General features: G+C 42.9%; 2 protein-coding genes and 1 long non-coding RNA gene across 5 annotated transcripts in view; 2 read left to right on the top strand and 1 right to left on the bottom strand.

Moving 5' to 3' along the window:
* The first annotated feature begins 10,655 nt into the window (after positions 1-10,655).
* On the top strand, positions 10,656-51,377 carry LOC309514496. The gene is made up of 2 exons (XR_014211999.1): positions 10,656-12,250; positions 50,990-51,377. It is a non-coding gene; the product is annotated as an uncharacterized lncRNA (long non-coding RNA).
* DTWD2 (DTW domain containing 2) lies at positions 16,994-114,486 on the bottom strand. The gene is made up of 6 exons (XM_082191634.1): positions 114,124-114,486; positions 74,347-74,437; positions 73,300-73,394; positions 64,233-64,422; positions 29,200-29,328; positions 16,994-20,422 (listed from the first exon to the last, which is right to left on the bottom strand). Exons 1-6 carry the CDS (start codon positions 114,297-114,299, stop codon positions 20,252-20,254), a joined length of 852 nt encoding a protein of 283 aa, XP_082047760.1. The 5' UTR covers positions 114,300-114,486; the 3' UTR covers positions 16,994-20,251.
* A 7,981-nt stretch (positions 114,487-122,467) lies between these two features.
* DMXL1 (Dmx like 1) overlaps positions 122,468-144,179 on the top strand; it is a 72,100-nt gene continuing 50,388 nt past the window's right edge. For 2 of the 3 annotated variants that reach the window (XM_082191527.1, XM_082191529.1), the window contains exons 1-9: positions 122,468-122,936; positions 129,904-130,029; positions 132,401-132,478; positions 133,460-133,538; positions 135,216-135,342; positions 136,137-136,203; positions 141,533-141,708; positions 143,092-143,281; positions 143,451-143,616. In XM_082191527.1, coding sequence (XP_082047653.1) covers positions 122,850-122,936; positions 129,904-130,029; positions 132,401-132,478; positions 133,460-133,538; positions 135,216-135,342; positions 136,137-136,203; positions 141,533-141,708; positions 143,092-143,281; positions 143,451-143,616 — 1,096 coding nt within the window. In that variant the 5' untranslated portion in view covers positions 122,468-122,849. The remainder of the gene's footprint in view (positions 122,937-129,903; positions 130,030-132,400; positions 132,479-133,459; positions 133,539-135,215; positions 135,343-136,136; positions 136,204-141,532; positions 141,709-143,091; positions 143,282-143,450; positions 143,617-144,179) is intronic. The other variant, XM_082191528.1, reaches the window with a different exon arrangement.

A 144,179-nucleotide genomic window follows, 5' to 3' on the forward strand; every position in this document is an offset into this window, starting at 1 on the left:
CACCTTAGGGTAGTGATAAAGCGGGATATCAAATCCAAACTCTTCTTCTTTTTTATTGGTTTTATGTCGTAACCACCCTGAGACCTGTGGGTATAGGGTGGTATACAAATTTAATTAATTAATTAATTAATTAATTAATAATAATAATAAAGCTTACAACAAGCACACAAGAAGTAAAGATGGAAGATTCCTCTGCCTGATTTCAGATGATTCTCCCTTCCCACTGCAGCCCCATAAAACAAACCCCACAATGTTCAGTAGATCTGGATAGTTTTTTCGTGATGGGGAGAGCTGCAGAGAAGAGGGTGGGAAGGAAGTTTCACTTGTGCACCTAGGATATGTCCCTCAGTAGCTATAGCAACTGAAAGCTACCTCTGTGTGTCAGTTAAGGGACTGAGACGAACAGTTGTTTTCCTGGAAGGAATTGCCTGGCCACTCGGCTCTTGGAAACAGAAAGCTGTATTAAATGGACTCCTTGGACAATAAAGCAGGGGTTTTCTTATGTTCTGCTTTCATCTCTTTCCTATCCTGTCCACACCTGGCTGATGCATATATATCCCAACTGCAGACTATGAAATGTGGACATTTTCAGGAGCTAAACCCCCCATATGTTTTAGCAGTCGTCTAGCTTTCTAGATAAGGGGTGTTAGCTTTCTAGATAAGGGGTGTGTTTATGTTCAGAAGAATAAGAAAAGACCATACAAACCCAATGCAAAGTCTTATTCATCCACCCAATTATAACAAGGTCTGTTGTTTTAAAGTCAGAGATGCAATTGTGCAAAAATACATAAATGCAGTTGTGAAAAACAAGCCCAAACAACATTATAGGAAGTCAATTATTCTAATATGCACAGCACTGTGAAAGCTCCAGTGATCAGCTGATTGTCAGACCCTTACAGTTCCATACACAGTATTATGATAGTACAATGATAGCTTGTCATCTGCATATTGTGTCATCAGCTGATTAATGCGTGACTGGCCTCATCTACCTGTCAAACTTAGCCTGCAGGGGACGGGGGAAGATAAGGATCCACCTTTCTGGTTGAATCCAGTTGTCCAGCCCTGTAGTATCATAAAATGTAAAGCTCTTCCACCCATTCTTCATAGACACACTATTCTTATTTTATTCTTTATCTATACTTCAGTGGCATTTGAGGGCACAGCTCAAATAGTGACTTCTTGTGCTACTGCCTAACCCAGAATATAACACTGAGATAACACAAATAAATCCTGAGTTGCCTTTCTAGGGTCCATGTTTTTACCGAGTTTGTTGCGATGGCAGTCACCTGACCTGCATGACTATGGAAACTATGAGGCTTTATACAGAGCTCTGTTGGGAATGGGTCTACAACAGCATGGCAAATGGCAGCTCCCTATGATCCCAGTCATAGGATCTCTTGTTCCAGCCCAGCCCAGTACCTTAGTGCTATGCGATATGTCCGCTTAGCTCATTTGGTGGGTGGTGTTGCAGCCGGGCACCAGGTCCCGCATCACCCGGCCGAGGGCTGGAGACTGGAGCATGTCCTACTGTCATCTCCCCACACCATCAGTGCTGGGTGGGGCCCCACTCAAGGAGTGGGCCTCACCAACCATTCAGTGCCAGAGGGTGTGTCCGCAGAGAATTTAAACTCCAGTGCAGCGGGGAGGCAGTCTTCTTGTGCCCTTTGCCAGATCTCCCACCCACCTTGCCCTCTTTTTTCTGCTTTGATACGTTATGACCTTGCTATGGACTAATCGTCAGTTGCCATATCGTTGGGACCAGGCAGGAATTTTTTCTACTTGGCAAATTGGCTCCCCCATTTGATTTTCGCCTACCTTGTAGCAATCGTCACAACGCTGTGAGGTCAGGCATTGTGGGTAAGCCTTTGTTTAGTTGGAGGGGAGGTTGTAGCCTCTGCCTGCCCCTCCACATTAAGAAAAAGGACACAAGGGTGTGGATTCTGTCCAATGCCCAGGCGTGGGCTAGGACTATGCCACTACCCCAATGGGGACCCCTTATTTGACATAAGTCTTAGAGCTCCCCCTATCAGTGGTTTACCCTCAGATGGAGTCCCTGCAGACACGTGGGTCGATATATAGTCTGACTTCACCCAGTGCATAAGCCAAACCACTCACATCTGTAACCAATAAAGTTGTGGCCTATTTGAACCCATAAACCAAAATCTGCTTGTGTGTTTTATCTGTCCACTAGGGGACCGTTGGTCACGGGGCCTTGGCACACAAATGTATTTAAATAAACAGTGAGGCATACTCCACAGATCCATGCTACTAAGCAAGTGCAGGGTGTCACTTGACGCTGCAGCGACAGTTACTCTTTGAATTACCGCAACTAAAGCAGTTCCCCTCTGTCCCAACCCACACATACAAGGAAGATCAAGCTATGCAGTTGAGTATAACTTTTTATGGGAGCATAACGTTCAGTCTTGATCCTACATTCCAACCTAATAAGCAATGTTATCGACTAAACCTACAGCTTGCATTGTCCGGAGTTAAATTATGGACTTACACGGGAACTTCCTAGAACTCATGATATCTCAAATGGAAGTGCAGAAACAGACTGCCTACAAAACACGGTTTGGTATATTTGCCTGCTGTGGATACTGTTACCCATGTTGGTTTCGTGAGTATTATATTGTCCTGTAGATAATTGAGGTGATAAGTCAAGACTTGATATGGGTATCATGTGCCTTGTAGGGTTAGATGTGTTGCGCTAATGCATCTGAACACACCCACCTCTACTTCCCACAAACAAAAAGCCCAATGAACATGTCCTAACTCTATTCTTCCCCACAGTTATTGACATAGAAGTGAGGTCAGATAAAACAGCTACTAAGTGGGAAAACACTTTGAAAGGTTTTTTGCTTCTGAATGGTTTTCAAATACCTATTGAAACCAAGCATGCATTTACTGGCTCTCACCCTGCTTGTAATTCCTCTAGCTAGCTCCTCAACAGAACCTTCCTTGAACTAGGCAACTGAGGAAGCAGGAAGTGCCATCTAGCCAAGCTTTGAGAAATTGAGAAAATACACTTGCACACAAGAAGGCTTTGTGACAAAAAAAAACACCTCCTCCATCTCCTTTTTCTGGAGACAGGGAAGAAGAAACACTTTATATTACTGACCTCACCCAGTCCCCTCACCCTGCTGAGAGTGCCTCTATTTCTCTTAACAGACCTATAAATGTGGAAATTGTACCTGCGAGTTGAGTATCTTAGAGCAGCTTTTCAAACAGACATATTGTTATCGCTCTGAACTCAGCTTGAGCTGAGGATTCTCCAGCCTGTTAAGCTAAGTACCAATTTTTCATTCTATTAGGTTCTCGTGTTGGGGTTTCGCCATTGTAGTAGGCACCCGGAGTGCTTTGTCATATCAGACAAGTGAGATTAGCTTTAAACTCCTGACATTATCCATAAATATTGGTATTCACCTGCAGCAATCTTGGTAAAGCAGGGGATAGTGGCAGATGGTATAAGTTCGGGGGAACAAGATGTAACAATGCACTTTGAGGGTTAAATATGTATACTGGCTGTTTTACTGTTTCTTCAGCCTCATCCTGAAGGTAAAACTGCTGGGAATTTACGGTGCATCACCTGGAAGAATTCTCAGTTCTCTACAACATCAGTCAGAGCAGGATCAAAGTTCTGAGTCTGGAGGCAACAACTTTCTTGTCTCAGCTTGACTGCCATCCCAAATGCAAACGCTTCAGAGGAAACCAGACTCTTGAACTTGAACATTTATCAAGCTGTTTCTATTAATTAGTCATCATGATGCAGAGAAAAGAATCCAGGAGCTTTCTAGCATCCAGCAGGGTTTTTAAAGCATCCCCATCCTAAGATTTTGTTGGCTTTTCAGAGCGAAGTTTGAAAAGAGAATGGATTACGTTGGATAATGCCATTAAATGGAGTTTCATTGACTCTTAACTGTCAAAGGGAATGTGGCTTTTTGTTCATTAATTCCAACAAAATCTCTTCCTCCGAGATTAGCAATGGTAGGACAAATAACACTAAATGGTAGGACTAAATGAGGATTTCCCCTCCCTGCATCCAAGTGTTTAAAGTATAACAAGAAGTTCTTTACTCCCCTTACCTAATTAGAGAATGCAAATCATAGCACCATTTCTCTATCTCCATTAATGAGCTGGAAGAAGAATTAAATGGGGTGTTAATTAAATATGCTGATGAAGCGACATTATATGTGCAGAATTCTAGAGGGAAGACAGAAAAAAAATATTCAATGACTTCAGAAAGTTAGACAAGATATAGGAAGGAACTATTTAACAATATTTAAAAGAACCTAGGTTCAGGTATCTCTTTAAAATTATCAGGGACTGATAGAATTAAATTTTAAATAAACTTTGGTGGAATCTACACATATTTAAAAACCATTCCGAAAATGCTTGTTTTAAAAATACATTGAATTTTCCATAAGGCTCACCATTGCCATCTAGTGTCACATTATATATTGTACTTAAGACACACTTAAAACGTTTTATTTGCAGCTGTACAGCTGAGTCCTTTGAGTACAGTTTTTTTCTTAAGCAGCATAAGGAAGAATCACAGGATGGAAATGAAGGGGACAGGCCCAGAATGTAAAAATGCCCCTTTCTCTGCAAAGCCAGTGGGAAGCAAGGTCCAACAAGCAAGACAAGGTGAAGATCAAGACCAAATATTTTTCCCACTATCAAATCCATAGTGTGAGCTGTTCTGGCCTATAAGGAATTTATACCCCACCCATCTGGCTGGGTTTCCCCAGCTACTCTAGGCAGCTCCCAACAAATAATAATAATAAATAGTAATAATAATAATAATAAGCAATAAAACATCAAACATTAAAACCTTCCCTAAACAGGACTGCCTTCAGATAGTTGTTTATTTCCTTGACATCTGATATCAAGATCCATATGCGATTACAGTGGTACCTCGGGTTAAGTACTTAATTCATTCCGGAGGTCTGTACTTAACCTGAAACTGTTCTTAACCTGAAGCACCGCTAATGGGGCCTCCTGCTCCCGCCGTGCCGCTGGAGCACGATTTCTGTTCGCATCCTGAAGCCAAGTTCTTAACATGAGGTACTATTTCTGGGTTAGCGGAGTCTGTAACCTGAAGCGTATGTAACCTGAAGCATATGTAACCCAAGGTACCACTGTATCTTTAATGCAGTCCTAGCTTCACTATCAGCATAGCACTTTTTCCCAGCTTACACAGCACATTTCTAATATTTATGTACTTGTATAAGGGGGGTGGGTTCAAGTTCAAGAGGTCTATAGAGGATTACAAACCAATGCTTTTAGAAACTTCTTCATTCGAACTCCACATTTATAGAAGGCCTAAAAACAAAAACTTAGCATTATTACAAGAAGCAATCTTCTGGAACAAGGAAGCCAGTAAATCAATGGCAGCTAATTTGTTCTCTACGTTCCCACACCTCAGCACATTTTGTCCGAGTTCTAGCATTCCATACGTTTTCTAAACTAATGATCTTCCCAGGCTAGAAATGGTGGGTTGTGGGAGAAGGAAGACTGTCTTTTTTTCTGCATTTGTACAGTGGTACCTCGGGTTACATACGCTTCAGGTTACAGACTCTGCTAACCCAGAAATAGTGCTTCAGGTTAGGAACTTTGCTTCAGGATGAGAACAGAAATCGTGCTCTGGTGGTGCGGCAGCAGCAGGAGGCCCCATTAGCTAAAGTGGTGCTTCAGGTTAAGAACAGTTTCAGGTTAAGTACGGACCTCCGGAACGAATTAAGTACTTAACCCGAGGTACCACTGTACATTGGATCTGCTCTTTTAGTAACCACTCAAACAAAAAGCCACCAGAAATTGATTCTGCATAAACTCAGTTTGGGGGGGGGAGGGTAATGGGACCATCTCCCTATTCTTCTTATGCTGCTCTCATGGAAATTTCATGAATTAAAGTTGTGGCCTGTTTCACATCAGCTCAGCATCTTCCTTTCCTTCTCCTCTGCTTCAGGCATAAGCTCCTGTGCTTGAAATAGTAACAGCACAACAGTGATTTCAACAAGAAAGTCTGACTATGCATACAATTAAACTTAAACCACAGAGGCAGCTGAAGTTCCTTTCTGACTTTAGCCATGTCGATGTTTACCCAAAAATCCTCTCCACACAGCCCGAGATAAGGAATGACAGGCAATACAACAAATTAACGAAGGTCAATAGAGCAGATGGCAGCAGTTAATCAATTACAAGAGCAAACTCTCCGTTAAAGTAACTAGTCCTGTTTTTTCTCAGTATAATCAACTGACTGGGTCTTGTAGTCTAATAAAATTGACTTGTTTTTTCTCCCTTTGTCTAACTGATTGATGCCTGGATTTGCACAAACTTTAGATGCCCTAGAATTTAAGACTTAATATCTCCCCGCCGAAAGACAGACATCTAATTAGCTTGTCTCCAAACCTAATGGATACCTCAGCATAGTGGAATTCCATCCAGCCATGGCAAACCTCCTTGCTTTGAAGAGATTTACACGCTTTGCATTAACTCGGCTGGGCGCTAGAAAGTCAAGGCAGGGAAGTGCCTCTCCATTTGCAAGCAGCAGGGACCAAATTGCAATATAATCACAAGAAGACTTCATTAGGATGACATATTTGTGACCTGCTCATTTCCCCCCAGCAAAGGGTAAAGTCACGACAACTTTACTTCTTGCTCAGGTTGCTAGAATGCTTTTTTTCTTACAAAAGGGCCCTTTAGAAGTTATTATTTAAAAGTGGAATAGCAATGGTGCCCATTAAAGTTCTTAGTGGATTTTGTTAAAGTTAAGCCATTAGAGATTGCAGGCATTATTTTCATTCATATTCTGAAAGCATGTATGTACATTAAATGATAAATGTATGGGGGTAATAATAAGTGAGAAACAGGCATAACGTGCCCTGTTTTTCCTGCTGATTGTACATTAAGCTCTTGAAAAAATACTGAATGCTTTAATGTTGGTTAAAGGTTACTATGATGAGGAGAGTTTAAAGCCTGAATCTGGTGCACATTCTTAGTCATGTCCTCAGTTTATCGTTATTTTTCAGTATATATTACATTGTTAAATCTGGGTAAGGGGATGAAATACAAGTTGGATATCTGGAATGCAAATAAAAACAAAACTTACATTTTGCTGAAGTCACTTGTTCAAGTTTCAGACTGTAATCCTATGCATGTAAGTTTGGAAGAAAGCTCTGCTGAATTAATGGGCTTACTTCAGAGTAATCACGGTCAGGGCAGCTCAGTACATAAATTTATTTATTTTATTTATATCCCAACTTTCCTCCAAAAGGAGCCCAGGGCAACAGAAGTGAGTTATCTGCCTTACAGGATAATGGATAAGACAGAGGGCTTATTCACCTTTCTTCTTGTTCTACTGCTTTCCCACTGGGAAAAACTGCTCTTTAGTGCTCAATCGGAACAAACAGCAATTCGGGTTTCCCCCAGAATGCCATTAGTTCTGATATAACACCTGAGAGTAGGTTTTCCCTAGAAAAGAAGCAGGGCAAAGTGAAAACTGCTTGGATTCATGCCTAGAAAGCATGGGTCACGTGGGAACCCACTTGGACCCATGCTTTTTAGACACAGCACAAGCGGGAGTGTGGATGAGCGCAGAGAATGCAATATGCTTTCAACATTGAAAATGGCACATCAACAATCATTAAATTTAGATCCACTCTGATCAACATCAACTAGATAGGTTTTGCCAGTATGCTCCCTTCTTCTGATAAACCTCTTCCTTCATCCATTGGACAAAGGGACGGGATAGGTGGCTAGTGGGCCCTGAAGAGCTTGGTCCTTATCAGGATACAGGAAATATAGGGCAGATTTATCATGAGAAGGTAAACAAGCATGACCCTGAACTGAAAATGTCATAGGGCAAGGTGGACAAACAGAAATATCCTTCTGAATTCCAGTTGCGGGAAAGAGCAGAAGAGGAGAGTGCTCAGGTCCTGCTAGGTGTTTGGATGGCCAGTATGAAAAACAGAATTCTGGAGTAAATGGACCATTGGTCCTATCCAGGAAGACTCTTATGTTCTAAGTTGGAGAAGGAAAGTAAGGCAAATTGGGTGCTCATTGTATGCAGCGCATCACCTATAGAAGACTTGACTGTTCAAGAGATATGCATCAATGGCACAAATGAACAGGAACTGTAGTATGTTGCCACGTCAAGGAGCCACATATTAATTGGGGGTTCATAAATTCAATGCAGCAGACAATTAATCTAAGAACAGCCAATTTATCAAGCAGGGAAATAATAATTTTTAAAAATGTAGCTTATTGACTAGTTTCCTGGTTCTAGAATATCTGTGTTTGATCTTGGCTCTGCTTCATCTTAGTTATACAGAAGATGGGGCTCTGGCCAGGATGCCAGAAAAAATACCTGTCTATAGTGGTAAGACTATTTACGCAGTGAACTGTCCTGAGCTCTTCAGATGAAAGGGGGGTATTCAGTGGTACCTCTGATTACAGACTGAATCCTTTCCGGAGGTTCGTTCGTAATCAGAAATCATTCTCACCCTGAGGTGTGCTTTCGCTATTGGCGCTTCCCGCTCCACGCATGCCCTGGGCGTGCAATTTTCGCCCACATCCTGGGGCAAAGTTTGTAACCAGGAGACCTACTTTCAGGTCAGCGGAACTCGTAACGCGAAGTGTACTTAACCAGAAGCGTTTGTAACCAGAGGTACCACTGTACAAATTTAATGAATAATAAAAATTAAAAAGACTAAAACTTGACCCTTCAACTTAAGTCCAGTGGCATTTGTCTCAGTCAACATTCTCTCAATATTGCGACTGCCTAATTTATTTGTTAGGAATACTTTCAGAACTTCTTTAACTGTTCTGTGAATAATTTTCTGTTGCTTATCTATATCAGCCCTTGTGATCAATGGCACTGTTTTGTACCATGTGTCAGTAGCCATGCAGTAAAACACAACTATTATGGACATTCAAAGAGCTGCTCAACTTCAAAGTAGACTCTTGTACCACATGGAGACACTGATCAGCATACCTCAGACATAAATTAATTCCCCTTTAGCCCGGGTGGTAGCCATAGTGATTCCTAATGTGACGACCTTGGACAGATATCCTATGAAGTGAAACAATGATTCATTTGCGGTTGAGTTTCACAATGGATTTGCTCCTTTGTTTATTAATTCATTTTTACCCATCTGAACACCTGGTAATACCACATGCATTCATCTTAATTACATCATGTAACTTTTCCTCTGGACAAGGCAATTGTGGTTAATTACTAATTACATCTTCTTGGAAGGGAAGGGAATTAATAAACTTGCCTCAGCCACACACCAGGAGACTGTTAATATCACTTGAGGGGTCTCAGCATCATCAGGAACTTTCAGAAACAGCTTAAATTCTCTATTTTTGTCACCAGAAACCCAGATGGAATTACTGTCCTAATTTATAGTCCTGTTGGAAGTGTGCTGCGCAATGCATAATAATAGAAGCAGAGGAAAGGAGAAATAGCATGACTGTGATCATATCACAAATCATGCACTATACCCAGGAACTGACTAATACAAAGAATTACATATTTACATTTTTTTTGGTGGTACAGGAGAGCTTGTAAAATGTAGCTTCTCTCAGATCCAGAACAAACAAACAGAAGATGAAACTATTTAAAACAGGGTATCAATATGATCAGACAGCTATCAATTCTAACTAATCTCTTGAACAGGAATAGAGAAGCTGCAGTTGTCTAGATCAGGGGCAGGCAACCTAAGTTCTGTGGGCTGGATTGCCTTCTCAATTGCCTTCTCAATCTGGCCCGTGGACGGTCCGGGAATCAGCGTGTTTTTACATGAGTAGAATGTGTCCTTTTCTTTAAAATGCATCTCTGGGTTATTTGTGGGGCATAGGAATTCGTTCATTTCCCCCCAAAAAATACAGTACGGCCTACCACATGGTCTGAGGGACAGTGGACCGGCCCACAGCTGGAAAGGTTTGCTGACCCCTGGTCTAGATGATGCTGGAAATTCCCATCATCCCTAACCAGCATGATCAAAAATCAATAGATGGGAGTTTAGACCAACAATGTCTGGAAAGCCACAGGCCCCCATCACATCTCTTGAAAGTCAGCTAGCTTCTTCCTAGAGAGGCAACATAACCTGCCATGTCTCTACCAAGGATGTTCCTAACCTCGGTTAGAGCCTCCCCTACCCCTTTCTAGCAGACAAGGCTCTCCTGACTGCCACATGCCACAAAGCAGGAATGGATGGAAATTCAGAAGGGACTGTAACACTACTGACAAAGCTGATATTGTACAAAGATGCTCAAGGCAATCCCATGTTTTTCTAGCCATCCGGAATGTGGCATGACAAGCTCAACGAACACTCTCAGAGTGCTCACCTTCCTAGTCCTTGTACGCTTCTCTTTGGTTTTCCCAAAGTTGTGACAAAGCTCCCCTCGCCATTCTCTCTCAAACTCCCATCAAATATGACTCAATTGGCTCGTCTCGAGTCCGGAACTCAGGAGGTGTTTTCCAGATTTGTAGGCAAGGCTATGCCGTGCACAGGTATAAAATGGACCACTACTAAATTCAAATTTAGATTATAAAGAGTTTTCAGCCACACTGAAAAAACAACAGTGAAACATAGAGGGTTTAGACTGTAACTATTTATTAAATTTGTATACCACCCTATACCCTCAGGTCTTAGGGCGTTTCACAAGATAAAATCACAAAATACATAATCAAAATAAAAACAAAAACCACTCAATAATAACCCCAACACATTTTAAAAGGGCATTGGGTGTCAGTCAGCCCAAAGTCTGGTTAAAGAGGAAGGCTTTTGCCTGGCACCTAAAGGTGTATAATGAAGTTGAGAGTGACTTCGAGCCCACCTAGGTCCAGCGACACACGAGTGTAGTCAATCCCTGCTAAAAGCAGTGCTCAAAGACAGCTCCTGTCAGCTGATTGGCAGTGACTTCAGGTCCCACAGTACTGGCTGCACTACAGTTTCTGATTGGGAATACCAGAGTCCAGCTAATCTAAGCCTTTGGAATCTTCCTTTGCAGTGCAGCTTGAAAGATGGCACATCTGATGTCATGGTTATGACAGATGGTTGACAGGTGGGCAAAGTGACCGCTGCAGGAGGAGGAGCTAAGGATCTGACCAAATCTGAAAAGGTTCCTACCGCTAGTCTAATACAGGGGTCAGCAAACTAAGGGCTGCAGGATAGATCCGGCCCATTGCCTTCAGGATCCGGCTCACAGACGGTCCATGGATTGGCATGGGCTGTGGGGATTCTGTTTTTGTGCTGCCATTATTTTTTTTGCGCCACCATATTTTTTTTGCGCCACTTCCCTCCCCTACCTCTCACGTACCAGCTACTGACCCGTCCTGCGGCCCGCCGAGGGCTGCCAGTCTACAGCCACCATCCTGCCTGCGGGAGCCCTGGGGAAAGAGCGTGAGGAGGAGCTGCCACTGCAGCCATTGCCGCCACCACTGCAGAGGCACTGTGCACTGCAAGCGTGCCACCCGGCAAGCCCAGGCAAGCTCCAGCCCCGCAGGAGGAGCCAGGTGCGGAGCAAAGGGGCGAAACCAGAGAGCCGCTGCAATGAGTCCTAGCCTGGCGGGCTAGCTCCCAGCAGACCCAAGCACAGCCCACCACCAAAGGATGTGTCCGGCGAAAGTCCTCGAGGCTGAAGCACCAGGGAAGGGCTCCTGCTTCCCTTTCTGGGGAGAGGGGGAAGGGGCTAGGGGTGCTCAGATCACCGGTCCGGGAAGGTAAGCACCGCAGCTGGGGCTGGGGTATGGGGAGGACTACTTGACCCCCTTGCCTCTTCTTCCAGCTACCCCTGCCCCATGCTGCTTCTCCAGCCCGCTACAAGGTCTGAGGGACAGTGGACCGGCCCACAGCTAAAAAAAATTGCTGACCCCTGGTCTAATACACACAGGTCATGCCTTATGATCCTACTTCTCCAGTGTTATGGACCCAACATGCTCCAGTAGCCTTCTGTTTAGATATCACCATGGGGATGGTGGGAGCTGGACATTCTAGGTTGGGAACAGAGCTGGAGCCATGACCTCGCCCCTCCTCCGTGTCATAGTCACGTTGCTCAGCAACAACATGCAGAGCTCAGTGGAGGCCAGCCAACCAGAAGCGTCTCTGAGTTGTACTTACGTGGAGGCAGATTCAGCATCCAAAGTCAGGTTCAGTCCTAGGCTCAGGTGAAGAGCAATCCGTGTGGTCAAATGATCCAGAGGTCAGGAAGTCTGCGGTCAAGACAAACAGGAAGCAGCAAGGTAGGTCTACAAACCTTGTTTCCAACATCTGCCTGCTGCTGGAAGCTCTGCTTAAGAAGGCTGAAGCCAGCTGGTTCTCATCAGGACCTTCTCCTCTGAGTCCTTGAAGGCTGATCAGCCGCAGGTGGAGTCACTCTGCCTTCTCCCCCTTCAGGCTGCTGTTCATCAGGTGAAGCTGATTCCTGGCCCATGACACTCCAGATGTTAACCCTAAGTGTGGAGGCAAACCTTTGAAGGGTGCTAAAGATTAGAGTTAATCTATCTGGAATTTCAGTAGTTAATTCACTCTTTATTTCACCCATCCCTTATTCTACAACAGACTCAGACTGCAGCCACATGGATGATTCAAAGGGCTCTTCCAGGAGATGAGCGATGGCCAAAGCAAGTTGTCACCACCAATTCTATTACATTATCCCTGGTGCTATATATCTTTACCTTCTTCTTTCTTTAAACTGGACCTGCTCATGTGTCTTTAATGGCAGCCTAACACAGAGAAATTTAGCAACTTTATTCCCCATCACTTATTTCTGTGTCTGGAAAAGTATGATGCATTACATCATGGGTAGGCAAACTAAGGCCTGGAGGCCGGATCCGGCCCAATCGCCTTCTCAGTCCGGCCCCTGGACGGTCCGGGAATCAGCATGTTTTTACATGAGTAGAATGTGTGCGTTTATTTAAAATGCATCTCTGGGTTATTTGTGGGGCAAAGGAATTTGTTCATTTTCCCCCTTCAAAATATAGTCCGGCCCCCCACAAGGTCTGAGGGACAGTGGACCGGCCCCCTGCTGAAAAAGTTTGCTGACGCCTGCATTACATTAATGTGTCATAAACGGCATAGCGGGGGGGAGCGAGAACAGGCAACTGACCTGCTGCACTAACCACTCCTGGCACAATCTGCAGGGCACAGCAAAAAGAGAGAATGCCTACCAGCTCTATAAAGCCATCTTCATCTGATGATGGGGTGCAGCCTTCAGCAACCTGGTAGCACCACCCATCAGGGGCGTATCATGGGTGTGTGTCTGTGTGCTGGGGCAATCACCCCAGCCACAATTTTCACATTGGAGTGTGTGTGTGCGCGCGTTTGTGTGTGTGCAATGGTCATACCGCCCTCCCTGAGTCAGCGCTGTGCTGCTTTGGCAAGGCTGGGGATCTGATCAGATCCCAGCCTCGCAATGTGGCTCAGGGAGGGCGGAGTGAGGACACAGCAGCCATGTCTCTTTCGGTCCCAGCCCCTTGAGTACAAGTCTAGTGCGGAAGTATTCCTGTCTTTAATGAATCTTGAACATAACTTGCTCTAGATTGCAACCAATGGAACAAATTTGCTTCTTTTCGGCTTCCCTTCTTCTCCTGCCAGTTGTGGTTTTGTTGTTGCTGGTCAAAATCACTTGACATTTCCTAGTACAGTGGTACCTCGGGTTACAGACGCTGCAGGTTACAGGTTGCCGCTAACCCAGAAATAGTATCTCAGGTTAAGAACTTTGCTTCAGGATGAGAACAGAAATCATGCAGCGGCAGTGAGAGGCACCTTTAGCTGAAGTGGTACCTAGGGTTAAGAACAGTTTCAGGTTAAGAACGGACCTCCGGAACGAATTAAGTTCTTAAACCAAGGTGCCACTGTATATGTGACAGCCGATCTGTACTGAAGTGTGATGCGTTGGGGCCACGTGGAATCATTATTGTGTAAAATTATCTCAGAGTATAATAACAGTTGCAAGAGAGACTTGAGCACCTTACATTTAGTTTCTGGCAAGATGCTGATACATTCATAAATTGGCACAGTTATAAACATTTTACTGGCAGGTAAGGAACAATGGGAGATGAGCTGCCTCTAAATCTTGTGTTGAGCATCGCAGGGGCTTTGTATGGCCCCATTAAACTTGCTGCTTTGTGCTGACACTTCTTAAGATGCTTTAATGAACTTTTAAAAAGAGAGGGTGAGAAGTTTCTCCAAGTTGAACTCCCATATATTTCTTTAATGCCGGTTTCTGACAGGCCCTGCTATTGCAGCACTTTCATGTCAATGCTACATGGACAGTGCTTCTGCTTAAATACTCCCAGGCCTAACCCACAGTTGTAAGCTGTGGCTAAAATAACTAATGAAAAAAGAGGCAGCAGACATCAGAAGTCCAAATCCTCGAGCTACAGAGTTGCTAAGCACAGCAACCTTCATAATGATATTTGCAGCAGGACAGTGGTGAGAGCGTGCTAGATGTTATTGCGGTGCAAGAAAATACATTAATGTATTCTCTTTCTTGAGTTAGGAACTACCACACTTGCTTTGGTGAGTAAAATAAAATTTCAGAACACTTTCAGAGCTAGGACCTAGCTCGGTTGGTAATGAGACTCTTAATCTCAGGGCCATAGGTTCGAAACCCACACTAGACAAAAGATTCCTGCAGTGCAGGGGGTTGGACTAGATGACCCTCAGGGTCCCTCCCAACTCTATGACTCATTATCAAGCTTCCCTTACATTTATGATAAAGCCTGGCTTGTGGCAGCTTTCAGTATTGCTCACTGACCAACACCATGGATCCTGGCAAGACAGGCCTGGAAAACCAGGAAACCCCCTCATCTTGAAGGAATCTGGTAACTACTAATTTTGCCTCTATAACCTGTGGGCGAAACAATTAGGGTGGTACCTCGGGTTACAGACGCTTCAGGTTACAGACTCCGCTAACCCAGAAATAGTACCTCGGGTTAAGAACTTTGCTTCAGGATGAGAACAGAAATCATGTGGTGGCAGCGGGAGGCCCCATTAGCTAAAGTGGTAGCACAGGTTAATAACAGTTTCAGGTTAAGAATGGACCTCCAGAACAAATTAAGTTCATAACCAGAGGTACCACTGAATCAGGAGTAAAAGATGTCGTAATGCCACAATTGGGGGGGGGGGGGCACACACTGCAAGTGATCAATCTATTTGTTCATCCAATATATTCATGCTGAGAATTCTCTTGACACATATACATTTGTATTTGAAAAAGTAGGACCTGCAACGGAAGGTTGTGGTGTGAAGTGTTCCTGTTCAGTGTTCCAGTCAGTCACTTCCCCTCTTCCAGAATACTCCATTCTTTTCCCTTTCCCTCAGGCTGCTGATACCTCCCCCTTGCATGCAATATATATCCACATTCACCTCTGGACTTTGGAAGTAGAAACAATATTTTAAGCAGTTTGATAGCTGGTCTGATGTTGTGCTTAAGAGCACATGGCGAGTATATTTTGTATTTCAGCTCCATCATAAATTCATTGGATCAGACAAACCATTATCTTTAAGTTTTAATCTTGAAGTAGTTGCCAAGTTGTTCAAAGGATTTTTGAGATAAGGTATGGGAAGCACCACAAGCATTTAAGACAAGCAGTACATACTATATTATTCATATTCTTTATGCCAAAGACACAAAGATTCTGCTGTAAATTTTAAAACTGGGCTAAGGTTTCTTTGGCACAGTTCCTTGTAACCATGAAGCCAGTCTGATGTTTCAGTTCAATCTCAAATGCCTGTTGTTTGCAAGCAGCATAGCAGCCAACTCTTGAGTCATTCAGAAGCTTCTTTGAGGTTCTTCTGAGATCAATAACAGCAGACACAGTTCTTTGAACAACGGATCTATCCCTGTAACATGTAAATCCCCTGTAGTATGAGCTGGAGATGAGTTGTAAGTACTGTCCAAATTCAGGCAATTTGTGAGACATGACATTTTGGACTGGCTTAACACATTTTTCTATTTTTCCTCAGCATTCTATCATTTCCTTATGCTCCATGCATCAATTTTTGCAGGGTGATGTTACTTGGCATTGTCTTGTGTGAACTTTAAAATTCTTTGCAATACGTGAGTTTGTTGGCAGATGCGTAAAGGTTCCTTGGCAGACCGGCCGATGTGGAAAGGGTTCTTTGCAAGCAGAAAGTTTGAAAGCCACAGCCTTCTACCCACAATACTGATGGCAGTGCCATCAATTCCAGGTCTTCAGAAAAATGCATGCGGCATTACATTCGTAATATCTGTACTTGAAAAGGAGATTTTAAAAACTTGTTTCAATAGCACTGACTCCAAATTTGCACACTATAGCCTTAATGTTATAAATGAAGGCTTGTTATTCATGTCAAGCGACCACCTGGTATCACTTCAGGTTAACTAATGCATCTTTCTTGGATTTTCCCCCACCTACCCCTTTTTTTCTTTATTACCACGAACGACTTACAACACTTCTAATAGCTGGCATGTCAAAAAGCTGTTTGGGAATTCACCTTAACTGTACATCGGCCTGCCTCATGCGACCAAAGTCAATTAAAATTTAAAATTGAGCACTAAGTCTTATCATGCATTTTACATAGCATGTTTTGGTTCCAACATGATTTTCTCATTGGAGTCATTGGCCACCCAGGCACTTGCTTCTGCCTTCTCTAAATTATGTATTAGGTATTTTCATGTAGAAATCACCAACGTAACGGGAACCGCTCTGCCGATATACTCTGTCAACATATTTTCTTTTGTCTCCTGAACTGAGCATAGAGTCAAGAAATGAACATTTATTTTCTTCCAATTAAACCCCACCACCATGGATGAGGTATTTATGCATGTCTAATACCTGCACATATCCGAAGCGGCAGTTTGAATGAAAGAAAAAATAATATTTTTTTCTTCTAAAATGCTGGTGACCCAATTGCTCTGCTAAAAGGCACGTTGATTTCAGTGACGTCCTTAACAGAATGTGCTTTGAAGCAAATACGGAGTTGAATATTTAAATCAGGCCTTTGGCCTTCCAGTAGTTGCGGATTCTTCTGGTCATTTTGGCCATTTTGGCGTGTGTTCAGTCATTTTAAGAGTCCCTCCCCCCCCAAGTGCTACAGCAAGCACCTAATTTGAATCAGGCTCCTTATCCCTTCTCTAGCAGAATTCTCCACTGGATCAGAGTCCCATCAGTGAATGGAAGGAGCCTTTTTGTGCACTGAGCAGTAATTCTGTCTATATTTGGCTACAACTGGATGCCATTTTGAATCAAGATGGCGGATGGAACCTTTCAAAAGTGCACTGATTTTGACCACTTATTTCACAACTGCACTCATTTTTTTAATTTTTTGCTTCTTAGAATTTCTCAACAATGCTGTGTATAAGGCTGCTAGTAACTTATAAACTGAAAAACAGTTCAACATTTCCTGAAAACAGTAGCAACCAGTGTGCTATACTTCTAATAAACATGGATATAAGACTGAGTTAACAGAACTAATTATTAGAGAAGAAACAATGAAGAAAGCTGATCCAGCTATATTCTATGTGGCAAACAGGAACAGCACCACTTCTAAATGTACAAAAACCTCAAGAAAATTAAAAGATTGAGATTCCAAAAGATCCCATTATACAAAGCATTCTTTTGAGTAGTTCCAAAGGAGTAAAAACATACTAATGTATTAAGAAGACTTGCAAAGGGTGCCAAAACAGACCTCTTTCATATACATGAAACATTAATCCACATTTAATAAAAAATCACACTGTGGTATTATAAATGAAGGGGTTATTTGACTAATAATACCAAGACATTTTAAACTGTGAATCTGGGGTATTAGATTTTCCTCTCTTCTTTAGAACTTGCAACAGGAAAAATATTTTTGGTACATAAGAAAATACTACTACGTTAATGATTCTGAAGCAAGGAAAAATTAATCAAAGGAAGCGAGTGCATCCTCCATTAAGAGGAATATGTTGGCTACAAAGCTTAATTGCTGCTGCTTTCACAGGAACAACTGCTGCAGCCAGGATACATCTACAGTTAAGAATGTTCTATGTCAGCATTAACAGTGTTTCCTTGCAACCCATATTTTCAGTAATATTGATTTAATTTCTTTCATCTAGACAAAATACAGTTAACCATACATTATTGATTCAGGACATTCTTCTCCAGCTTCTACCACATATTCATTTTGTGTTACAATAGTAACATTGCTGTAAAATGTCAATCCCTGACACATGACTAAAAAGTATTGGGTGGTTTCCAACCAAGCAGTTCCATCGGCAGGGCTGTCTTAAGCATATGTGGTCCTGGGGTGCAAGGATCCACCTGGCACACTCACCCACCCTGGCTGCCCAGTCCCAGGCGCACAGGAGGGCAGAACTGGCCAGCCGCCTCAGCTTCTTGGTGGCTTGGTCTCCCCCGAACTCACTGCGCAGAGCCGCCCACAGCAGAACAGCTCCAACTGATGGACGGGCTCTTCCCCAGACTCAGCTCTCGGGCCCTGGACTCTTGGCCTGGCGCCCCTGAGAGCCCGGCACCCGGGTGCCCTGCACCCCTAGCACCTGTGGGTAAGACGGCCCTGTCTGTCAGTGCAAGGATTTACGTTTGTGCAACTGAACTTTCTCTTTCTCTCTCTGCATACCCTTCCCAAATGTGCTCTGGAGGGTTGAGGGAACCCCCAGAACACATCTAGGTGGCGCATGTGGGGTGCAAGAAAGACGTGAGGCACAGTTCCTTCGTGGAGCCCAACGTCCTTGCATTAATGGAACTACTTTGTCAGATACCACCCATTATTATTATTTATTTACACTTATATACCACCTTTTTTTCTAAAGGAGCTTGGGGCAGTGCACAACATAAAAAACACAGTCAATAATTAATAACTAAAAATTACAATCCTTAAAAACAATATTAAAAATCGGTATTAATAACAAAACTGATGAATCCCAGAGAGTTTGTTGCCCAAATGCACGGATGAATTGGTTTTTAATTGACATCTGAATATTAACATTGTGAGGCGCAACTGCAGTTCCCTGGGGAGGAATTCCACAGTCAGGGAGCCACCACTGTGAAGTCCCTGTCTCAGACAACGGCCCCACAGGCCATATCAACCAGTGGGATCATGAAGAGGGCCTTATCTGCCAAACTAAGAACACAGGCTAGAAGATATTGGGGAGATGCTTTTTTATGTATCAGTACCTATGTCCTAAATTTGTCCTGGTAGCTCAAAGGTGGGCAGTGAAGAGCTTTAAGGATCAGTGCCTCCTGGTCCCATCTAGCTGACTTGCTCAACAGCTAGGCTGTTTTGCATTAGCTGTATTTTGCATGAGGTGAGGCTATCAGATTGTCTTCATGGTAGCTCATGTAAAGTGCACTGTAGCAATCCCATTGTGAGGTTCTTCAAGCATGGATTACTGTGGCCAGGCTGTAGGAAACACAGGTTGCAACTCACAGAAAGCCAAACTATGGCTGATCAGGACTGCAGAAGCATGCAGGCTCCTGGAGTGAGATTTGCACCCGCTTTGCTGCTCTCTGTTCCCTTCTAGCTCCGTGCAGCAGCTAAACCAAGATTTGGCTTAGTGTGTTGCCTGATCATGGTTAAGCTCCTAATCATCATCTATGGTTGGCTGCAGCTTTCTAGCTCACATCCATTGCATGTTTTGGAGATGCCTTCTCCCCTGACAATGTACATGCTAATCACATACAAGTGTATTGCAGTGTGTAATTGCTCTCCTGAGTGACAGGACAAAATACCTTGTTCTCCGATGATGCATTTACTAGTCTGTTCTTACCGACATCCCGCAATGTGAACTGGACATGAAGGTTTATATGATATATTGTTTAATCAGAACAAGAAATTAAACGGGGGGAAATGTTAAAATTATTATTTCATTCCCACTGTTGTTGCAAATCAAAATCCCCATACTGGAATTTTCTCTTCTAACCGCTGCCTTGTAAAAAAATTATGTTCCTTGTGCAGTAATGCCAAAAGCCTCCCATAAAAAAAATTAAAGAAGCCATACTAAAGATCACAGACTGATAAACAGGGGTGAGAGTATGGGGGACGGATATCTCTTGTTTATTCCCTGATGGTCCAGGCATTCTGCTTTTCATTATTATTATTATAATGTTTGAACTTCTTGGCAAGTTGCCACGTGAACTTTGTCCATTATCAAAAGAGATGATTGTCTGGATTAAATCCATATCAAACTCCACTTCATCATTTTAAAGGATTCTTTCTTTTTTTAAAAAAAATAAACCTAATTCTACATGACATTGCTAAATTTTGACATTATTTACTAAGAGCTCCATTCTTCTGAGCTTGCGTTTGTTTTTTGGCATGGGCTTGTCATATAAACCATTCTTAAGAAGGTGCTCCTTGCTGTGATGAACTTGGGCGCCGTGTTGAAGCTGGAAAGAACAGAGGGCTTGAAGAGGACGGAGGACAGTCTGGAAAAAAGGAGACAGATGGAGACAGAGAGAGAGAAAAAAGCTTTAATACATAGGTTTCAGATATTATTTCATCTTGAGTTAACACAGGCTTGTCACTGCACCAAGTAAATGACTGATGTCCCACTCCTGAGCACACTGGAACTCACACTGATTTCAAAGGGAGCTTCCACTGAATTATGCTCAAGCTTGCAGGCTGGATTTTATCACATGTTGAGATGAAATATTTAATATACTGAAATGTGTGCTTGATATAAAAATGATCAGAAGAATTGCAAGCACATTGTTTAAAATAGTTGCAGATCTTAATACAATGCTTTTTGTTGTTGTCGTGCTCTAAGCTTCCTGGACATATTTCTTTGTGTTCCTAATTTTGGCTCTACTGTGTTGGTGCTAGGCAAAAGTGGGAAGGTGGAGGCGGCGGGAACAAAACAGAAAACTACATTTTTTCTTGCAAAGGGAAATACAGGAAGGGTAGGCAGAGTTTTGAACTTTATCAACCCTGAATGTAAAGGTAAAGGACCCCTGGAGGGTTAAGTCCAATCAAAGGCAACTATGGAGTGCAGTGTTAATCTCTCTTTCATGGCGAGAGAGTCGGCATTAATTCACAGACAGCTTTCTGGGTCATGTGGCCAGCATGACTAAACAGCTTCTGGTGCAACAGGATACCGTGACAAATGCCAGGGCGCACGGAAACGCCATTTACCTTTCCGCTGCAGCAGTATCTATTTATCTACTTGCACTGGTGTGCTTTTGAACTGCTAGGTTAGCAGAAGCTGGGAAATAGCAACAGGAGCTCACCCTGTTGCGCAGATTCGAACCATCGACCTTCCGATCAGCAAGCCCAAGAGGATAAGTGGTTTAGATCATGGTGCCACCCACTCCCTTACTCTGAATGTGCAAAGGGCTGTTAAACAGTGTGCTAGTATTTAGTACACCTTCATATTCCAAATACACACGGGATATATTTTATTCCATAAAACTGGGAGTAAAGAAACACCAAAATACAGGGAGGTTCACTAACAATATGTTTTTCATTGCTAAACGCAATTCAGATAGGTTTGAAACAACCTGTACCAATTAACAATTCTGCAAACGTTGGCTACAAATCTTAGTACAGTGGTACCTCCGATTACAAGGGATGCGGGTGGTGCTGTGGGTTAAACCACAAAGCCTAGGACTTGCCGATCAGAAGGTCGGCGGTTTGAATCCCCGTGACAGGGTGAGCTCTCGTTTCTCAATCCCTGCTCCTGCCAACCTAGCAGTTCAAAAGCTCGAAGTGCAAGTAGATAAATAGGTACTGCTCCAGCGGGAAGGTAAACGGCGTTTCCGTGCACTGCTCTGGTTCGCCAGAAGTGGCTTAGTCATGCTGGCCACATGACCTGGAAGCTGTAGGCCAGCTCCCTTGGCCAATAAAGCGAGATGAGTACCACAACCCCAGAGTCGTCCGCGACTGGACCTAATGGTCAGGGGTCCCTTTACCTTTACCTTACCTCCGGTTACAAACTTAATTTGTTCCAGAGGTCCGTTTGCAACCCAAAACCGTTCTTAATATGAGGTGCGCTTTCACCAATGGTGCCTCCCGCTGCTGCCGCACCGCCAGCACATGACTTCCGCTCACATCCCGGGGCAAAGTTCGCAACCGGGAGCATCTACTTCCGGGTTAGCGGAGCTCATAACCCGAAGCATTCGTAAGGAGGGCAATGCGTAACACAAGGTTCCATTGTAGCTTGAAACAGAAACCTGGCAGGTTACCTAAGATTGGGTATCCATCGCTGTGAAGGCCATAAACTCATTTAAAGACCTGGAGTGAGGAACTGAATCTGGAGGGGGGGCACAGATCCTTATCTCCCTCACCACCTAGTGGGTCACGTTTGTAGTCACGTGACATCACAATTATCACCAGATGACCCATTTCCCCTTGCCAGCATGGTTTGAAATCAAGCCGTGCAGGCCAAGGAACACTACTTTGTACAGGCAGAAGTACAAGGCTTTGCAGGCATCATAAACTCTGGTCCCAGGCAAGCTGCCCCACACCTGACAATCAGGTGATTGATAAAGCCTGTAAACCCCACTTTCAACTGAGTCACACTTTTTGTTATGTAGTGTAGTTTCACCCTGGGCCAACAGGGGGATACTGTATATAGTTTTCACTCAGGTCTGTAGATAGTTTTCACTCAGGTCCGCGTCCGTTATTTTAGGCGGGAACTCTGAGCTGTTATTGTTACAATGTTGACAGCCGGCTGACTATAAATACAGGCCGGCTGAGCTGTTCGCAGGCAGTTTATTTCCAGCTTACCAGAATAAAGAGCTACTTGAAGAAATCGCTGTGCCGGCTGCTTTGTCAACCCACAACTTAACACTGGCGACGAGGATGGGATCGATGGACATCAGAGCACAGCCAGATGCGGCCAGCCTCTGAACTGAGCTGAATCACAGAGCGAAATCACTGAGCGAAATCACTGAGCGAAATCACTGGGCAGAACCAATTCAGAGCTGACTGTTCTGGCTGGAGCACTGTGTTCCATCCATCGCCCTTCACGCCGGCATCGGAATCATGGCTTCACTTGTGCCTCTACCGCCGTTTGCGCCAGCCTCTGAATCATGGGACTCCTACCTCGCTCGGTTCGACTGCTACCTCCAAGCCAACGAGCTGACAGCAGTATCAACGGATCGTAAGCGGGGCCTATTCCTCAGCCTCTGTGGGCCTGAGGTGTTTGAGACGGCACGAGCATTGGTTGCGCCTGAAGCAGTCCAGGCAACACCATGGGACACGATCCAAGAGAAGCTCCGCAACCACTACGCACCGAAGCCGTCCAAGATTGCTGCCCGCCATGTGTTCTACCACCGGAACCAGGCAGAGGGGGAGTCAATCAACAACTACACCACCGCCCTGCGACAGGCCGCAATGCACTGTGAGTTCCGAGACTTAGACGATGCCCTGATGGATCGAATCGTCTGCGGGGTCCGGGACATCCATCTGCAACGGCGTCTCCTAGCCAAGCCAGACCTCACGCTACAGAAAGCCATTGAGGAGGCTGTGGCCTCAGAAGCTGCTGAACGCTCCGCTCAGGAGATCCGCAAGTCCAGCAGCCCGCGTCTTGCTAGGGAGCCAGTTCCGGTGCATCATGAAGAGGCCAGCAGTGATGAGGCATCCTCCAGTGAAGACGATGACGTGCACCAGACAAAGCGGGAGCGCAGGAAGTTCCAACAGAAGTCCAAGGGCCAACCGGAATGTGCTGGCTGCGGAGGCAACCATTCCCGTGCCAAGTGTCGATTCAGAGACGCCATCTGTAGGAAGTGTTCCAGAAGGGGCCACATCGCTAAGGTCTGCCGATCGGCTCCGTCTGACACCCCCCCCTTCATCGACTCGCAAGTCCAAGTCTTCACTCCAGTCTGCCAAGGAAAGTTGTTTCGCTCTCACCAACTGCCGCTGCCCGTCTGGAACCACGATTGGCCAAACCAACTCGCCTACGCGACGCAAGCTGAACGTCACGGTGCTCATTGAAGGAGCTCCATGTGACATGGAGATCGACACCGGGTCTGCCCTGTCCATCGTGTCATGGAGCACCATCAAAAGACTGGTACCCAGAGTGTCCAAAAGGCAACTCGACTCTCACCGCGTACACCTGAGAGACTACCAGGGAAACGACGTTCCCGTGGTAGGCGTTGGCCGGTTCCGGATCGCCTTCAAGGATTTTTCGGGCCTGCTCCGGTTGGTGGTGGTCGAAGGTCAGAGGCCAAGCCTCCTAGGGCTAGACTGGTTTGATGCCCTCGGCCTGGAAGTCACCGGCATCAACTGCATCTCTAACGCAGAGACTGAGGGTCTGGTCAAAGACTTTGCCGAGGTTTTTGACGGCACCTTGGGACAATATACAGGTACGCCCATCTCCTTTAGCCTTGATCCACAAGTCGCCCCCATCAAGCTAAAGCCACGCCGGGTTCCCTTTGCGCTCAAGGCTAAGGTGGACGAACAACTGGACAAACTGATCGCCCAAGGAGTTTTGGAGCCGGTTGACCACGCAAAGTGGGAAACCCCCATCGTCACGCCTGTCAAGCCAGATGGGTCGGTGAGAATCTGCGCTGACTACAAGTGCACGATCAACAAGGCACTTCCGCAGCACGCTTATCTGGTTCCTGTTGTCCAACACCTGCTGCATTCCCTGGGTGAGGGTAAGGTCTTCGCTAAGCTGGACCTTGCCCAAGCCTATCAACAACTGCCAGTCGATGATGCCACTGCTGAAGCCCAGACGATCGTCACCCACCGGGGGGCATTCCGTTGCCGCCGGTTGCAGTTCGGGGTGAGTGTGGCTCCTGGCATCTTCCAAAGCCTTATGGAGCATCTCCTGCAAGGGCTTCCTGGCGTGGTACCATATTTTGATGACGTCTTGGTGTCTGCAGACTCACACCAGCAGCTGTTCGAGCGCCTCCGTGCCGTGCTGACCAGGTTCCAGGAGGCCGGGCTCAAGGTAAAGAGGGAGAAGTGCCAGATTGCCGTTCCACAGGTAGAGTTCCTGGGCTATCTTATCGATGCCTCCGGCCTTCATCCAACCCCATCCAAGATCCGCGCTATCCAGCAGGCCCCCACCCCAAAAAACAAAACGGAGTTGCAGGCATTCCTGGGGCTGCTGAACTTTTATAACATGTTCCTGCCCCACAAAGCCACAGTGGCTGAGCCTCTTCACCGACTCCTTAGCACTAAGACGCCTTGGGCCTGGGGTCATCGGGAGACGACGGCCTTCAACACGGTCAAGGCTCTCCTTTCTTCAGACAGTGTGCTGGTACGGTACAGTGAATCCAGGCCGCTGGTCCTTGCCTGCGACGCCTCACCTTTTGGCATCGGTGCTGTCCTTAGTCACCGTTTTCCAGATGGAAGAGAAGCACCGCTCGCCTACTTTTCCAGGACACTGTCTCCGACGGAACGGAATTACAGCCAGCTCGACAAGGAGGCATTGGCACTTGTGGCTGGAGTGAAGAGGTTCCATGAATACCTCTATGGCAGGACTTTTGACCTCATCACTGACCACAAGCCACTCCTGGGCCTCCTCGCCGGTGATCGTCCAACTCCACCGGTCCTCTCACCACGCATGCTACGATGGACTGTTTTCCTGGCTGCCTACCACTACCGGCTCATCCATCGCCCGGGGAAATCGATGGGCCATGCCGACGCCCTCAGCCGTTGCCCTCTTCCAGCATTTGTGGAAGACCCGGCTCCAGCTTCATCGCTCCTTCTGATTGAGGATCTTCCGACAGCGCCTGTATCGGCTGCCACTGTGGCCTCCGCGTCTGCCCAGGATCGCACCATCAGCCGGGTGCTCAACTGGGTGTGGAGGGGGTGGCCACAAGGGCCTTTTGCATCGGAGTTCCAGCCCTTCGCAACCAGACAACATGAACTCTCAGCTCATCGCGGCTGTCTGCTGTGGGGAGACCGCGTCGTGATTCCCCAGGGACTCCGTCAGCGCGTCCTGGAGGCTCTGCACGTTGGCCACCCAGGAATTGTCAAAATGAAGGCGTTGGCTCGGTGTTACGTCTGGTGGCCTAATATGGACGATGCCATCACTGCCTGGGTGTCCGCCTGCCAAGCGTGCCAAGAGTCGAGGCCTGCACCACCGGCGGCTAAGGGACACACCTGGGAGACGCCAAAGACACCCTGGTCGAGGGTGCACATCGATCTGGCTGGCCCCTTTCACGGCCGGACCTTTATGGTAGTGGTGGATGCCTATTCCAAATGGCTGGAGGTCGCCCTGATGCCCTCCACCACTACCGAAGCTGTCATCCGGGTGCTGCGAGGCCTGTTTGCAACGCATGGGTGTCCTGATGTCCTGGTCTCTGACAACGGACCGCAGTTCACGTCAGGCACGTTTGAGCGGTATCTTTTGGGACTGGGCATCCGCCATGCCCTAACGGCACCTTTTCATCCGTCCAGCAACGGGCAAGCAGAAAGAATGGTGCGCTCGACAAAAGAGGCACTGGCGCGCCTGGACCGGGGAGACTGGCATGAGCGGGTCGCCGAATACTTGTTCGTGCAACACATCACCCCTCATGCGGCCACAGGGAGGAGCCCTGCTGAACTGCTTATGGGCCGCCGCCTCAGGTCACCGCTCGACCGGCTACACCCAGACTTTGCCGTGGCTGAACCCCCAGGCTGTCCCAACGCACCACGGTCATTTGTCCCAGGAAACCAGGTCTTTGCCCGGAACTATGTGGGGGACATCCCTTGGGTGCCAGCCACAGTAGTGGGAGTCACTGGACCTCGCTCATACCAGGTGGCACTCGAAGACGGATGCTTGTGGCGACGGCACATAGACCAGCTTAGGCACAGGGTTGGGGACTTGGACACTACCGAGGTGCCCCCAACTGCGCTTGCGGCTCCGGAAGAGACACGTACAGATGGCGAGGCCCCACCTACACCTCCCTCGCAAACTGCCAGCGTGGAGCCGAACCAAGCCGTTTCAGAACAGACTCAGACCACTCCACTTGCGGAGGCTCCACCCACAGCAGCGGATCCAGGGGAGTTGGTTCCAACGCCACCTAGGGTCGCACCACAGCCTCAGCGAGAACTGTGTGGCCCTCCGGACTTGGCTACCAGTCCCCGGCGGTCTGGCAGAGTTTCCAAGCGCCCAACTTATTTAAAGGACTATGTTGTTGGACAGGTATCACTGTTGGTCTAAGTAGGGGAAATGTAACCGATATGCTTTTGTGCCTAATTGAACCATTACGCGTAGTGCTGTACATAAGGAAACCATTACGATTGTAACTAACGCCTTATCTCGGTGGGGAGGGGTGTTATGTAGTGTAGTTTCACCCTGGGCCAACAGGGGGATACTGTATATAGTTTTCACTCAGGTCTGTAGATAGTTTTCACTCAGGTCCGCGTCCGTTATTTTAGGCGGGAACTCTGAGCTGTTATTGTTACAATGTTGACAGCCGGCTGACTATAAATACAGGCCGGCTGAGCTGTTCGCAGGCAGTTTATTTCCAGCTTACCAGAATAAAGAGCTACTTGAAGAAATCGCTGTGCCGGCTGCTTTGTCAACCCACAACTTAACACTTTTACTTCAAAGTGTTGGTGCTGACCTTTAAAGCCCTAAGCGGCCTTGGTCCAGTATATCTGGACCAAGTGTCTCCACCCTCATCGTTCTACCCGGACACTGAGGTCCAGCACCGAGGGCCTTCTGGCAGTTCCCTCACTGCGAGAAGCCAAGTTACAGGGAACCAGGCAGAGGGCCTTCTTGGTAGTGGCGCCTTCCCTGTGGAACACCCTCCCACCAGATGTCAAAGAGAACAACAACTACCAGGCTTTTAGAAGACATCTGAAGGCAGCCCTGTTTCGGGAAGCTTTTAATGTTTGATGTATTATAGTATTTTAATACTCTTTTGGAAGCCGCCCAGAGTGGCTGGGGAAGCCCAGCCAGATGGGAGGGGTATAAATAATAAATTATTATTATATTATTATTATTATTACCTGTCAGGTGTAGGGCAGGTAGGCGTGGTGGCTGCCAAAATGATGCTGGATGACAGCTCTCCCTATCCCTGGCCATGGTGATGGATGCTGATGGGAGATGGAGGGTCAAGGTTCCCGAGCCCTGTCCCAGAGCCTATTTATTCTGAAAACCCACAATGAGAAACAGTCATTATGGTACTGTTTCTTAGGATTCTCATTTGGAGTGCTAACAATCATGTAGCATTTCCAGTAGTAGTTACCAAAGTGTATTGGAGACGTTTTAGAATCTTGACAGAGTCTTCCATCACAGACCCATGAGATCCACTTGCACAGCAAAGGCTAATGTCTTATTGTTGGTTCTTTGACCCAGTAGAATAAACTTAAACTCTGGAGCTGTCATGTTCCCAATTCTTATAATGACATCTGACAGTTTTAAGCTGATTAGTAGATTGAAATAACCCAGTGGGTCATACGCTGAGACTAGAAGAATGCTTTGAGTCATTGGGATGAGTTTACAAATATATTTTAATCTTCAAGCTCACTTCAAGGGTTGTTTAGGTCATCTTTGCAGAGTATCTCATGCAGGAATGATTGTTATTAATTGCTTGGTTGAAATTGGATTGGCAGTGACTTATTATTCTTCGGGGTTCACCACAGATGCCTTTGGACCACAGAGTAGCTGTTTAACCTATTTATAAACATTTATGTATTTCATTACCGTGAAAGAAGATAATTGCTTAGCCTGACTTCAACAACCTTTGCTTCGGCCTGAGATGTTATGAAATATAAGAAAAGGAGAGTTATGTAACCTCAGAGTGGAAAGAGGCGTGGCACACTTTTCAGTCTAACAACACTAATACCTTTATTCTGCTTTTGTAAATAGAACAAAGAACCAAGGGTCTAAATTTGGTACTATACATATGTCTGTGATTCACTTTAGAATAGAACCTATAAATATTTTTGCTGACTTTTAAAAACATTTTAAAAAGATGTAATTTGCACCGTAATCCTAACTATGTCTACTTCAGGGTTGCAACTTTACTTAGAACATAGTTAAATGTATGGAATGAAGTATCCCAAAAGCAGTACTTATGTAGCTGCTTTTGACAGATGTTGATGTATGGCATGCAAGGAAGTGCAAAATGCTTAGGAGAGCTTTGCTTCTCCCTTCTGTTAAATCTCTGAAGTTAACAATTTGCAACTATAAATATGCATGGTATATGGTCCTTGGCCAATAAATACAGCCAATAAATACAGCCCTGTTTGTGAAACAGCCTTGTGAAATAGCCTTGTTCTCACCCTATTATTCCATTAGCAGAGTAAAATTACCTACTTCTTTAATACCATCATTCTTCTCCATGATGGCCAGGGAAATAGCTGCACATTCAAGTGTAGACAGGCATGCATTTGTAGGCTGGGTACGAATTACATACTGACTTGAAAGGCTAGTTCTCAGCTGCACCTGAAAACAACAACAATTGTAGATTAAAGGAACAACTAATTACAGGAGCTCTCTATTTTGAAAAGCAGTCCTTAAAATATGCACCATTATACTTTGTAGTAGTTGAGAATTATAATAGGTATATACTATAGTGCAGGCATAGGCAAACTCAGACCTCCAGGTGTTTTTGGCCTACAACTCCCATGATCCCTAGCTAACAGGACCAGTGGTCAGGAATGATGGGAATTGTAGTCCCAAAACATCTGGAGGGCCGAGTTTGCCTATGCCTGCTATAGTGCAACGTCTTTTGGTTATAATTCACTAATAATCTTTAAAAATAGTTATATATTAAATAGTAACGCAAACAGTATTTAGAATAAATTTGGTCTTTACATTTAGCACAGCTGTTTATGAAGCTTTGCTGAACAGCAGTCTAAAAATACTTTAAATAATTTTTTTAAAAGTCAGAACAATAATGTTTTTGAAAAACATGATTCTGAAACCCTGGTTTGAATCTGCTATATCATTATCATTTCCTATATTGATTTAAATCCTGCCATTCTATTTGTTCACGTGTTATATTTCACAGTAAAAACTTTTTTTAAAACCTAAACCATTTTAAAATACCGTATAGGGTTAATTTTTAAAAATGTACTTGCAAAATATTTTATAAATGAAAATTAGTACACTGTTATAAAAAGGTACAATAAAAAATGAATTCATGTGATTTATTGGAGAGTTTTAATATATCTTTGCAGACTTTAAAAATACTTTAAGTTGATTAATTAGTTCTGCCTTAAGTGATAAGCACTTCACACTATCACATATGTTTAAACATTTTTCAAGAAAGACAAATGCCAATCTCCCATTAGGCTGTGTGTTTTATCAGCTGCAAAGGCTTTCACCGGATTTATAAACAACCTCTGAAAAATGACACAGTAGCCTTTGCGATAGTATTCAGACATTATTCATTATGATCCTTCACATTCAGACATAATAGCATGGAATGGCTTTGGATGGAAAGCCAAAGTAGCACATCCTCTTAATACTCATATCAATGATGATAAAAGAGTTGATACAGAGAGAGTCTGAAGTGTCGAGAAAAATGCAAAATCCATTGCCTTTGAAATTTTTCTTAACACTTCATCCTGCAGAGACTCCTTTTTCCACGAACACTTCCTTAACGTGTACAGCGCCTAACTCCAAACCCCTTCCCAATACAGTGCAACCTCGGTTTTCGAACGTAATCCGTTCCGGAAGACCGTTCAACTTCTGAAATGTTCGGAAACCAAAGCCTGCATTTCCAGAAGCATTTACGTCCGGAAAACTCAATAGGGAAGACGCATGGCATGTTCGGCTTCCAAAAATCGTTCGAAAACCGAAGCAGTTACCGTATTTTTCGCTCTATAGGATGCACTTTTCCCCCTCCAAAAATGAAGTGGAAATGTGTGTGCATCCTATGGAGCGAATGCAGGCTTTCGCTGAAGCCTGGAGAGCGAGACAGGTCGGTATGCACCAACCCCTCTCGCTCTTCAGGCTTCAGGCAGCTATCTGCAAGCCTTCGGAGCGCAGCAGGAGTTCCCGCTGCGCTTGGAAGGCTTGCAGATAGCTGCCTGTTCTGGGGGCTGGGGTCAGGGGAAGATTGGGCTTCCCCCGCCCCAGCCCCGCAGCTAAAAACGAAGCCGTGTGCAGCCCCTCCTGGCTGGAGAGGTTGTGCGTGGCTAAAGAGGAAGCCAAGACAGCCAGTGGCTTCTTTGCTCTTTGGGGCTGTGGGGGGGGGGATAATTTTTTTTCTTTATTTCCCCCCGTAAAAACTACCGTATTTTTCACACCATAGGACGCACCGGACAATAGGACGCACTTTGTTTTAGAGGGGGAAGAACAAGAAAAAAAAATTCTCCCCCTCTCTGCCCAGCGCCCCTTCAGCAAAGTGGCAGGAGGTGCTGTGCAGAGAGGGGGAGAACTTTCCCCCTCTTGTTTTCCCGCTCTAAAACAAGGTGCCATTTAAGGTGCATTCAGGCGGCTACCTTGGAAGCTTGGAGAGTGAGAGGGGTCGGTGTGCACTGACCCCTCTCGGTCTCCAGGCTTCAGGTTCCTTTCGACCTGCTCTTTGGGGCTGGCGGGGGGAAGACCACCACCAGTCCCAAAGAGCAGGTCAGGGAGCAGCGGAAAGGCGCAGCGGAGAGGCTCCTGCCATAGCCGCGCGTCACCTCTCCAGCCGGGAGAGGGTCGTGGGGCTATGGCGTCTTCGCTCCATAGGATGCACACACATTTCCCCTTCATTTTTGAAGTGGAAAAAGTGCGTCCTATAGAGCAAAAAATACAGTAGGTGCGCCCTATGGTCTGCTGCTCCCTATTGAGTGAAAAATACGGTACGTCCGGGTTTTCGGCATCCAAAAGCCAAAACATTTGACTTCCAAGACGCTCGAAAACCGAGGTTCCACTGTACCGGATATGGAGAAGAAAGGTGGTGATTTAAAAGTGCATGACTTCCCCAAGGAGTCCTGAGATTACAGAAAAGTGCTGTTGCCTCACCACAGAGATAAAATTCCCAGCACCCTGAAACTACAGTTCTCATGATTCCATGGGAGACATCGCGTGGTTTAAATCTGCACTGGATCTGTTTTAAATGTGTGGTGCAGATCAGATCGTATCTATTAAATTGCTATGGATTCCTTTTCGATATCTGAGTCTGTTTCATAAGGTTATCGAAGGTGGGGGAGATCTCTTGAGCATTTGGGCAATGGACACTGCAATTCTGCACCTGCTATATTCACTTCCTGCCCAAAAGCAGTAACTGATAGCAGATCTAAGGTACAACATATAAGGAGGCTGCAGAATCATAATCAAGGTAAGCCCTAGTCAGGCATTCAGCTTCCCCACACGTGAGAGTGTGGATATGCTCGGCACCACTGTCCCTCCATTATTGCAGTATTTCATGCATGATCAGGGTTCTCAACCATGCAGGGTGGCTGATGTTAGAATTCCTGCTCCATGATCGCAGTCATGGGATTACTGTCTTTCACATGATGGTGTATGTTTTGACTCCACAAAGTGGGAAGTGACGGAGACAGGATGTTTGTGTTACTGTGTTCCGTGAAGTGGGACTATTGTCCTTTGTTCATTTTCTCTTTGCTGTCTGATGCAGTGCTCCGTGTGAGTTTATACGTAAATAAAATAGATTAGCCAAAATGCTGAGTTGCTGAGGTCTGTTACGCAGGCTGCGCAAACTCTGCGGACCCCTAAGTGTGCCGATGTCTGTTTGGCATTGGTCACTGTGATGTTCGGGCTGAAGAAAGCTTCTGAAGCTCCCGAACGATCGAACAGGAGGGAGAGAACATGCCAGTTGGGCATGTGTCTCTGCCAGGGTCCTACGTGGGGCTACCTTTGAAGGTGACCCGGAAACTACAACTAATCCAGAATGTGGCAGCTAGACTGGTGACTGGGGGCAGCCGCCGAGACCACATAAAGACCTACATTGCAAGACCTACATTGGCTCCCAGTACCTTTCCAAGCACAATTCAAAGTGTTGGTGTTGACCTTTAAAGCCCTAAACGGCCTCGGCCCAGTATACCTGAAGGAGCGTCTCCACCCCCATCGTTCTGCCCGGACGCTGAGGTCCAGCGCCCAGGGCCTTCTGGTGGTTCCCTCACTGCGAGAAGCAAAGCTACAGGGAACCAGGCAGAGGGCCTTCTCGGTAGTGGTGCCTGTCCTGTGGATCGCCCTCCCATAAGATGTCAAGGAAATAAACAACTACCTGACATTCAGAAGACATCTGAAGGCAGCCCTGTTCAGGGAAGTTTTTAAAGTGTGACATTTTAGTGTATTTTGGTCTCTGTGGAAGCCGCCCAGAGTGGCTGGGGAAACCCAGCCAGATGGGCGGGGTACAAATAATAAATTATTATTGTTGTTGTTGTTGTTACTCGAGTGTAGGATGAGCTCCTGACAGCTTCATCAGGAGCTCCCTGCTGCAGAACTTCACCCTCCGTTGCATGGAGGTTAGTCCTCAGCCAGTTTGTCCTCACGCCATTCCAATCACACATGGAAACTGAATGCCCAAACAGGGCAGGGGATTTCTAATCCCATTAGGGAACTGAATAAAGCTGCAGCCAACCGAAGATTGAGTTTCACGTTGCACTGTGGTGTTGTGTTCAGAAGGGGTGTCTGACCATGTGAAGCATTTTGTTACCTGGCTTAGCAGCATTTATTTATTAATGGTATTTATATGCCACCCAATAATGAAGTTCCCTGGGCAGCTTACGATAACGATTCTACCAACAAAGTTTTTATTTCCCCACAGAACACTAATAGTAAGCCTCCTTCTCAGGTTTATGATTGATTTACTAATTTAATTTCTCGCTCTACACAGATATAACGTATTTTTCCTCGGAGATTACCTTATTATTTCCCCTTGGTTGTACTTGTAACATGGAAAAAATGAGCGCAGTTCCTTTCTCCGGCTGTTTTATAAGGATCACTTTCTGAGTATGATCAATGCTATGAAGTGAATTGGGGTGATAAAACTCTATTGTTTTAATTTTAAATTTCAAACAGAACAATCCAGAAATAATCTGGAAATAATACTTAAAGGACAGACTTCTCAGAACTCTTCAGATGTTTGACAAGGGGAAAAGCTTGGCAGGCAAAATCAATGACGGTTTTCAATGAAAATGATTAGAGAGGTTGGTGATAAAAACATCCAAGGTCGAGTGAGTGTTGAGAAGCAACCAAAGAAAGCATCACAGTCCACACTTACAGATGAAAAAACATCCAGGAACACTGAAGGAACAGAAAATACACAAGAGATGTGCTGGCTGTGTGGGCTTCAGCCAATGTTTATTTCCACTGCCAACAAGTGAAGCTCACAGGTGAATTTATACTCTTAAAATGGGGGGTTTTAGCTACTATTAAGTGTTTGATACTTATAACTTGCTGATGATGCCTGATAAGTGTGACAGGTTCGCTGCTTTGACAGTTTGGGGGTGTTGCTAGGACACAATTATGGAGTGCAGATAGTGTATACAGGCCTCCAAACGACAATGGCTATCAGTTGCAGTTGCTGCAATGTCTTTTCCCTCCACAGATTTTTATTTTATTTTTTTAATAGAGTGGGTATGCTGCAGAAAAAGTTCCAAACTGTTGTGGCTGCCATGTTCATTTCCCCAGAGTGTTGTGCCTCTGGGAGGCGTGTGTACACGAGCACCACAACACAACCACAGTTACAAAAAGAAGAGGGGAAAGAATGGGGGGGAGAGAGGATTTTGTGGCAACCTTTGCCACTGAAGGGGCGAGGGAGACTAACTAGGGTCTCTAAAAGTAGCAGCCATAGAGCAGTATTGTTTGCCTGGCTTCCCAATGTGGGGGATCACTGTTGGTAACCAAGAAGAGGAAGATGGGCAGGAAGGAAGCACATGTCTTTGCTGCATTGGCTATACCAAACCAACCTTCCTGCTGCCTTGCCCCTTTTCCTCTTGGTTACCAGCCCCAAATTCAGAACAAAGGGCTCAACTCCTCCAGGTCCTTAATCAAACACTTTCCCCCACCCAACTTCTTTCCTAACAGTCATTTTGACAGTCACAACATTGACATAGCTCAGCAATCTTAGAAGTTATTATTATTACTACTACTATTGTTATGATGATTCACACACATACATACATACTGCTTTTTGGAATAAAAATTCCTCCAACATGACCTGCATATTATAAGGACATATCAACTGTAGCTGAAAGAAATAGTCCGCTGTCCCCCCGGAAAAAAAAATGTCCAAAGAACAAAGATTAAAAGCAGATAAAACATTTTCAAAATAAGCAGTAAAAGATGCTCACCTGAAAGAGATTTAAAAAAGCACAACTGAAACAGAAAAACTGGTTGTTTGTGATTAAAAGCACCCAACAGCTACAATACAACCATATTCTCCTTCCAAAAAATAAACCTATGTCTTTAATAACACGACCTATGACATGATGCTCTTTATGCATGTGTGTAAAAGGTAAAGGGACTCCTGACCATTAGGTCCAGTCGCGGCGACTCTGGGGTTGCGGCGCTCATCTCGCTTTACTGGCCGAGGGAGCCGGCATACAGCTTCCGGGTCATGTGGCTAGCATGACTAAGCCGCTTCTGGCGAACCAAAGCAGTGCACGGAAATGCCGTTTACCTTCCCGCTGGAGTGGTACCTATTTATCTACTTGCACTTTGACATGCTTTCGAACTGCTAGATTGACAGGAGCAGGGACAGAGCAACAGGAGCTCACCCCGTCGCGGGGATTCGAACCGCCAACCTTCTGATCGGCAAGCCCTAGGCTCTGTGGTTTAGACCACAGCACCACCCGCGTCCCTCTTATGCATGTGTGTACAGATATCCTATTGTAGATATGGAGCGTCTCTCCCCCCACCCCACCCTACCCCGCAACCTGCATGTATTTCAGACCCACTGCCACAAAAGAATGCTAAGTTATTAAAATAAATGAGAAAATCACTGTAGGGTAAAACTTTCATTACCATCATCTGAAATGTCACCAAATAATAAGCTTTTGAGATCCTCTGAGCACTGCTGGATGCTAAACAAAACATCCAAGGGGGGGGGAGGGGAGAATGAGAAAGGAAAACCACACATGACGGGAAACTCCCAAAGTCTGCAGCTTGCAACAAACCCTCTTAAAATGGAGTGTAGAAGGCATTATGCAAACTTAATTAGATTACACTATGAAAGATGCGTTAACAGATTTTATATTGCACCAAGGACCACTGGGACAAAGCAACAATGGACATTCATCCATTTTTATTTCTGGAAATAAAAGCTCACAGTTACTCTGGAGTATTCCAATTAGAACAGTAAACAGAAGCAAGTAACCACCAGGTTTCATATCTGCAAAATGTTGGAGAACGCTCATGGCATTGTGACACCTTGGTCGGTTCTCTAATAAAGCTGTTACCATACTTCGGCTTTTGCATAATAAAAAGAGAGCTTAAAACCAGCAGTCAGATTAAAAAGCAAAGACCAGCAATTAGAAGACTAAAAATTAAACATTAAAAGCATAGTGAAATAAAAAGCCTTGACAAAACGTCTGATGGATATTACCAGTTCCCTCACTTTACAGATGTTTACAGGAAATAAAGCCACAGGATGCTCCAAGCAAGGTGAGTACTGGGGCTGCCAGACAAAACCATCAAAAAAGGACATTGCTCCATTGTCGGGTTAGTTGGTTGGTTGCAGGGTTTTTTTTATCTACTTGACCTTTCAAATCCTTAAATAAAGAACCTCTGTAGAATGCTATGCAGTGCTAGAACTTCTAATGTGCTCGCTGATCCACAACTCCTTTTTCCCACTTAAGTGGAATTGACATTTGAAGGAGAGGCAAGATATCTTAGGGGTTTACAAGGTCAGCATTCCTTAGGCTTTTAAGTTTTTGCGATTGTTTTACTTCTATGGAATTTGAATTTAGTAGACACCTTGTAGTGTCAACGAAATACAGGATTATTATTATTTAAAAACCTATTTGACAGTCACATTAACCAAATAACAAGATCATACCTGTAAGTCTCTCTAGAACCAGAGAACAGGCACACCTTCACCTGAGTCAAGATGTTAGCGATAACAAAATGTTTTCTAATCTAGGTCAGAATTTATTCCAGGGTTTGTCAACACTGATGCACTCCTAAATCTATGTGGGAGCCTAGATTTTGTAGTGTGTGTGTGTGTGTGTGTGTGTGTGTGTGTGTATTCCAGGTCAAAGGCCTGGAAACGATGCCTTATGAGGAACGGCTAAGGGAGCTGGGCATGTTTAGCCTGGAGAAGAGGAGGTTAAGGGGTGATATGATAGCCATGTTCAAATATATAAAAGGATGTCACATAGAGGAGGGAGCAAGGTTGTTTTCTGCTGCTCCAGAGAAGCGGACACGGAGCAATGGATCCAAACTACAAGAAAGAAGATTCCACCTAAACATTAGGAGGAACTTCCTGACAGTGAGAGCTGTTTGACAGTGGAATTTGCTGCCAAGGAGTGTGGTGGAGTCTCCTACTTTGGAGGTCTTTAAGCAGAGGCTTGACAACCATATGTCAGGAGTGCTCTGATGGTGTTTCCTGCTTGGCAGGGGGTTGGACTCGATGGCCCTTGTGGTCTCTTCCAACTCTATGATTCTATGATTCATTTCCCTGCTAACAACAATAACTATGGAGAAGTATGAGTATGGTACTACTGTCCTCTCCATATGGCCAGACTCAACAGCTGACCAGGATCTCAGATGTTTACAGTGGTACCTCGGGTTAAGTACTTAATTCATTCCAGAGATCCGTACTTAACCTGAAACTGTTCTTAACCTGAAGCACCACTTTAGCTAATGGGGCCTCCTGCTGCTGCCGCACCGCCAGAGCTCAATTTCTGTTCTCATCCTGAAGCAAAGTTCTTAACCTGAGGTACTATTTCTGGGTTAGCGGAGTCTGTAACCTGAAGCGTATGTAACCTGAAGTGTATGTAACCCGAGGTACCACTGTATATACATTTTTTTAAAAAAACAAACCAAAACCTTATACCACACATGATCACAGGGCAGATGGATTGCTACCCAGTTACTTGCAATTGCAGAGAATACCTTTTAGTAAAAGTGGTGGGGAAATAGTTTGTTTCACTATAAAAACAATTCATGGAATATTTAAATCATCCATAGAACAATAGAGTTGTAGAGTGGGAAGGGACCATGAGGGTCATCAAGTCCAACCCCCTTCAATACAGGCATCTTGAGCCCAACATGGGGCTCAAACCCACAACCCTGGGATGAACAAGCTCATGCTTTTCCCACTGAGCTACCCCAGCCTTATAACACGTTCAACATATACTCAATCAATCAAACCTTTATTGCATTAGCATACAGCCATAGCAAAATAAGACAGTACAAAAATGCTAGAGACAAGCAACCAAGCAAAATTCAAGGCGATATTGCTGGCGTAATGACATTTAAATTACCCTAAGACCATAATGCAAAGATTTAGTTGCCAGCACCAGAAATCTAATGTGCGGATATATATAAAGAATTAAAACAGGTCCAGGTCTAGGACACACTACCCTGTCAGAGTAGCCCTGAGTTTCAGAGCCTGCACTATGAAGATTGCCACCCCACGTGAAATTTGGGGATTCGCGTCCACAAGAAGCGATTTCAAACAGTCTTCCTTAGACGTAATGGTGGACGGGATCAAGAGGAGGAGCTTAGATCTTATTGGCTCATAAATAGGGCAGTAGAAGAAGAAATGTATGAAGTCCTCTACTTCATTCATTGTGCATGGACATAGACGCTGAGTAATAGGGGTCTTAGAGTAAATCCCCTGAAGGAAGGCTGTGGGTATAGAATGGAAACGTGCCATAGTATACGCTCTTCTCAAATTGGGCTCCGTCAGTTCTATCAAGTAGTTGGCAAGTGATCTTACCACTTTCACTTTAGGGAGCCACATGGAGAGGCGAGCTGTGATAGACTGTACGTTCAACACATACTGAACTGACCAAAACAAGCCCCAATAAGTTAGTTCCAGGACTTCCTTTATGATGGATCAAAGTACAGTGCAAGACAGTGACTGCCCACTTTGTGCTTCCATGTCTATCCATCTAGAATATCAAATGATCCTCCTTGCAGAGAGAATGCCATTCATCGTGAGAAGCATTAATTATTTTCTTCCATCTGTGGCAGAAAAGGCAGCTCTGTAGACAACTGGGAGTCACAGAGGAGCAAAAGGACAGTCATGTTTACTTTAGTCCCAACTCGACAATACTAGCTTTCGTTGGTTTTTTATTTTATTTTTAGGACTGTCAGGAAAAATGGGTCAAAATGGATATGAACTATTAGTGAGTGATTAGAATACTTTGGAGGGACTTGAAAATATATGCCCTGTCTGCAGGTTACTTTAATACATTTTATAATGAGTAGAGGAAAAAGCTTAAAGTTTCTTGCTGCAGATTCATTATAATTCTTTATTTAACGTCATCTTCATCTACAGCTGCTAGTCAGCACATTTTTGCAAATGGATCAGCAAAGCATATGACTGATATTTTAGTTAATGCACACATTACAATTTTATAGTTAGCAAGTAAGAGATATATTACTAGTGTCTGATTATTTTGAGAACAGAATAGTTCATTTTTTTTTGCAAAATGCAAAAGCCCAGAGTGTCAATCTTTGTACTAAATCTTATCTTCACAAAGGGGCTTGTTGCCTAATGATTCATTAACATATTATGTTTGTTTTTATGCTATCCTCAGTAGCTCATTGTAATATATTGAAATATGTTTCTACACAATGACAACTATGTGTCACGTTAAGTGAAAGAACATTTTTAAAAGTTAATTGCTGATCTAGGGAGAAATCCAGACTGTCCTTAATCACAAGTCTGATTGTAATTTAAAATACAGCTATTCAAAATGTTCACATTCCTGATCTGAATGGAGTGCTTAGTGAGTAGATTTCATTGACGTCAATGGAACTAAACACAGATGAGAGCTGTGTACAAGTAAGTAAAGATGGCAGAATCCAATTCTTGGCTACTGCTTATAAAGAAATGCGTCTGAATGTTCCTGAAAACTGTAAAACACATACTTCTCTTTTATAGACTTCTGTAGTCTCACTTTCTTCCCTATAAATAACTTTTAGGTAAACCAGCTCTAAGCTCAGGCTTAGTAGGTAAGGAAAATAGTTAGCTAGCCTTTCTTTGAGCGGTCATCTGTGTAGTCACACATATGGGCTTCCCCACTTCATGCCAGCACTCATATAAAGTGGTACCTCAGTTCTTGAATGTAATCCATTCCGGAAGCCCATTCGGCTTCTGAAATGTCCAAAAACTGAGGCGCGGCTTCCCACTGGTTGCAAGAGCTTCTTGCACTCAGTGGAAGCCGCGTCACACATTCGGGTTCCGAAAAACGTTCGAAAATGGAGCATTTACTTCCAGGTTTTCCGCATTCGAGAACCGAAATGTACGACAATGGAGGTATTTGGGAAACGAGGTACCACTGTATTAATAAAAGTATCATGGGTTCTAGCACAAAATGGTTGCCATGGGCAGCATGTGCTGATACCCTGTACTGACGAGTACCGTCACAAGAGCGAGCCCTGGGTTCACCTAACTTTGTAATGAAAGGTGAAAGAGTTTTGGCAGGAATCTCAGTCTCAACCATTAGTACACATGACCAAAAGGATATGGCAATGATCAAGAAGAATCATAGAATCATAAAACTGTACTTGGAAGGGACCGTGAGGGCCATCTAGTCCAACCCCCTGCACTGCAGGAATATTTTGCTCAATGTGGGGCTTGCACCCATGGCCTTGAGGTTAAGGGTCCCATGCTCTACCGACTGAGCTATCCCAGCAGAAAACTTCCACTTCCCCCCCAAGAATGTCAGTTAGGCCTTTCCATTTTTACTTTCTTTTCTCTTTTCTCTCTACAGTGTTGTTATTTGTACATCTGCATTCAGTTTGGGGTTTTTTTGGTGCCAAGCAGACATCTTTGTCTATGCTGCAAAAGGCAGTTTGATGCAGCTGTTCCACTTTAAGTAGCAAACCTGCAATGGGCACAACCGCTGCCTCCTCTGCTTTGGTGAAGGACGTGCAAGTAGATGAATGTGGCTTCACTGCCAACATTTCACAAGGCAGGCATACTGAGACTGCTTGCCTAAGCTGCAAGTTTAGTGGCTCCAAGGTCCATTTTGGCAGGGGATGCTGAGGCCAAAGTACGCAATGCTCCACAAAGCCCCCGCTTTGTGCATGTATACTAAAGGCTGAAGGTGCGCTTTCACCAAAAGTCTTTTATCCTGCTAAGTTTCCATTGTTACTCTGTGGGACTGCACAGAGACCATGAAATATTCAGACTTAATCTAACAGTGCAATCCTACTTACTTTGACATTAGACTGAAATCGAGTGGTCTGAGTAAATATATGATCAGGTTTTTATTGTGTCGAACATATGAAATGCCAAATATAGTTTGTGTGTTCTATTATATATCACACAGATCCTTCCACCGCTTTCTAAGGCTCTTCTCCTCCCAGGTGCTTCCCCAGTAACTTGAGGCTCTTTTGTCTTGTCTCTCTTTGCTCTGCCCTCTTTATTCCTCTTCATGTTCTGGGAGACCAAGGAGAAGAGGAGATGCTTGCAGTGGGAGGGGGAGACTCCCTGGATTCTTCAGCAGCCTTCATCCCCTCTGCCTTTTGGCCCCTCTCCTCACCAGCCTCTGCCTCTGATTCTGGCCTGCTCGCTGCCACGGCCTCTTCCTGCTCACCTCCGTCTCCCTCTAACCACTCATTATTGTCCCACCACCAAGCTCTGAGACTTCTTTCCCAGAGGATCCCTTGAGGGTTCCCTAGCTGGTACCTCCTGCCACTCCTCTGCATCCAGCCGGTCCATAACAGTAGAACAAGACTACTATAAAAGGATGGAGGACAGGTGTAGCAGATAGCCAAAAAGAGGTAGAATGGTGAGGGTGCAAATTCCTGATATCCCAGAAGAAGGTAGCTCTTAGAAATAAAGACCCCTTCATTCTTCTCTAAGTTGAAGTGGGCAAATGGTTCTTTTGCCACTGTCATTTTCAGCAACATTTGATGTTGAGGTTTTAACAGAATTAACATTAAAATCAGGGGGATATAATGAGCAACGTATTAGTGGTGATTAAGTGGAATGCAAAAGCAGTGAAAAGAAAGGAATCCAAACAGCACATGCAAAAGACACAGGTCTTAGGCAATGTGAAATATCGTGCAGGTATTATCTATTTGTCAATACGGCCCAGATAAAAAGTATAGCATTACATGTCAAAATCTTATAAAATGCCTTCTTTAAGGTGAATAGGGGTGCATATTTCCTTTTGCTTTTATATGCTATAGCTCTAACTTCTCTCTGCTTGCTGCTAAAGTTCCACCAGCTGCCTTCTTGACAGAGAAAGCAATGCACAAAGTAAGCCTCAGCCCATTGCTGAAATTTGCATCAAGAGCATAAATAAGTTAGCCATTTCAAACATCTTGACTTTAATTTAAAGTGGCATTTTAAGAGCTCCATGTTGCTATATTCTACAGGGAATAGCTGCCATGCAACTGTTAGGAATGGATAGGCAGAAAAAGTAAATTGATGTCACGAAACCTTTCTGCTTTTCATGTTCTTATGCTTCCATATGAGTATGTAATCACGCTACCTATGAGATATTTACAGAAATGTTAGGAAAATAAGTGCATTTTATGCATAATGTGAACTGCACTTAAAAGAACTCCACGACTTTTCCGTGGCCATGATGAAAGCCTCTTATTAAATTTCCATCTCCACTTAGGTCATAAATCCTTCCCCCTATAATTTCCTACATGATTGCTGCTATCAAGGTATGGAAGCTCATCTTATTAAATGCATTTCTTTACAGCTAGATGCTGGCATTTAGACAAAGCCCTATATTAGTCTTGATGCACAGCACAAGAGAATCAATGAGAAGTATTTTGCTCCAAAACTTTGGAAGAGGGAGAATTATTAGTAAGCATCTGAGAAATAGGAGTTTGCTTGCTAGAAGAAACTTGAATTAAAATAAAGTAATTTGAAGCTAAGGAATAAGAGAACATGGGCCAGGTGATCATATGGCCCTCATATGTTGGGTGGCTGCCACACTGGGGCTAACTTATGGAATCATGCTCTTATGTCCACACAGCAGTAGATTCAAAAGCAAAGCAACAGCTATACAGGATCTACAAAAGCCAGGTTACTCTCACAGTTACCTGGAAAGTCTGCTGTCACTTGCTAATCAAAATGTTACTTGATGACACTCCCACACTGGCCATGCGCAAATAGCATCAATCAGAACAGTGGCAGAGGAAATGCCTGACCAAGCTGCCGGAAAAGAGACTACAGAGCCTCTCTCTTTCAACACACTAACATGGAACTGCAGGTGGGAAGTCTGTATGGACAACCCAAAGATTTCCCAAGTGAGTCTCCCTATGTGTCAGGTGGTGGTGTGGTTGTCTCAATTCTAAAAGCGTTGTGATCCTGAGGTTTCTCCCCAAACTTGCTCACAAGTGCTGGGACCTTCCTCCCAATTGGAGTGACTCTGACCTTGAGCTCGGCGCTCCTCCAACCGGGCTGAGAGAGTAGCAACATGAGCCTCCAGGTCCCTGTTCCTTTCCATCAGGGCTTTCATGGCTTTCTCCTGCTCTGTCTCAGTGCCTGTCCCTGGCTTGCTCATCATGCTGCCTTTTCGCTGCTACCCCCCGAGCAACCTCAGAGCCGCCCAGATTGCTGTCAGGTGGTGGTGTGGTTGCTCGAGAGCAAACAGGCAAGACTCCAACCTGTCTTTTCCAGGCTTTAGTATTAATACAAACTATTTACTGTGCAGAGCATCGCAAGTCCATGTCTGCTCAGTCGCTAGCAGAATCTGGGTGTGGCCGATCCTTGTACCACCCCAGCATAACAGTCGTGTGACCCCCATCCTTCTCCTCCCCTCTCTGCGCCCAAACCTACTGCGCAGAGTGGGCGCTGGCAAAGGGGGACTTGCCTCACCTCCACTTTGCTCAGGCTCCGTGTTGAGGCTCTCCCTAGCATCTCCTGGTCCCTGCACCCCCTCCCCACTGGAGGTGGGGCTTTCCTCCTTGCCAGAGGAGGAACTGCTTCGCAAGATATTCGGAGGCTCCCTGTAGCACAACTCGCCTTCCACCTCTCCCCTCTGAGCTGATGGCAGTTCCCTGACACTATGGGAAAACTGCTTCTGTGCATACAAATTCTGTAACATGTTTTTTCGTACGACTTTTCTGTACAGTCGTACTTTGGATCCTGAATGCCTTGCAAGTCTAACGTTTTGGTTCCCGAACGCTGCAAACCCGGGAGTGAGAAGTCCAGTTTGCGAATGTTCTTTGGAACCTGAATATCCAACAGGGGTTCTGCGGCTTCCGATTGGCTGCAGGAGCTTCCTGCAGCCAACTGGAAGCCACACCTTGGTTTTCAAATGTTTTGGAAGTTGAATGGACTGTACTTTGATGCGAACCAACATTTTTCAGGGGTCTGAGTACAGGATGATGGAGGGCCCGACATGACAGCCTAACACATCACGTTCACAACATTGCTCAGCGTCCTGATGTTGCAAGGAGACAGGGAGCAGAGTTGAATGCCCTCTGAATATTGGAGGGGACTGGCTCCCTAATTATTATTTTTCAAAATAGGGGTGCGGAGCCGGCATGTATGATAAACAGGGAAGCAGAGTGATGCAGCTCCACCTCAGGACTGGAAATGAGGGGTCCATGTTTGGGGCTGTTTCAGAAAAGGAAGCCATATAATCTGAAAGTCTGATGCTTTAGTTCTATTCAGAGAAACAGAGTTAGTTAACACTCTTCTTCATGATCACAGCTTCCTACGCATTTGGAAACCATTGCCAAATGTTTGGAATCTATTCCTTTGGCAGGCTGGTGCCATCAACATTTTGTATTGCTATCAATTAGTGCAATTCTATCTGCGTGTTATCTCAGAGGTATCAGTTACCCTGAGAGGAGCTGGCCGTAGGTAAGTTTGACTATGAGATATTCTGGGTCTACGCTTATTTTTTTTTTTACCATCAAGCATCACTACTCTGTGGGCAAGTGGTCTCCTCTTGGTTTCTGGGGCAGGAAACTTGTATGCTTTTGACTGGTCAAAATGTCAATTTTTAATTTAAAAAAAATAGTACGCCATTGAAAAATATTCATACTGAATAGTTATGGAATGCATAATTAATAGCAAGTAAAGCAGAATTAGCATTTTTAAAAGTCTCTGCTCAGGAATCAGAAGAGTGGAATGGCGAGCTTTTGAAAAGGCTCCTCATGTTACCTTTTCCCCCCCTGCATATATTTCTGAAATGAATGTCAGGCAACGGATCAATATTTTATGCAGTGCTATTCTTTTAATAATTAATGGACAAGAAAAGTGCTGCAAGGAAGCGCAGGCACAGAGCAGAGTGCGGATCTCAAGGCAGGGCCATGAAACAAAGAAAAGAAATGTAATTATGCAGATTGCCAGAGCTATTTAACTTTAAATTAACTGTAAATATCAGAAGTGCCGAAAGACAAAAATAATACTTGTGCACGGGATGCTTTGAGGGCTACTAATTACTTACACTTCCATTTCTTTCTTTGTTAATGGCACTGAGTATTTCTTGACCCATGAAAGGGAAGTGAAGGAAGTTATGTAGGGCAATGCTTATAAAACAATATCTAAGAAGATTAAAAAATTCAGAATTACGGATAAAATCTAACCAGAAAGGATGGCAAATGATTTAGCTGATAGGAATAGATTACCAAATAGCACTGAATGTGTCCCTTTTGCTCTAAATAACTAGGAAGAGGAGGCAGAAAGCAATAAAATGAAATTCAGTGAACACAGCTGTGAATTAAGAAGGGCTGCTATGACACACATACAAAAGAGAAGCAAAGATGTATGGCCTGCAACCAAATGTTGCAGTGCAACCTCACTGCTAAAAGCTTCTGTTCTTCCAGGCATTTCCATCAAGTGGGACATTCCACTTCCCACTTCTCCATGCTTTATTTCAGATCCTAACTACATTCCTTGACTTACTGGGCTCAGTCCTCACTGTTTTTTGTGAGGTCACCTCTTTACATTTTCGGTAGGTGGGGAGCTTTAAAAAATGGATTTGTGCATATATTGAGATTCACCTGAGAGTGCTGATACCTCTGCTTTGTTTCTCTGTCGCCCTGTTTTGGCAACAATCCTGTCAGCACTCACCAGCTGAGTTTGCTACTAGGAGGAGTGATTGATGAGGCAAATGTACTGCTGGCCAAGTTAGCTGGGTTTGTAAGGAAGCAAAATGGAGATGTTCCAAAATTTGTCAACACTTGGTCTTGCTTTGGAAGATTAACTGCGCCACAGCTGCATGTTGTTATATTCTACATTATAATTTAAACAGTTGAAATGCTTATTTTTTCTTTATACTTCATTTGATATTAAAATCAAAATACATCCAAGAAATATATAAAAACTGCCATCTGCAAAATGTATTTCACCACACACAGTTACTCCCACAGTGGCATTTCCTCATACGGAACTAAATTATACAAGTATGAAAGGAAAAATAAAGATAAAAAGCAAACCCCCTTTTATCCCATTTAAGACATTCTGCCACAGGGTCAACACCTAGAGCCTAAAATTATTCTGTGGCCAAATTTTGTCCTAGTACTCACTGAAGAGCTGCCATGTATATTGTAGTTGCTGTTAATGCTCTTAACATTATGTTAGTTGCTGTACACAAAAGAAACAAAATGACAAATCCCTACCTATAGGTTACCATTAATCTGAACACACAGAAAAGATAGGAATGTAAGAAATGGATAATTAATGGGTTTTTTAAAAAATGATTTTTAAAGTTTGCTAGAACTTCAATAGATGTTCTTCTCAACTGCAATATCTCTCCCGCTGCCCCACCTGCCCCTTGCCGGCAAAACATATTCCATTCCTTATTTGTCATCATACTGCACCCCAAACTATTATGTCCCCTGCATCTGGGACATCACAGTCACCCAAAACAGGACTCTGTTTCGGACAACTTACATGTCATTCCACTTGTAGGAAGACATTGCCCTCACCTCACATTCTACAGTTCCATCCTGAGAATGTGTCTGAATTTTCTCCTTGTAGCATTTCCTACTCCACAGCTGCATAGGAGCATTTGGCTGCAGAATCATTTAAGGGCTCTTAAATAATTGCAGGCAGTTTCCGGGTGGGGTGAAGTGAGGTCCTGCCAGCCTCCTTAAGCCTTAAGGGGTCAGCAAACTTTTTCAGCAGGGGGCCGGTCCACTGTCCCTCAGACCTTCTGGTGGGCTGGACTATATTTTGGAGATAAAAAAAATTGAACAAATTCCTATGCCCTACAAATAACCCAAAGATGCATTTTAAATAAAAGGACACATTCTACTCAGGTAAAAACATGCTGATTCCCAGACCGTCCACGGGCCAGATTTAGAAGGCGATTGGGCCGGATCCAGCCCCCAGGCCTTCGTATGCCTACCCATGCCATGAGGCAGCCTTTCTCAAGCTTGGGTCCCCAGATGTTTTTGGCCTACAACTCCCATCATCCCTGAGCACTGGTCCTGTGAGCTAGGGATCATGGGAGTTGTAGGCCAAAAACATCTGGGGACCCAAGGTTGAGAACCACTGCCTTAAGGCGACTCTACCCTTTCTTGAGACATCTTCTATATATTTCAGCTAAAAGGGCCTACAGGGAGGTGTCCATGGTGCTGATCTGTCTTAAGCTGTCTGACTTGACTGAAGTAAGTGCTTGTTACTGCTTCCTGTTCCTCTGCAAGGCTCAAACCCCAGCCGAACAGAATACAAGCCCTTTCCCCCAATTCTATCAGTAAAGACAACTTTCAGAATCAAATGCAGAGAGCAGGATCCATGTGCAGAAGTTGGCTTATATGAGGTGGGCACAGGCATGCTAGAGTAACTGCATTAATCAAGCAGCTAATGAATGCATAACCCCATGCAAGCCAGCATGAAGAGTTGCCCCCTTGACAGCACCCATCTGCATGTAATGTTACTAGAAATGTATCTTTCGCTGCTCCTGGAATTCACAAGGATCAGAGTAAAAGAATTCAAGTGGCTATGTTCATCTGGGGTAGACTTGGAAACAATCTCTGAAGCTTGTTTTAAAATTAGCTGAAAAATACACGGTGAAAGAGGATTCATGGCTTCTCCAGCACCTCCCCTCATCCCTCAAAGCAGTCTCTGTGCCCCCTAAGCAATCCCTGCTGCCAGAAGCTTGCGCAAGTCGTGCTGGCTGGTGGCTTTGCAGTGTCAGTCTCTCCCATCACTGCTGACCAAGGATTAAGCCCCATAGATTTGCTTGCTAAATGCAGCAACAATGCTGTTTGCCACATGGCTGGCTAGAGGCATCCTTAAGCAATGGAAGCCACAAAAAGCTGTGCCCCAGTTGGCTCTGGGTATGCCTTTTTGACCAACCCCAGCGAAACTGGGCAAAAGGACTGAGCGGTAGCTCCCAGGAGCAAACCTGAGGCTATTTTTTACACTGGAGAAAAATATGTACCTCTGGTGAGCCAAAAGAGGTCCACGCAGTAGCAGCTGTCTCCTACAGCTATACTAGCCTAGGCTTGCTGTACGTTAGGAAAATTCTGTCCTGGTTTTCGGGTGTAAAAATGGCGTCAGGAGGGAATTTTGCCAAAGTGGCAAAATGTCAGGGGAAACCCGGATGTATGGAAATCCAATGGGAAAAAGCAGTGGGGACAGCTCAAAAATCACTATTTTTGATGTAGGTTTCTCCTAATTTTGGTGGTTTCCTTAAAAAGGTTCAACAACTTTGCTTTCTGAAATATGGCAACCCTAAGACTTCTTAATCAAACCAGGGCAGGGTGAATTCTTACAGAGTGAATGCATGTAAAGACTCAGTACAGAGTGTGATATAGCTATTGGGGGGGGCACTGCCCCATTTGCCATCATTGCAAGCCCCACTTAACTAAAAATGCATGCATAAATACACGTACAGTGGTACATCGCAAGACGAATGCATCGCAAGACAAAAAACTCGCTAGACGAAAGGGTTTTTTGTTTTTTGAGCTGCTTCGCAAGACGATTTTCCCTATGGGCTTGCTTCGCAAGACGATTTTCCCTATGGGCTTGCTTCGCAAGACGGAAACGTCTTGCAAGTTTGTTTCCTTTTTCTTAACACCGTTAATACAGTTGCGACTTGACTTCAAGGAGCAACTCATAGAACGCGGTGTGGTAGCCTTTTTTGAGGTTTTTAAAGACTTTGGTGATTTTTGAAGCTTTTCCAAAACTTTCCCGACACCATGCTTCGCTAGACGAAAAAAATTGCAAGGCGACAAAACTCGCGGAACGAATTAATTTCGTCTTGCGAGGCACCACTGTATAAAATCTGCAGATACTGTCCGTTGTTCAGGTTTGTCCAAATCTCCCAAGGAACTCTCTGACTTATGATCAGATTTCCTATTATTATTATTATTATTATTATTATTATTATTATTATTATTAATTCAATTTATTCACCGCCCTATACCTGGAGGATGGGACACGGGTGGTGCTGTGGTCTAATCCACAGAGCCTAGGGCTTGCCAAACAGAAGGTTGGCGGTTTGAATCCCCACGACGGGGTGAGCTCCCATTGCTCGGTCCCTGCTCCTGCCAACCTAGCCGTTCGAAAGCATGTCAAAGTGCAAGTAGATAAATAGGTACCACTCTGGCGGGAAGGTAAACGGCATTTCCATGCGCTGCCCTGGTTTGTCAGAAGCAGCTTAGTCATGCTGGCCACATGACCTGGAAGCTGTCTGCAGACAAACGGCGGCTCCCTTGGCCTATAGAGCGAGATGAGTGCGCAACCCCAGAGTCATTTGCGACTGGACCTAATGGTCAGGGGTCCCTTTACCTTTATACCTGGAGGTCTCAACTACTCAAATGGGGCTGCCATCCAAACCACCTTTGTGCAAGCTGGAGTTGTTGGTTTGGACTGGGGATAGATGCCCCTCTGCCCAGCCATGGTGGCCTCTGCCCTTGGAGTGATGCCAGCATCAATCTGATGTGGAACTGTTCTGGTGTGCCGCTGGCAGGATCCTCATCAGAGGCACCCATAGAGAGCCCACAAATGGGGTGTTTCAGTGGAGGGGCTGAGATGACCCAGGATTGGCTGGATCCCAAGTTCAGCCCTACTGTTTGGGCCCAATTTGTATCTGATTGCTGCACCAACTCCAGTGATTTGCCTTGCTATGCCTTCAATCCTGTTTGAATGGCAAGACTGCAGATGCAACCCTGCTGTTCCCTGGCTGCGGTCTGGATTGCAGTGTAAGGCCCCTACCCTCACTTAATGCAAAAGAATGTGTATTTTGGCAACTACTACTATGAAGGATTCATTTCTACATGTGCTGTGAGACATATATTAGAATTAATTGAAAATAACCAGGTTTACAGGGTGTATGCTGCATGTGTCAAGTTATTAGCTGAGTGATATCGTTACCCTGTGCATTTCATCAGCATCATCTATTTGCATATACTAGATAGTAAAACTGAACACATTTCTTTTTTTTAATGCAGCAACCCAGAAATAAAGGTAGACCAATGCGAGCTAGGAATGCCTAGGGTTTCTTAAAATTAAAAATGATATTGTAAAGTGTTTATACCATACACATTTCAATGCCATTTAGAAGTGAGTGGGTAATTAGCCCGAGGAAAATTTAATTAAGATAGCAAATAATATGTTGTACCATAAGAAAAAAGAAGTGTTGTTATATCTGCAGTGGGAAAATGTAGTTTATGTACACTGAACATTCCCCTCTAGCTTGACAGGGTGAAAAATCGCCATCTCTTCAGAGACAGCTGGTAAAACATCAGGCTTCAAGACTAGTGTTAATCTACCTATCTTTTGCCTGATTTTTCTTTTTAAAAAACAGCCTCTAAGATGTAAAAGGAGCCCTTGTCTCTCCTTCTGGCTTCTACTTATTTTATCATCGCTGTCATTATCGTTTACAATATACCAGTATTATTTACAATTAGCTCAATGAACCTGGCACAAATCCTTCTTCCAGTAAGGATGGCAGTCTAAGTCTGGTAAGGAACAGGGAATAACATGGGTGTGCAGCCACTGAATAATAAAAGATGAAATGCTTTTTATCTGCCAGCTCTAGCAGTCCAAGACAAGGCTGGTGCATCTATCTTTACCTTTCCCCCTTACTTACAGAGACAAAATACACAGCGATTGAAGAAAGAAGGCCACCAGCATCACGGCAGATGATGGTGACTGACAGTTTCCTGCTAATCCAGGAGGAAACAGAAAGAGCAAGAAGATTAAAGGATTCCCAGAAACATAAGATAGCCAGCTCTACAAGAAAATAGCATTCACTTCCAATTACTGTACATTGTGCTGTTAGGTGAAAAGTTAAAAAAAACAAAATAAAAAGCAGCAGGGGAAAGGAATAAGAAAACTTCTTGAGGAAATTCTATACAACACTGCTCCAAAAACATACCAAAAGGACGAACATTATGTAGTCCCAGTGACTACCACTTTTGTTTGAAGCCCATAGATCGAAACAAAAATAAAATGTCTCAAAGGATAGCCCTCCTTCTGCCGTGAAAGAGCATGTATTTTTTAAATTCTATATCATTTGCATATAAAAATACACTACAAAAAATATAACCACCCTTTACTGTAAACAAATACATTTTATGAACGGAGAAGACACATGCAGTAGCAAAATGTATTTAAGGTAAATATGGCTGATGTATCTGATGAGGTATGTATAGCATGAACCATGCAATCCTATACTCACTTACTTGGGAGTAAGGCTCAGTAAACCCAGTGCAATATTTCTGAGCAAACATGCACAGGTTTGCACTGTTAAAAGCTAAAATTACCATTTTAACTAATAGGAAATACGAGTGAAAGCGTTTCTCTTTCCCCTAACTTTAGGAAGCTGGGCTGAGGTGAACGACAAGGTGGCACCCCTCCCCTCCTAGACAAAGGCTGACTGGACGGGTAGTTGGGTCTTTCTTCAGCACTGACAATGGGGCAATGTACTTGAGGGCAGTCGGCTCGCTTAGATGTCACAGGGTAGGGGCCAGATGGCACATACAGCTCAGTCTGCTTCCTGTCCCTCAACATCTGTTGCCTGAGGCAGCTACCTCATTCTACCTAATGGTAGAGCAGGCCCTGTGTGGCAGCATGCAGTGTCAAAGGGAAAGACAAACCTAAGTTGCACTGCTTAATTTACAGCACACACATTACACACAACCACAAATATAATTTTGTATTCAGTTAACAAAAAGGTTTTTGGCTTAATATTTCATGTTAAGGGTTTTCTACGTTCCTTCAAGCTCCAAATTGCTGGGAAACTGTAACTACTCAGAGTCATGCCCTCAACAGATGCATTATTCAGGCAATATTGATATAGGTTCCCCATTTGTGGAATGCCCTCTTTAGTGAGGTGCATCAGTCTCCATCATTATTAACTTTTAGCAACAATTTAAAAACATCACCCAGACACTTGGTGGCTGAAGAATACTGTTCCTGGCAACCCTGAAATCAGGAGATGAAATGATATTTTTAACTGTAACTACTTTTAGTATGTTTTTTTAAACTATGACTGCTTCTAGATTTTTTAACTGTAATTGTAATCAGAATGTTCTAACTGCTTTAGAATGTTTTTGTATTTAAATTGTGTTTGCCACCCTGGGTTCCTTCAGGATGAAGGTGGGATATAAATTCAATCCATCCATCCATCCATCCATCCATCCATCCATCCATCCATCCATCAATCGTATGGTTTCCTATCTACCATCTTGAAGCCAGAAGACTACCAGATGTAGAAGGGTCAACCCAAATTCCAGATTTGCCTGCACTGAAGTAGACACATGTAGTCTGCGAAACTGAAGCTACCATTCCATGCTACAAGTAGCCAAGTGGTAGCAAGCTAATATCAGCCATGTAAGAGTTAGAAAGGAACTGCTAGCCACTGCCCCTCCAAAAAACCTGGGGCAACTCATGCCCTGGTTATCTCCCACTTGAACTACTGTGAAGGTGTCTTGGAAACTACAATTAACCCAGAGTGCGGTTGCCAGACTGGTGACTGGAGAGGCCACCAGGACCATATAACACCGATCTTGAAAGACCTACATTGGCTCCCAGTACGTTTTTGAGAACAATTCAAAGTGTTGGTGCTGATCTTTAAAGCCCTAAACAGCTTTGGCTCGGTATACCTGAAGGAGCATCTCCACCCCTGTCTTTCAGCCTGGACACTGAGATCTACATAGCTCCAAGGACTTTCTGGCAGTTTCCTCACTGTAAGGCTACAGGGAACCAGGCAGGGGGCCTTCTCAACAGCGGTGCCTGCCCTGTGGAATGCCCTCCCATCAGATGTCAAGGAGATGTGTAACTATCTGACTTTTAGAAGACTTCTCAAGGCAACCCTGTATAAGGAAGTTTCTAATGTTTAATGCTTTATTATGTTTTTGTACAGTATATGCTGTAAGCTGCCCAGAGTGGCCGGGGCAACCCAGTCAGATGGGTGGATGATGATGATGATGATGATTAAAGCCTGAGTATATGCTCTGCTCCCAAGGCTAAGATTTCTTACATTTCCCTGATAACCAGTTTCAGCACCACCTATGACATCTGCCTAAGGCCCCAAGGTAAAAAAAAAAAAAGCCTAAGGAACAACGTGTCTGCTTTCAATATAATATTCTGTGCCTTCCATGAAGAAATCTTGCACGAGAATCAGCCATACATGTAGCTTCTCTTGAAGCTCAGTTTTTAAAGAGCAATGGCTCAGGCTTATTGAACTAGGTTATTTTAGAAAGATGTTTTATCAACCACCAACAACCTCAAGTATAAAATAATTTTTCCAACTAATGACCAGCAGGATGACAATGTTTTTTAGTTCTTATCAGAAGCCCGCAGTCCAGTTCTGTGAAGAAAAAAATCATCAGTGACAGTATGAGAAGATTAAACCTCTTCCAATAGTGAAAACTGGCAGAAAATAAATAAAGCTGATAAATGATGGCACTTGCGAGTGAAGGTGCTGCAGATTTTACAAGTATTTATGGTTTTGTTCATAATGAAGAGGAAAGATTGAGAAAGCCCATATTCAGGAAAACATATCTGAGTTCTGAATTTATATAGAGGTATTCTCCATACATATAAGTTTGCAGTAACTATATGAATATGAACAAAAGGAAATAAACCAAGGGCTTTGCACTCAATGATTGAGAGAAAGGTTTGGGAGAAAGATCTTTTTTCTCGTAGCAGAGTTAGCACAATGACAATAGCTCCAAGCACATTAAAACTTGGTTAGATTTTACATCTTCTCTAATCCACCTTTAAACAAACATTCCTCATGAAAATACTTAGGCTTGAATGAATAACAAGAATCTTAGCTTTGCAAATAAGTGAAACTCACAGAGTTTCCAGAAGTGACAACAAACATGCAATCTTGGGTTAGAAAAAAAATGCAGACTTTAAATCTCTTTTAGAGAGATTCATTTTCCCTTGCAGGGAGCCATGGCTGCATGGCTCCTTCTTTGCTTGCTCTCCCAGAAACAGAGTGGGAAGCCAGTGGGAGGAGGGAGCAGAGGTTCCTGAGAACAAGCTAAGCCCTACCCACAATGGTAACTTGAGCTCAGGGCTCAGGTTAACCCTTTCACACACACACACACTAGTGAGAGTCAATAACTGTATACAGTGGTACCTTGCTTCTCAAACTTAATCCATTCCGGGAGTCCGTTTGACTCCTGAAACCGTTCGAAAACCAAGGCACAGCTTCTGATTGAATGCAGGAGCTTCCTGCACTTAAGAAGAAGCCGCGTAGGATGTTCGGCTTCTGAAAAACGTTCGCAAACCGGAAAACTTACTTCCAGGTTTGTGGCGTTCGGGAGCTGATTTGTTCGGGAGCCAAGCCCTTCGAGTGCCAAGGTATCATTGTATTACAACACTTGAGGCTTCCTGAAAGTTTCTTGCGGGAAGACTACAGAGTTTTCCAGTTGCATGCGTTAGGCATAACTATGGATCACAAAGTATAGACAGACTTGATGTAAAACTTAGTCAAGGGCTTCAGAAAGCATATGTAGCTCTGTCCATAACCTTTCACATATTGCTGTGCTGTGTACATAGGGCTTTTAGTCCTGATCACATCACATACTGCTGCACCTCAGTCATAGTAATATGGGTTGGGAGAAAGGTCACACAGGGTAAACTGCCACAGCATAAGTGCCCAAGTTTGTGCAGAGTTAGGTCAGAGAGCTCCCCCAAACTTAGGCCTTGAAACTATAGACTATATAGCTTCCTTGCTCCCGAGATCGGGAACTTTCCTTTGGTTGGCCCTGTTGCACAGGAGGTTCTTTGTCTCACCTCAAGGAAGAGTGACATGGCTGGATGCGTAAACTGAATATTTTACTTAGGATCATCAGGCGTTACTGGTTACAAGAGAAGCAAGGAGGAAAGTGAATGAGAAATTGCAACTCACAACACAGGAAGGCTGCTGAGCCCGCCCACCCATTCTACTTCCAGATACATTAACCCCTTAAGTGTGTCTTTGTCTTCTCTGAGTACAGTGGTGTTAATTAAAGACTGCTGCTTACTCCAGCAGACCCTTGGGAACTAGCTCAGAACTGCAGGCCTCCTTGAGGCATTGACTTCTTTTGCAACTCCTAAGAGGAGTGCTGTGGCCTAGAATTTGGCTGAATGATAAATACACCATTTTCATATCTACTTAGTTCAATGGAAAGCTCTCCTCAGATTAAAATTAATATTTCAATATGCAAATTGCACTTTACAAAATTTCAGCTCAGCTCTAAACAACCAACAATCACTGAAGACAGCAGTTTCTTGCACAGCCTGCCTCTTGCTGAATACAGGGAACTGGATTGGTCACCTGTGCTGGAATCAGATGCTGGTTCCAGGGAAATTTTATTACGATTTGCCTCGCATCAGCTGGGAACAGGATTCTGCTTGTTATTGGAATGAAGAGAAACAACAATGGAGAAAATTCTTACTGATGTGTCACCTTTCACGACTGTTTAGCTTTAAAGTACAACTAAAGAATTTAGGGTCTGAACTCTTGCGTTTTTTGTTTGTTTGGGGAAAAATGTGTTCTCTATAAATTGAATGGATGTGTACTTTCTGAAAAGGTCACTAAACATCTTCTATAACAACAACAACAACAACAACAACAACAACAACAACAACAACAACAAATTTTATTTGTATCCCGCCCTCTCCAGCCGAAACCGGGCTCAGGGCGGCTAACAACAATAAAATAGTGCAACATTGTAAAAACATTTCATTATAAAAATTAATTAAAATCCAATTGATGGCAACCATTAAGCTTAATTTCTGTAAAGATTGCCAAAGGTGGGGGTCAGACTGTGCCTTGGCCAAAGGCCTGGTGGAACAGCTCTGTCTTGCAGGCCCTGCGGAAAGATGTCAAGTCCCGCAGGGCCCTAGTCTCTTGTGACAGAGCGCTCCACCAGATTGGAGCCACAGCCAAAAAAGCCCTGGCTCTCTGTGGCCTGGGACCTTCAGGATGTTTTTATTTGAAGACCGTAAGTATGGACTCGCTATTTAAACGGGGGGGGGGGGGAGGTGAATACGTCAAAGGGTTAGGCCATGGGTAGGCATACTAAGGCCTGGAGGTCGGATCTGGCCCCCTGCTGAAAAAGTTTGCTGACCCCTGGGTTAGGCTGTGAGCCATCCTTTCTTCTGTGATTGAACAATTACTCACAAACATAACCCCAGTGAAGTGAAAGAAGGTGGCGTGGTTTTTATTTTCTTGAGTTGATGAAAAGAAACCATTCTGGAAGTCGCCTAACAGTAACTTTACAGTGCAATGCTGTACATTTGTGCGGCTTGGCTTCTTTTGGGATATGCCTGGCCAATTCACTGCGGGTCTTTTAGTGGGCACAACATTTGCTTGTTTTAGATGCACCTTTCTTGCTGTGCCCCCCCCCAAAGTAGGCTTCAAACAGCTTAAAGATTAAAAGCGTGTGTTTTCTGTTTACTACTTGGTTTGTTGCCACTGAGGAAAAAGCTTCTGCAACTTTGTTTATTCGTATAACGAAGTATGATAAGGTCAAGTGCTTTTTAGCCATCTGTTCCCCACTCTGCTATGGATATCGCCCTTCGTGAAAAGCCGCCTCTCTCACAGCGCAGAGTGATTGCTTCGTGCAAAATACCAGTAGCCTAACTGTGCAGCCGCGCCTGCTGTGAACACAAACGTGTTCCCTTCACTGAACTAATTTGTATCTGCTGGGCCAGCTTAATGCAACGCTTCCTTATACCGTCCCCTTTGCCAAATGCGACAGCTGTTGCAAGGAGACCTGTGGTGCATGCGAGGCCCCTTCGTAGCCTCTCTCAGTTGTGTCTCCACCAAAACATCACAGGGTAGTACGCTTCTGTAAAGCACATGGATGTGAAGCATTACAAACGATGGCTTTCCACAACAATACTCAGTAAAAAGGGGACAACGTTAAGCTATGTTTTGCAAACATATTCTATCAACTTACTATGACAATCTAGTCCCTTCCATCCTTTGAGCAAGGCACACACTACCTATGCTAACAGAAAAATGCAAATTTTTCAGACAGATATAAAAATCAGTCACACAGAATAATAACATTATTCGGACATAGTTACAAGAGTTTAGACATTATCTTGTTTCTTCAACCTCTGTCAACTTGGTTTTCTGAAGCTTCGTGCATGCAATATTCTATGCACCTGCATTGATCTATTATTATTATTATTATTATTATTATTATTATTATTATTATTAAATTTGTCAGTCGCTTTATCTTGCCCAGGGCAACCCAAAGCAACTTACAACCAAAAAACAGGCCAAAAAACCCACAACTACCACATAGATACATTAAAACCAAGTGGAAAGAGAAATACAGTGGTGCCCCGCAAGACGAATGCCTCGCAAGATGAAAAACTCGCTAGACGAAAGAGTTTTCCGTTTTTTGAGTCGTTCCGCAAGACGAATTTCCCTATGGGCTTGCTTCGCAAGACGAAACGTCTTGCGAGTTCTTGCGAGTTTGTTTCCTTTTTCTTAAAGCCGCTAAGCCCCGTTAAGCCGCTAAGCCGTTAATAGCCGCTAAGCCGCTAATAGCCGTGCTTCGCAAGACGAAAAAACTGCAAGACGAAGAGACTCGCGGAACGGATTAATTTCGTCTTGCGAGGCACCACTGTACACTAAAAACATCCCATTCAAAATGTATTTTGAAAACTATGAGGAATCTTATTCTCTTCTATATCTATATTCAAATGGCACTATTTAGAATCTGAGAACGGGGGGGGGGGGCTACACAAAAGCTGGAGGCACTTTTTAGATGGCAAATCCCACTGAATTTAGCAGAACTAACTTCTGAAAAAATGTAAGATATGAAAGGCAAGCAGGCCATGTTCGATAGAATGTACTCCTCATCCTGAAAATAAAACAGAATCTCGCATACATAGGATACATTTAGAAACCTGTAATTTTATGTGATTATCTGCAAGAAATGCTGTTTGCAAAAATAGTATGCTAGAAATACTCTTATGCTGAAATACAAAATGCATATAGATAATTTACATGTAAAAGGGAAGGGGAACTGTTTTGTTATAGTCCTAGAACATTCTTTATGCTTTTTGGAATATACAACACTTACACTTTAGGACAAGAAAATGAGAGGAATCTTGCATTTTATTTATTGGATATATATTCCCTTTGACTCCCTGAAAAGGCTTAAATCATAATTATAAGCTCTTCTGTGGAAAATCTGATCAACATCTGCAAGATAAACAGCAATAAATCTGAAACAAGCATGAGAACTATGCATGTAAGCAGCTTCCACCAGTTTAATGAAAATTTTAACTCTCCACAATTGCCTCTCTCCTCCATTTCAGAAGTCATACTCTGATTATGACTTGGATAAGGTTCAAATTCACTAAGCACCTTTGGTAAAGGTAAAGGTAAAGGGACCCCTGACCATTAGGTCCAGTCACGGATGACTCTGGGGTTGCGGTGCTCATCTCGCTTTATTGGCCAAGGAAGCCAGTGTACAGCTTCCGGGTCATGTGGCCAGCATGACTAAGCCGCTTCTGGTGAACCAGAGCAGCACACAGAAATGTCGTTTGCCTTCCCACAGAGCAGTACCTATTTATCTACTTGCACTTTAATGTGCTTTTGAACTGCTAGGTTGGCAGGAGCAGGGACCAAGCAACAGGAGCTCACCCCGTCATGGGGATTCAAACCGCCGACCTTCTGATCAGCAAGCCCTAAGCTCTGCAGTTTAACCCACAGCACCACCCGCATCCAAAGTACCTTTGGTAGCAAGCTATTATTTGTCAGCCCCATCACAATATAGATAATTACCTCTGCTACAGATATGTATGTCAACCATTTTGAATACACAAAAAACAAACCACAGCTCTGAGATTTTCAGTATCACTGATTCCTATTCAAAGTGTGTGCACAAATGCATATGAACGTTATTATTATTATTATTAATAGTAGTAGTAGCCATTCTGGGTGCCTTACATAGTATCAAAAAATACCAAACAGTTGAAGCATCTGCTGCATTGTTAACAAACAATTGAAGTTTCTAGATCTGGGAGGTTTGACATCTTTTTCATTTAAAATTATCTTTATGAGTTATGTCATTATGTTTTATGAGTTATCTGCTGCTAGGAATGGGAGAAAAATGTACTATGTGGTTTGTTTTAAAGTACTATCGTACACATTTCTATTCAGAAGCAAGTACCATTAAATTTAACGAGACTTACTCCTAGGTCAAGTGAATATAGGATTGCAATCTGAGGCATTATGAAAGAGAAGAATGGAATTAAACACACAATTGTCATTTTAGAGATGGACTTGTGTTTAATGTAACATAAAGTTCTGGCCTCAACATTTGCTCAGATGTACTTTTTGGCAAAAGTGCAATCCGCAACTAGTGCAAGTTTTTGTGTGGCAACTGTTATATTAAAATTTAAATTATTTCTAGTAATAAAAACCTTGTTCTAATAACTTCAGAAGCAAATAAATGCTGGCAGAAAAAGAGAACTTATTTTGAAAGAAGAAGATCTTAGTAATTCTCTAGAGAAAGAAAGAAATACTGCATACTTTGTGCAGAAGCAAAGCATGGATTGCACTTTACTTCTGTGTTATACAGGTTACTCTCAAAGGGTTAGACAGCTTGATTATAAGAAAATAGTGTCATAATATAACCTTTGTATTAATGGCAGTAAAATATGGGAGATGCTTTTTAAACCTGTGTTTGGCTGATCTTTGGTGCCATAAAAGGAAGCTGCAGTTCATGCAACAATAACTTTTACCGATAGCAGCAGCCGGATATTACAGTCCTCAGATGTAAATTTTATGAAAAAGAACATTATTATGAACTTTGCAGACAGTTATTATGTCTCATTTCAGCTGTTTAGCACAGTTCCAAAGAGGTTTCAGCTAATGAATGCAAAATGAGATTTAAAGTTATTAGAAAGCTCTTAGTTTGAGTTTAGCATTGACAGGTTAGCAAATTACACACACACACACACACACACACACACACACACACACACCTTTGACAGGTTACATCTTATGGTCAACTGGTGATAAATGTAAAAAAAAATGTAAGATTGTTTCCCCTTACACCAAGCCAAAAACATTTGTTTACCATGCCATGACCCAACCATTCTAAGTAGTTTTGCTGTATTAAAAAGCTAGGGCTGAATTAGGTGTTGGGAGTGCAGCAAAGTAACTGAAATATTCATTTCTTTACATGCCAACCTCTGACTGACTCTCTCTGACCATATTCTCAGCATATCAATTTTCACTGTGTGAACTGACCACTTAATGAGTATTCAGGTTCTGTAACAACAGCAAACAGGCATAAACTTTGTACCTATTGCTTCTTAACAATGTTTAGCCTATTCATGCCTGAGGGGAGTGTGGCCCAATATCTTGGTAACACAGTACATATAAACTTTGCCCTAGTTGTATGGGATCTTCATTTCCTCAAGCCGCTCCTTTATAAATGAGTGAATATTTTTTTCTCATAGAAAACTCATGTTGCTAGTTGCTACGGTAAGATTTGAGAGCTTCCTGTATCTGTTCTGTTGTTTAAAAGTATCTCTCAAAAAAGCATGTCTTGAATAGAAAGGAATTTATTATTAAATAGCATTAGCAATAATAGTTCCCTTCTACAGCCTGCACCTACTAATAGTAGACACTCCTGAACCTTGTCGTCTAGTTCCTTCAAACCCAAAAGGGAGATGTACAGTCACAAGTAAATAGTTTTAAGCACAACACATTCCTAAACTAGCTAAGAGAGTGCTAGACTTATTAATTCCCCACCCTATACAGTCGTACCTTGGAAGTCGAATGGAATCCGTTCCGGAAGTCCGTTCAATTTCCAAAATGTTCAAAAAGCAAAGTGCGGTTTCTCCTGCAGCCAATCAGAAGCTGTGGAAGCCCCATCAGACGTTTGGCTTCCAAAAACAGTTCACAATCTGGAAGACTCACTTCCTGGTTTGCGGCGTTCAGGAGCCAAAACGTTCAAGAACTAAGCTGTTCAAAAACCAAGGTACGACTGTATTTCTTTTATATGTGGATTCAAGATTTTCTACTTTTAATAGTACATCAATAACAGCAAGACAATGTGCTCCCTACCCCGTAAGTAGTGGAAAGTTGCAGTAGCGATGCTACAGGGTTTAGACCCTTTGAATGAGAACTGGGGACTTACGGTGTCTTTGTGGTATTTGTTTTATTTTACAAATATATAAGCAGCCAGTGTTGGAAGCAAACATGCACTCCTAAACACAAACCCTGTACCCCCACTGAATTTCATACAACGCACTAAACACGCCAACACAAATCTCAAAACTCTGCCATTCTTTGTTGGATTCTCTCTCCCTTCAAACTGAAAAACCTGGCTCCAAACTGTTTCAGTGCCTGCACAACTCATCTCTGAAGGATGTAAGGGCCAGATCCTAGTCGATTCAGGGACGGGGGGTGGGCAGGAACAACCTATAATCAATTAGGATTACTCAACAAAATTCTCAGCCACCCGTTCACCATGCTTAAGATGACCAAACTCAGAACTGTACTGATGGTTCCAGTTCCACATATGGGCAAACCTTCAGCAATTTTTTTAAAAAAGAAATTGTAACAGAAGAATAAAAATGATATGCGGAAGGAACATATTAATAAATTGCATGAGAATTTTACAGCAGATAGGGATCAGCATAACTAACGGAGCTTGCGAGCTGGAACGATGCATTAATTCATTTTTATTTTTAAATGTCTCTATATAATGCTTCAGGAGGCATTAACTTAAGTTGCTCTTCTTTCAGGCTTTATTTAGGCCATGAAAACCACTCTGAAATTAATAAAACTAATAAACAAAAGCAAAACAAAACATTAAATGGATGAGAAGGTAACAGACCTTACTTGTGGTAGAGAATCTTTTTTTAAAAAAAATATTCTTACTCACTTGGAACACTACACAGACGATCAGTATTTCACCTCTATTAAATCATAGAACTGTAGACGTGGAAGGGGACCCTGAGGATCATCTAGTCCAAACCCCAGCAATGAAGGAATATGCAATTGTCCCATTTGGGGATCAAACCTGCAACCTTGGCATTATCACCACCACCCCCTAACCAATTGAGCTAGCCAAGCCATATATTGAGATATAAGGCATTCTATTCACAGACCTCCTCAAGCCTCTATTCTTGAATCTCAGTACAGTGGTACCTCGGGTTAAGAACTAAATTCGTTCTGGAGGTCCGTTCTTAACCTAAGGTACCACTTTAGCTAATGGGGCCTCCCGCTGAGCGATTTCTGTTCTCATACTGAAGCAAAGTTCTTAACCTGAGGTACTATTTCTGGGTTAGCAGACTCTGTAACCAGAAGCATCTGTAACCTGAAGCGTCTGTAACCTGAGGTACCACTGTAGAAGTACAAATCTGGATATACAGTGGTACCTTGGGTTACATACGCTTCAGGTTACATACACTTCAGGTTACAGACTCTGCTAACCCAGAAATAGTGCTTCAGGTTAAGAACTTTGCTTCAGGATGAGAACAGAAATCGTGCTCCGGCAGCGCGGCGGCAGCAGGAGGCCCCATTAGCTAAAGTGGTGCTTCAGGTTAAGATCAGTTTCAGGTTGAGAACGGACCTCCAGAACAAATTAAGTACTTAACCCCAGGTACCACTGTATGTCATTTTGCCTTTCTTTTTTCTGAGGCAGTGCCCTTTGTGAGGAATTCCCTGCTCCACTGTTCCTTTCTCCTCTATTTGTGTTCCGCTGGCATTTGAACACTATTTTTAAAGAAGGAGAAAAAGGCTTCGATTCTGCTGTTGATCAATTTAATTAATTTATCATTACCTCCAATTTCTGTGTTCTTTGTGTCCTGTGGGGTTTTTGTGTGTGCTGCTTTTAGCTTTTTTTTTTTTTGCAACTGCTTTAATGATAACAGTATTTTGGTTTTGACCTTTGTGGTTTTATACTTCATTTGCAACCCCGTCTTGGAGTCAGAAAGCAGGATACTTTTCAAAGGCAGGAGAAAAGCAGGGTGCAATATTTTTCTATAAACAAAATAACTAAATAAATTCATATTATGTTTAATATTAAAAGGCTTGTGGTTTGGGGAAGAACTGTAGCTTGGTGGTCCAGTAAATGCTTTTCATGAAGAAGGTTCCAAGTTCAGATCCTGACATCTTCAGATAAGGCTGGGAAGACTCCTGCCTAAAACTCTGTGGAATTGCCGTCAGTCAATATAAAGATACTATCAAGCTAGACAGATCGACGATCTGACTTGTATAAGGCAGTTTTCTATACTTCTGTGAGTTGCTGACCTGGCAGTTCTGAGTCTGATCTAAAACCTGTCAGAAAGGCTTACAGCATACTAAATGTGGAATTTCTATCAAGCACACAAGGGCTATTGTCAATGTAATCAAAGGTTACCTTTGCTGAAGATAACTTTTGATGAAGAGAGATTATACCAGGTGTTGCTGCAGAAGCCATCATTGTAAAAATTTCTCTTAGGTCACGGTATTGATCAAATGCATAGTTGAGTAAAAACAACATGAAACAGGACTAGTATTTCAGCTACTAAAAGGAGTCAAGGACCCTCCTACTACATTAACATGTAAATATGTAAAGCCGTTGGTCAGCAAAATCTCCAGTCAAGAGTTATTCAAGCATCTCTTCCAAGAATTTTACCCCAATGATTATTTTTTAAAAATTGTTTTCAACAACAACAGTAACAACTTTTAACAGTTCCATGCATAATGTGCATGGGGGGGAGCCACTTGGAGCAGCATTTTCCATATTAAATTAATAATAAAAGGTATATGCAAATGCTGTGTTGCAGGTGTCTGCAAGTCTGCAAAGGGAACTGACTCAGGCAGAAGCACACTTCATTTTTAAGTCTGAGTGTTAAACCTTACCTGTTTAGGTATGCGAAAAAGGGTATTCTTAAAGAATATATCTTTGGCCTGGCTCCATGTTCCATCAATGATAATGATCACATAGGGATCAGGTGAGCTCAAGTCGACCTCTTCCAAATTTGCTGCTCCAGCTCCAGGATATAATATTAAGGTATTTTTATTTCTGCACACAGATGCCAGCTCAGGGTACCTACAGAAATATTGAAAAAGTGACTTTAGTGTTTTCTTTCTTTCTTTCTGATGAGTACAAATATAGAACTTGCTCGTCTTTTTTGATCCTGCCTATCCCATTTCACCTCATGATAAACCTGGATTCTAAGTATCCACACATATGAAATCTGTTTAACATACTTAGCCCCACTGGTTTAGGAAACTCCAATTCTTCATTCATCGGAATGAAACTACTTATTTACAATCTTCCCCAAATAATTCCACCCAACACTCTCAAGGACTACTTAAATGCACGGGGAAAGAAACCTGTGTATTGCACTCCTATTAACTTTGTGAATGAGACTGCAGAAAGCTGTTAGCCTTAGGAGGCAGAACAATAGTGGGGAGCAAGGAGCAGTGTGATGGACCAGACTTCCCCAGGAGAGGGACGGGAAACATGCAAACCAGCTCTGCCAACCCCTCCTTTTTTGCTGACTTCCCCACTGTTAGCAAGCAGGTATCCAGAAGGTCAGTGGTTCGAATCCCCACGACGGGGTGAGCTCCCATTGCTCGGTCCCTGCTCCTGCCAACTTAGCAGTTCGAAAGTGCAAGTAGATAAACAGGTACCGCTCCAGTGGGAAGGTAAACGGCGTTTCCGTGCACTGCTCTGGTTCGCCAGAAGTGGCTTAGTCATGCTGGCCACATGACCCGGAAGCTGTACGCCGGCTCCCTCAGCCAATAAAGCGAGATGAGCGCTGCAACCGCAGAGTCAGTTACGACTGGACCTAATGGTCAGGGGTCCCTTTACCTTTTTATCTTCTTTCCTTGGCTGCCTTCATTAAACAGCTCTTTGATCTTTGGAAGTATTATTTTTAATGCCCCAGTCAACCCTCTCTATTGGCTAGATTTGGAAGGCAACTGGGTATGGGGTTGGGTTGTTTAAACTCAAAAAAGACAATTTTCAACTTATGGTTTTTACAGGGTAAAACATTCTGGAAAAAGATGTTCTTAAAGAAACACCTATTTTAAATAATAATTGAACAATTCCCCGTTAGAGCATAATAACAATACAAGGCAAACTGATCCTAAGCGCAGACAAGACTGTGTTTATCAATATCCATCTGTTTCAGAATTCAGGGACTGGTTCCATTTGCAATCTTCTCTTTAGGCTTTTCCTTTTACATTGCTCCAATTGTGCTAGCTTCCTGTGCCCCAACTCTTTCTCTCTACCCTATAGCATTTTTCTCCCTCTCTCTTTTTCTTCCCTATATATAAATTATTTCAACTCCCTCCCTAAATGTCTTAGCAGAGTGGGAAGTGGAACCTTGGTATAGTTTCTATTTCCCCAAACATCAAATTCTCGGGCTTAACTTTGAACCCTCCTGTATAATGTAGACCTTTTCGAAGAGAAGAGCCCTAAAAAAAAAAAGGAAAAAAAGAGGAAGCAGCCAACCATTTTATAAGAAAGAAGAAAACATAAAATGGTGGAACAATTTCATTCCTTCAGAGGCAGCAAAAACCATGTATGGACATTAGGGAGTGGTGGTTGCTATAAAATGATCCAATGGCTGCATTCAGCTCTTAGATTTAGGAACACTGAACAATGCATTAAACACATTTAATGCTGAATTGTTAATTCATATCTATGCCAGGATGTCTGCATTCTCATCAACACAGCCAAGATAGGGGAGGAGAAAGGCATGCCTCCCGCCTGCTCTAGCTAGTTTCTGTGACAACTTATAGTCCTAGCTAGTAGTGGACGGCATGGTTCAGCCACAGCACTCACCTGACCTTCTGACAGAGTCACTGTTGATTACTGAGAGGGAAAGGGGTGAGGAAATAGAGGGGTCAGTGAGATCAGCAGGATTGCTTTGCCAACCTCCCTGTTGCCAGGGGAGGAGGGAGGAGGTGGGGGGGCGTGGTCCGCCCCGGGTGTCACCACTGAGAGGGGTGACAAAATGCCAGGCGGCACTCACTGCGGGGCCTGCAATGGGAGAGACGCGGTGGTTTGGGCACACACAGGCTCCGTGCTGCCCAAACGGTCTGCCAGCTGCATCTCCCCCCCCCCCAGCTGAAGGATGGCTGAGTGGGAGGAGGCAGGCAGACTCCAGAGGCCCCGCGGTGCGCCCTGCCCCTATGGGTGGCTCACACCGCCCCAGGCGCCCGAGCGGCTTCCTCCGCCACTGCCTGTTCCTCCTAGTAATCAGCAGCAACACAGCTGTCGGAATAATAATAATAATAATAATAATAATAATAATAACAACAACAACAACAACAACAACAACAATAATAATAATAATAATAATAATAATATATTATTTATACCCCGCCCATCTGGCTGAGTCTCCCCAGCCACTCTGGGCGGCAAAGTAAGCACTGCCACCTCAATATGTCAGCTGCTACTTAGCTTACATTAAAATCGTAGGATTGCAGAGTTGTAAGGGACCACGAGGGTCATCTAGTCCAAACCCCTGCAATGCAGGAATCTTTATGCCCAGTATGGGGCTCAAACCCACGACCTGAGATTAAAAGAATCATGCTTTACCAACTAGGAAGAGATACTTAACAGACCCGGAGAAGGCTATCAACTTAGCAAAAGAAGCTGGTCTGATAATTTTAGAAGTCCTCCTTATTCACAAGCCAAAGGCTTGCAACTACAGAATCACTGAGCTGAGGGAGATCCTGAGAAGACATTCATCCCTGACCCAATCATACAGTAGTACAGTGGAACCTCGGGTTGCGAACGTGATCCGTGCGGGAGCCACGTTCGCAACCCGCAGCGCCACGTCTGTGCATGCGCAGGTCATGATTTGCCACTTCTGCACATGCCCAAAGCACAATTTAGCACTTTTGCGCATGCGCGAGCGCCGAAGCCCGGAAGTAACCCGTTCTGGTACTTCCAGGTTTGGCGGGGTGTGCAACCCGAAAACGTGTAACCTGAAGTGTCTGTAACCCGAGGTACCACTGTATTAACTATTAAAATAAAACTTCAATGGTCTGCGTTTAACATAGAGATTACTTAAATTAACAAAACAAAAAAAATCTGTCCTACTGTATCAACCTATGCAGGAGTGAATCCATAAAAGACTAGAACACCGTTTTGAAACAATGCATGAAACAAGGATATTGCAGTACCAAAGAGTGGCAGGTGTTTTAATAGTAAATCCCACTTCAATCGGAGTGGCTTCATCCTTTTTGAAGTTCCCAAGACTCAAGGAATCACAGGGAGGGGGATCCCCAAAATTCAACATTCCCCTGCCCCTCCAGATCAGAGCCAGATTTGTAAAGATCTTACATCTCGGGATGTAAAGGGAAAAATAAAAGTTGCATTCTATATGCACATGTGATTTTCTTACAAAGAAAGGACTTTCCTCTTGAGCCTTAGGTGCTTCAAAGAGGCTGAGAAAAGCCTGGCAGCTGCTTCAGTGTAAACTGAGGACAAACTGAAAGCGTTGATTGAGGCAGAGGTACTCCACTTCAAGCATTTTCCAGCCGCTAAGGACTGAGCATTACTAAAAATAAATGAAAGTGGGTTTTGCGCCTTTATCGTAATCCTCAACTGATATGAGAAGCCAGAAGGAAATGTCTCCACAGAAGTGGTGCATGTTTCACAGAACTGGTCTACATACACAGGCACGTGCTCCATTCTTTGGTCCTCTCAACCCCAAAATGAACATACTTTTCAGAGGCAACCTCGGCCTTCCAGATGTTTTGGGACTACAACTCCCATGATCCCTAGCTAACAGGGCCAGTGGTCAGGGATGATGGGAACTGTACTCCCAAAACATCTGGAGGGCCAAGGTTGCATATGCCTGAGTTAAAGATTTTTCATTTTTTTAAAAGGTTTTCCCCTGGCTGCTAAAAACACATCTCTATACCAGATGAGCCTCAGGGGGCAGAATTCATAAGTGGGAAGCAACAACTGATGAGGGCCTCTCCCTAACTGCTACCTACCCCATCTCAGACAGTATGGAAACCATGCAGAATGGTTTCCAAAGATCTTGGTGCAGAGCCAGGTTGATATGAGTATAAATGGCCCTTCATATATTTGCGGATGGTGTGTTGGGGCAAATTGATAAGAAACTAGACACCTTTGCTGATATATCAGCAGAAGAACTTCCATTTAAGAATGTATACAGATACTTGTAGGGCGGTACGGGAATCTTCAAAACCCGTCTTGAAAGAGAGATTAAAATTCTAAGTCCTTTTTGTTTTGGAAGCCATCTTTTTGTTATATAGAACTGCATTTTTCTTTGCCGCTTAGAATGCTGCTCCACTTTTAAGACAGGGCTGAGACGGCCATGCAATTTCATCTAAGAAAGGACAGGGATTTCATGCTATTCCTAGATATATTTTGCTTTCCTGAATCTAAAACTAAAATGTTGTCTGTTGTAATGCCAGTTGTGACTACAGACCAAGACTCCAGGTTACTTTTATCAGACTTATATTTCATAAAGAAAACCCCATATTATATTTGCCATTCTCTTCTATTTTTAGGCATCTCTTTTTTGCAAAAAGGAAACAAATATTGATAACATAGATAGGGATTACTCTCTGCACTCTGTCTCTAAAGTTATATTTTTCCTAGGATAGTTACCATACTTATTGTCTATGGCCAATGCACTCAGTAAAATACATCACATAATTAGTTGGCACCATCACCACAAAACTGCTCTTGAGAGCTACATTTATTTTATTTTATTCAGATTTCCTCTATAGACATGAGCATTCCAAAAAATGCTGCTTCCACCTTGAATTTGGAGAGGTAAACTCTTGCCCATTCTGCAAAGTCTCCGCAACTTTTCAATGTGTCCCCCTACTAAACTTGTTCATTTCCAATACATCCATGTTGTATTTCAGCTGTTCAGTGCTGCAAGTTTATAGAAAACTTTTCAGACTGATTTTTCAGGTTAATCTGGGACGAATTTGAAGATTTAGATTTGTTTTGCTTTTCGTCTGCACAAAGTATGAAGATTCTGTTCTTGTAAGTACCTCTGAAACATCAATAGCATTTTAATTTATTAAAATTAAAATTGAAGGTCTTGGGGGGACCTTTAAAAAGATGCCAAAATAATAAAAGGAGGATATATATATATATATATATATATATATATATATATATATATATATATATGATATCAGAGAAAAACAAATGGGCTTATTTTAGCTTTTAAAAAATAAAAATAAAAATGCAGAACTATGATAATATGGAGAAAAGACTTTCAAAGAATTTAATTAGCACAAACGTTTGCTTAACGAAGTGCAAAATCACCCTTAAAGCTCCAATAAAATAACTTAATGACATGAAAAATTGATTATTTTATTACTAATCTGTTGGTAGTGTTTGCTTTAAAGTACAGTGGAACCTCAGTTCCCAAATGTCTCCGTTGTTGTACGTTTCGGTTCTTGAACACCAAAAACCTGAAAGTAAATGCTTCCATTGTCAAACGTTTTTCAGAACCTGAACATGCGACATGGCTTCCACTGAGTGCAAGAAGCTCTTGAAACCAACGGGAAGCTGCGCCTCAGTTTCCAAACGGATTTCGGAAGCCAAACTGATTTCATTAGAGAACCGAGGTACCACTATTCAACTGAAAAAGGATTGATGACTTTAAAAATGCTTGTAAAAATATCTCTTAAAAGAGTTAAATAAATCCTAGGATAATAGTTTCACTACTTCATCAGAACTTTCATGATGAATAATAGAACAAGCACTTGGCCAAAAATACACAATGATAATTAAATAAAGTATTATACATTACAGGATATAGCTTTATTTATTTATGGAATACTTTAAATTAAGCATGACGGTAAATAGATAAAATGCTTGGTGTTTCCCCCCCCTGTGCTATGAAGTTAATAACATTTCTTTGAAAAGATTTCTGCCAGAAGATTACACTGAGCAATAGTAGGCACACTATGAAATCTAAAATTTGATCCTGAGGTGCATGTTATGCTGCTTCAGTGTGCCTTTGGGCTGGGGCGTGCTTTGCTTCATTTCTCTGTACTTCTCAAAACATCTTATCTTTCCCGCTCATACCATCACATTTATTATACCTCCAGCCCTTGAAGAGACATTTCCAGCGCCTTTTCATTCAGTGGTTGTGACTCACCGTCGGAATTCCTCAGGTGGCAATTCTCTAAATAGTGACAGACTAGGGAGTGCAACTACCTAGGTGGAAGCAGGATAAACTGGGCTAGAACTTCACTAAAGACAGAAGACAAGAAGTTAGTGCAAAGGGCACTCTGTTCTGAAGATGGCTCTGGTTAGAGGACCAAGAACTAGGGAGCTACGAAGGATGCTAGCCATGAGTCAGAAAGGAGGGGAGGCTATTGGGTTATTGTTTTTATTTTTACTATATATTTTGTGGTTTTATATCTTGATTTTGTTCTGTGAACCACAGTGAGACCCCCGACTATAGGGCGGTATATAAATTCAATAAATAATGATAATAATAATAATAACCCCAACTGGTGGAAAACTCAGTAGATACAAATACCGGCCTCTTATGAGGTAACAGCTGAACACTTAAGAGTAGCTTAAAAAGGGTTGAGATGCCTTAGATTCCACAAGCAGGTTCAGGAGTTACTAATATTAATTCCTGCATTTATAGTTTATTTCAGGGGTAGGCAACCTAAGGCCTGGGGGCAGGATGCGGCCCAATCGCCTTCTCAATCTGGCCCGCAGACGGTCTGGGAATGAGCGTGTTTTTACATGAGTAGAATGTGTGCTTTTATTTAAAATGCATCTCTGGGTTATTTGTGGGGCATAGGAATTCGTTCATTTTTTTCTTCAAAATATAGTCCGGCCCCCCACAAGGTCTGAGGGACGGTGGACCGGCCCCCTGCTGAAAAAGGTTGCTGACCCCTGGTTTTTATTTCCTTGAGAAAAGAGAAGTAACTTGCATCCTGATCAGTAGATGATAACACATTTCCCAGAGCAGGGCTGGGCAATATCAGCTTTTCAACATGGCGGAGTATCGCCAGCCAAACATCGCGGTTTGGTGATATATCGTGATGTTGAAAAAACAAGATGCATTGGCCTCTGTCCCTGAGTGAAACTCCCCCAGCTCTCACCTTGAGGCGGATTCACCCAGGGGCTCATAGGCTGGGACAACGCAGCATGTTTGTGCAGCTCAGCTGGGGATTGCGAAGGTCCCCACCTCCCAGCTGAGGTAGCCCCAGTGCTCTCCCCGCTTGCATGCAAGCTGGAGGAGCATCAGGGCTCCTTTAACTGCTCACTTCTGGGAACGGCAACTGCGCTCCCTTCAGCTGAGCAGTTTCACGGTGTCCCCCTTCCCGCCGCTTGCTTGCGGGAGCCAGCATGGGCTGGGGGCTCCTTTAACTGCTTGACTGAGGCAAGGGCAGCTGCACACTCCTCAGTCAAGTAGTTTAAAAGATGCAGAGGGAGGAACAAGCTGTATTGGTGCCTTGCCGATACAGCTTGTTTCTCCCTCTGTGTCATATGATGGCAGAGTGGGATGGTGGTTTCAATCAGTGATATATCTCTGGTAAAGGTAAAGTGCAGGTGGTGCTGTGTCTAAACCACTGAGCCTCTTGGGCTTGCTGATCAGAAGATCGGCGGTTCGAATCCCTGCGACAGGGTGAGCTCCTGTTGCTCTGTCCCAGCTCCTGCCAACCTAGCAGTTCGAAAGCATACCAGTGCAAGTAGATAAATAGGTATCGCTGTGGCGGGAAGGTAAACGGCATTTTTGTGCACTCTGGTTTCCGTCATGGTGTTCTGTTGCGCCAGAAGCGGTTTATTCATGCTGGCCACATGACCTGGAAAGTCGGCTGTGTACAAATACCGGCTCCTTCAGCCTGAAAGAGAGATGAGCACTGCAACTCCATAGTCCCCTTTGACTGGACTTAACCATCCAGGGGTCCTTTACCTTTACACATCTCTGGTGAAACCACCACCGCCACTCGTGAGTCCCTCTGCTAGCAGTGCCTGCTGGTAGAAGGGACTCTTGACTCCCTCCAGTGGATGCTGCTAGCAGAGGGACTCAGGAGCGGTGGCGGTTTCACCAGTGATATACCGCTGAGTGAAGTCGACATTGCGGTCTGCTCCTCATACCGCACCTGGGCAAAAAAATCGATATATCCCCCCACAGAGTTAGGAGATATGTGACTTAGAAGTTTGGAATGGATGCAAACCTGACACAAAGCCAGAGACTTATACTAGATGTGAACATAGGGTGGTATCCATGCATGAACTACTCATGCAGTGAAACTTTATTCTCACTGCTCCCACCCCCTACATCCCCTAAACCTGTTCTGAGGGTTCCCCCAACCTGCCAAAGCAAATTTAGGAGGTGCGTGGCATAAAGCAGGCAGGAGACACGGGGAAGTCTTACTGCATGCATGGCCAAACTTGGCCCTCCAGCTGTTTTGGGACTACAATTCCCATCATCCCTGACCACTGGGTCCTGTTAGCTAGGGATGATGGGAGCTGTAGTCCCAAAACAGCTGGAGGGCCAAGTTTGGCCATGCCTGTCTTACTGTGTGAGCAGACATTGTTTCATGTACGCAACAACTTAGGTGAATCCTACTCAAAGAAGATGGCAGTGAAACACTTTATGTGAGGCACCGTCAACTAACTGGACAAAGATTATATATATAGCAGATATATAGCAAAAAGCCAAGAAGCAGATCTGAAGGAATTCATATAGTAAATAAACAGGGCATGAATGATGGATTCGGAGATGGAGATGTAAAAAGAAGCAATGAGAATTGCCATTTGCTTGGGAGTGTCTAAAATTTGTTTTATTTCGTTTAGGCACATTGGAACATTAGCTTGTTTCACCTTCATTGTATGTGCACTATAAAACACTGAGCCAATTAACACAAAGTTAACTTACAATTACGAGTAACTGCTCATAGAAGAAATGGAAGTTAAACTAACAGTGCTCCTTACCTGTCTTCACTGAAGCGACGACCAATCAAGACTTTGCATTTTTCTTCGGGTAGACAAGCAGCCAAAAGAGGTACAGTTCGTAGTACTCTACTTTCCTTCAGTTCATATGGTTATAAAAACAAAACAAAGAGAGGAATACAAAAAGGGAGGTGTGAGGAGGTCGTTGAAATAAGTGAATGAAAGATAAGATACTGAAATTGTCTGATGTGTTTTAAACTGTTTTTGTTTGGTTTCGTTAGTTTAATGTGTTAGTGTTATGTAGTGTTTTTGTATTGTATTGTATTGTTCGTTGTTGTTTTTTGTAGTGTTTAAATTGTTGGAAAAGTAATAAATATTATTTTCAAAGGAAAAAAAAACAAAGAGATTTATGTCATTCTTTGAACACACGCAAAACTCAATTTGCCTGTATTATAACCTGCAAACACTACAACTCACAGGAAAAGGAAGAAAACCTCTAAAAACCAATATCCCTTGACAAAATAATGGTATACCTATCCCCAAACAATTGGGTCCAACCTATTACCAAGCAAACATATACCTGAACTTGAAAATGTACAAAGAAGGAAAACAAAAATATTCGGGAAATGAACCACATATACCTATATTTGTATTTACAGTATTTGTGCAATGCCTAATAATCATGTGATGTGAAGCTTGCAACAATAATGTTTGTTGATTGGGAAATATGATATACAGTGTAATATAGCTATTTCTAGCTGACAGAAAAAATAAAGTGAAGGAAAATTATTTCACACTTAAAGTCAGAAATATCTGCAAACCAATAATCAAAAGAGCTACAATGAAAGAAAGGAAGTATGTACTAAATGGCACTATTTTTCTCATCACAGGAGAAAACAGCAAACAGCTTGAGCAAACACAAAACAAGTAAGCCTTAGCATATAAGGTTAGAGACTGTCGCTGAGGTTGGAAACAGCTTTAAAAGTGACTGAATTTCACAGGGCCAAAGCCAGTTTTCACTTGCATTATTTCCTGTTGGCTGAGCTAACTTGCTAATTGAACCTTTGCATTTCCCACAACGTTACTCACCTCTGCTGGATGCTGGATGATATACAAACAGGTGGAGACTTTCAGTGGGTGGACTGGCAAGAATGGACACAAACACACCTTCTCAGGACGCCTATAGGATAGAAAGGAGTAGAAATGTGTATATTTATATCAGGAGTTAATGTATAATGCAGTTTAATTATGCAACAAGTGCCTGAGTGCTTTTCTGCTACGTTTTAAAAAACCCAAACAACTGTGTGGTTCTGTAGGCGCTCTAAAACAAGCAAGCAGACTCTTAGGTGAAAATTCAGAAACACTGAACGGTTGGAAATATTTGACCAAGCATAGTAATTTTTAAATGTGCCTGAACACACCAACTTCCACAGATATAAGACCATGTGTTCAGAAACCATACCAATCATTTAGGGTTAATCTACAGAGCACTGCTTCTGCCCTTACGTTTGTCATTGGGGATTGTACAAGACAAGAGCTCAGAAGTCTGCATCTACCATTCATTCATTCTTCACACCAGAGAAACTAAATGAGGATGAATGGTTCCAGCAACGTGTTCAAATCCTTGCCACAAAGGTCATCATGTAGCTTTCAGCAAGGCAGCATCACTCAGTATGGCATAGATGTCAGCACATTGTACTGCCTGAGGTGGAATAGAAAATAGCATCTTCTCTCCCAAGTCTTGGAGCACAGTATACAAGGTTGGCCAAGTTATTTTCCTCCAAGACGGAAAATCCCACAAGCACTTTCTCCCAGAAGTGAATAATTACATCAAAAATAAATTATGTAACCCACAATTTGCTCACTTTCCATAACACACAAAATCACTCTGCCCAATAGCAGGGTCAGCCCTGATAGTCCTACAGAAAGGAAGTCCATAGTGTTTTAGACGTTCTTAAATTTATATCCCATTTTCTTTCGGTGGAACTCCAACTGATGTACACAGTTGCTATGACTTTGTTGAGCTGTATTAATCATTTTGATAAATAATTTCTGATATTTTCTGATATTTTGAATTACGATGACTTTACGGAATTGCACTAATCATTTTGATGAAATTTGTTGTTAATTTGCTTTATTGTGTTTGACAGTATAGCGGCTGTGAGCCACTTTGAGCTCAGAATTTGTCACTGGAAAAATGGAATACAAATATTAAAATCAAATATAAATCTCCCACCCAGGCACGGAACAGACACAGAGGTATTTCAGCAAGGTATTAAGATTCTGTTGTACATCTGGAAGGTGCACCTATACCTCTGAGGGTCTTCTAGTACATTTGCCCAAGCAGGAGGGGGTGGTACAAAATGCTGAAGATGGCAGATCTACAACTTTCCAGCATGGGTTTTTAGGAAGCACAGAAAGAGGTATGTGTGAAATTGACATTCCTTCCCCTAGCAGAAGTGCTTCCACTCACCCAGCAGATTATTTGGATCCAATCCAACGTCTGTAATATTAGGAAGCAGATGTTTCTGACTGAATGATGGCAGCTCATTTGTGATTCAATCAGAAGTCATGTCACATATTGAAGGAAATCAATTTCACTAAACAGTAAAAGATACTTAGGAGTTCAACAGCCCAAAAGAGAGAAAGTGAGAGAAAGCCAAACGCTACAAAGTCTGAAGATCAACACACACCTTATGAATTCCTATAGTAACTTCTATAGTAACTGCACATTTTCTGTTCAAATACAATCTCATTAAAGAAACATCCAGTGGTGTTAACTATTTATGCTTATACTTACATTAGACAATTAAAATTATATTTGTTTACCATTCTAAGAATTCAAGTAATCTCAGCTTGCAATTATGGCAACAGGCAGTTATTATATGTTCATAAATTATCTATACATCTCCCCCTCCCCAACATATATTATTCAAAACCAAAGATCTAGCATGAAGATTTGCAAGAAGTCAATTCACTGTTTTACTAACTTTTAGAATAGATGAAGAAACGGCACACAATGGCTCTTTTCTGTCTCTTATACACACAAAATCAATATTAAATAACATGATTTAATCAGTAGCGTTGAGAAATAATCCATTAATGAAACAGCAGTATGAATCAAACCTTCCGCTTTGCTCAGATACTTGGGAGGATTTCATGGTCTCCTAAAAAGAGAGAGCTGGAGTTCTCTAAACATGCATTTCCATTAAGTGGCCAGATAGCTCTGGAACCCAGACAGGCTTGACCTTAGGTAACTAGGATTTTGTAGGTCAGAACCACACAGAAACTAACTGGCAAGCAGAAATCTTATTCACACTACTGCAATGTGTTCTTATCCTGGCATAAGCCCCCAGCCCAGTCAATGCCTGGCTTGCACATTTGCTAAGGGCAGTTTTCACAGAGATGGCTGTGGTCATCAATTTGAAATGTTACTTAAGCAAGGTAAAACATCAGCCAGGAGAAGTGGCAATGCAACAGAATACCTAGTTTTTTCATGGGTGTGTAATCCTTTTCAGAATAGGCATACAGCTTGGACTACAGATCGCACAGACCTGTCCTCAACATCTCAGTTACTGAGGTTCCCAATCCTGGGAGAGGATTATAATTGCATTCAGAACTTTCCTTCAGAGCACTGTGGTGAACATGGTTCAGGAGAGACCTAAGGAGAAATCCTCATAGCTTGAAACTCCAGGGCACAGAAGAAGGCAACAACTGTGAAGAAAGACACCAGGCCCTTTTACTGGCCAGATATAGCATTTGGGGATACAGTCTCTAGTTAATGAATACCTAACCCAGGATTTATGGATCTGCCAGTTGCTTCAGGACACCACATGGATACTTTCCTGCCTCAGTTGCAGGATTACCGTATTGGCCTGAATATAAACAGCACTTTCCACCCCAAATTCTGATCATGAAAAGTTAAAGTGCGGCTTAAATTTGTGGACTTACAAAAACTGGCTTTTACGATATCACTGTTGAAACAGACATACGGTAAAATGGAACAAAAAAATGTTTTATTGCCGAATTGCGAGCTTGAGACTGTTGTGCAATTAATTCTAATGTCATTCATCGCTTTCCCCATATTTTACAGTGCAGTATTGATTTTTTAATTTGCATTTACGGTGCAACGAACAGGTGTTTAACGCACTTGTGGGTCCTCTCTAGTGGGTACTCTCTAGATTTTCTTCTACATTTGCCATTTACAGGTGTGAATGCCTGCAGAATTTCAAGGGAGCGGCTTATATTCGGGTATTGTCTTTTTTCCCCCCTTGAATTTTAAAGGTGTGGCTTATTTGCTGGTGCGGCTTATATTCAGGCCAATACGTTACTAACTGTGATTCTGAAATCCTCTCCATGGTTCTTCTCCAAGGTCCTGATCCTGCTATGTCTCACCTTCCTGTCTCTTTGGAATCCTGGGACTACTTCCTCATTTTGGCCATCACTTATCCATGGTGATGGCTGTCCTCATGCATCTGGACATTAAGGACAGGTGAAAAATGTCTTCACCACTGTCACCTCCACAGAGTAGGAATTCAAATGGGCTCTAAGTTGTATTTGGCTAAACCAGAGATGAGAAACCTGTGGCCCTTCAAAAGCTGTTGGAGGAACTCCCTTCAGCCCCAGTTAGCATGATGTAAATTCGTAAATTCTTTGGTTCCAAGCTTTGGTCTATTGCCCAAGTGCTAATTCTTCTAGTATAACTTACCCTATGGCGAGTGAGTTAAGGACTCAAAACGATATGTGTTAGTTGGGTTCTTGAGTACAAGTGCGCATAGTAGTATTTCTCATTTGTGACATCATTTTTGCTCTGTTTATGGTCCTTGCTGAATTAAACAGCACAGCACACCAGGATTTCGCTCTCCTAGAAATTCATAGCGAGGGAGTTTCAGATGCAAGTAGGCTACATAGCATGGCTGGCTGGCATAGCCTGGAAAAACTGGCACAATTTCTGTTACGTGTATCTAAATTCCAGGGAGAGTAGGAAAGATGCAATCAGACCTAACAATGCACCACAGACAACACTTTTCATGGTCTTATATGGATTGTAAATGTTTCCCTGAAGTGGTACGAAATGGCCAGAAACAGCAGGCATTTGGAATTCCTCTACGGTGGCATGAATTATCCAGATTCGGGCCATAGTCAGCCCATGAGCCTTATGATGTGGAGGCCTGTTCAATAATATTGATCGCTGCTTCCTTCACACTGCAGTAAATATTGATTAAAGCCTTTGTAAATTATACAGCTTTCAGTTGAGCCAATTCTAGCTTGTAATAGTCAGGTATGATGACATTCATAGATAAGAATTTTATATTCTCCCCCACTCCTGAAAGATTTTTCTTCAATATGATATAATATGAATGTCAAACAATGATAAAAAGTGTGTCCTGTTGTGTCCAACCAGTTTCCATCTTGTTTCCCTTCCTTTCAAGTGAAGCCAGAAGGCTCCCTGTTGTGGAGATTTCATCTAAGATCAGCACAAGTGCAACAGTCATTCCAACACTATTGTTTCTTTTCGTTCCATCTTCATCGTACATGTTTGATATGTACAGAACGCCTGGCTGATGTTGGCAGCAAGATGAAAGCAAGTGAAAATGAATCCAGGAGATAATTTTGGGCCATATTCTACGCAAGGCTGCCTTCAGTTGGAGGCTGCAGCCAATTACTAATACTTATGAGCCAACTGTTTTAATTGGCTGTTTTATTGCATTCCCTTTTTCTGTTCAATTTGTGCTGCTGCAAATTTTAACTCTGTAAGCTACCTTGGTCCTTGATGGACAAAAGGGTGGGGGTATGAACGTTAAAAATAAATACATCACATAAGAGCCATAATGTATTATTTGTATCTGTCTACACAGCAAAAGAGATAGGGCAGATCCTATCCCTATTTCTCAGAAAGGGAATCTGAGGAATTAAGGCAAATAGTGGTGACAAAAGACAAAGTTCTAAGATTACTGACAAATTAAAAATGGACAAATCATTGGCTTTCTCCTGAGTTATTTAAAGAACTGAATTGTAAAATTGCTGATCTTGTAACAAAAATGTGTAACTTATCTCTAAGATCAGCTTCCATACCCAAGGACTGTGGTTGATGTAACATGAATGCTTGAAAAGGGAACCAGCCAGAATCTGGAAAACAATAGGATGGCTAGCTTAACATCTATTCCAGGAAAAATGGTGAAAAGCTTAATAAAATATAAGAAGCCTATAGAAGGACAAGGCTGGCTGAAGCAGAATCAGCACGGCTTCTGTAAGGGTAAACACAGTCTCATTAACCTTTTACAGATTTTGATAAAAGTATCCCATCTTACTCCTGTGATCATAATCTGTTTTAACTGGTTTTTACTTCTGAATTTTAAATTGCTGTAATCTGTTTTGGCATCTATTGGTGAATGGCAGGTCATAAAATTAATAGAGTGGTACCTTGGGTTACATACGCTTCGGGTTACACACTCCACTAACCCAGAAATAGTACCTCGGGTTAAGAACTTTGCTTCAGGATGAGAACAGAAATTGTGCTCCGGCGGCGCAGCAGAGGCAGGAGGCCCCATTAGCTAAAGTGTGGCTTCAGGTTAAGAACAGTTTCAGGTTAAGAACGGAGCTCTGGAACTAATTAAGTACTTAACCCGAGGTACCACTGTAATGATAACAACTGTTAAATATCATAGATCAGCCGAGCAAAAACATTTGAGAAGGGTGCAATGCAGGGGTTTGGACTAGATGATGCTTATGGTCCTTCCCAATTCTACAATTCTATTCAAGGCTGAAGAGGGGTGGAGTTTGGGAGGTGATATGGCCGGAGGAAACTTCTGAGAGTGAACTAGAAAGTTCTGGAAGGCCACATGAGGAGTCCAAATCTGAGGTTCCCAGCCCATGTTATAATTCTTTCAGGAACTCTGTAAATATTTGTGCTTGAAAGTTTGGGAAGTGATAAAAGCCTTCTCTAAGTGAGCTTTTGTGGCTAGTTTTAGGAAACAGGAGTTGTATATGTGTGCTAATCTCTCAGTACAGCTTAACCATCTAGATCAGTGTTTCCCAACCTTTTTTGGGCAAAGGCACACTTGTTTGATGAAAAAAATCTCGAGGCACACCACCATTACAGCCCCGTGACGTCAGCGCGCAGCGTCGCGCCGGGAGGGACGCACGAAAGTGTAAGTTTCAATTTTTTTCCCTCCCCTCCTGTGTAAAGGGGAATGCACTCTGCTAAGTAAAGGCACTTGCCACAGCAGCGTCAACGTCACAGCACCCACCGGCACCCAAGAGAGAAGGGGTCTCAGCAGCCCTTTTGCCAGGAAGAGGAGCAAGAACGAGAGGAGGAGGAGGAAGAGGAAGAGAGTCCCCCCCAAAAAAGCATTCTCCTTTTGATCTTCCTTATTTGCAATTCCTCATTGCAAAACAGCGGTTGATATACAGCTGATTTTTTTGTTATTACAGTCCCCACCCCCTCACCTAGAAAAACACCACCTGTCAATTTTTTAATTTATTATTATTATTATTATTATTATTATTATTATTATTATTATTATTATTCCCCGCCACTCTGGGAGGCTGAAGCCCTTTAAGGCTTCCTTCTGTCCACTCTCTGTGAATTACCTGCACGGAGCGGGTTTCTGGGGGGGGGCGCTGCTGCCGGTGTCCTCCCCGTCGAGTCTCGCCTTGCCCGGCGCGTGGCGGCCGCCCTTTCCCACACTCTGCCGGCTGCGCTGCCAAGCCCCGCGGCTCGGCCTGTCAGCGTTACCGAGCTCGGCGGGCGGTAATTCCCGAAGAAAGCCGGCGGCGCTTGAAGAGCTGGCAAGCCCCCATTTGCATGTCTGTTTTCCGCAGCCCTTGGAGAGGATTAAGTTCCCTCCTTCCTGCCGGGGAACCTCCAAGCTTTGGGGGTGGGGGGGGAGGAGGCAGCAAAGCGAGGCAGGAAGGAGAGCGCGGCTTGGCTGGGTGAGCTTTGGCAGGGGCAGGGAATGAGAGCTGCGAGGCGGGCGCTGCGGACGGAAGCGCTGCCCGCCGAGCTCGCAGGCAGCCAGGCAGGCAGACGGCGAGAGCCCCGCGCTGGGCGGCCTCTCCTCGCCGCCGCCGCCCCGCCTCTCGCCGCCCGACTCGCCGGCCTCCCTCCCACGGAGGTAGGCTGGTGTGCCGTGGGAGGGAGGCGGGTGAGTCGGGCGGCGAGCACACGCGGGGCGGCGAGCTCCCTCCCTCCCACATCCCATCGCCGCTCGCTTCGGCCGGCCTACTGGGCTGTCGCAGGCGGAAGGCCTGCGCATGCACGAGGTTTTCGCGCCTTCCTCCAGTAGGCCGGCCGAAGCGAGCGGCGATGGGATGTGGGAGGGAGCTCGCTCGCCGCCCCGCGTGTGCTCGCCGCCGCCGCCCCGCCTCTCGCCACCCGCCTCGCCCGCCTCCCTCCCACGGAACACAAGGCAACATTCCGCGGCACACTAGTGTGCCGCGGAACACCGGTTGGGAAACACTGATCTAGATCATAAAATGGTTTTAAGCACCAAAACCCAAAGGGATAATCCTGGTTAGAACTCAAAAGGATGTTTACTAATTCCCATCTTCATATAAATATTTTCCAACTGCAAACTCTATCATTAGGACACTTTTCAAACACACTTGCATATGGCTCTTTTGAAGCTGGCAGTAAAATAATATGATCACAGGTGTACAGAAAAACAGAAACTGGAGAGAAAAATATTCAAAACATTTCTTGTTTCCAATGTAATAACCATCAGAAAATTATATGAAAAGAATGAGGGAGAAATCAGAGTTACTGAATGATGTTTCTTGTAAAAATTAAAAACAGGCATAGAAAAACACTGAAACAGGTGCTCACAATCTTCAGCTCAATCTATTCATAGGGATATAATATGCATCTAATTTCCTACATAAGAATGAGATTGTAGATCGTTTTTTCCTCTTAAATGAATGATTCAATAAAGTGTGATATTTGAAAATGAGCAGGGAATTCTCTAGAGAAAGCCATCCATTTTTAATAATCCAATTGCCCAAAACAAGGGGCTTGTGTGTTTCAAATGCAGATGATGAGTATGAGTCAGAGACAAGCAGGAGAGTGAATTAACTGTTAAAAGTTCTTTTATGTTGCATCAAGCTTGCCAATCTGCCACCTCTATCATATCCATTCTCAAATCGTTATTTGAGACATATCACTTCACTTTGTGCCCAGTAGATTTGGAATCACTTTTAAGATTACTGTCATTTTTTGAGGGGGGGGGTGTGTCCTGTGTGAGCTACAAGGAAGCAGCCATAGTGCCTGAAAATGAAGCCCTTGCAATCATACTTGCAAGACTACAATTACAAACACAAGGGGCAGAGGAGGGGTTCCACTAGTTGGTTCTGCTCTTGCAACCCCTGCTGCCCCCCCTGCCCACATCCACATGTGTTTGGGCAAGGTCTGAAGCAGAGATCCTGCTCTACATACATGGGCATCTGGTCTGCATGATTTGGTTCTAAATCATGATGGGAGCCAACTGCAACAGGCGCGTGTCAGGGAACTGACATCGGAGCGAGAGGCGAAGGGGAGGCTCCCAGATGATGCTGGTGAGGGACCCAGCAGCCGGGGGAGAAACAGCTCAGGAGAGGGGGAAGCCAATCAGCGCAACACCGGGGATAAAGGGAGGCAGACGGGGGAAGTGGAGAGAGGGCTCAGGGACTCTTCACTGGACATCAGTGAGGAGAGCCCAGGTCCTCCGCTACCCACGCCTTCCCTGCGCAGAAGACTCCCGCGCAGTGAGAGGAGGAGGAGACTGGGTGTCAAACAACTTTTATGTTGGAAGAGGTTCAAGAAACGCCCACTGACGGATTCTGCCAGTGACTGAGGCAGCCACGATGAGAAGGGACTGCGCAGTCAGAAAGTTTTAACAAGGCAAATTAACCGAGAAAGGCACCAGTTTACGCACGAGTAACTCATAACCATTACAGCGCGTTGGCACTTTTTCCTCTCATGCCAGTGGGCCTGCTCTCACTCAGATAAATTGCCCCCACCTTACTAAACAACCCTTTGCCCAAAGGTTTCTTTTCCTTTCCTCTTATAATTCTAGCCCTGAGAATCCTGCGGGGGGACCTTTGTGAGGGGATAACTAGTAAGTTGGAGTCTCAGACAGGTTTTCTTTAAATAAACAATAAAGATTTATATAAGGCAAGATAGTATATAACACACATGGATTAAACTTAGGTTTCTTCAAGAAAAGAGTGTGATTTCATTTTAATTCGTCCTCAGTTGTTTTTGAGTTACAATGGTACCTCGGGTTAAGTACTTAATTCGTTCCGGAGGTCCGTACTTAACCTGAAACTGTTCTTAACCTGAAGCACCACTTTAGCTAATGGGGCCTCCTCCTGCTGCTGCGCCGCGGGAGCACAATTTCTGTTCTCATCCTGAAGCAAAGTTCTTAACCTGAAGCACTATTTCTGGGTTAGCGGAGTCTGTAACCTGAAGCATATATAACCTGAAGCGTATGTAACCCGAGGTACCACTGTATAGGTTTGGTTCCTTCATACGGTGATACTTTCTTTCAGTTATCCACCCCCTTTAACAAGCCTGCTCCTGAGGTACTTTAAGTATTAGACCAAAGGGCTTTCCATATCACCTCCCTTCGCTGGGTCTGGGAGTTTCTTCTTTTCCTTGGAAGAATCTCTCCCCTCCAGACTAGATTTGAGTCCCAGGTAGGCTGTTCCTTTCCAGCTCCTACATCTCCTGGCTCAACCTCTGCCTCTCAGTAAAATTTCGGTCTACAGGACACCACACTCTGTCCTTCACAATACGCTCAGAGTGGAAGTTGTCTTTTGACCCAGAAGCAACTCTCTCTCCCATTCATTATACCTCAAGCTGTCTCCATACCTATCTTCTAACCTCTCAATTCCAACCATCCAAAATCAACCCTCTTAACTCCCTCAACTCCTTAACCAACCCCCAACTCCTAACTACCTGTCTCTCCTCAAATCCTCTCCTTTTAAACTCTCCCTCCTAGAACCACCGCCAATCAGAGGCTGCCATTCATTAACCATTTGCTGGTAGAGAAAGAAACACTTGTTGATTCAACCTGTCCAGCAAAACCAACTTTTTCGTCACACCAACACATTTAAAACAGATTCCTCCTTTCAGACTTTCCCACCAGTGCATGGCAGTAGGCCACCAAGCACAGCCTCACTGCTCCCTCATGAGATGAGAACCGTGTGAATATGAATGATTGAACAGGGCTAGAGACAGCCATATAAACATGCCCCCCAAAAAGGTATACACAGAAAATTTGAGCAAGGCAGTGATTTGAGGAAGATGGTTTAAGGGTGGTGGTCAAGACTAATGGCAGGGTAGTCTAGAGTGACACACTAAGGTTTTCTGCAAAGTGAATTGCGATTCACTCAGATGTCTAGGGCAAATACAGGAGAAGGGTTTCGCATCTTAAAAGTTCAAAGAAAGGAACTGCTTGCTGTCAGTCAGGATTCAATGTCCATTTAAATGTTGGTTTCCTTTTAAGCAAAGAAAAGGGTGACAACTAACGCCAGCTTTGATCCTGATTCTTCTCTCATTGACACCTAGCCTGACATCATCAATTCACTTCTCATTACTCCCAAAGATCCATCAGATTGTAATGATTTTCAGTCACAACTCAACAAGTCCAAATTGGGACAAATGTGGCAAAATGTCTGAAAGACACTGGCTACAGCAGTAGAGTGTCACTTACTGACGTTAATAACAGAAGAGACACATAAAAGTACATCCCCACTGGAGAGGCCTTTAAAGCAGCCAATATATTTCCTGATGAGTTTAATATTCGTGCTCAACTTTTAGGACATCAAAGTCAGCTAATGAACTCTTGGGAAGGAAGGACGGTATTAAATTACTTGAGCAGCTGCATTAACTATCTACATCAGGCAGGGAGTACTGGTTGTAGGACCACAGGGTGAAGCAGACATTATTGTACTGAGGCTTACACAAAACTCAGATTTGGGATGGACCCTGGGAATCTGGCTACAGCTATTCCCCTTATTTCAATAATTATAATTGAGGTGATTGAGAATACCAACGTAAAAAGCTTCTTTGGTGTTTCTAAATGGGTAAGTGAGGGGTCTGCAAGGCACACAATTACAGACCCTTGAAAGGGGAAGGCAAGGTTCCTCTATCCCACCCTGCGATATATTTTATGATGGCTGGATAGAACTTTCCTAAATAAATAAGACGAGCCCCTGGAAGTTCTTGGTCTCAAATCAATGCAAGCTCTTCCTAGTTACGTATGGGTAAGTAGCTCTGAGGCTACTGGAGACACAAATCTCTGTGGATATAAGTAAGCCTCATTCCTGACAGTAGAATACAGAAGAACCACATTTCAAGCTTATGTTTAAATATAAGATACACTAGATAAATCATCTCTGCACAATAGGGAGCATAAATATATATATATATGTCTTTGGGCTGCATTTTAAAATGTTATGAGGGAGGAAGAGAGACAGATGTCTGGAGGAAAGCAGAATCTGCACTGAGGAGCAGGCCACAGCCAACAAAGGCCAAGGTGTCCATTAATTCAGGCTTGCCACAAATAGATTGCCATCAGCGACTGGGGCTGGCCCAAGGCAACCATGTGGTGCCTCTGATTTGCATCATAATCTGCAGTATGTCTAGCTCTTTAAAAAGAGAAAACGTTCAGTTCTGTGTTCAATGAACTCAGCAACTTAATACTTTCATGTCAGAAGTCTCCTGATTTGTTCTGTGAAGACATCTGTTGTTTGTATCTTTTTTGAGTTGGTCAAGACTCAGTAAATTGGGGATAAGGAAGCTCTGGCCCTCCAGGAGACCTAACTACCTGTCAGCACCAGCCAGCAGAGCCAATAGTCAGGGCTGATGTGAAATACACCCGTACAGAATATTATGATAATCAGAGGATTGATTCTGAGTGCAGTCCAGAGATAATCTGGAAGGAGCTTTAATCTTCTTCCATTTACCTTTTCCTTGCTCTGAGGCCCTCCTGGGGAAAGGTGCAAAGTAATTAGCTGTCTACATTTGCTGCAGAAGCAGCCGATAATGTCTTAACTTGCTGTCCACAGGTGGAGGTTAAATGCATCCCAACAGCACTGGGGAAAAACATCATTAAAACTTTGTGTAAGTCTTCCATAACTCCATACTCCAGGTGAGCTTCACCCATGATAAGGTGTGAATTGCCATGTGAGCTGCACCTATGGTGCCACAACCATATTTTGGAGAAAAAGAAGGAAAGATAAATCAGAACAGAAAGAGAAAGTGAGGAAAATAGGTAGCAAGTAAAAGGTTAGAATAGTATGTAAGAAAAATATAAAAGCAGGTAAAGGTAAAGAGACCCCTGACCATTAGGTCCAGTCGTGGCCAACTCTGGGGTTGCGGCGCTCATCTCACTTTATTGGCCGAAGGAGCCGGCGTACATGTGGCCAGCATGACTAAGCCGCTTCTTGTGTACCAGAGCAGTGCACGGAAAGTTATCTTCCCACCGGAGCGGTACCTATTTATCTACTTGCACTTTGATGTGCTTACGAACTGCTAGGTTGGGCAGGAGCAGGGACCGAGCAACGGGAGCTCACCCTGTCGCAAGGATTCAAACCGCCGACCTTCTGATTGGCAAGTCCTAGGCTCTGTGGTTTAACCCACAGCGCCACCCTTGTCCCATAAAAGCGGGTGTCTTGTTATTAAATACAGTCATACCTTGGAAGTCAAACAGTTCTGGTTTGTGAACTATTTTTGGAAGCCGAACGTCTGATGGGGCTTCCAACTGGCTGCAGGAGCTTCCAATGTTATTTGGAAATAACAAATATGTTATTTCCACAAGCTTCTAATCCCTGCAAAATCCAATGGTGAATTTGCTATAGAATGGCAAGACAACCAGCTATTTGTCTGATCTGCTTTGCAAAGAACTAGCACCCAGTTTAGATACTGATAGAGTTCAAAAGCCAAATTTCTTTTATTCACTCTCACAACCACGAACCCCTTTAAATTCATGCCCATTTCAAAATAAATTCTTTTTTTAACTACGCTGCCTGCCAGTCGGCCATTTCCTGCAAACTTGGGCAGCAGCAAGAAGAGCTTGCAACATTTTTAGGTCTCCTGATTAAGGCCAAGGTTATGATGAAAAAACAAAAGCATCCTCTTGTTCCTGGGAACAAAAGATAAGGCGGTGTATACTCGCACAACAACATTTAGGTCATAATTCTGAGGCCTTGGAATGCCATGGCACCCCACCGCCCTTTTGCAAACATGGTTTTAGGAAAAGGTGGCTGATCCTGACAATCTGAAACCATGAGATGATGGGTCCCAATTAAAATTTAAAACTAATCTAGACGCAATCAAAATGGAGTCCTAATTAGTATGTCTAAGTCAGGCCCACTTCAAATCTAGCCCGGGGGAAGATTGCCCATCCATCGCTGCAAAGAACAAATCGTAACACATTATTTACTCGAACATTATGATGACAGAAAATCTGACTAAGCATTTCTTCACTCTTCCATTCCAATGACCATTTGATAGAAAGGGAACAGAGAGGGGGAAATGGGGAGAGAATTAAATAAAGAATAGAAAAGAACTCTACGTTATGGGTTCTATTGGCTCATTTAAAAAGAAAGGATTTATGCGGGTAATTTCCATTAACAAACTGTAATGCAAGTTGCCCACAAATAAAAAGGGAACAGTGATATGATTACTTGAGTTATGTCTATATTTTAATTGAATGGCATTGGACGACACCAAGAGCACTAAAAACCAATCTCATGCCAGGGACATTTGCTAAAGTTTATTGTTTTTTGTTTTTAACTTAGCGGGGAAAGTCAAGAACTAATGAACCTTAGTGTTGTCATTTTTAATGCATCTTGCTTAGTGGTGTGAGTTCACTTAGTGGTGAGCACGAGATACTTATTGTCTTCATTTTGCTGAACAAGGTGTAGTGCTAATGGTATTTAAACGTAGCCATTAAGAACAATTCATTAATGAAGACTTTAGAGGATGTTTCTGTTCTACGCATCACCACCAGCACCTGCATTTCTAAGAGCAGTGTGAGTTATCAGTCAGCAGTTTGTGGATTTTGTTTTTTTAATGATATTTATTAAAGTTTCCAATTTTTAACAAACAAAAAGAAAAAACCAACATAAAAATATTAAAAACACATAAATTTCACAACTTATTTTCTTGTAACTTGTTTCCCCGACCTCCTCGTACCTCCCCTTCTTGTATACCCAGTTTGAATTGTTTATACAGCAGTTTGTGGATTTTGATGGCAGCAATATTCATGCTGTAAGATACCTTTTTCAGAGCACCAATAAAATAAAATAAAATAAAAATCACAGAAAGGGAATTGGCTGAAATTCCCAGTTCCCCTCTCAGAGCTCATATGAACACAAACGTACCTTGGTTTTCAAACAACTTAGTTCTCGAACATTTTGGCTCCTCAACGCCGCAAACCCAGAAGTGACTGTTCTGGTTTCTGAACTATTTTTGGAAGCCAGACGTCCAACGGGGCTTCCACAACTTCCAATTGGTTGCAGGAACTTCCTGCAGCCAATCAGAAGCTGCACTTTGGTTTCCAAATGTTTTGGAAATCGAACAGGCTTCCAGAATGGATTCAGTTCAACTTCCAAGGTACGACTGTACCTGAGAGCATAAGAACAGCTTTGCTAAATTAGGCCAAGGGTCCAGTTTCCATTTCTAACCACTGCCAGTCTCTGAAAGCAGCGTCTATATCATCTCATTTATCTCCAGCATTAGGTACTTAGACGTATACAGCTCATGCACGTGGAATATTCCATTTAGATATCAAATCTCATAGCCCTCTCCCCTCTATGTTTTAGGTTGAAATTCTGTACCCACTTACTTGGGAGTAGACCCCTTTGAACTCAACAGGACTTATTTCTGAGTAGATAAGTAGAGCAGCTCTCCCATTCTGGTGCCCTCCAAATGTTGCTGGACTCCAAGTTCCATCATGCCTAGACAAAATGGCCAATGGGCAAGGATGATGGAAGTTGCAGTCCAACAACACCTGATGCATAGGATTTTACCACTTCCTCACTCCCTGCCCTCCCAGGTGTGCAAGTTCCTTTTTTACACCTTTAAAATAAGACCCTATAGAGATGTTTTGAACCTGCTGAACATCCGCTGATACTGCATCTTGAATTCAAGTTGCTTCCTGCTAAAGAGAAATTTTAATCAGGGCTATAAACTTAGTATGAGGGACGCGGGTGGCGCTGTGGGTAAAACCTCAGTGCCTAGGGCTTGCCGATCATATGGTCGGCGGCTCGAATCCCCGCGGCGGGGTGATCTCCTGTCGTTCGGTCCCAGCTCCTGCCCACCTAGCAGTTCAAAAGCACCCCTAAGTGCAAGTAGATAAATAGGTACCGCTTTATAGCGGGAAGGTAACAGCGTTTCCGTGCGCTGCGCTGGTGCTGGCTCGCCAGAGCAGCTTCGTCACGCTGGCCACGTGACCCGGAAGTGTCTCCGGACAGCGCTGGCTCCCAGCCTCTTAAGCGAGATGAGCACGCAACCCCAGAGTTGGTCACGACTGGCCCGTACGGGCAGGGGTACCTTTACCTTTACCTTTATAAACTTAGTAGGCATTACATGTAAAATAACCTCATGATAAGCTGATGGAGTTAACTTTGCGATGGGCCTCCTGAAATCATTAGAACTCCAGTCTTTGCATGGCAAAGTTAACAGCTAAAATAAGAGAACCTAATGGTGAAGGTTTTGTGGAAGAATGGAAATCTTTTACAGATCATTTAAAGAAATTTTATTATATGATGAACACATGAGCAGGTTTTGAATGATGAGCAACAGAAGGGATTAAAGATTATAATAGTTAAGGTTTAAGAGATAGAAGGTAGGGTGCAGCAGAGGGAGAGAAACAACACCATAGAAAAGGGGGTGGGAAGTCAGAAAAAATGTTTTTTATTATGTATTGAAATGTACGTGTTACATTTTGGAAAACTTAATTAAGAAAAACTTCAGGGGGGGGGAACCACTAAGCAGTGTTTCTTCAGAATTTTGAAATGGATGCCTTTGTGCTACTTTCCAGTCACTACCAATTTCTTTGAACGACGCCACACACACTCTCTTCACTGAAACTGATATAACAGGTGTAGTCAACCTTTGGCCCTCCAGGTGTTGTTGGACTGCGGCTTCCGTCATGCCTGACCATTGACCATGCTGGCTGGGTCGAAGAGAGCTGGAGTCTAACAACATTTGGCTGGCTGCAGGTTAACCACAGGTCTGATATAGCAAAAGGGGTGGGGGGGAATTGGAGAGAAAAATCAGAATATGATGCTCAAGTGGTATCAACTAAAATGGAACAGAAAGTGATAGAGTATAGAAGAGACTTTAAAAAAAATCTGATCTGCATAATATGAGGAATACGTACCCAAACATTACTTTCTACTATTGTACATGGGACATTTTAATTCACGTAGGTCTGTTGGATAAAGGGGTCTCAGTATATTATGCCCTCTAGTGGTAATAGTATATTTGGGAATTGCCATTCTATTTCTATAAAGGTAAAGGGACCCCTGACCATTAGGTCCAGTCGCGGACGACTCTGGGGTTGCAGCACTCTTCTCGCTTTATTGGCCAAGGGAGCCGGCATACAGCTTCCGGGTCATGTGGCCGGCATGATTAAGCCGCTTCTGGCGAACCAGAGCAGTGCACGGAAACACAGTTTACCTTCCCGCCGGAGCAGTACCTATTTATCTCCTTGCACTTTGACGTGCTTTCGAACTGCTAGGTTGGCAGGAGCAGGGACTGAGCAATGGGAGCTCACCCCGTCATGGATATTCGAACCACCTACCTTCTGATCGGCAAGTCCTAGGCTCTATGGTTTAACCCACAGCGCCACCCGCATCCCAGCTATATTTCTATAAATACACCTTATTTAAAGCAGCAGTATGACTATTTAGTCATTTATTAGGTGAGAAACTTCTCAAAAGCACCTTCTGTTCCAGGATTAGGTCAGCATCAGTTCACTTTATTTCCCAATTTTCTCGAAAGCAGGTTTAAAGTAGTGTTGTGTACACTACTTTCCCATAGAAACTCAGAATTTAGAATTGGAATGGACCGCAAGGGTCATCTAGTCCAACCCCCTTTTCACCCAGTGTGGGGATTGAACCCATAACCCTAAGATTAAGAGTCTCATGCTCTACCAACTGAGCCATCCCATCTCTGGAATATGTTCTTAGTTTCCCAACACTGACATACCAACACCAATCAAAAGCGACTTGTAGCTCACGTATTTTCTTCTGCAAAATAGAATGGAATTTTAAAATATCAGGTAAATTATACACTGAATTCCAACTGAGTTTAATGGGACCCAAGTAATTAAAGGACATCAGCACATAACTTTGAGTTAAAAAACACTGCTTTTCATTAAGCTGGAGCTAGAATTGCCAACGTTTTTTTAATGACCTGTACCTTCAGCAGAACTTGCAGAAATTAGGCTGATTGAGTTTCTTTCCTGGAACAGATATAAAATATTGGAAGCACTGTAGCTGCTTAATTTCTGCATATTAAGTTGGTATTAAAAGGGACAAGACTAGGGCCAGAAAAATGAGGCGTAGGTTCTGAAAAATGAGTATTGGAACATGTGTGCAGACAACTTACATATATTTCAAGTAGTTGGAAATCTTGTAACACATTAAAAGCTGAGTGTCTTTATATGCTCTGAAATTACATTATATACCGAATGTGTGCAAACTAACAATAGAATAGACCTACTTGCTTTACGGGAGAATAATAATAGATCTTTAGTATCTATACTCTACTTGAAATTATTATTTTTATTAGATTTCTTAGCTGCCCTTCACTGTAGAGTCCCAAGTTTCAACTATTTTAAAATCTATTGAAACGAATTACAGTCAAAAGCAAAGAGCAAAATCAATCTCAGGCTAGGGGGAAAAGGTGTGTATTTAGCATACAAGAAAACTACACAACGAAGGTTATACATTTTTATGGACTTCTTTTTTTAACCTCAGTGTACCACCCTAGAGAAGGTCTTATCCTTGGATACCATCTATCTGCTTTACCCCTAGCACTCAGAAACCAGTAGAAGGGTGTAATGGTTCTAGGGGTTGCTCGTGTGTAAGCCGGTGCAAACACCTGGCTGGATTGCCTGAGTGAACCTTTTCTGCCCGGACAGCCACTCACCCATGGCTGTCTCAATCACTGGCAGATTCCGTCAGTGGGCATTTCTTAAACTTCTTCCAGCAAAGAAGCTCTTTGTCGCCTAGTCTCCGCCTACTCTCTCTGCGTGAAAGTCTTCTGCGCAAGGAGGGCGTAGGCAGCGGAGGACCTCTACTCTCCCCGCTGGTCCCCGGTAAGGAGTCATGGGACCGCCTCACCGCTTCCCCCATCTGCCCCCCTTCTCCACTGGTGCTACGCTGATTCTCTTCCCCAGAAGATGGGCTGCCTCTCCCAATCCCGGGACGCTCTCCGGAATCCCTCTGGATCTTGCTCTCTCCCTCCGGCACTGATGGCAGTTCCCTGACAAAGGGCATCTACGGATTGGGGTCAAGTGAAAGAAGCCACTTTCTTCCACAGAAGCCCATCTGTGTATTAATATAATACACAGGTACTCATTAAGATGGACTATCTCCACTGATGGAGATCTCTCTTCGGCGCTAAAAGGATGCTCTTTTGTTTATCAGCTGAATCCTATAAATTGGCTCACAATCTATGCAAAGCAAAACGGAGGAGAATGCCTGAGATTAATGTAAATAAAGGGCATGTGTCAAGGGAGGAAGGGCTGTTGAATGCTTTTAAGGTACGCATTAGGCCAGCTTATTTTCAAAGCTATTTATCAGTCAATGCTAGAGGCAAGGACTCCAGGACTCTCACTATAATGCATAAGCATAAGCATAGTAATAATAACCTTAATAATTGGGGAAATGAAGTGGAACCTTGAAGTAGCAGCTTTGTTTGGTTTTACTGTGTACAACTGAGAGTTTTTACCTTTGGAGAAACTAATGGTGTCTGTGTATTTCTGTTGTGAACCACCCTGGGCATCTTCGGATGAAGGGTGGTATACTAATCTAATAAAGAAATAATAATACAATATATAATTGTAGTGACGTCCGCAACTGACAGTTACCTTCACTTACGAATAACTGGAGCACACTGCCTCCTTGTTTTAGACTAATTAAGAAACAATTTGCAACCAGCTGCTGCAAAATAGAATTATTATTATTATTTTATTTTATACATTGTTTGGACTGGGGTTTTGTTTTGTACTTGAAGAAAAAGATTAATCAGTTTTCTGGGCATAGGGTTTTTAAAAAACAAAACAAAACATCATAGATATGCACATTTTAATAAAGGATGTGTTGCCTGTAACTTCATACCTGCAGAAGAACCCGTCATTTTCAGGTATTCCAGAACAAAGAAACTAGACAATATATGGAATTATAAATACAGTGGTACCCCGCAAGACGAACGCCTCGCGAGACGAAAAACTCGCAAAACGAAAGGTTTTTTCGTTTTCGAGTTGCCTCGCAAGACGAATTTCCCTATGGGCTTGCTTCGCAAAACGAAGCTTGCCCCGGGGACAGCGGGTCTTCTCTTTTGAAGCAAGGGGCGGCGGGGAGAAGCGATCTTCTCCCCGCAGCCCCAGGTCCGGGGACAGCGGGAAGCGCTTCCCGCTGCCCCCGGACCTCTTTTGAAGCAAGCGGCTGCGGGGAGATCGCTTCTCCCGCTGCTCCGAAGCGGGGCGGGGGGGCGGGAACACCTTCTGAAGGCGGGCGGGGGGCGAAAGTCTTTGTCCCCCCCTGCCTGCCTTCCCAGGGGCTTTTAAATCGCCCCAGACAGCGGAGAAGTCCTCCGCTGTCCCGGGGCGATTTTAAAATGCCGCCCGCCAGCATTTTAAGATCGCCCGGACAGCGGAGAAGTCCTCCGCTGTCCCGGGGTTTTTAAAAATGCTGGGGGTGGGAAGAAAAGCCCTTGTCCCCCCCCCCCCCAGCCTTCAGAAGAGGTCCGGGGACAGACTGTCCCCGGACCTGGTCTGAAGGCGGTTTCCCTAGGAACGCATTAATTGATTTTCAATGCATTCTTATGGGAAACCGTGCATCGCAAGACGAAAAACTCGCAAGACGAAGAGACTTGCGGAACGAATTAATTTCGTCTTGCGAGGCACCACTGTACATTTATTTTAGAATTCTATTCTATTATCATTATTATTATTATTATTATTATTATTATTAATAATAAACTTTATATGCCCACAGGTCTCAGGGCGGTTCACAGGATAAAATCGCAATATAAAAACACAAAATACATAATCAAAATAAAAACAAGAACAACCCAATAACACCCCCCCAAAAAAATAACCAGAGAGGGAAAATAGAATTTAAAACACACAATATTTGTAATAAAACATATAAAAATAAGCACCCATCAGGTAGTGTCAACAAGTAGATTCAAGGATGTTTTTACTGTCTTTCAAATCAAAACATTTTAGCCATTGGTCCCCCCCCCCCATTTTAACCATTCATAGAAGCTCTTTGATCCTGTGGAGGCTTCCATGAAGGGGCGCTAGGAAAACTATTTTCTATCATTCCCCCTTTCTTCTGCAGCCCTTATCCCCATCCCCAAATCTGATCCAAGGATTGGGGAAACCCTTGTGACAGCATTTGGTGGGAGCAGCAGAGGTGGCATTGAGGGCTGCAAGAGAAAGGTGGAATTTGCAAAAACTGCCTCCTTCCATACATTATAGAAAATCTGTTAAAAAACAACAACACTAAATATCTGTAAAATTGGGTTCAATACTTTTTAAAATAGGTGTTTTGTGTTTGCTTTTACAGTCTCTGCACAACTTACTACATGGATTTTTCCTACTGGTTTATAAAACACGGAATGCATATATTGTAGGTCAAATGAGTGGGATTACATTAGCTGAGATATCTTTAAAATGAATTAAAAAGAGAAGCTTTAAGCATTCTTGTGACATATACAGGCATAAGGAAATTGTTTTAAAGAGCCAGTGAGAATTTTTCCGTATCTAATTTTTAAAGCAGGGAAAATATGCAATGATGAAATACACCACTGCCCTCTACAGTCCAGTTTTAAACCCGAAAGCTCAATTTTTGCCCAAGCTCAAAAAGAATAGGCCTTGAAGAAGATGCAAACCACAATCAGTACAAAACCATAGCTCCGACCATTCCTAGTCCAGGAAAGCATTGCCACAGTAGTTCATGTATTGGTTACTTCAAGATTGGGTTATTGCAATGCGCTCTACGTAGGGCTTCTCACACGCTTGATTGAGAAGCTGCAGTTAATGCAGAATGCTGCAGTATGATGGCTGACAGAAGTGAGGCCTTAGCATCATAAAAGGTAAAGGGACCCCTGACCATTAGGTCCAGTCGTGGCCGACTCTGGGGTTGCGGCGCTCATCTCGCTTTATTGGCTGAGGGAGCCGGCATACAGCTTCCAGGTCATGTGGCCAGCATGACTAAGCCGCTTCTGGCAAACCAGAGCAGCGCACAGAAACGCCGTTTACCTTCCCGCCGGAGTGGTACCTATTTATCTACTTGCACTTTGAGGTGCTTTTGAACTGCTAGGTTGGCAGGAGCAGGGACCGAGCAACGGGAGCTCACCCCGTCGCGGGGATTCGAACCACTGACCTTGTGATCGGCAAGCCCTAGGCTCTGTGGTTTAACCCACAGCGCCACCCGCATCCCTAATGGTAAGGACCACGAGGATCATCTAGTCAACCCCCCTGCAATGCAGGGATGTTTTGCCCAGTGTAGGTCTCAAACCCATGACCCTAAGATTAAGCGTCTCATGCTCTATGGACTGAGCTATCCAGCCTCGTTGGCAGATATCACCTGTGCTCATAAATCTGCACTGGTTGACAATTTGCTACTGGGCTATGTTCAATGTGTTACTATTACAGTGGTACCTCGGGTTACAGACGCTTCAGGTTACAGACACTTCAGGTTACAGACTCCGCTAGCCCAGAAATAGTACCTTGGGTTAAGAACTTTGCTTCAGGATTAGAACAGAAATTGTGCGGTGGCAGCAGGAGGCCCCATTAGCTAAAGTGGTACCTCAGGTTAAGAACAGTTTCAGGTTAAGAATGAACTTCCAGAACGAATTAAGTTCTTAACCCAAGGTACCACTGTATTATAAAAAGGTAAAGGTGAAGGACCCCTGGATGGTTAAGCCCAGTCAAAGGCGACTATGGGGTTGCGGCGCTCATCTCGCTCTCAGGCCGAGGGAGCCGGCGTTTTTCCACAAACAGCTTTCTGGTTCATGTGGCCAGCATGACTAAACCGCTTCTGGTGCAACGGAACACTGTGACAGAAATCAGAACGCACTGAAATGCCGTTTACCTTCCCTCCGCACAGGTACCTATTTATCTACTTGCACTGGTGTGCTTTCGAACTGCTAGGATGGCAGGAGCTGGGACAGAGCAATGGGAGCTCACCCCGTCGCAAGAGTTCGAACCTCCAACCTTCTGATCAGCAAGCCCAAGAGGCTCAGTGGTTTACACCACAGCACCACAACTTGGGACCAGTTTAGCTACGAAATCGCCTTACCCCACAAGTGCCCACTCGACCGCTTCAATGGGTGGAATTGGCATTACTACAGGTGCCACATAGCACCCATTCTGAATTTGAAAGAAGTAGAACTGACATTTACTTTGGAACTCCCCGCCTATTGCGATCAAGCAGATGCTTACATTGTACTCTATTTCAGTGCCTGCTAAAAATATCCCTATGTAGACAAACCTACCCAGATACTCTGAAAGTTGGGGGGATTTTAATCTGTTTTAGCATTGTATATTTTAATTTAGGGTTGTGGGTTTTTCTTGATTTTACTCTTTTATCTTTTGTAAGCAGCTTTGAGGGTTTTGTTTGTTTGTTTACAATCAAGTGGTGTGTATTTTAGGATACTTTAAGGGAATAGGAGAAGAAAGGCTAAAGAGACGTATTTGCCACACCAGATTGATCCAGTGCAAGAACAATGTCCTGAACTCGCAAAGCAAGTTTGGAAGCTCCACATGTCTCATGCACTAAATTTGTGTCTGGAATCGAGATAAAAAATGGTGTCTTCATCTATGTTTACCCATTCAAAATGTCTGATGACCGAATACAGCCTTGTGCCAGACAACTAACAGATGTATTAGACGAGGGACAGAGGAGGAGGCGACAATGGCCCATTTTGCATGCAACACTAAACCATGATTTAACTTTATGTGCACAAAGCCTCTGCAAGCCCAAGTGAAACCTCAGACTCAAGTCCTCTGCTCCTGTCCATTAACATCCTGCTGCCTGGCTGGGGGAAGAAATAAAGGAGGATTCGGTTTCACTTTCTCAGATTCCCGGCTTTTCATTACATGCGAATCAGGAATCATGGTTTAAAATAAACTCCAGTGTGTTAAATTAACCAGGCTCATAACCCCCAGTTTTAAGCTGACATGCTTTTGCAGTTGATTAGAGTTTATGGTAAACCACAATTCCTGGTTTGTACATAATGACAAGCCAGAAATCGAGGAGAGAGAAACCGAATCATGTTTTATGCCTCCTGGCTGTGTAAGAGCAGGAGAGGGGATTGCTTGAATCCAAGGGTTTGCACAGGCTCCCAGAAGCTTGCATGTGCAACACTAAACCATGGTTTAGACTTTATGTGGCTCAGCCCAGGGTAAAACTACTTTTTATAATTTGCTGTTTGAAAACTGGTCTATTGTCACCCAAAATCTTTTTTAAAATATATATATATATATATATATATATATATATATCAACCACAAGAAAGCTGTGGTATAAATATAGTTTGATTTTACCACTTTCCTTAACAATTAGCATATTTTATTATACTTTTAATATTCTGTTGGAAGCCGCCCAGAGTGGCTGGAGAAACCCAGCCAGATAGGTGGGGTATAAATAATAAATTATTATTATTATTACATGTATATTTTTGGAACTCCTCACTTCATGTTAACAAGTGTATTATGAACACTGAGTAGCTGAGAACAAATTGCTCTGCTGCCACTAGTAGTAGTAGTAGTAGTAGTAGTAGTAGTAGTAGTAATTAAATTTGTATACTGTCCTTCATCCGAAAACCACAGGGTGGTCTTAAAATACAAAATACAAATACAAAATGAGAACACAAAATACATAATAAACAAAAAGAGAGAGAACCCAACTGGCTCCCATAAACACATTTAAAAGGCCATATAATGTTTAATCAGCCAAAGGCCTGAATATAAAGAAACCTTCGCCTGGTGCCCAAAGATATAGAATGAAGGTGCCAGATGAATTTCCCTGGGGTGAGCATTCCACAAACGGGAAACCACTGAAGAAAAGGCCTGTTATTGTGTTGCTGCCATCCAGGCCTCTCACATGAAGAAGAGCCTCAGATGATGATCAAACGGTCTGGATCAGTTCATCAGGGGAGAAGCAGTCCTTGAGGTATTGCGGGTCAGAGCCATTTAAGGATGTATAGATCAAAACCAGAAATTTGAATTGGGCCCAGCCAGTACAGTGGTACCTTGGTTCTCAAACGCCTTGGTACTCAAACAACTTGGAACCCAAACACTGCAAACCAGGAAGTAAGTGTTCCAGTTTGCAAACTTTTTTCGGAAGACGAATGCGCTCTGTTTTGAGTCTTACGCTTCCGATCTGAGTGCCACTCTTCCGTTCTGAGTTTTAAGCTGAGGTCTGTCTGTTTATGCTATTTATTTTGCATTTCCGTTTTTGCAGCTTTTTTGTTTTGTTTTTGTGACTGTGTGGAACCCAGTTCAGCTCCTGATTGACTGTGTGACTGTAGACATTGTTTATTGCTTTCATGTTATGGATCAATGGTCCCGTTAGATAGTAAAATTCATGTTAAATTGCTGTTTGAGGGGTTGTTTTTAAAAGTCTGGAACTGATTTATTCATTTTGCATTACTTTCTATGGGAAAACGCACCTTGGTTTTGGAACGCTTTGGTTTTGGAACGAACCTCCGGAATGGATTAAGTTTGAGAACCAAGGTACCACTGTACAGTAGGGCCAGGATCGGTGTAATATGCTCAAATCATCTTGCCCCAGTGAGCAACCTGGCCGCTGAATTCTGCACCAGCTAAAGCTTCCAAACTGTCTTCTGAGGCAGCTCCATATATAATGCATTGCAGTAATCTAACCTAGAGGTTACCCGAGAATAGAACACAAAAGTTAGGCTATCCCTGTCCAGACAGGAGCACAGCTGGGCCACCAGCCGAAGCTCATGAAAGGCACTTCATGCCACTAAGGCCACCTGAGCCTCAAGAGACAGCAAAAGATCCAGGAGTACCTCCAAGCTGTGTACCTGCTCCTTCAGAGGGAGTGCAACCCCATTAAGAGCAGGCAACCTCCAGCCAACCAGTCTAGGAACTGCCCACTAACAATGCCACATTCTTATCTGCACTGAGCTTCAGTTTGTTGGATCTCATCCAGTCCATTACCAAGGTAAGACAACCGTCTCTAGCACATCCACTATTCAGTACAGAGGAGAGCCAGGATTATGTCCCTTGTCTGGGTCCAGATGCAGGCAGCTACATGCATTTGCCATGAAGAATGTCATATATTGTACGCAAAACAAAAAGGAGCTTTCAGATGTCTGAACCGTGAGATCCTAAGTGTCTGAAATGGGGCTTTTAAAATGCACAAAGAATTACGTCCTTTCAGCAGAAAGTGCACATCTGGCTTTAAACACACAGCTACTTTCATCATCCTATAAAGACCTGAGCTACCGAAGTGTATAATTAACCTGCTGTTCTATTAAGAAAGCTAACAAGACAGCTTGCTTTCCAAAGGTATGCCCTTTATGAGTCAAACTTCAGAAAAGTTCACTGAAAAGCAATATTAAAATCCAAGATTGCCAAATAAAATTATTATCTCTCTGAAGTGAGAAACAATTAGGTAAATATGTTTTGCAATGAGTGCTTGGTTGGAGAAGACTCAGTGTGATTTCTAGTCCCTTGGCAACAATCTAGATAACAACAGACCACTGCTATTTTACAGCATCTCTGCCAAATACTTTCTTGCAGAGCACTTTCATGCTTTAAGGAAGACAGAAGCTTGTGGGAGTTTATTGTTTTGTTTTGTTAAGCCTCTTTAATTGTTATCTGTGTATTTTGGAAAACCCACCCACCTTGCCTATAATAACTTATGAAGAAAGCTTTATATAGATTTACTTTGCAAGCACGTCAAAATGAAAAGATGTGGAAAAGGATTGAGACGATCACTTGCTCAATGAAGCTTTAAAGGACACTCATCTCTATTTATTTACTCTATTGATTTCTCTTCTTGAGAACCACAAAGAGCTGTCCATATCACTCTAAGTGCTTAGGGTAATTATTTAAAGAGAATAAAAGCCTATCACAAAAGTACATACACACAGTAAGAATCTGAGTCAATATCTACCTTGCTTATGTATTTTTATTAGCCTGCAATGGAGAGCATGCTTATCCCTCTAAATCTACAAAGTGCCAAGGAAGGACCACTGAGACTTCTTCCTATTCACATCAAGGGCCGGGCCATAACTGGTTTTCAGCATCATGATATATCACCAGCTAAACATCACAATATATTGCTATATCACAATATCTGAAATAAGGAAGGAACTACACAGAGGACAATGTCCTGGCAACTGCTACTACTTAACGGTCTAAAACTGATAAATGATTATTATCAATCACCTCATGGTCAACTTTCATCAGCAGGCAAGGCAAAATGCATCCAATTTAGACTTTTGGTTTTGGGCTTGGCTACCAAATGTTGGTATTCAGGACAATCCAAAGTACAGTGATGAGTTATAGTGAATACAAATACAAATAATCTGGGACTGCCAGACTGCCTGCAGGCCTACTAGGTGACAGAAGAAGCAGCAGCTGATGAAACTGTGTGATGACTGATAATATTGTCATTTATCCGTTTTAGACCCCTAAATCAAGGGTAGGCAACCTAAGGCCCATGGGCCACAAGCAGCCCACGGAGGTCGTTTAACCAGCCCACGAGCCGCCCCTGAACCGAGCCATCCACTCGGCGAGTCCCCGGACGCTGCACTAAACTGGCGCGGCGCGAGGACTTGCTTCTGCGGTGCCAGAAATCACTTCTGCTGGAAATTGCGCCCATGAAGTGATCTCCGCTGGAGTGAACTGGTAAACTTTGCCGACCCTTGCCCTAAGTAGTAGCAGTTGCCAGGACATTGTCCTGTTCGCCTCTGTATAGTTCCATCCTTCTTTCAGACATTGCAGTAGATTGCAGTGTTTAGCTGTGATAACATTGCAACGTTTAGCTGGTGAGTTATCGCAATATTGAAAACCAGATATTGCCTAGTCTAGCCCTTACACACATTGTGATTCACCATATATCGCTGGCTCAAATATTATGAAACAATTATCATAATGTGAACTTCAAACCGGTGTTGGATTTATTGATATATCGCTCAGCCCTATTCGCATAGTGTCTTTGCTTGAACTCTTCTCCCGCTTGCTTTCTGCCTTACAGTAAATAGAAAACTGAATTTCTGAACCCAAAGAGCCATGCAACAACTCTGTGTGCCTCACATTGTGGACTTGTGTTTCTCTCTCTCTTTTACATACATTAATCTGGGTTGGCTAATTTTAGTGTGACTAATTGCAATGCATTCTCATTCCACATTGGGAATCTGGCTTGTTTTGAAACTGTTTTGGATGGTGATGGTGTGTGTGTGTGTGTGTGTGTGTGTGTGTGTGTGTGTGTGTGTGACTGGCTGCCAATTAGTTTCTGGGCCCAATTCAAAGTGCTGGTGCTGACCTATAAAGCTGTACACAGCGCAGGACCTCAATGCCTTAAAAACTTCATCTCCTCATAAGTGTTAGAAACTGGGACAGAAAAGCTAGGAGCCAAATGGCTCCTGGGATCTGGGCTGTGGGCGCCAAAACAGAATTCCTAGTCATTAGGGATGGGGGGGGGGCGATCAGCAACACTTTTTATTTATTTTAAGCATGAACGAATAAACAATTCACGTAAGAGACACATTGTTAATATCACGTTTTTATCAGAGATTGTGAATACATGTGTAATTTGGTGTTTACAATAAAAAATATTGGTATCATACTTCAGTTTTCAAAACACTCTACTCTTTATTGTTAAACTCCTTAACATATTGTCTATCTTTAACATACACTTCGAGGCTTCAAAGCAGTGAGACTTTGCCCCCTCTCCTCCACCCTATGCTGTCCCAAACCTGCCCTGGAAGGTCAGGGGACACAGAGGGGGAGGCGAGCGGAAAAGTCCCATTGTGCAAGCAGTTGTTTATCCATGAGTGCAATTATTTGAATACTGCCCTGAGTACCTTTAGAGATGTAGCCACACCCAAAAAACTTTGTCAAAGCCAGTACGTTTCCGAGCACAATTCAAAGTGTTGGTGCTGACCTTTAAAGCCCTAAACGGCCTTGGTCCAGTATACTTGAAGGAGCATCTCCACCCCCATCATTCTACCCAGACACTGAGGTCCAGTGCATAAGCGCCGACTCCATGGGGCCTGAGGGGGCCCGAGCCCCCTCAAAAATTCATTTGGGGGGGCTCTGCCCCCCCAATAATCTCGGCCGCCCCTCCCCCAGCCCAAAATGCACAGGGTCGGGCTGCATGCCTCCTGCCCTCCCTCCCGAGCAAAAGCTCCACCCAATTTCCTTCGGAGCTGACTAATAGGCGCAGCACGCTCTCCCCTATTCGCTCACGAGGAGGCGGCGCCACTTTATTTGCATACATGAGCTTATTTATTATTCATGAGCTTTCATTTATTATTCATTATTTATTATTCATGGGCTCCCCCAATATTTTTTATAAGTCGGCGCCCCTGGTCCAGTGCCGAGGGCCTTCTGGCGGTTCCCTTCCCGCGAGAATCCAAGTTACAGGGAACCAGGCAGAGGGCCTACTTGGTAGTGGCACCCACCCTGTGGAACACCCTTCCACCAGATGTCAAAGAGAACAACTACCAGACTTTTAGAAGACATCGGAAGGCAGCCCTGTTTAGGAAAGCTTTTTATGTTTGATGCATTACTGTATTTTAATATTTTGTTGGAAGCCCAGCCAGATGGGCGGGGTATTATTATTATTATTATTATTATTATTAAACACTGTCAGTAGGGTGCAGGAGGCTCTCACTGCTATTCCCTGTGGATCCTTCACGGGAGAGAGATCTCCATTTTAGAGCAGGTTGTGTTGCCGCAGGCCCACCTGCTCTAATATTTCTATACAAGGGGTACCTGCAGAGAAAATACATTTGGCTCACTGCTCCCTTTTCTGTCACTGCAAATCCCTACTCTGCAAATCCGAGAATATTGCCAAGAATTTCCAAAACAAAGAAAAAAAGCAGCCAATGGAGAAAAGTACCTAAACTGATTGTGAGAGCAACGACAAAGGGGATTATCCAAGAGCCTATTTCCTCTTGAAAACTATTCACTATATTCCATTGAAAAAAACCATCCGATACTTAGGACATATCTTTGTGGCAGGGCAAGAATAATAGCAAGTATTTTACACTGTTTGCTGCTTTAAACAAAAGCCTCTTGAACATTTCTCTTTCAGTATTTTGAAGGCCTTATCACATTTGTCTCGGGCAACAATTCATTCCTAGATGTCTTATACGCACAGCCTGCAGCCAGAATCTTTGTTTAAACTTTGAGGACTTGGCAGAAGCAATTAAGATTAAAGAGATATCAAGCAGGATGTAAATGCTGATGAAGACGGACACTTTTGCCTCAAGAATGGCAAGTGGCGACTTACCTTTGTTAGGGTTCTTACAGCCAGATAATGATCAACATATATGTCAGTCAAGAAATATGTAAAGTAACTAAGCAAGTAATAGACATCACCCCAGAACTGGCCCTCCTAAACATCTTCCAAGACAACAATGCCCATTTACACCACAAAGAACTCATAACCCACCTACTTTCAGCAGCCAGAAACACCATAAAAAAGACACTGGAGAGACCTGTCAGGAGTAAGCATGGACCAATGGTACCAAATAGTTTGGGAAACAGCCCTACTAGAAAAATTAACTAATAAACTGAAACTGACACGGGGACAAACAGAAGAAGACGCCTTCACGTATGGCTCCCCTTTATCACATACACAGCCCAACAGGACAATGACAATAATCCACCAACAGCATACAAATCAATATGGCTAACCTGATCCAAAACACCCACCCACCTCACTCACACACGAAAACAAAGATCACCGCAGCTAATCACAAGCAAACAATCACACTCTAGGCCAACCCCAACCTCTCTCACCACCAAAGGAACACAACTGAACAACAAAAGCAACGCTGACAACAAACTCTACATACATTAAACATAATAGAAACACCGCCACCCGACCCCACCCCCATCCATCTTCCCTCTCTCCACCCCCCTTTCTTTTTTCTTTTTTTTCTTCTCCCCCTAATGCCTCAACAAATGAAACGGATTTGTAAAAATGTTACATGGGGGGGGGGGGGAAATACAAGGCATTACACTTCTGTAAAACAAGAAAATCCTTAATAAAATATTTTTAAAAAACAAATAAAAAAATATATGTCAGTCAAATATGTATTTTTTCAGGTTTTTTCAGGATGCAAAAGCAAATATAATTGTTCCAATGATATCAATAGATTCATCATGCATTGACTTTATTTTGCTGTGGGTATTGTTGTTTTTTTGTAAGAGTTTACAAACTACCGTATACTACAAAAGCCTTTCACCAATTATAACAGAGTGTATATTTTAAAGAGATAAAATCTTAGCATTTTCTAACATGTTTAATAAGACACCTCCAGTTTATGATCCAAAGGCTCATTAATACAAATCTTGGGAACAGTGGTTTGGGGTTTTTTTTAATTTTCTCATTAAATGGAATGTTATTGGGGAAATATTAATACACTTCGTAAGTGGACAATTTGAGGGGACAATTTTCTCTTTTCCCACTACCAAAATATGTGAAATGTGGTGAAAGGCAAAAAATAGGTTATTCAAAAATAGGTCATCTTTCCAGTGAATATACCCCTTATACTTGTTATAAGGGGGGAAAACTGCTCCTTTATCCCTTATGGGGTATCCAAGAGCCCGTATAGTGCCCCTATAGAGTCCATATGTAGGTTCTGTATTGGTAGGAGAAAATAACAGAGACCAACCAGAGAATATGGAGAAGCAAAGCAGCTAGTAAGCATGATCTTTATTAAACTGTTGCAACAGGGTCCCCCACTCCTGCCTTGCAGAGAGGGAGGAGAGGAACCCAGAACAATGGTGTGCAAACTCTTATAAAGACTTTTGAAGTTGCTCACCCTGTAGCCAGAGACCACCCCCAAAACACCATACATACATCACAGAAAGAGGCGGTCTACAGAAGAAAGCCTGTCTGCCAGGATACCTGATCACTGGTCACTGATTGCATTACCTGGACAGCCAGGCCATTCTTTTGTGGTGGTAAATACTTTAATTCCTGAATCCAGGTCACAAGCTCATCCTATTCACCCACACAAGTACGCCCTTAAGACAGGTAAGCAAAAGACAGTGGAGAGACTTTCGCATTTCCTTCCACCTTGCAGAGAAATATTTGAGGTCACTGGGAGAGTCAAAATGACTTCAGGATTGTTCTCCTGTACTATTTTAGACACATAGTTTATATACTTATGTATGTGTTTGCCTTGTAAATTTATGAATGCTTATTTTATATTTGGGACCCTACGACTCTTATATACAGCTTATGATGTTTCAATCTGCACTGAAATATCCTTCTTTTCTCAATCCCATACTCCTCAAGGCAAGACTACAGTTAATACAATCACAGAAGACAAAGCCAATCAAAAGGTAATGACATTAATTAACAAGATTAGTCACTGCTACAGGCAGAGGCTCTTTGTTCTCATCAGTCAAGGGACACGGCCATCCAATGATGTCTAAGTGTGTGTGTGTGTGTGTGTGTGTGTGTGTGTTTTAATGTCAACAGATCAAAACAGGTAGCAGCCAAATGGAATGAGCGCTGGGCGGATGGCCTGAAAAGATCAGAACTCATCATGTAATAATCAACCCCCAACCAAGTCTTAAAATGTGATCCTAACACACTGTGCTACCACATTTAAGAACTGAACATGCAGTATACCCAGTGTAATCTTTTTAGAAAAAGAGGTGCCGGAACTCACCATGAACACCTCCCTTGTTCTCTTATAATGGCAATGGCACCTACCTGAGAGGTGCCGGAACTCAGTTCTGGCAACTTCCAGCTGAAAAAAGGCCTGAATATACCAATATTGGGACGTGGGTGGCACTGTGGGTTAAACCACAGAGCCTAGGACTTGCCGATCAGAAGGTCGGTGGTTCAAATCCCCGCGACGGGGTGAGCTCCCATTGCTCAGTCCCTGCTCCTGCTCACCTAGCAGTTTGAAAGCATGTCAAACTGCAAGTAGATAAATAGGTACCGCTCCGGCGGGAAGGTAAACGGCGTTTCCGTGCGCTGCTCTGGTTCGCCAGAAGCGGCTTAGTCATGCTGGCCACATGACCTGGAAGCTGTACGCCGGCTCCCTCGGCCAATAAACCGAGATGAGCGCCGCAACCCCAGAGTCGGCCACGACAGGACCTAATGATCAGGGGTCCCTTTACCTTTATACCAATATTGATGCAAGTATGAGATTGAAATAAAAACAAATATGTTGGTTCAGATTTCTCTGGTGCCAGAGAGTTACTCCGGAGTGGGAGATAGCCAAGTGATATTCCAGTGACTAGATTTTAGTAGTCAAACAGATGTTCAAGTATTGGTAACAATCCTAATTGTCAAACAAATGCCAAACAAATCAGAAGGTATGTGAAACCAACTATTCCTATTCAAGTTTATCTAAGAATTCCCAATATCTACCTAGCTATCCAGTTCCCAATATCATTTCCCAGACTACCAATGCTACATGACAAAGCTGCACACTTACCACAGGATTAAACACTGTGTGACAACTCAAAAGACCTCTGAGTAAATATGCAAAGGATTGTGGTGTTTCAAAACAAAACCCAATACAGGGTTCAGAAGTTAGGCTCATTTGGTGTTACTAGAGGCAGGAAACTGCTTATCTCCTATTCCAAGGATGCATCCATTTGGTTTTCTTTACATCCTTTCATATAAGTGAAATGATGTTATTCGCCCATATGAGAAAAATAGGCTGGTACAGAAACTATGAGACGATGGTCCAATGCATCTGGGCAAGATGAACAGCATGTGCACACACTTGTAACATGGCCTAGATCCCATAGCTACCACTGCCAGAATTGCTCATCCCTGGAAGTCACAAAACTTTGATTCTGGTACATGGAGTGTGCATTGAGGAGAGAGTTGGGAACACTTAGTAAGGAGGAGGGGGACCACTTCTCCTCCCATTCTTCAGGTCACTTCCTGAAAAACTTGAATCCTCTGCATCCTCTTCTATTCCAAGAGCATCTTTATGTCCCTTTCGCAGGCATTAGATCAGGGGTCAGCAAACTTTTTCAGCAGGGGTCTAGTCCACTGTCCCTCAGATCTTGGGGGGGGGGGACACAACTTTATTTTGAAAGTGGGGGAAAATAAACAAATTCCTATGCCCCACAAATAACCCAGAGATGCATTTTAAATAAAAGCACACATTCTACTCATGTAAAAACACCAGGCAAGCCCCACAAATAACCCAGAGATCCATTTTAAATAAAAGGGCACATTCCACACATGTAAAAACACGCTGATTCCTGAACCGTCCACGGGCCGGATTTAGAAGGCGATTGGGCCGGATCCAGCCCCCGAGCCTTAGTTTGCCTACCCATGCATTAAATGCTCTAGGGGAGTGCAAAGCATCATTCCTATACTAAATACAGAGCTGTATGCATCACATAAGCAGATGAATGGCAAAAGATGGGCAAAAAGAGTTGGAGGACTGGGACACATTCTATTACAAAATAATATCCCATTATCTCATCTATACATCCTTGTACACAAAAGCAGACTAATATGTACTCTGCTACATACGAGGATCTCCACACATCTGCCATCCAACAGGTGAAGCTCCCTTATACCGAATCAAACAACTAATCGAGACCACTGATCTATCTAGCTCAGCACTGGGAATGGCTCAACAGGATTTCAGACTGGGGTCTTTCACAGCTTGGGACAGATGCTAGAGACTGAGCTTCGGACCTTCTGCGTGCAAAGCATTGGGAGAAGGGGAAAGGTAGAGTAGGTTTAGAAGGGGAAATGGAATTGGAGAAGTTTGGGAAATGCTGCTCATGTGTCAATACATACAGTAACATTGTTATCACAAGACCAAAACATGCACAAACTGAGGTTATTACTCAGATGGACATGGAGGGGATGTCTGAAAGAGGACTGGAACTAAAAACTGATTCTAAAAAGGTCTTCAGAAAGGCTTCCTGAAATAGCAGGGTCTTTCAAAGAACTGGTGGATTATACAGATATATCTATTAAATGATGAAAATTGTTGCAAAAAGAGCAACTAACACCACCATGCAACAATTATGCAGGTCAAATTTATGTTAGAGGAAGAACTGTAAGAAGTACATCTACCGTATTTTTCGCTCTATAACACGCAGATTTTTTCTCCTAAAAAGGAAGGGGAAATGTCTGTGCGTGTTATGCAGCGAATGTGTGGTCCCTGGAGCCAAAAAATTAGGCAAAAATCAAACCGCGCTTCAGGGAGAAGGGAAGCCTTGAAAAGAGGAAGTTGCTGCTTTCCTGCACTCTGCCTCCGGGTCTTACCGCCCACCCGCTCTGTTTCGTTACTGTGTTTGCTCAAACGGAACAAAGAGCAGGGAAAGCCCCTCCCCTCCAGGCAAGTAGAGGGGAAAGCAGAGCGTCCCTCTAATTCCTCTCCATGCTCCGCTCCTTCCTCTCTGTGCTCCGGTGCTGCTGAAAACATGCAGGTGGGAGAGAGAGACAGAGAGAGAGAGGGGGGGGAGGGAGGGAGAGAGAGAGAGAGAGAGAGCTGGCTGGCTTGGGTGGGTGCGTGGGGGAAACTTTTGCCTTCCTTTCCTCCCTCCCGTTATACCCCACTCCTGCATTCTTAGCCCTTCTGTGTTTTTCCTTCCCTCCCCACTTAAAATGTGGTTAAAAAGCATGGATCCACATGGATCCTAAGGATTTTTGCACTGGGTCACCCCAAATTCACCATCAGAGCACATAGCATGTCCATGGCTACAGCCTGCCCCCCAAAAATCATGCACCCACTGTTGCCTGGGGCTGCAATGGTGCAAAAATGTGGTTAAAAAGCATGGATCCACATGGATCTGTGCATTGGGTCACCCCCAAATTCACCACCAGAGAACATAGCATGTCCATGGCTGCAGCCTGCCCCCCCCAAATCATGCACCCACTGTTGCCTGGGGCTGCAATGGTGCAAAAATGTGGTTAAAAAGCATGGATCCACATGGATCTTTGCATTGGGTCACCCCCAAATTCACCACCAGAGAACATAGCATGTCCATGGCTGCAGCCTGCCCCCCCAAAATCATGCACCCACTGTTGCCTGGGGCTGCAACGGTGCAAAAATGTGGTTAAAAAGCATGGATCCTCAGGATCTTTGCATTGGGTCTCCCCCAGATTCACCACCAGAGAACATAGCATGTCCATGGCTACAGCCTGCCCCCCCCCAAATCACACACCCACTGTTGTCTGGGGCTGCAATGGTGCAAAAACGTGGTTACAAAGCATGGATCCACATGGATCCTCAGGATCTTTGCATTGGGTCAGCCCAAATTCACCATCAGATCACATGTCTGTGGCCACAGCATGAAGCACAAAAATGATACATCCAATGTTTCATTCAGAATGTTTTTCCCTTGTTTTCCTCCTCTAAAAACGATGTGCGTGTTATGGTCAGGTGCGTGTTATAGAGCGAAAAATACGGTAAGTAATTCTACCCTGTCAAGGCAGGAGATGGACTGAAAGGCCTATCTTTTTCTGAAAAGCTTACATCTGAAAAGCCCTGATGGCTTGTAAACATACCCATTAGGGACTTAATTAGGAGGGACTAAAACATCTCTCATCACCTGCAAAGCTTATTCCCACCATCTAGCACATTAGCCAGTGCATTAATTCTCTAAATCAAGGCAGCCTTTCCACTGAATTACGAATGAGCTATTTCAAATACTCCTCTCTCTCTCTCTCTGACTGACAAATCTCAAAAGTTAAATTTAATAAACCTCTCTTGGTGATGACAGCCGTGAGTCACACGAGCAAAAATGTCAAGGCTAGCAGATATCTCTAAGGCCCAGAAACTCTGGCATGATTATGATAGAAAGTTCACAGAGTGACTGTGGAATAATAGTTTATAACAGAACCCTGATTTACTAAATTTCACCAGTTCAGTTAACTTCATAGCTATGGAGCACAAGGCAGTTATTTGCAAGACTCCACTGTGCAAATTAATTGAATCCTCCACCTGGTCTGTTAAAACATTAGAATCATAGTTTTTGGACTGACACATACATACATATAATACATAAATAATTTTAGACAGGTTTCTTTCTTCTTCTTTTCTACTTTCATGAATACAAGCTAATATTTCATAATCCAATTAGAAAATTGAGGAGGCAGCAAGAAAGTCTATGAGGAAAAGCAGACAGGCAAATTTTATACATATGTCTAATTTATTACGTGAACTGAAGCCAGAGTCCGCCCAAGGATATATAAAATAGGTAAGAGGGCTAACTTCTGTGGCCAAGTACATATTGATTTAATTTAACTTCTAGTCCACCATTCTCACAATTCAAGAGAAACAAAAAAACTCCACAAACTCCCCCAAAAGGAAGAACAAATTAAGCAACTGCGGCAGCCCACCAATAAGAGAAAGGGATGAGACTATCTGATCTGAGCAATATCAGATTTATGCACAAGCTATGTAGGTTAAACCACAGAGCCTAGGACTTGCCAATCAGAAGGTCGGCGGTTCGAATCCCCACGACGGGGTGAGCTCCCGTTGCTCAGTCCCTGCTCCTGCCAACCTAGCAGTTCGAAAGCACATCAAAGTGAAGGAGATAAATAGGTACTGCTCTGGCAGGAAGGTAAACGGCATTTCCGTGAGCTACTCTGGTTCCCCAGAAGCAGCGTAGTCATACTGGCCACATGACCCAGAAGCTGTCTGCGGACAAACGCCGGCTCCCTCGGCCACTAAAGCGAGATGAGCGCCGCAACCCCAGAGTCGGTCACGACTGGGCCTAACAGTCAGGGGTCCTTTACCTTTTATGTAGTCTACATTTTAGGGCCTCAGATTATGAGGTGCCTCTAAATACCACTGCCCCCCAAAAGCTAGTCAGATAGTCAGTTTTTAGTTGCATCCTCACCTACAAACCTATATAGCAAATACTAAACTTCATTCTTTCCACTTTCATTGTCCGTTGAACAATCAACCTTTAAGGTAATGCTATGTGGCCGCTTAAATTTGACATAGTTTAAGGCTTCAGAGTATCTTAATCCTGCCCTGGGCCAAATGAGGAAAGGTGAGCTTTGGCACCTGCTTCCCTCTCCTCTGTGACCTTCTCCAAAGACCCTGCTGCCAGTTCCAGCATCCTTGGTCTAGCAGTTTTAGAATAGCTCCTTGCAGGGCTGCATCATCTTCCTGGGACAGTGGGGAAGGGTGCAAGAAGGGCAAGGGACATCCCAGTTTGCGCCAGTGGGTGAAGAGGCTGGTTTTACTTTTATATAGTCACAAGGAAGAGAAGGCCTTTTCTGTGTTGGCACACCCAACTTTGAAATGCCCCCCCCCCCAGGAGAGAAATATTCCGCCAACATTACAACTATTTTGGTGCCAGGTTAAGACATTTTAGTTTACTTTTTGTGCAGGTCCCATTTGTAGTTTTCTATTTGAAATGCTGCTGAAGTGGGCGGCTTGTGGAAGGTGAAAGAAACATGGGGAAATGATTTTTTCCTCATCTCCAATAGTACCTTTCGTCAAACAAGATCCTATCCTATCCGGAATTGACAACAGTAACAGCACATATGTGCCTCTATAAACATGCAAGGGGTTGCATACTGCTAAATAAGTACTCTGAGTTGCTAAATAAGTACTCTGAGTAGATGCGATGAAATTCATGGACCACAGTCAACCACGATTACTTCAATTGCCAAAATAAATAAGATGCATAGGGGTGTTTTTAGATTCAGGGGTGTTTTTTTAATACAAAAACTTGCAAGAACACAATTGCTCACTAGATGGCAGCACAGTGTCACCAATGCATGTTGCTTAGTGGCTATCGCATATGCCTTCAAAAAGGTCACATTATATGGTTAGATCATTAGATGTAATATTCTGTCAAACCCAAATGTAACGGGGGGGGGTGTCCTATGCATATTTCCTCAGAGGTATGTCTCACTGCATCCCAGTGAGCTTTGTGGCTGAGTAAGGATTTGAACTCTGGACTTTGCAGTTTGACACTCTTCTGACCCATGGGTAGGCAAGGGTAGGCAAACTAAGGCCCGGGGGCTGGATCCGGACCAATCGCCTTCTAAATCCGGCCTGCGGATGGTCCGGGAATCAACGTGTTTTTAAATGAGTAGAATGTGTCCTTTTATTTAAAATGCATCTCTGGGTTATTTGTGGGGCCTGACTGGTGTTTTTACATGGGTAGAATGTGTGCTTTTCTTAAAAATGCATCTCTGGGTTATTTGTGGAGCATAGGAATTCGTTCATTTCCCCCCAAAAAAATATAGTCCAGCCCCCTACAAGGTCTGAGGGTCAGTGGCCTGGCCCCCTGCTGAAAAAGTTTGCTGACCCCTGCTCTAACCACTATGCACCACAGCTGGCTTGCTTGATAGCAGCAGCGGGGGGTGGGGTGGGGAGCAGTATCTTATCATATCTTATCTTATCCAAACGAGCCGACTATCTAATCTCTCTCTCTATTTAAAGTTACAGGAAGGTAGCCGTGTTGGTCGGCTGTAGTCGAAACAAAATAATTAAAAAAAATTCCTTCCAGTAGCACCTTAGAGACCAACTAAGTTTGTTATTGGTATGAGCTTTCGTGTGCATGCACACTTCTTCAGATACACTGAAACAGAAGTCACCAGACCCTTATATATAGTGAGAGGGTGGGGAGGGGTATTACTCAGAAGGGTGGTGGGAATAACACCATTCCTGGTCCCAACACCATCAAACATACCATCTCAGGACTACTTAATTGGTCATCTTCTAACATTGTGTATGCCAACAGTGCCCTTCAGCTCTCTATATTGGACAAACAGGCCAAACCCTACGCCAATGGATAAATGGACATCAGGAATCACAAGACAGAGAAGCCAGTAGGAGAACACTTCAATCTCCCAGGACAGTCTATACAAGGTCTCAAAGTAGCTGTCTTATTACGAAAGAATTTCAGAAACAGACTGGAAAGAGAAGTTGCTGAATTGCAACTTATTACCAAACTTAAAACCAGGGAGAGACCTGGTCTGAATAGAAACATTGGATTCTTATCTCATTATACATGATGAAGCTATTTTTAATCATCTCACCCCTTACTTTTTCCTGTAAGACCAATTGCAGTCGTTAACAGGTTTACCACACCTATCAGCCATTCCCACCACCCTTGAGTAATACCCCTCCCCATATAAGGGTCTGGTGACTTCTCTTTCAGTGCATGCACACGAAAGCTCATACCAATAACTAACTTAGCTGGTCTCTAAGGTGATACTGGAAGGATTTTTTTAATTTTGTTTCTCTATTTAAAGGTAGCAACAAAGCGAGGAGAGGAGGGAAAGAGAGAGGATCCTCAGAGGCGCCATAAAACTGAGAAGCGAGGGGTGGAAAGAGGAGGCGAAGGTGCACCGCCGCCTCTCCGCCACTAGGGGGAGCGGGCGGACAGGCGGTGTCACGTGACCTCCGCGCGCCGCGGCGGCGGCCTGCCTTCATTCTATCCCACTCACCCGCAACGGCCGCACTCCGGCCTCCGCGCGCTGAGCTCCACCGGCAGCTCCCAGAGGCCCCCGCAGTCTTCCGCTCCTTCCTCGGAGCCGCTCGCCGGAGCGGGAGGCCTCAGCAGCGGCTCCTCGTCTTCTCTGCCTCCCGCGGCGTCCGTTGCCGGCGTCTCCCTCCCCTCCATCGCTTCTGCCCTGCCCCGGAACGTTCGGGAGAGGGCGCTAGGACCCCGCCGGTCGCCGAAAGTTGGAACGCCGGCCGTGTGATGGGAAAAGGGCTTTCCTCCTTCTCCCGCCCCCGCCGGACATGCTCAGCCAATCAGAAACGCGGCTCCAGCCAATCGGGAAGCAGCGTGATCTTCAAAGGCTTTTGCTTTCACGCAGAATGATACCTTTGCCCCTTTTGAGCCGAGAGATACCTGTGCGAAGTGCTGGCTGCGAATCACCGCCTTACCCGGATTCTAAGAATTCAGATCTGTTCTCCGCTTGTAGGAAATCATCTTCTGCGGCACAACAAATTCTCCTATGGATCAGTTAATGATTAAGGAACTGGAAGTAAGAGAATAAGAAAATGGACAGTTTTCCCAGAGGGGGGGATGTAGGAGGTGCAGATCCTCCAAAGATCAGCTTTATGAACAAGTTTTTTTTAACTTGCTCATTACTTATATTCATACGTTACATTCAGGGAGTGTACACGCATTCATATATTCACATGCATCATTCACAGAATGTGTAATCACTAGCCAACATGCATTTGATGCCCCAAAAGGAAATGGCTTCCATGACTTTTATCACATGTGTCCTTGAAGCAATTCCCTTTTACTGGCAGCAAGACAAGGGCATACCAGTCCCGATGTATTTCCTGAGCTAGTTTCCTACCAAGTAAGAATAGTGGCAGAGTGGGATGCAATGTTGCTCTTCATTTTTTTCCTATTTTCCAAACTCCAGTGGTGAAGCTAGTTAATTTTAGACCTTATACTGTACTTAATAGTCTTATGACCTCTGTTCTTCTCACCCATTTCAGTTATAAAGCTCACTGGAGCAAGTTTGAGAAAGGGGGGAAATGAAGAGCAACACTAGATTCCACACTGCCACAATTCTTACTATTGAATGTAAACCTTTGTAGAAACTTTTTCAGGAAGTACAACATGACTGACATGCCCTGCCTTGTTGCCAGTAAAATGGAATTGTTTCAATTGTAATAAGTCATTGAATCTATTTCCTTTTGCTTGCAGCAGGTGTGTGCAGACTAAAGATTGTTCACCTGCTGAATGTTACATGTGAAGAACTATGAATGTACAGCCCTACTGCTTGTGTACTCAGACTGCACACTTATTGAATGTAACATAAGAACACCCCTATAGAGTTACAGGGACGCAGGTGGCACTGTGGGTTAAACCACAGAACCTAGGACTTGCCGATCAGAAGGTTGGCGGTTCGAATCCCCGCGACGGGGTGAGCTCACATTGCTCGGTCCCTGGTCCTGCCAACCTAGCAGTTTGAAAGCACGTCAAAGTGCAAGTAGATAAATAGGTACCGCTCCGGTGGGAAGGTAAACGGCGTTTCCGTGCACTGCTCTGGTTCGCCAGAAGCAGCTTAGTCATGCTGGCCACATGACCTGGAAGCTGTACGCCGGCTCCCTCGGCCACTAAAGCGAGATGAGCGCCGCAATCCCAGAATCGGTCACAACTGGACCTAATGGTCAGGGGTCCCTTTACCTTTACATTTACCTATAGAGTTACAAGTGAGCAGTGAAGTAGCCATGTTTGCTGAGAACCACCAAATTGTGCAGGGCAGTTAAAATAATATTGCCAGGAGTTCCAAAAGGTTCTTTCCAAATTGAATGGACAGTAAAATAGCAAATGCAGTTCAGTGTAAGCAAGTGAAAACTGATGAACATTAGGGCAAAAAAATTCCTAATTTCACAGGTATATGCTATGCTAAGAGATCTTAAACTGGTGCTGGCTGACTAGGAATGAGAGAGACCACTGGGTCGCAGTGGATAGCTGTACAACAGCTTTGAAAAAGGCAAATTCCACAATAGGGATAAATGGAAAGGGATTGAAGATAAGATTGCCAGTATTGTCACACCGTTCTACAAGACTACAGTGCAACCACACTGGGATGATGTTTATTGTTATGGTCACTTCTCATCAAAGAGACTAGAACTGGAAAGGGTTCACAACTGGACAACCAAAAAGAGCAAGGGGATGAAGCAATTCCCTTGTGATGAAAGGTTACAGTCGGGGAGGGGCTAGTTTTAAAGAGAGAAAATATCCCTCAATACCTGAAACTTATAGACATCCAGTAAAGCTGAATGTTGGAAGATTCAGGATAGACAATTTTAAAAATTGCTTCTTCCCACCATGCATAGTTAAATGATGGAATTCTCTCTGACAAAATGTAGCGATGGCCACCAACCTGGATGTTATGTACTGAATTGAATAGGATCCAAAAAGCAGCAGTCTGATTGGTCCTAGAACAATAGATTCAGAATGCAGCAGTCTGATTGGTCCTAGAACAATAGGGTCCAGAATGCAGCAGTATGATTGGTCCGCAGGAGCCACCCAATCCAGCTCCAGGTGGAAGTGAATCCACAACCTGATTGGCCTACAGGAGAATCCCAGAATTAGCCAATCACGTGCGACCCATTGTGTAAATAATGTATATAAAGCAGATATTTTGGGGGAACATTCATTCCTCACCACTATGAGCTGAATAAAGAGCATGAAATCCACACTCGACTCGGAGTATATTTCACTGGATGATTGTAATAGATGTTTAGTAAATTTGTGGAGGATAAGGCTATCAGTTGCAACTATCCATGATGTCTAAGTTTAGAGCCTTCATGTTAGAGTCAGTATGCCAGTTAATACCAGTTGCTATGAATGACAAGTGTTCATTGCACTTATGGCCTCTTTGTGGGCTTTCAACAGATATCTGGTCAGCCACTGTGAGGATAAAGTGCTAGATGGGCCTTTCATCTGATACAGCAGATATGGGAGCTTATTTCCTTAAGTCCCATGCACAATTCTTCTTTGCAGTGTTAGGGGGGAAAGAAGTAAGATTTCACATGCCAGCAGGGTTCTGTGCTGCTAATATTAAGAAGTAAACAGCCGCTTTGCCCAGAAATCCACGCTGTGCTTTCACATGCAAGGACTTTGTGTGCCGAAGTATCATGTGTCAACATAGCCAGGGAGGCCCTCAAGTGTTTTCAATACAAATACATCCAAACAATGTGAAAACTGAAACTGAATAAAATTACTAAATGGCACGATACTGATCTGCAACAAAAAGAGAAGTTAATATCAATGATATAGAATATCAAGATATTCTAACTGCATACAATTGCATATACACAGTGTGTTGTAATTCTGGGGAAGGGGCACATGGGCCATACCTGGCAAAGGGGTCAAAGGAGGCAGCTGAACACATCGGGTCAGCTGTATGCAAGCCCTCATTTCGGAAATGCTGCTCCACTCCATGGTTTGCATATTTCGCTAACAACAAAGCTTTCAGCGGCCCTCTTCTCCCAGGGTGGCTGCTTCAGTGTGCTTCTTTCTCCAGAGTGGCAAAGTTTCCCTTTTCCACTTCAGTCTCCTCAGGAGTAAATTCCAACACACCCCCCCCCCCGACCATCAGTTCCTCCCAGTAACTTCAGGTTTCTTTGTTTATTTATGAAATAAAGGAACTCAGGCCTGCAAACAATAAACACTAAAACACCTTAAAAACAAGCATCAGAAAAACAGTTTGCTACAGATGCACACTGGGAAAACATTCCAAGGGAGGGCTCTCACCAGAGGGGACTGGTGTATCTTGCCTCAGTGTCTTTGGCCTAGGCAGGACTTCTATCCCTCTCTAGGCACGCAGGTACATTTTAAAAAGATCCAAAATATTTCTGCTTCGTATTACTAAGTAATTCTTATTTATTTTAATTAATGGCCATCTATCATGGATGCTTTAGCTGAAAGTCCAACATTGCAGGGGGTTGGGTCCCTTTCAACTGTACAGTTCTATGATTCTACAAGTTATTAAATTTCTATATCACCCAAGGAGCACTGGGAAGTTTACAGAATCAAAACACACAACACAATAACAAACAACAACAATACCCCCCCCCCAGCTTAAAAGGCTATAGATTGTTTATATTAGCCAAAGGCATGGGCGGAGTGCTTTTGCCTAGTGCCTAAAGATATGTAACAGGTACTAGGCGAGCCTCCCTGGGGAGGGCATTCCAGAAGCAAGGAGCTACTGCAGAAAAAGCCTGTTCCTGTTTTGGCACCCTCCAGACATCTCATGGAGCAGGCGCGAAGAAGGGGAATTCCTTTACATCTATGACTTTTAGTACAGTACTAGACTGTTAGTGTGTTTGTTCAAAAGCATGCAAGTTAGTGATTGCAGAGGTGGTGTTAGAGCTCGTTAGTAAAAGGGACGCGGGTGGCGCTGTGGGTAAAACCTCAGCGACTAGGACTTGCCGATCGCATGGTCGGCGGTTCGAATCCCCGCGGCGGGGTGCGCTCCCGTTGCTCGGTCCCAGCGCCTGCCAACCTAGCAGTTCGAAAGCACCCCCGGGTGCAAGTAGATAAATAGGGACCGCTTACTAGCGGGAAGGTAAACGGCGTTTCCGTGTGCTGCGCTGGCTCGCCAGATGCAGCTTTGTCACGCTGGCCACGTGACCCGCAAGTGTCTGCGGACAGCGCTGGCTCCCGGCCTCTAGAGTGAGATGAGCGCACAACCCTAGAGTCTGTCAAGACTGGCCCGTACCGGCAGGGGTACCTTTACCTTTAGACTGTTAGTGTGTTTGTTCCAAAGCATGCAAGTTAGTGATTGCAGAGGTGGTGTTAGAGCTCGTTAGTACAGCTCATAAGTTGCATTCATGAGGTTCCAGGTTCAGTTTCCACTTAAAGGTTCTCCCAAAGGAAATGCTAGCAAAGAACTATGTGTGAGACAGAGAGGTACTGTAAGGTTACATTCCTGTAATATGGAATAGTACTTTTTGAAATACACCAATACTTATAACTCTGTAGTGGGATACTGAAGACAAGTTACTTTTTTTAAAAAAGTCTTTCAAATGTGCATGAACAATTTCTGGTATAGTATTGCACAGAAATAAATCAGAGCAAAATATTGTGCCCCAAATCTATTTGATATTTCAGGATTATGATAAATTTTGTTGGTATTGAAACTTCAAAACCATGATTTCACTTCTTAAAACAATGTTCTCCATGAATAGCTCTGCCAATATGTTCTCAAATACTGCATAGAAATTACTTTTTTGGGGGGAAGCTCAGTGTTTCCCCCCCCCCCACTGAAGCTGTCCCTTTTCTGTAGATATTTCTTAACTACAGTAAAAGAAATAATTGTTAAATGGGTTTGCCAATACCATGGAAAGTCCCCAAATTTGAAACTCTTCTCTTCTGCATTCTCATTTAAGCCTTCTGCTTTCCATCCCATGGATTTCAGTAGTCAGTAACATATGATGATGAACAGCCATAGAGTTAATTGCTTATGATAACCAAGAGGGGAACTTCAGAAAGAATTACTGTCTCATTTTAGACAGTTGAACAAAAACTAAAATAGCAAGTTGCTTAAGTTCACAATGAAGTCCTAAACTGTAAGAAACAGATTCATGTTTCTTTATACCATGACCTCAATTCATCTGAAAATAGTCAAGACGAAAGACATTTCCACACAGTAGATTATTGTGGAGCTGGTACTGCTCATCAGAAATTCTGAGTAAATGTGCTAAGGTTATTCTGGAAATCCTATGCATACTTAGTTAACACAGTGGGATCTTTCTAAATAAACCATGCATAGGATTGCACTAAATAAACCATGCATAGAATTTTCTTCCACTGAAAGCATTAGGATTTTAGTGACAATATCATATTTGTTTCAGTGGTATATAGTCAGAACTACCTTTAGCTGAATTGGAAACCAGCTGATTTTTAAAGTTTAAAATGAGGTTGTAATTCTATATACAGTACATTTACTGGAGAGTAAGCTTACTTACTGGGTGTAAGTAGACATGTGTAAGAGAGTGCTGCAAAAATCATTTCACTAACTTATACTAAAATACAATTATTTTGGAAACCCACATTATTCTCTTTAGGATTTGTTAGTAACTGGGATAACCAGAAAATGCACAGGATTAACTATATTCCATGTATACACCCCTTCTTCTACTCCACCAACCTGAACTCAGACTTTTTTAAAAAATAAAACCACATTTTTATTTTCTCTACACACCACTTTCCCCTCACTTTACCCCAATACCTTCTCCTTCCAGCATCACAAGGTCATGTCACATTATCTGGGAAAATATACTCTATTGATTTTAAATGTTTTTAAACCAGCTTTGCCTTAAAACAATGCTCAGGACATATAGCACAATAAGGTCACTTCACATTTGTATAAGACTTAAAGCTAAATTCATAATGTCAGTTGCATTAGATGAGTTAACCTGACCTTTTCTGAAAATATATTCAAACTACAGTGACACTTAATATAATTACAATCCTATTTACACTTATTCAGCAGTAAGCCCCACTAAACACAGGGCTTACTTTTGAGTAAATATGAAAAAGGTTGCACTGTATGCCTACTGCATATTTCAAAGTGGCAGACTAATAATAGGAACAGTTTGAACTATTTTTTTGAGTGCCGAGGAAACTGAGTGTGTAATGATACTGTAACAATGAGACATGCTCCAGGATTACAATTTGTGGGGGAGGTGGTCAGTTACTATTTACAGATTATCCAGAACTGTTAATTTGTTTTTGAACAAACAGAAAGCAAGTGTTAGGGCTTGCCACACATTAAGGTATCCCCTGCATGCGAAGACAGACTCCAGCAGATTGAGTGAACACCAATAGTGGATCCAATAGTTAAGAAGGGGACTTCTACATGTGCTATTTAGGGAAATGAGGGGGGCAGATGGGGCTAGTCAACATGGGAAGGTAGCCCCATATAGGAGAAGAAAAACTGCGATCCTAAACCTACACTGCCTTGTGGTCATACCCATTTGTGAGAAAGGCTTCAGGAGTAAACTCTGAGGAACCATCTGTACTCACTGCCTTGTAGGACATCTTCAAGAGAAGAAGTCTAAGGAGTAAATCCTATACAAATCCAAAGTGGAGTCTGTAAGGCGGTTGGAATGTGTCTTGTTTGCCTCCTTCCAGCAACTGCTGCTGCCAAGTTTGTGTCAAATGTATTGCTCTGCTTTCCTTTGGACCACATCAGGGAGGTATTGGGGGGGGCAAGGTCTTATATCATCTGGGCAGCCCATGTTCTCCGTACACACTGCCTTGGTACTTCGATGCTGCTTATGCAGCAAAAGCAATGTGGGAGGCAGCAGTTATGAAAGCCGCAGCAGGTGAATGTCATTCTCCAACGGTTTAGACTTCACCCCCGAAGCCATCCTGGGACAGTCAAGATGCCAACCAACCAGGGTACAGGTCGTTTTAGGGCCAGACCAGATTCAGTGCCATTCATGCAATTGCTAACGGCATTTTGCTTCCTAGACATTTGTTAGTGGCTTTAAAAAATGGAATTAGAAGATCCAGATCAAGACTGGATCTTTATTGATTTTCCAAAAATTTTAAACAGATAAACAAACATAGATCTTAACTTTGCTTAATCCAGTCTTAGTAACATTAAATGACTTCCTCAAATCCCCCTGGCTGAATTTCAGTGCATATCATTGTAACAGTTTTCCAAAACAGATTTTTCATAAAATTAATTTAATCATCTTTATTTCTTTTCCTTTTAACTTTAAACATATTATTCTATCACATCCAGATCCAGACTTTGGTGGAGAGGAAGGTAGGGATACTTTTTAGCTAACTTTCCTCTCCAAGGCTTTATTTCCTAACAGCAGAGCCGCGCTTCTTCACCAGTTTGCCACGTCCATCCCTTGGCTGCTCCCAGTTTCCTCACATCCTCCTCCCACATCCTCACTGGACCCTTTCACAGCTGAAGCCTTGGCTCCAGGATCCACCCTGCGGGAACAGAACACACCGGCTCCCCTACCACACCCAGCCCGACACACACACTCTTTTCCCCCAACACACGCCGCCCTTCCTCACGGTCATGACGAATACGTGACAACAACCACACCCCGCCATGGACTAGACGGTTCTACTGCGCCTGCGCTCCTTCCTCCCTTAAGTCGACGTTCCTTCCCGAGCCCCCGAGCCACCAATGCGCCTGCGCACGGGCGGGCGGCTCCGGCTTCCGCGTCTTTTTCCTCGCGGAGGCACGCAGCCTCAACCGCGCATGCTCTGAACCTTATCCTCTCCCTCCCTCCCAGTCCTAGCGCACGCGTACGTAACGATGCCTAATGGGGGAAAAGGAGGGAGCTCGCGGGTTGCTGGGTGAACCGAGCGACGTCATGGCCGGTCCCGCTCTCGCGATGATTCGATTCGCAGGAGAGGGTCGGCCCGCTATTGTAGGCTGAGGGAGAGAGAGAGAGAGAACTCTGCGAGGGCCAGTAAGAAGCCGGTTTGAGGGAGGAAGTCCGCGCGCGAGAGGGGCTCCTCCGCCCGCCCCCTGAGGTCGCGAGCGGACGTTGCCTCTGCCCGAGAAGGGGAGGAGCCTCGGAGGATGACCCCGCCCCCCACTATGTGCCGCCGCCGCCCCCTGCGGGACTAGCCGCGGCCGAGCGGCTCCGGGTGCCTCAGCTGCCCTGCCCGTTGGCGGAGAGCGTCGGCTCCGAAAGCGGGAGCCTCGCCGTTATGAACCTGCACCAGGTGCTGACGGGGGCTGTCAACCCCGGGGACAACTGCTTCTCCGTGGGGAACGTCGGCGGGCATCCCTTCACGGTGAGTCTCCCTCCTCTTCCTCCTCAGCTCTGGTGCCACCGCGACGAGAGGGTCGTCCCCCCCCCTCAGGCCGCCTCCGACGGCGCCCCTTCCCCGGGCAGCGCTCGGCCTCCCTCAGCCGGCAGGCGAAGAGGGCGCGCGGGCGGGCAGTTTGCGTCAGGGACGGCGGCACCGGTGCGGGTGGGACGCTCGGCAGGTGCCGTGTTGAAGCACGCCCGAGATTCGCCGGTTCGACCGGAGCCGAACCTGTATTGGCGTCGGGAGCTGAGCGAGCACGAGACCGGGCCCTTTCTTTGCCATGACGGGGCAGATCAATTCCCATTATTTCGCTTCCCGCTGCAAGCAGTTTTGCCACTTCTCTATAATTTTTTATTTTATTTTTTTGCAATAATGAGTTGTGGTTAGTTTCCGAAGTGCTTGGGCGTAAGGTGAGTCCGGTTGCATTAATGCCACAGAGGCATTCTCCACATGCTCAGAGGTACCTCCCTTTATTATTATTATTCATTTGTATTGAAATTATTATAGCTGCGCTTGCTTTAGAGCCTGGCGGTTCAAAACGTGTTCAGGGAGGCAGAGTTCTTCTTTTCTTTGGAAGGGATAGCAAGGACAAGTGGCCAAGAGATAGGGTTGGGCTCCTATATGGCACTCTTGTGGGCCCCAGGAAACATCTGGATTGTCTTGTTTCTGAGGCTGTTATTGATCAGCCTGCCTGTTATGTAACTAACAGCTGTGCTTTCCAATCGAAAACAACTGGAAGTGACATTTGAGTGTGGTGTTTATATATTCGGTTTTCAGGTTTGAAATGCAGTACTCCCATTCTTGTGCGCTTGCGACAAAATGTGTGTGATTGGGCAAAGGGTCATGCTAGAAACAACTTTTGGGCATATACAGTTCCTTATGGCTTAATTATTAGTACTATTTTCTGGTCATCACCTGAGTCTCTTCTTGGTGTTCCCTCTCTGAAAGAGTCCCAGAGGGTGGCCTTTTCTGTGTTGGCTCCCTGTTTGTGGAATACTCTCCCCAGAGAGGCTCACCTGACACCTTCATACATATGAAATGTTTCTCTATAACCAGACTTTGGCTGATTAAACATTATATAGCCTATTAAATGTGCTTGTGGGAGAGGCGTTATTGGTTTGCTTTTGTATTTGTGCTCTCATTTTGTATTTTAAATTTGACTTGCTTTTGCAGTTGATTAGAATTGATTGTAAGCCACAATTCCTGCTTTATACATAATGTCAAGTCAGAAATTGGAGATGGAGAAACTGAAACATGGTTTATTCCTCCTTTTAGCTGTGTGGGAAAAGGAGTGTGGACTGCTTGAGTCCAAGGTTCCCAGTGCAACAATAAACCATGTTGTAAACTGACTCAGCCCAGGGTAAAACTGCTTTTTGAAAACTGGTCTATGGTCACCCAGAATCATTTTTTGGTACATTTCAACCTCCCTTGGGAAACCCTTAGTATAAATACAGTTTGATCTTACTACTTTCCTTAGGGATTAGCATTGCATGTATATATTCTTTGTACTCCTGGATCACAGGTGGTTCCGAACATAAACTTCAAAACAAGAACACAACATACATAATAAGACAAAAACAAAAGAATAGGCCTCCCTGAGTTATGACTAATTATAATTAGAATAAAGCATATTTTGGTGGTCTCTGGAAACATTTGTTCTTCATAACTTGTTTCATAGTGAGGCTTTTTTCTTGCGTTTTAACACTACTTAATAGGATGGCAATAAAATACATTTTCATCTTGTCCAACCCCTGTGATGCAGAAATCTTAACTAAATCATACATGACAGATGGCCATCCACACTCTGCTTAAAAACCACCAAGGAAAGAGAGTCCATCACCTCCTGAAGGAGTCTGTTCCACTATTGAACAACTCTGTTACTTGGCCTAAACTTCTAAGCATTTTTAGTTTCTAGGCTCTTTCTGCTATGTATCTCCTTGTTGCAACATTTAATTATTTGAGATTTTGTATGCATATCTATTGGAATGAAATGGTTAAACTCTTAAGTTTTGTTGCAGAGGTAGACCAGAAAAAGCTGATGAGTCTTACTACAGTCTTTCAGAGTATTTGCAACACTTGTTCTAAGATAATGCTGGAAATTCTGAAAACCTACTATGTTGATTCCAGTTGTTATACCATAATAGAAACATGGGAAGTATTACTTTTGAATGTGTGTTCTAGATTTGCTGTGGTGTGTTTGTGTGTGTGTGTGTGTGTAACTATCTCTCTATATTCAACTTCGTAGCATTTCTTTTTTGCCAGTACTTTGTACATCATCAGGAAAACTTATAAACTTAAGTAAAACACAACTGATCTTTTAAAATTACCGTATTTTCCCATGCATAAGATAATGTTTTAAAAATTGCTTTTAAAATTTAGTAAAAAATTGGGGGTTGTTTTATATACAAATGGTGAATGCACAGGTTATTATTATTTTTTAAACACCACTTACCTTCTGTGAAGAAGCTGCTAGAACATCGTAGCCACCGTCCCTCCTAGGAGCCCAGCTTTGGCAATCTCCGAAGAAAGCTCTACAAATTTGCCCGATCTTGGGTGTGCACCCCCTGCCACCCTGTTTGATGTTTAAATATTGTTTTCTTAAATTTTGGTTCAAAAAAGTAGGGATTGTCTTATACATGGAGGTGCCTTATACATGGAAAAATATGATATATGCAAATTGTAGACTAGCTATTAATTCAAAGTAGTTGTAGCATGTGTCTTGTAAAATACTATATTATCTTTTTAATCTCCCGTCCCTGCAATAGTTGTGCAATTAGGTAAACAATAATAAAAAGATGGTCTTCTGCATAATATTCTAAGGGGCATGAAAGTAACTCCACTCCCTTTGCTTGTGCAAAGTATTGGATTGGCAAAATAGCAAGTAGTTCTTAAGACACGTTAAAAGGAGTTAAAACAATCAGTCTATGAGAGAAAACAAAAAAAATACACTCTTAAAATAGTTAAATGCTTCAAATTTCCAAATCTAGCCATTTATGAGTCAAACCAGTGGATCACTAGCCTTTATTTATTTCCTCTGATGGGCAGCAGTTCTCTAAAGTCCCCTGCGGAATTATACCACCACTCCCTGCCCTTCTACCTGAGATGGTTAACTGGAGATGTCAGGAATTGAATCTGGGACCTTGTGCTTGCTGAGTTCTATGAGCCACCCTCCATGTTTTTATTATGGCACCATCTAGTAAAATTCTAGTTCTTCAAGGTCTGACAGGTTCTCCATTGTTTTAAAAATGAACAAATGAACATAAGCACTGTTTATCAAATAGTCCAAGAACGTAGTAATGTCAACAGTAACTGCTTGTTGGTGTGAATTCAAGGAAGTGATTACATCACAAGTAGCTTGGGACATTTTTATCTTAGAGGTGACCTGGAAGGCTTTTTCCTTGTTTAAATGACAATTCAACTATTTATTCACAGGTTTTCTTTTGTGAAAAGTTTCTAGAAGTAGGAAAAAATGCCACTGGCATGGAGGATAAGTTGATGTTTCATTAAGATTGTATCTTTTCATAGGAAAAGCTCTTTCTCCCAACCCCCCTTTCTATGTTGTTATGTCAAGGGATGCAATGAGGAAAACTCTGGGTGTTTTGTTTTAATCAGGGGTGTTGCCCATCAGTGCAATTGGGAGTGCATAGACTTTGTTGCTGTAATATTATAGCAATGATATGCATTGATCTGTTTTGCTAAAGAAAGTTCTGAATGTCTTCCAGATTCTGCTTTTTAGAGGGAGACTAAACATTTCTATTTTGCACTATCTAATTTAAGATTCATCCCTTAAATGTAGGTGTAAATCCCATTACTTTCATTAGGAAGTAGAAACGTGTTTATTATCAGACAAGACCAAACATTTAGGTGACAGCGTCCTTCTCTATTTCCATTTTTAGACTATTAAAAACTAAGACAGGTATTTCTATTATACCCAGCAAAAAAGAAGTCCCACACACTCTTTTTTGTTTAAGGTAACCTGAAGAAAAAATCTGATAAGCTCAATAGATTGCTTATTGTTTTGGGAAGTTTTACTTGGTCCTAGTGGAGGTATTACTTCACTACTGCTTTGTGGATTTTTTTCTTCTACTTGACTAACACAACTGTATAAATATATTAATTGATTTATGTTAAGTTTATTGCACTGAACAGGCTATTAATTCCTTCAGCCAATGTATTAAAAACTGTGTCTCAGCATTGGCAACATATTTAAATTCCTGGGCATCAGAATCAATACTTTAGGAGCCAGCATAACAATTTGAGGTACTGGATACATGCAAAAAAGAACAAAATGACAGCATTTTAAAGTGCTAGCATCACATTTTCAGTGCTGGCCAGTGCATATGCATCTTGAGTTCGCTGCCATTTGAGGGGTTGATAGGGTGCAGCTTCAGAATGGGACTGAAGAGTAAGGAGTCTTAGGATTTAGCTGTATCCTTAACAGGTTGCTAAGCCTGAGCTGGAGATACTTTGGTTTTCATCAGTCTCTGCTATTTTCCTAATAACTTACTTGAGGAGTAGAACTGGTGGTCTGTTGTCCCATTTGGGGACTGCCTACAGAGGCTGCCAATCTGACTGATTGCATGTTAAGAACTACAGTATATGAGTTCCAGAAACACTGCAATTTCTGTAGCTTTTTTAATTGTTGCTTCTCTCTGAATTTAGCAGCTGTGTCTAGTCTCATTACCTGGCAATACATATTTGGAGACTTGTAATGAGGATTTTCATACAGGGCTGGTCCTCCAAAGCTGCCCTGGAAGATCTTGATAAGGTTTAAGACAATGCATAGCCCAGTTTCTACAAGGGCAACATCTATGATATGTTATGATTATTCTACTTTATCAAAGCATAATGTGGCTCCTGGTCAAAAGTCTTATCAAAAGAGAGAAGGGGTTGGGAGCCGCTCAAACAATAATTGTTGTAACACTATCTGAGCAAACCTCATATTCTTCTCCAGTGATGCTGTGAAGAGGAAACCAAAAGCTTTCACTTCCAGATTCAGTTAGCCACAATTTATAATACAGCTGAATTCCTAAGAAGTGTTCTGTGTTCATTATATTGTGCAAGTACCCAAAATATAATGTTGCAGTTGCATTAATGCGTGACAAGGCCGTAAGAGTTCTTCCTGTTAGTTTGCAGTAGCAGTGTGTCTTTAGTAGTAACCAGTTAGGTGCTTCTGGAAGCTTTCAAGCAGATTATGATATAACAATCTACTTTTGTCCATAGCATCCTGTAATCAAAAGAGAGCCAGCATGGTATAGTGGTTAGAGTATTGGACTAAAATCTGGGAGACTAGGATTCAAGTCTCCACTTGGCCATAAAGCACACTGGGTGACCTTGGACCAATCCCTACCTGTCAGCCTAATCTACCTCACAAGGTGGTTGTTGGGGTTAAATGAAGCGGGGAAGAACCATGTATACCATCTTGAACTCATTGGAGGAAAGGGCAGGATAATAAACTAACTAACATTGTCCCTAAATGTAGAAGTTCAGTTTATTGGCCTACTTGAGTCTCTAGCAATATCCTAAAGGCAAATTAGTGTTGTAGGTATATGTGCAATGTGATTAACCTCTCCAGGGAGATTGCAGGAGCTAGGACAGAAACAGGGCACACTTCATTCCCCACAATCTTCAGAAAATTTTCTCACCTCCATATAGGCCAAGTTCTCACAAAGCATTAAACCATTGTTCCAAATAAACTATAGTTTAAACATGTTACCGGAAAAATCCGAGGGCTCCCTTGGACAAAAACAAAGACACCAACCAGGATAACTTGGAGCAAAACAGCAGCCTGTAGGCTTGGCCTTTATTGAACTGTTGCAACAGGGTGTTCCCCTCACTTGCAGGAGAGAGGAAAGACCCAGAAAGATGGTGTGCAAGACCTTATAAAAACTTTTGAAATTCCCATCCTCTAGGTCAAGCCCACCCCCAGAAACATCATGCATACATTACAGAAAGGAGAGGTTGACATCATGCATACATTACAGAAAGGAGGGGTTGAGGGAGGAGTTGGTGGTAACCTGAGTGTCCTGTCACCTGGCTGGTTCCTCCTTTCCCACTCCCCATGAGTCACTTCCAGGAGACAAAGGGGAGTTGGCAGTTTCCTGCCCCCAGAGGGAAGATCTGATCATTGTCCTTTGTTTCAGTCCATGCTGAATCCACTCCCATATGCAAGTTCTTTGTGATCTTGATGGTCTTCTGTCTAGGACCATCAGGGTTGGCATAGCAACTGGGCAGGGCTCCTGTGGATGTGCTGGGATGGTGAAGGGATTATGGCTGACCAGAACCAAGCCACCCCCCCCTTGATAGTCCTTGTCATATGGAGTAAAACAAAAATGGAACAGTGCAAATCTGATGTATGGTTGATTTTTCTATGAATTTATAACAGAAGTGTGGCATATGTAGTGTGTGAGTGTGTGAAGTTTGTACAAACTGAATGATTGGGGTGGGGGGTTCCTGCTACAAACACAAGTGTTCCCCCCCCCTTTTCTCCTTACTGTGCTGCATGGGGCCAGAAACATGTCTGAGTATGGCTTGTTGTGATGTTTGAGCCCAGGTTTATGGTTTGTCTCTCTCTAAGCAGGCCATAAGCAGAAGCTAAACTTTGTTCTTGGCTTTGACTTTGTATAAGTGTATAGATGCTTGTGCTTGTTCACAAGAGATGTATTTTGCTGAATTTGTGTGAAAGTAATTATTGAAATAACTTAACTGGCATCCAGTCAGGATGTATATGCTACTTACAAAGTGGCTTTTCTCATAGCAGCAATACAAAGCTTTAATTTTTTGTTAAGGATGGTTCAGTGGATTAAATATGTGGCTACACTTAAAAACCAGATGATTAGGTAAATGGGTTTTAAAGATTACCGGTAATTACTGAAATGCACCTTTCTTTGAATTGTCTTACCAAAAAAAAAAAAAAGGCAGAGCAGTTATACAATTTACTTTTTTCTAGGCATACGCATCAGGATGTGATATTGTGATATTGGGGACTGATTTTGAAAGATTACAAATAATTCCTGGAGCAAAACATGGAAATATACAAGTGGGATGTGTAGATTGCTCTATGCAACAAGGGAAGGTAAGTAGAAGTGGTACTCTTGTTAAACTTACCTATCTGATTTGTTCTTGTAATATGTATTTTGCAATGCCATCCTGTCTGAAGGTGATATTAAACTCTTCAAATACTTTTAGTACTAACCCTTCACAAGGACCTGGATGTAAGAAGATTGAATTATGCTTGTAGCTATCCTGCTATTTTAATTCCTCTGCCGGAGACTCCTGTTTATATTCTAGAGTCTGATACAGTACTGTGTTTTGAAGAACAGTCTGGTCATCATTATGCTACAAGGTTCTTTGTGAATGTGGGCCCAAGCCCACACAAAGGCAGGCACTTCCTACAGCAGTGGGTACATAGCCAGCTAAGACATTCTTGTGCATGAGATAGTACAGGTTTTTCCGTGAGACTACCCTCTTTCGTTTTCTTGGCTATCACATGTTGTTTGTTTAGGCAAGAAACAAACCATGATTTTGATGACACTATACAGGGCTTTGCTGTTTGTTGTTCCTGGCATAGCCAGGATGGGAGGAAAGTGAAACGAACTTAGAGCAGCATGCAGCAGCACTCTGCTGATATGCATTAAACCATAGTTAATATTTAACTGTATTTGAATATGACATGTGAACCATGCCAGCATCAAAACCTAGCACCTTGGAGAGAAGTCTCTTCTTGCTATTTCAGATGTCTGCGGGAGTGGCTGGAAGGTTAAGATATGGTCATATAGTAGGAGACACACATAGTAATTTACTGTTGTAAATGTAACTTAAAACCAATTTTAAAAATCAACTGAGAGTTACCTTAAAACAGATTTCTTGATGATCTCTCTTGGCCTCTCTTGAAGTTTAAGACACTATCTTAGAACTCTGGATTCTCTGTTTTATCCAACATTGCTTTCTCCTTTGCTGATAAGGTGTGTTTGATTTTGCTCATACATCCACTCTCTGAACTTCTTGCCTTTTTTCTTTTTATTTCTGAAACTGCATAAGCATAGATCATGAAAGGAGAATGAACATCCTTCTGTTAGGAAAGGTGTGAATTTAAGCACACTACCAAATTCATAAACTTTTCCCCAACATAGGACTCCTCTTCACAGTTGAGATCCACGTGAGAATGAAATACTGGAGATTATCACTTTCTTTATTAAGCGTGCAATACCTTTCTACCTTCTTATTGTCTTTACTACTCTAGATTTTGTGCAGTTCTGACAAGATTCTAGTTGGCATTTTTAGGTCATGCTCATGTGTAGATTGCTTTGCCTTGTAATTTGTTTTTGTAATAGATTTTTAATCTTGAACCTGCATCTCACTACATTTTTCCAGAATTTCTGCAAAAGTAACATTATAAAGTTTTCTTTTTTAAAAAAATAAGACCTGTCCATGAAAATAATAGTGCATTATACACAATATATATATTATTTTATATTGTGCATGAAAGTGGAATATGGATCTGACAGATGATAGGTGAAGTTAAAATATTTAAACTTCTTTTCATTATTTTCCCCTACGTTTTTTGGATCTGCTTCTCCAGTTCTGTGCAATATGTAAAATTGTGATTATATATAAAAAAATTCCTTCCAGTAGCACCTTAAAGACCAACTAAGTTAGTTCTTGGTATGAGCTTTCGTGTGCATGCACACTTCTTCAGATACGTATCTTCAGATACTTCTTCAGAGGTATCTGAAGAAGTGTGCATGCACACGAAAGCTCATACCAAGGGTATCTGAAGAAGTGTGCATGCACACGAAAGCTCATACCAAGAACTAACTTAGTTGGTCTTTAAGGTGCTACTGGAAGGAATTTTTTTATTTTGACTATGGCAGACCAACACGGCTACCTATCTGTAACTGTGATTATATATGTATCTGTTATTGCCTCACATACAAATATACATAGGTGGTTTCTCTTTGCTTTTTTTTTACCCTTGCTTGTCTTTAATCCTTTTATTTCAGACTGTCTGAGCTTTTTGTGCCTTAGATTTTAAAATATTTCTTACATGTTAACATCTTGTATGTATTCTTTTTCAAAGTACTGTACTTTTGACACCCAGGATTGCTGAATTCTGATCTGTATCACACATTTCTTATCATGTTTCAGAGTATCTTTTACATGCATATCACTTTCTCACCCCATTTAAAAAACAAATGTAATTGTGCATTTTAGCTCCCAGCCTCAGGGTAATTAGATATATTGTGAGTCTTAACAGAGCTATATGTAGCCATTTCTAACCAAATGAATATTGTGTATCTTCAAAATAACTTGGAGAGTTGCCATTTCTGTGATGGCGATTCTTTGCATGGAGATACAAAGAAGTTTATGGCTATGGAAGGAAAGTAACACAACCTGCAAGTAAATACAGTAAATACAAACTAATTTTAAAATGCTATTTGCTTTAGATTGCAGCTTCTTATGGGAATGTGATTTGTATATTTGAGCCAGTTCAACACCTAAAACAGAAGAGTAGTCATCATACTGTAAGTAATTTATCTTTTCTATCTTTGCTAAGCATTTGAATTGTGAGTTGTATTTATTTGAAGCCATGGAGGGAAAATGTTCTAGGTGAGTTTTTCCCCGGAGGGAACAGAATTTTTTTTTGGGGGGGGAGGGGAGTGGAAAAATGCAATACTTGGTTTTTGATGCACTCTTTAAATATCAAAAGTAACTTTATTGCTTTAGGAACATAAAATGCATTATGTGTAACTTCGTTTACCATAGAATTATTGTTTCTGGCATATTGAAAGTACAGTATATGCAGACAATAATTACAAATTAATTTTTTTTAAAGTTTTTGTTGCAAATGGAGCTACAAGCTGCTGAACTGTAAGAAACTAGCATCTATGTGGTTTTGCCACTTTATAATGAGCAGGCAAAAAACATAAAAAACAAACCATCAAAATGGTAGTAAAACAAATTACTATTGAAATCAACTTCTGCATTTTCACATGCCAGTTTATTTCTTGATTTGGTGCAAATATTTCTAGACATAGACCAGTTTCTTTCGCGTGCTGTAGATTTGATGCAAGTACCGGTATTTCCAAACATAGAGCAGTTTCTTTCAGATGCACCGACCTGCTTACTGGCCTCTGGGAAAGTCATGGGAGGGCAATGACCTTTCCAGAGCCCCTGGGGAGCAGTCCTCTGCCTCACTGGGGTGGGGTGGGACGGTTCCTGGGATTCCTGATTTTGAATGTTTTCCCCATTGCATGTGGACTCCTGGAACAAAACTCTTGCGTAAGTGTTGGGCTCATTGTAATGAAGTTTCAGTTTCAGCTTATAAAATTGAACTTTTAGAACTTGTCATTGCTATCTCAGTTATTTGGAAATATTATCCAATAGTTGCTGAAGGAAGTTTGGCAGATCAGTCTTCTGAATTCATTATGCTTTATTTGACAACTATGCCAACTCAATATAAGTGTTTAGAAACAATTTGTATTGCATTTGTGTTTGGTTTGTAGGGATTACATTATCAGTGGCAGAAGTCAGATCAAATTTTACTGGAAGATGCAGTGCATAATTTAACATGGGATCCAACAGGTAAATACAAAATCAGCTAAATGTTTGCCTTTCTTTTCTCCCTGTGTTTCAATGAATTATCTTGTGGCAATAATAATGTAATTCATATTTAGGCATGTTTCTGTGGAAGGAAGTGTAGTGTTGGGCAGAGCAATCCTGTAGGATGACAGTGGGGGGAGTATATGTAATAGAAGAACCACCGAATCTCATGCTTCATTGCTATTATTATTATTATTAATTAAATCTGTATACCGCTGTAGATTTCAGAGCAGTTCACAACATAAAATTCATGCTGGTTAGGGAGAATAGGGAGTGGCTAGAGGGAAAATAAGTGTGTTAGCTGAAGGATTGGCATAAGTCTCCACACTCACCCATCCCAGGGGTATGCCTGGGGAGTGGGAGTGCTTTGAATTCAGGAGAACCCAAGCCTCCCCTGAAGTGGACCTCCCTGTTTATTCTCAAGTACCCTTCTTTTCCAAGTGTCCTCTCTTCCTCTCAACCCCCCCCAACCTTGCTTTCTGTTTTCCTGTAACTGTGACTGACTTGAATATATGTTGAAGCTTATGATACTTTGCAGAATTGATTATTATTTTCTGCTTGGGGGTGGAGGAATAAGAGACATTTATATGAATGAATTGGAAAAAACCACACACGTCTAAATAGCATAACGGGGGCCGGACTAGATGACTCTATGATTCTATGGAAATTTGATATAAACAGCATTGCTTTTCAGTCATTTTTTACAACACGGTCCCCACTTCCTAAATCTTAGGATTCGCATGCTACTTTATCAGTATTTTTCATTTGAAAGAAATTGACCAGGACAATGCATATTGCTCACCTTACTTGTGTTGCAGGATTCCTAGCAAACTCAAAACCTCATCCTCACCCCAATGCATGATGCTGTGCAGTTAAGGTTTCAGTGTCTCTAACTTGGAATTAGCCAACATGGTGCCCAGATGTTGTTGGACGGCTTTGACTTTTAGCTATGCTGGCTGGGACTGGTTGGGGCTGGAGACCAGTAACATCTGGCTACTCTGATCTAGAGGTTCTTCCTACTATCCCTTACTCTTCAGGGGGACACCAAAAAGCTGTTCTTTGACTAGTTAGCAAGAGTTGAGTGATATTGAGATTCTCTGCAGCCGTCATTGTTCTTCCATGCTTCCAAGTCCTTCTGATCTATCATTCCTCATGTATGTGTCTGCTGAGTTCCCACCATCCCTTAATGCTTACCTTCCTAAAGAGAATCCTTTACACAGGCCTATCCCATCTGTTCATAAGGCACTTGGCAGTTAAAAATGGAATTTTACTAGCTGAGTCAGTGTAGTCAGAGAAGCTGTTGAAGTACATTGCTGGTAAGTGAAGCTAGATCGATCTCTTCCCTTCCTCTAGGCAACAACTAATAAAGATGGAATTCTGATAGCTGGATTGGCATGCATATTTTTGCCAGTTGACTTCTTGCCAATTTGCCATCTTACAGGACAGTTGCCAATTCTAGTCTTTATGCATGCAAATGAAGTGGTTTCGTTATGAGTAGTTCAGATTGATCACCTAAAACTTTATAGATTCAGGTGTATATTTCAGAGGATATAGTTGATTTATAGTTATATTGTTTGTTACAGTTATTTCAGAGTCTGTAGTTTGACTTTATCTACTATTTTTTATTCTAATTTATGTGTACACATTCTCAAAATCTAGGCTCCCGTCTATTGACGGCTTGCAGTTGTTTGCAACTTTGGTCCAATGTCAATTATGAAAACCCATCAGAAGATGAAAATCCTGAAAAAACAGAAGCTCGGAATTGGAGAATCATTTGGCAGTGCAAGTAAGAAATATATTAAGACTAATTTACACTTGTTTTTGAACCTCCTTGGACCGGTGCATTACTCCAAAGCAGTATATTTAAATGATAAGTATACTGCAATTCATTTTTATATATTCTTTTTATTAGCTTATTATTACAACACAAACACACACAACAAACAGACTTTTAAAAAAATACAGATACAAAACAAATAATAAATGTATATCCATGTTTCAATTCTTATTCTTTTCTAATTGACTTCCTTTGTTCTCAACTCGGGTCTAATTTCATATTTGGTAAACTGTGAAAGATGCAAGAAACAGTATACTGCAATTCGGTGCTTTCAGTGTGAGCCAATCATTGTATGTTGTTTCCCAGATTAAAAAGTGTTATATATGAGATACTTTCCGAAATATGTAGTAGATGTTTCATCTCTACAACATAGAACATATGGAAGCGCATATGAGTATTTAGCGCCCTTTTACTCTAAGAAGGGTGATCCAGCATAAATAAAGCAAACAATGCAAATGCTAAGAAGTGAAAGAGGGTTTCAACAGATTTTACTAAGCTTTATAATTGTAAAACCTGTGTTAATGTTGTAACTTTGTTTTTGGTAGGCGAACAGCCAAGTAAACCACATAAGTTGTATCATCAGCTTTGCAATTAATCATCGGCAACGAAAACAAAAATAATTGAATTTCAAATAAGTGATTTTGCTAACTCTAATATTTAACTCAAGTTCGGGTTTATTAAGCTTTTGAGGTATCAAATCATGATGAACATTTTTTACCCCTTTTCTTTTCTGCTGTTCACAGAACTGCGTCTGAAGTTCAGCTAATGAAGTTTTCACCAGATGGGGAATTTTTTGCTACTGCAGGAAAGGTAAACCAGTTTCATGGGATCTGAAATAAATTTATTATTTTAACTTCACACCTAGCCTTTCTGCTTATAGCATTAAAGTAACAAAGAGTACAATAAAAATACAATAAAACATTTTTGTAAAAAAGCGGTAAAATGAAAAGAACCAATAAAACAGGGATACAATGTTGATATTCTTCCACACACATTTTAAGTCATTTTCCATCTCATGTGACTATAGAAAGACGAGGGGAGGGCAGTTTATAGGTGCTACCTATCTTGGCTTCCACTCAGACTATGGCGACAGAGGTTCTTATTTGAGAGTAAGGAAGAGATCTTTATACAGGGAGATTAAAGGTACAGACTCAGCAACAAGCATAGTATCATAACAGCCTCAGAGCTTGGACTAGGCAACAGGAATGACAGGACTAGCTGGGCTAGAAGCAGTAGTCCTGAGTCAAAGTTCAGGGCAAGAAGCTCATTTGTCCCAATGGGTTAACATGACCACCAAGCTTTTAAATGCAGGGCAAAACATGCTTAGCTGTGATACTCCTATGCCTTGTAGAATGTTCAGCATGCAGACACAGTCATAAGTGGTTAAGAAGCCAAAGATTGGAAAGTTGTAGTCCACATAGCTAATCGGCTATGTAAGCCTGTGGTTTTGCGAAAGCCCCTATCTTCCCAAACTTTACTCATCCATGGAGCAACTGTGATGCTGCAACAGTGTCATAAATTGCTTGAAAGAAGAGGAAATTACAGATTTCACAAACCATAATTTAGTTTCCTCCAAGAATATTAAGAATAAGTCATACAATATAATTTCCAATTTTATGTTGTGGGCCGCCCTGCGATCTTCAGATGAAGAGTGCTATGCAAATTTATAAGTAAAATAAATTGTTCGTTATAATAGTAAAGGTAAAGGTACCCCTGCCCGTACGGGCCAGTCGTGTCCGACTCTAGGGTTGTGCGCCCATCTCACTTAAGAGGTCGGGGGCCAGCACTGTCCGGAGACACTTCCGGGTCACGTGGCCAGCGTGACGAAGCTGCTTTGGCGAGCCGGCACCAGCGCAGCACACGAAAACGCTGTTTACCTTCCCTCTATAAAGCGGTACCTATTTATCTACTTGCACTTAAGGGTGCTTTTGAACTGCTAGGTGGGCAGGAGCTGGGACCGAACGACGGGTGCTCACCCCACCGCGGGGATTCGAACCGCCGACCATACGATCGGCAGGTCCTAGGCGCAGAGGTTTTACCCACAGCGCCACCCGCGTCCCGCTCGTTATAATAAGTCACCCTTATAAACTAAATTTTGGACAAAAGATCAGCTAACTTAAAATCCAGTGTGGTGTTTTTTTCTCTTAACATATTGGATTTCACAGTTCTTGTGCTCTTCAGATGAATAATCATCAGCACAGAAGCATAATATTGCAATAACATGGTGATCTGTTTGAAGCAACTAACACTTCCCCTAAGGCCTAAGATGCAATCATGTGATGCTTGTTTTTCAGACAGAATGACTTTCTGTGGAATTGACATATTTGGCTATAGTGCCAAAATTAAGGGAAATGTGTAGCTGCTATTTATTATTGGATGCCCATTTAAGAAAATACTTTAACACTGACAGTAGTTGCTCTAATACCCAAACTTTTTTTCAAAGAGGGCCAGATTTGATGAAGTAAACATGCGTGAGAGCTGACTAAAGTTGTTGAGCTTTTTTTAGGAAGGCTTCAGAAAGGGGACAAAGTAGTAATAGGTGTTTTAAATGTACAACACCCAAACCCAATTAAGGACTTGTAATTCTTCTTGTTTCTTACATAGAGCTTTTCTTAGGACTGAAGTTGTTCAGCTTTTTTTGGGATTTTACCCCAGTACATATACAGCAACAGGGGCCGGATTAGGCCCCCAAAACAGACTTTGGACATGCCTACTCTAATAGATATATTACCTTAGCTATTTTGTATGCCTTCATCCCTGAAAATAGAAGTAAGCCTGTTTCTGTTCATTTTCTTTTAAAAACACATTTATCGGAATTATTTGCAATACAAATATACAATAGTAAGTTGGTGAAAGGATAGTATAATACAACAGAAATATGGATTAATCATATATAGTTAGTTGCCAGTTAGAACCAGTGTTCATAAATCTTAACTCATGTTGCTTATTCTAGTCTAAAATATCATGTGTAAATTTATGTAATGCACTGTATTATTCTTTTAATTTCCGCCCCACAAAGAATGTATGCATAGAATCCAGCATTGCTCAGACTTCTGCTCATGCAGACTTCATCTTCCTCTCCAGTCCCCTGTGCACCCCTGTAGGAATGAAAAATCACGGGAGACGAGAGAGGCAGGTGTAACATGAGGCGTCTGTCTGGGCGGACCCTGGGAGCCTCTTTTATTGAATATTACAAACATTGCCACAGGTGGGCCTGTGGCTGATTGGTTGATACATACACAAAGAAACTTGTTGCTGATTGGTTAACATAAGTACAAGGCGGGGATTACATGTGAGAGGTGGGGATTACATATGATCATTTATCACTAATAGATTAAAGGCTGAGAAACGGAGCTGGAACTAGACAGGCATGAAACCTCCCAATTAAACTATAACTAAGGATTAATATAGCATAAAACAATTACTAATGATTGATCATAACATGAAAGAACACAACAATCAAGTTCTGTAGATGTGGTCAGCTAGGCATAAAGTACAGGTCATAGTGTTTCTCATGAACTTCAGATGAACTGAGCAAGGAAAGAATGTCTTGGTGTTTGGAGCAGGTTCGTACAGTGTGTGCAAAAGCAGAGAAAAGCCTACAAGCAAGACTTCCCAGAATGCAAGAGAAAAGAAGCAAGGCTTCCCCATAATGCAGCAGTTTTGTGCAGAAGGAGAACTAACAGTTATGTGCAGAAAGAGGACTTCCCTTCACACCCCCAAAATCAGAGTCTCCCAACCGCTTTGGAGCAAATTTTGAGGACATAAAGAGAGCTGCAGTGGGGAGGAGGAGAAAGTGAAAGTCTCATTGTGCGAGCTGAAGTTTGTATGGTCTGTGCATGGAACATATTAAATAATAATAATAATAATAATAATAATAATAATAATAATAATAATAATATATAATAATAAAAAATAATTTATTATTTATACCCCGCCCATCTGGCTGGGTTTCCCCAGCCACTCTGGGTGGCTTCCAATAAAACACTAAAATACAATAACCTATTAAACCTATTAAACATAAAAACTTCCCTAAGTAGGGCTGCCTTCAGATGTCTTCAGATGTCTTCTAAAAGTTTGGTAGTTATTTTTCTCTTTGACATCTGGTGGGAGGGCGTTCCACGGGGTGGGTGCCACTACCGAGAAGGCCCTCTGCCTGGTTCCCTGTAACTTGGCTTCTCGCAGCGAGGGAACCGCCAGAAGGCCCTTGGCACTGGACCTCAGTGTCCAGGCAGAACGATGGAGGTGGAGACGCTCCTTCAGGTGTACTGGACCGAGGCCTATGAATTTATTGTTCCTTGAACTCTTACTATTCTAATAAAAAATAAACAGACATAAATGTCATAAAAGGTTTATTGACTATTGTCTCTATGCCAAAAATACAACGTTCAGATGGGTCTTTTATCCATTCTGTATTCTTAATGGAGGTTAAACCTTTAGCAATAATATACTGCCCTTTCTTTTCTTTTCTTTTCTTCTCTTATCTGAGCTCAGTGTAAAGGCATCCAGATATTTTTAATCTCTTTCTTAAATTATGTTTCCACTGGAGGAGAATTATTGAAGCTTTTTGCTTTTTTCAATAGCCTAATGATGTTTATGCATTTATTGAGTTAATTCAGTCTCCATACGTTAACAGACGGTAATCTTAAATTATCCATTATTCAGTTATCCATTTTTCTCTTATTATTTTGTCCATGTTTCATTTCTCCCTTCCCTTCCCTTCCCTTACTTTCTCAAGAATTTCAAACTGTTTCTGCTTGAGAGAGATGAAAGGATTAATAACAGCAGCCTAGCATTAAGTGGTTAGGTTTTATTTGCTTGTGGGAGAGAACCATTGATTATGTCTAACAAGTGTTGACCTTCTTTGGTATTCTGCAGTGCAATCCATTCTTTTCCAAACAAAAACTTAAGAATAAAAGTAGTCCCTCATCTGTCTCTCTCTTAAACAAATGGTCAAAAATTACTGGTTTCTTCTTAATATTTTCAGATGCATACCTGCTAAAACATCAGCCTCTGTATTGTCTGTTTTAAGTGAATACCCTGTCCAAACATTTATCTGAATTGCATCTTTTACTCTGTAATTAGCAAATCTTATGAAAACTTCCATTGATATTTTTCTTTTTTCAGATCTTAAATTTATTTTAATAGCACCTTCTATGCCAATGCACATTCTTATTTAAATTCCAAATAAGACTTTAACAGCCCTTCAAAACAGCATGATAAATCTTGTCCTTCAGCAGCTTCTCTCTAGTGCTTCATTGATATCTTTATGCTCATGCTTTTCTATTGTTATCTCATGTAGTCATAACTTCTCGGCATCCTTGGATTATAGACTACATTTTTTTTACAGACTGTTAATTCTGTAATTTTTACAACTACTTATCTCGTTCTTGAATAATTATTTATCTAATCTTTCTTCATTCACCTTCCATATTCTCTTTATTATTTTCAGTAACCGTTTTTCTATTATACTGGATTTTTCAGTGATTCTTTCTTCTTGGGCTCTGATGATGGTTCAGATATCTTAGCTGCATGGCATACTAAAATACCAAATTTTCCCCTTGTTTACATACGTACTAGTTACACATATAGAAATGAGTTATGAGTTTCAGTTAAAATAAGCCAGCTATGAATCTGTCAGTAGCTGAGAAGTTCATGCAAGGTGAGGCAGATCAGCATTTAGTGCAAAGCATTTTATATTTTTGTTTCTGTGCTCACAACCAGAGGGTGGATGAGTGTCATGGGAATCAAACATCTACAGAAACCAGGATTGGACAAGGGCAGAGAACTCGGGAGAGAAATGGAGTCTCCTTTGGCTCTTCTTGCAGAAAGAGTATGGACTTTTTTTTGCTGCTGCTTACATTTTTCAAAAAGAAGTGGCCCTGGTGAGGGATGGAGTTCATTAAAAATAATTGGCAGAAATTATGAACCACAGATTAAGAAGAATTTTTAAAAGTTGTTTCTATGGAGAAAAGGTGACTTTATCCTCCATTTAACATGATTAAATAATTCTGTTGAAAATAATTCTATTCAATTGTATTGAAAAGCTTATTTCAGAGTGAGCAAAAGCGGAAAAATTAGCTCTGTGTAGCAATTATGGAAAATAGTGTTCGAATATATATCACTTTTTCTTTGATAGGATGATTGTCTTGTAAAGGTGTGGTATAACACTGATAGTTGGAAATCAGCAGTCACACCTCCAGTTACAGCACCAGAAGCAATCCCACAGGAAGTAGGCTTCTCATTTATTTACTTGGTTCATCCTCGGTCTGTTAATGGGTTCTCCTGGCGAAAGACAAGTAACTACATGCCACGGTGAGCATTTTTTCACTGTTCCATCTTTGAATTGGTAGAAATTGTGAATGCTTTCAAATTTTGCCTTGTGCTCTCAAAATTGTGCCAGTGTTTATTTAATCAGCCATGGTTGGGTCAACATTCAGATGAATCTAAGTAAGTCTTCCCAAAACAGATAAGATAATGGAGCTATATAATCAGTAGTAGACCGTGAGGTCGGGCTGTGCTGCATACCTGACCTCCCTCCAACTGAGTTGCTGCTGCTGATCAGAACAGAAAATGGGAGGGTTAAGGTCAGTACAGTGCAAACTGGTGGAGCCAATACGATGCTCTTGGCAGTGTGTTTGCACAGCACTGACCTTACCACCATCTCATTGCTCCCCTTCTACATCCCAGTATTCAGCAGCAACGGGAGCATAGAAATGTCAGGTGAGTGGTGCACCCTCCACCATGCTGTCCACTGCTACTGCACGTAATAGGCTTCCATAAAATGCCTCAAGCAGCATGTAAAATATCTGCCACAGTGCAAAGCCTCGTGAACCATCATAACGCACTGAAGGTCTGCTGAACGACACTTTGGCAACATTGACATCAGTTCCGTACATGTGTTCTGACATTAAATGAAAAATACCTTAATCTACCTGGCTGGTGGGCATAAAAGTTCCTATAATACAGTTAGTAAGTGATTTCAGCACCGCGCTGTCTGGCCACATTTTCGTTCTCCATCACTGCCTCAGCACTGAGTAATTGCTTAGTTTTATAGATTTGTGAGTGGAACATAGTCATCGAATGAGAGTCACTTAATAACGATCACACTAATTGTAGGAAATACTTATACAGTGGTACCTCGGTTTTCAAACGTCTTGGAAGTCGAATGTTTCAGTTTTCGAACGCTGAAAACCCGGAAGTAAATGCTTTGGTTTTCAAATAAGCCTCGGAAGTCAAATGTGCTACATGGCTTCTGCTTAGTGCAAGATCTGAAGACCTAGCTGTCGGCTATTGAGTCTTGGTTTTTGAAAGTTTCGGAACTCAAACGGTCTTCCGGAATGGATTATGTTTGAAAACCTAGGTACCACTGTACATATGACGTTAGGAGTGTGTGTCCTCACCAGTGTTGCACAAATAGCATCCAAATATCCTTGGCTATAGGGAAACAAAGCAGGAACCTAATATATCCAAGTCCACTGTGGCTTGAGTTGCCCTAACTTGTATCATACTGCTGCAGTAGAAGGGTGGTAAGAAAATAGGAGCATGTCTTACATTTTTTTTTTAAAAGTTATTTCCAAGTATTCATGTGTAGTATTGACTTCAAAGCAGAAAAAATTAACTTGCTATAGGTAGCAGCACAGTATAAAATTCAGAAACCCCTGCAGAATTAAAAAAAAACTTTTTTTCCTGTCCTAGTGGTGCCGTATGTAATGTGCTGTTGACATGCTGCAAAGATAATATATGCCGTCTCTGGGCAGAGACTTTGTTGCCAAATGACAGTCTGTTATATGGAGGTGGATACAACCATTTGCCTGAACCTGTGAAGTCAACTAATAACTTTAAGAGGAATGCTTCTAGTAAAGAAAGCATGAAAAATGCTTTAGAGGTAAGAAGATAATTACCTGACTCTGAGTAAGCCTCCCAGATCATTATAGTTTTGTATTTAAAGTAACAACCAAAGTAACTTGCTGACTGTTGAGAAACAGCAATCTGAGCTATATTGCTGCTGCTAGATTCCTTTTCTCCTTTTGTATAACATGTCATTTTCTCAACAGTTAAATCTAAAGCCCTTTCGACGAGGAAGAAGGAGGTCAATAGCACTTGCACATACTGGATACTTGCCGCATCAGCAAGACGCTCACGAAGTTCATCGAAACACTCCGCTGCAATCAAATGCACTTTGCCACTTCCACATTGCTGCCAGCATCAACCCAGCTACAGGTGATTATGAATGCCAAGTTTTGCTTTATACGTGGGTACAGTTCATTTTAAAATTCTCCTGCAAAAGTAATATAGACATACTGTCTGACTGTGAATAATGATGATATAAAGCTTAGCATGGCTTCAGTTCGAGGCTTTGACTGCTGCTGAAGATGATTAACAGAAGATAATTTATGTTAACTGGAACAGGGCCCTGAGATCTTTGCATGAAGGGTGGTATATAAATTTTATAACAATAACAAAAACCTCGAATGCTCAAATGAAACTATGCCATATAATCTGTTTAGTTTCTTTGGAAGTGAATCACACATGCCATGGTTGGGTTATACTGGCAACTTGCAGCCAAAGACAAGAAAACCAGACTGGTCTTTGTCCATTGGACATGCCGTTCTTCCTTGTGTCAGATAACATTTAGTTTCTGCTGCTGAAATAAAAGAAAATCAGAAATCCCAAGGGGCATGCCCAAAATCTTCAGGTGTACTTTAAAAAGCTCCTTGAATTTCGGACATGAATCCTTGAGATGTTAATAACCTACTTTCAAGTAGTCATATTTGTATTGTCTT

The sequence above is a fragment of the Podarcis vaucheri genome (assembly GCF_965113315.1).
Source record: "Podarcis vaucheri genome assembly, chromosome: 11".
In the NCBI taxonomy this organism is placed as follows: domain Eukaryota; kingdom Metazoa; phylum Chordata; class Lepidosauria; order Squamata; family Lacertidae; genus Podarcis; species Podarcis vaucheri.

Excerpts from the sequence above, each read along its gene's own strand:
- DTWD2 (XM_082191634.1), bottom strand. The coding sequence starts at position 114,299 with ATGGAGGGGAGGGAGACGCCGGCAACGGACGCCGCGGGAGGCAGAGAA. Across the intron at positions 64,423-73,299 it reads CGTCGCTTCAGTGAAGACAG|GTACCCTGAGCTGGCATCTG; the intron begins GTAAGGAGCACT and ends ATATTTCTGTAG. Across the intron at positions 29,329-64,232 it reads TTTTTCGCATACCTAAACAG|GTGCAGCTGAGAACTAGCCT; the intron begins GTAAGGTTTAAC and ends TGTTGTTTTCAG.